General features: G+C 49.8%; 2 protein-coding genes across 10 annotated transcripts; one reads left to right on the forward strand and one right to left on the reverse strand.

Annotated features, from left to right (window-relative positions):
* Window positions 1–18033: 18033 nt before the first annotated feature.
* Window positions 18034–25711, forward strand: LOC129041530 (small integral membrane protein 14-like). The gene is given in 4 exon segments (XM_054497057.1): window positions 18034–18142; window positions 18145–18396; window positions 24931–25041; window positions 25641–25711. Coding segments are annotated over 4 exon segments (543 nt in total).
* Window positions 25712–26135: 424 nt separating this feature from the next.
* Window positions 26136–85285, reverse strand: ADCYAP1R1 (ADCYAP receptor type I). Of its 9 annotated transcripts, none has more exons than XM_054496042.2 (17): window positions 85056–85285; window positions 74443–74564; window positions 72812–72917; window positions 59572–59679; window positions 57038–57058; window positions 55849–55890; window positions 53351–53460; window positions 52767–52864; window positions 52162–52294; window positions 51082–51235; window positions 50616–50676; window positions 49924–49993; window positions 44907–44998; window positions 37317–37397; window positions 34189–34318; window positions 32655–32696; window positions 26136–31072 (listed from the first exon to the last, which is right to left on the reverse strand). In XM_054496042.2, the coding sequence occupies exons 2-17, from the start codon at window positions 74491–74493 to the stop codon at window positions 30884–30886; spliced, it is 1488 nt and encodes a 495-aa protein (XP_054352017.1). In that variant the 5' UTR covers window positions 74494–74564; window positions 85056–85285; the 3' UTR covers window positions 26136–30883. The 9 variants fall into 9 exon arrangements, with proteins under 9 accessions (XP_054352017.1, XP_054352016.1, XP_054352019.1 ...); XM_054496041.2 differs by having other exon boundaries at window positions 37317–37400; XM_054496044.2 differs by lacking the exon at window positions 37317–37397.
* Between the last annotated feature and the right edge of the window lie 57997 nt (window positions 85286–143282).

The following is a 143282-nucleotide window of genomic DNA, read 5'->3' on the forward strand; positions in this document are numbered from 1 at the left end:
ATTCCCTGGGCTTCTGTGTCCTTACATGAAAAAATAAGGATTTAAAAAACAAAAAGATATTTATTACAGAGGACTGTGGCAAGAGGTGAAGCTGTCTGGGCTTTTGGGTTGGGTGGGGACTTGGAAAACTTTTCTGTCTAGCTAAAGGATTGTAAATGCACCAATCAGTGCTCTGCATCTAGCTTAAGGTTTGTAAATGCACCAGTCAGCACTCTATCAAAACGGACCGATCAGCTCCCTGTAAAATGGACCAATCAGCACTCTGTAAAATGGCCCAATCAGCAGGATGTGGGTGGGGCCAAATAAGGGAATAAAAGCAGGCCACCCAAGCTAGCAGCTGCAACCCGCTGGGGTGCTCTTCCACAGCAGAGAAGGTTTGTTTTTTGGTTCTTCGCAATGACTTGCTGCAGCTCGCTTTTTGGATCTGCACGGCTTTTATGAGCTGTAAGGCTCACTGGGAAGGTCTGCAGCTTTACTCCTGAAGGCAGCGAGACCACGAAGAAGAACAAACTCCAGACACATCTAAATATCTGAAGGAACAAAGTCTGGACACACCATTTTTAAGAACTGTAACGCTCAGCGCGAGGGTCTGCAACGTTATTCTTGAAGTCAGCGAGACCGAGAACCCACTGGAAGGAACCGATTCTGGACACATCAGGATGATGAAAAGTAAAAATCTTTTTGAAAAGCATAGAACAGTGCTTTGTCACACAAGTTCAATTACTGTATTTGCTTGTTTATGAAGTAAGTGAATATAACACTTATGGTTTATTTCAGAAGGCTGATAGCATATCAATATTTATTTACAGAGGTCTGGACAAGAAGGCCTGGTTCAAACCCGTGACAGAAATGGAGCCTATTCATTCACATATTTGTGAGGGTCCATAGTTCCTATCAGTGCTTTTCAGTGGCCCTTGGAATAGAGTCTCCAGTGGCTCCAATAGCTCCAGTTACTTCCATTGGCCTGGAGAGAGAGTACAAACTCCCAGGTGCAGCTCTGCACACTGCGGTCCCTAGTCACATCTCCCAACCTTCATTCCCATTCTAAGAAAACTTTCAGTTTCTCAAAAAAGCCAAGTTCTCTCTGCAGCTTTCTCTATTAGAGGATTTCTCAAGCTTAGCACTACTAATATTTGGAAGCTAAATATTTGTTGGGGGACTGCCCTGGGCATCGCCGGATGTTTAGAGCATCCTTGGCCTCTCCCCACTAGATGTCAGGAGCAAACCCCACTCCTTCCCCAGAGCATAACAACCAAAAATATGTATGGATATTGTCAAGTGGCTCCTTCTAGTCACTCCCAGCTGAAATCTGCTCTATCAAGAATGCTGTTACCCCTATTTGCCTGGCTAACTTCAACTCATCCTTAAAGTTTCAGCTTGGAAGTCACTGCTGTATTCCCAGTGTGAATACCAGGGCTTGTGTAATTAAATAGATGATCCAAAAACTGGCGCCATTATTCAGTACAAACGGAGAGGGAGGGGTGGGGGCAGACATGAAGTTAGGGAGCATTATGGTAGCAGATTGGAAAAGGCGCTAGACTTATGTAAGAAAACAGGATGACTTTTAGCTTCCAGAAATGATTGGGTTAAAAGGTGACATGAGGCCTCCCGGTGGCTCACGCCTGTAATCCCATCAATTTGGGAGGCCGAGGTGGGTGGATTGCCTGAGGTCAGAAGTTCGAGACCAGCCTGGCCAACATGATGAAACCCCGTCTCTACTAAAAATACAAAAATTAGCTGGGTGTAGTGGCGGGCCCTGTCCCAGCTACTCGGGAGGCTGAGGCAGGAGAATTGCTTGAACACGGGAGGCGAAGGTTGCAATAAGCCGAGATCGCACCACTGCACTCCAGCCTGGGTGATGGAGAGAGACTTTGTCTCAGAAAACAAACAAACAAACAAAAAATTCACATCAGTGAGGATAGAACTATGAAAAGAAGAATGGATTGGGATGAGAAAGGGTGGAGAGAAGGAAGAGTTCAATTTTTGTGTTTTATTTGATTTTATTTATTATTTATTTTTATTTTTTATTTTATTTGAGACGGAGTCTCACTCTGTCGCCCAGGCTGGAGTGCAGTGGCGCCATCTCGGCTCACTGCAAGCTCCGCCTCCCGGGTTCACGCCGTTCTCCTGCCTCACCCTCCCGAGTGGCTGAGACTACAGGAGCCCGCCACCACGCCCAGGTAATTTTTTGTATTTTTAGTAGAGACGGGGTTTCACCTTATTAGCCAGGATGTTCTCGATCTCCTGACCTCGTGATCCGCCTGCCTCGGCCTCCCAAAGTGCTGTGATTACTGGCGTGATCTACCGCGCCAGGCCTATTTTATTTATGTTTGAAATGGAGTCTCACTCTGCCGCCAAGGCTGGAGTGCAATGGCGCGATCTTGGCACACTGCAACCTCCGCTTCCCAGGTTCAACCGATTCTCCTGCCTCAGCCTCCTGAGTAGCTGGGATTACAGGTGCCTGTTACCACGCCAAGCTAATTTCTTTTGTATTTTTAGTAGAGACGGGGTTTCGCCATGTTGGCCAGGCTGATCTTGATCTCTTGACCTCACGTGATCCACCCGTTTCGGCCTCCCAAAGTGCTGGGTGGCGTGAGCCACCGCGCCCAACCAAGAATTCAGTTTTTGAAGTAACAGTATGAGGGGCCTATCGAACAGCTCAGCGGGGATGCTTAAGAGAGGCCAGTGCTCATGGCGTGAGAGAGGGAAGCAGTCGCTGTGCCTTTCTTGCCCGGAGTTCGATCTATGTCCTTAGCGCCCTTGTGGAACCCACAAACTCCCTTTCTTCCACCGGCACCCCACCATACCAAACACACGGTTTCCCTACCTTCGAAATCACGCAAACACCGCTGCTGGAAGGAATCTAATGTTTAAATGGGATGAGGAAGGGATGAGAAGTGAAGAGCGAAGTGGGAGAGAGGATGACGGTGGCTGAGAGAAGCTAATCTTCAGACCCTGCCTGCCCTCGCGCTGGGCTGGTGGAGCTCAGGAAGGCACTTTAATCCGAACATCTAGTGCCATCTAGTGGCCGATTGTTAGAACTAGAGGAACGGTTTCCTGCCGCCTGGACCAAAGAGGGCAAAAGCCGCCAGGAGGAGAGGAATGAGGGACTCGGGGAAGCAGGAAAGGATACAAGCAGTGATTGGAAAGACAGACATGAGCTCTTCTCTGGGACCCAGGATTCAAACGTCCAGCTTGGGACAGGGCACGTGCACTATACTCAGGCTGTCTGTTGGCGGTCCTCCATCTGCAGCAGCCCCTCTCAGGGAGGCCAGCTGCTCAGAGCCAGATCACTGCCCTGCAATCCTCCCCAGACTCCTAGGCCTCTTTCTTTGCCGGATCATAAGATCCCTCATGCCTGGTTGATGCTGTTCCTTGCTGAGGTTTTTCTCCCAATTATTAGCAGCCTGTATTACCAGTGCTTGTGTATGTTATTTCTTATTTGGAAATCCAACAAGCTTTTAATTAGAGAAGCAACAGGAAGAGATATTAAGCTATATTAATGCATCTGAAAACCCAGCACAGCTAAAAGAAAAGTAATCTCATAGATAACAGCACTGTTGAAAATTACAGGAACAGCTTCCAGTAAATAACTAAATGTAAAGTCCCAGAGAGGGTCAATTGTTGCCAGTTAATATTTGTAGTAAAGTACAGCACTTGATAATGCTGCTGTTTCTTATTCTTACGGGAAGCAAACAACAAGAGTTGGGATTTCCCCTTGAGATCCTAATTCTCAGATCCTGTTACAATGAATTTAATGAAAGTTTATCTTCTGAATACTTCCTTCACCAGTAACTCCTAGAAAGTTCTCTAGGATGCTTTTCTTTCCAAGGAATGTCACAAACATGACCATATCTCAGGTCTGAAGATAAGCACTGAAGTAGATTGTTTGCAAAAATGCCTACAATTATTCCCCTCCTTGTATGCACTCCTTGAATCTGGGCTGCCTTTGACTTATTTTGTCCAATTAAATACCATGGAAGGCACTTGTTAATGCTAAGCCTGGGCTTCAATAAGCTAGCCAAGGCACCAGGACATTTGAGAGAGCTCAGCCAAGATCAACAAAGCCATCTGTAGCCAAGTAGAGGACCCAGAAGGAACCAGAAGAACCCAGCTGTTCCCACCCCAAATGGTCAATCTTCAGAATCATGAACTAAGTAAACGATGGTTTTGTTTTTTGTTTGTTTGGTTTTTTGGTGTTTTTTTTTTTTTTTTTTTTTTTTTTTTTTTTTTTGAGACAGAGCCTTGCTCTGTTGCCCCAGCTGGAGTGCTGTGGCACAATCTCAGCTCACTGCAACCTCCACTCCTGGGTTCAAGTGATTCTCCTGCCTCAGCATCTCTAGTAGCTGGTATTACAGGCACCCACCACCATGCCTGGCTAATTTTTATACTTTTAGTAGAGATGCGGTTTCACCACATTGGCCAAGCTGGTCTCGAACTCCTGACCACAAGTGATCTGCTTGCCTCGGCCCAGGATTACAGGAGTGAGCCACGGAGCCTGGCTGATGGTTGTTTTAAGACCCTAACTTTTGAAGTGGTTTGTGATATAGCAATAACTAATAGATATAAGCATTATGACTAAATTGCATCCTAGAAAGTTTATGTTTCCTGACTGCATGGAAAACCATGATACACATTTTCTTAAAAAGGGCATTTGAGGAACTGGCCAAATAGGATTAAGGAGGTTGGGCCTCCTCATGTTGCTGATCAGGGAAGTCTCTGGATTTCCCTTTGGAGTCATCCAAAGTAACCCTGGCTATAAGAAAATCTATTCAATCATTAGCAGATTCTAGTTAAGCAGATAGATGAAATTTTAATAAGGTATAATTCTGGTTGTTACCATACTTACCTAAATTCCTCATTTATTTCATGCCTAATTTATTGTAACAGCTAATTTCTGTTACCCTAGATTTATTTCTACTTCAATTTAAATTGCTGTCTACAATCAAACCAATTTTTATCCTAATGTCTCTTTGAATATGTTGCTCCTCTGCTCAAAATTCTTCAACATCTCCCTATTTCCTGCCACACAAAAATAATCCCTGCAAACAAAATTAGCAAAATTAATTAATTAAAAGTTAATAAATTAGGCAAAAATTTTAAAAGTCTTTTCTTCTAAAAATACAGTTAAGACAATGAAGACAAGCAACAAACTGGGGGAAGATATTTGTAAATCACATATCTGATGAAGGTCTTGTATAAATAATATGGATTTTAAAAACTCTCACAATTCAATAAGAAACCAAATTAGCCAACTTTTAGAAAAACTGGAAAAAGACATGAACAGATATTTAGCCAAAAAGATATGAGTAGCAAATAAACACATAAAAAGATATTCATCAGCATAATTAGAGAAGTGCAGATCAAAACTATAATTAGTTCTTGCTGCATGCCTATTAGAATAGCTGAATAGCTTTTTTTTTTTTTTTTTTGAGACGGAGTTTCACTCTTGTTGCCCAGACTGTAATGCAATGGTGTGCCCTTGGCTCACTGCAACCTCAGCCTCTGGGGTTCAAGCGATTTTTTTGCCTCTGTAACCTCTGCCTCTGTGGTTCAAGGGATTCTTTTGCCTCAGCCTCCCGAGTAGCTGGGCTTACAGGCGCCTGCCACCACACCCAGCTAATTTTTTGTGTTTTTAGTAGAGATGGGGTTTCACCATGTTGGCTAGGCTGGTCTTGAACCTGCCTTGGCCTCCCAAAGTGCTGGGATTACAGGCATGAGCCACCGTGCCTGGCCAGAATAGCTTTTTAAAAGCTAACAACATAGTGCGCTAGTGAGGATGTAGAGCAGCTGGAACTCTGATATATTTCAGGCGGATACGCAAAATGGTACAACCACTTTGGAAAATGGTTTGACAATTTCTTACAGGGGATAGGGAGAATTATTACATAAACTTTAGCAAATTCACTCCTTGAAATTGTATACAGATTTTTAAAATAGCTAATTACAAAAACTGAATTGAAATATTAGAAAATGCTGAAGACGTTAAATATAAAAAGTGGAGCTTATTCTATTATAGTATTAGTATAAAATACAGTTTACACTGGATAAAGATGAGTAAAACTAAACTTTTAATGTTTAATATTATTATATTAGTTAAATCTGAATTTACAGATCCTCCCAAATATGTCTGACTCATGTGTATTCAAAGGTACTTACAGCAATGTTTCTAAACACTTTTTAACTTTTTAAAAAACAACTTTATTGACATGTAATTCAGATACCAACCAAGTCACCCACTTAAAGTGTACACTTCAATGGTTTCAATATATTCACAGATATTTGCACTTATCACCCCAGTCAATTTAGGAGCATTTTATCAACTCAAAATGCAACCTCACACCCTTTAGCAATCATCCCTGTATCCACCTCCCCGTCCTCCCTCAGCCCTAAGTAATTACTATTCCACCTTCTGTCTCTGTAGACTTCTCTTTTCTGGAATTTCACATGAATGGAATCATATAATGTATATTCTTTTGTGACTGGCATCTTTCACTTAGCATAGCATTTCTAAGATCCATCCATGCTTTTGCAGGTACCAGTACTTCATTCCCTTTTCTGGCCAATTAACAATCTATTGTATCATATAGCACATTTGTTCGTCTGTCAGTTGATGGCATTTGGGTTGTTTCCACTTTGGGCTATTATGAAGAATGCTGCTTGAAACATTTACATACAAGTTTTTTTATTTTTCTTCTTTCTGAATATAGACATTTACAATCATAAATTCTTCTGTAAGTTTTGCTTTAGCTGCATCCTATAAATTTTTGATATATTGATCTTTATTTTCATTTACCACAAAGTAGTTTCTGAATTCTTTTTGTTTGTTTGTTTTTGTTTTTGTTTTTGACAGAATCTTGCCCTGTCACTCAGGCTAGATTACAGTGGTGTGATCTCGGCTCACTGCACCCTCCACCTCCCGGGTTCAAGCAATTCTCCTGTCTCAGCCTCCTGAGTAGCTGGGACTACAGGCACAGGCCACCATGCCCAGCTAATTGTTTTATTTTTACTAGAGTCAGGGTTTCACCATATTGGTCAGGCTGGTCTCGAACTTCTGACCTCAGGTGATCCACCTGCCTCGGCCTCCCAAAGTGCAGGGATTACAGGTGTGAGCCACGGCACCCAGCCACTTTCTGAATACTTTTTTTATTTCCTCCTTGACTCATTTATTATTTAGGAGTATTATATCATATTTGTGAGTTTCCTGATTTTTTCTGCTGTTGATTTCTAATTTTATTCACTGTGACTGAAGAGCACACTTTTTATTATTCTACCTTATTTAATATATTGATGTTTATTTTATGCCCTAGCATATGATCTTTCCTGGACAATGTTTTATGTGCACTTGAGAGGAGTATATATTCTGTTGTTAGGTGACATGTTCTATAGATGTTGTTAGGTCTAGTTGGTTTAGAGTATTATTCAAATCTTCTATTTCCTCAGCAATCTTCTGTCTGGTTGTTCCATCTATTATTGAGAGTGAGGTACTGAAGTATCCAACGATTGTTGAATTATCTTTCTCTCACATTTCTGTCCGTTTCGCTTGGTGTGTTTTGACGTTTCACTATTAGGTGCACATCCATAGACACTTCCACTTTCTTGAGGTTGTTGTTTACCCGCTACGTCTTTTTTTCCATTATTTTACATTCAACCTACTTGTTTCTTAGAATCTAAAGTTGGGTCATGATTTTTAATCCAGCCTGACAATCTCTGCCTTTTGATTGGATTGTTTAACTTTTTACTGGAAAATAAATACATATATACACAGTATGCAAAAATGCATAGCTTGATGAATTATTATAAGCTAAATACCCTTGGAGCCCAGCATGCAAATCAAGAAACAGAACTTTTCCAGGCCACCCACAGTCCAGTCTCTGCTGCCCAAATTAACGATGATTCTGACTTTTACAGTAATCACTTCCTTAATTTCTTTAAAGTGTTATTATGCAGTGTAAATCCCTACACACTATAGCCTCTCCCATTTCTTTATTTTTCTAGTAAGCTTCTTTATGAAAGCAATATGGTTTGGTTCAAGCTGCCCTACTGGAAATGAGAATGGAAATGAGGCTCAGGCTTATTAAGAAGGTCTAGGTATTCAATAATCAGAAAAGTGAACATCTTGCAGAGTTGCAGAATGTCAAATGTCTGCCGTGTGCTAAATGTCTGCCGTGTGCTAAAGCCTATATATGAACAGAGGCAGAAGGTGGCAACATGACAGGAAATAAGATTGGGGCCGGAAAGGAATCGCATAAATGGGCAAAATGAGATCTTCAGTCCCCTGCCACCCTCTGCTGCCTGCCAGAGATAATGTCTCTTGCCATCATGGAGTGCCAGCCCTAGAAATGAGGCCTGGGGGCAAAGAACAGTTGGCTTCTACTGTCTGCTACTATTGTTTAACTTCAGAAGCAGAGGAAAGCCGCCACCTAGCTGAGACCTAGGATATGCTAAGAGATGGGAACTCTAAGGGCAGGATGCCCACTTGAGGGCCACAGTGCAACATGCTTTCTGAAATTAGAGAGTAGAGCAGAGTCCCCAGGAATCAGATTGTTGATCAGCCTTTTAGAAAATCCTCAGAGCTGTTATATGTGGGGGGCAGGGGTTACTTATCCCCAGATCTTGCCTGGCTTTCCGAATGATGCAAACAGGAAGTGAGCTGCTGGTGGAGGAGAATCCTACTGAATCCCGCTCTCAAATGAAGCTGTGGAGAAAAAAGGAGGAGGGAAACCCCTCCAGGGCCAAGCTGGAGGTCAGCCAGGTATGCTGTGTTGGAGAGGGAGGGCCACCAGAATCTGGAAACACCACTCTCCAGAGCAGCCGAGAATACGTGCTGCCTCCAATGTGCTCCTGTTCCGCATGGACAGCTGTTCTCAGCTGAGCCAGCCCAGCCATGCACTGCCATCTCCAGGGAATGCTGTGAAGGTACTGATGGGGTGGCGACCCCAGAGATCATCACAGGAGGTAGGGGAAGGCCTTGTGGATGAGGTCTCACAGCCAAATCAGGGAAACTTAGGGATGCTCTGGAAATATCCATGGCACTTGGAGGTGCTGGCCCAGAGGGCATCTCTGTGTTATCCAGCCCTTGGGGTAGCCACTGTGCTGTCCTCTGTCACAGGCCCCAGTCCCACCATCACAGATAGAATCCTGGGGGCTCAATCCATAGGAATAACCCTTCATCATGTGCTGGCAAGACAAACCCGGCTTAACAGAATCAGCTTTAAAGACTTGGTTCAACAGAGTCGGGAGGCTACCTTCAACCCAACTCAGTGCCGGGTGCTATTATTAGGCATCCAGATGACACATAGGTGGCATCCTTCTTCAAAAAGGCTTCGGTGCTCTTCAAGAAGGGAAAAACCAGCTTCTAAGGGCCACTTTGGCAATACTGGGGGCATTTTTCATCATCATGACAGTTGGAGCTGGGGTGTTACTTGCATTATCTGGCAGGGTCAGGGATAGTGGATGTCCTGCAGTATTCAGGGCAGGTCACACTAGAAAGAGCTGTCCCATATCCTGCACAACTTTCCAATGTCCTAACAGACCTTTACATAGGCAAAAACACATAGTGTTTTACTTAAAACCTAGGCCAAGTGTAGGTTTACATTTAAACCCAGATCAAGAGTACAACTCCTGGGCCAGGCACGGTAGTTCAAGCCTATAATCCCAGCACTATGGGAGGCTGAGGCAGGTGGATCACCTAAGGTCAGGAGTTCAAGACCAGCCTGGTGAAACCCCGTCTCTACTAAAAATACAAAAATTAGCCAGGCATGGTGGCGGGCACCTGTAATCCCAGCTACTCGGGAGGCTGAAGCAGGAGAATCGCTTGAACCCGGGAGGCAGAGGTTGCAGTGAGCTGAGATTGCACCACTGCACTCCAGCCTGGGCAACAGAGCAAGACTCCAGCCAAAAAAAAAAAAAAAAAAAAGTATACAACTCCTGTTTATACTACTTAAACACAAAGTATTTGGGGCATAGTTTCAAATCCACTGCATTTTCCCAGGAATGTAACTGCTTTGCCAATCGAGGGAGGATTAAACTCTCTCTTGTCAAAAACTTTCCTAAGATGTGTTAGTATTTCTGGGTAATCATGTCAGTGACAGCAGTGGTCTTTGAGTCACTGGCACATCGGTAAGAGTCTGCACTTGCAACTGCTGCATTAAGGTGATGAGATATGTAGGTACAAGCATCTACTTCCTTATGTCTCCTAGTGGTGTCTGATAAGAGCATTTACTTATTGGATATAAAGCATTACAATTTAATGCCCCCTCTTTCTCCTTTGTTTGTAGCTAGATCATTATAATCTCTTTAAAAAAATAAGTAATATATGTGCATACTCATACAGACACATACACAGACACATAGATACTATAGATTTCATCTCAGGAGAGTAAACTGGGTGCAGCAGTCATAATGAGCTACATTGTGCTGAAAAGGGTTATTTCTGGCTCAAATTACATGTGCGCATTGTTCTTTGCTCCAGCAGAGGGAACAAGAGCATGCCAAATATATAGGTTTTTAGTGTTTCAACAACAAAGTGGCTCAGCTTCCTGCTGTTCATTGACCACTGTATGCCACATGGTCACACCCAACTTCAGGGACCTCATGCCAAAGTCACCCAACTCTGTTCCCTGAAAGAAAAGGATCAGAATATTTGGAGAAGCCCTAATGACAACCCAAGTGTTAAAAAAAGGAATGTTCAATTTCGTGGAGTTGTTAAGTCTTACATTAGGAAGATCCTGTCCCACACAAATTAGAGAAAAATGACTTTGACTCCAAGGTCAGTCTGCATCAGAGTCATCATAGGAGCCTTTTTGGAGGAGGTGAGATTTGCAAGGTGGGCTGTTAGGTTATGGGAACAGAGGAAGACTTTTCAAAAGTGGACTGGGTGGCCATCAATGATAGACTGGATTAAGAAAATGTGGCCCATATACACCATGGAATACTATGCAGCCATAAAAAAGGATGAGTTCATGTCCTTTGTACGGACACGGGTGAAGCTGGAAACCATCATTCTCAGCAAACTATCGCAAGGACAGAAAACCAAACACCGCATGTTCTCACTCATAGCGGGGAATTGAACATTGAGAACACTTGGACACAGGGTGGGGAACATCACACACCGGGTCCTGTCGTGGGGAGGGGGGGAGGGATAGCATTAGGAGATATACCTAATGTAAATGACGAGTTAATGGGTGCAGCACACCAACATGGCACATGTATACATACGTAACAAACCTGCACATTCTGCACATGTACCCTAGAACTTAAAGTAAAATAAAAAAGTGTACTGGGTGGAAGATGGATATCATTCAGGGTGCTTTAAAGAATACCAGAGAACAGGGGGCTTATAAGCAACAGAATTTCACTTATAGTTCTGGAAACTGAGAAGCCCAAGATCAAGGTGGCTGCAGAGGTCCAAGATCAAGGTGTCTGGTGGGGGCCCACTTCCTGGCTCATCCATGGCCATCTTCTCTCTGTGTCCTCACATGGCAAGAAGGAGGAAGGGAGCTCTGTGGGATCTCTCTTCTAAGGGCACTAATTCTATTCATGAGGGCTCCACCCTGGTGACCTAATTGCCTCCCAAAAGCCCCACCTCCTAATACCATCCAACGGTGGTTAAGTTTCAGCATAGGAATTTGAGTGGGGAGGGGGCCACAAACATTTGGTCTGTTGTAATGTGGGGAGCTAGAGAATGAAGTATCTTGAACACCTACTGTATACTGACAAGAGCTGGACACTGTATGCAAGATTTCTATGGAGAAGCTATTTGCCCTAAGTTACACACTTTGGGGTTCCTTTCTGTTCTACCAGGCAGCCTCTGAGCGGGAGAACAGGCTGAGCCGAGGCACAGTGGCTGGAAAGCTAGAGGCTTGTTGAATAGAGAGACGATTCTTGCCTGGCTATTGGGATCCTAAGAAGGAAAAGGGCAAGTGGGCATTATGGAGGACCCTGAAGTTCGCTTATTTCCACCAACTTCACTGGTTAACTCCTGTGTAATGGGATTTTGCTGTGCCCATGAGGCATAGGAAGATGAATAAAATACATGCCTGCCACCAGGCTTATAGGCCAAAAAAAAAAAAAGGACATTTTCTGTCCTGAGGCTGCAGGCCTTAGGAAGGCTTATGGGATCAAAGGACAGTGTGGCTGCAGGACACTGGCATGGAGAATGGAATCAAGAGAGCAGCTGTACGGGATGCGTCGACCCTGGGCTCTCTCAAAGGCACGGTTCCTTTGTCCCAGGGGCATCTCTTGGGTAGCCACAGGTATTGGCTGCCTTCCTTTAGACCAGAGGACCTGGGCTGTGCAGCAGGAGGGAGTGGCAGATGAGCAAGTATTACCGCCTGAGCTCCGCCTCTTGTCAGATCAGCAGCTGCATTTGATTCTCACAGGAGCTCAAGCCTATTGTAAACTGCGCAGGTGAGGGATCTAGGTGCATTCTCCTCACAAGAATCTAATGCCTGATGATCTGAGGTGGAACAGTTTCATCCCAAAACCATCCTCCTGCCACCCAGTCCGTGGAAAAATTATCTTCCATGAAACCAGTCCCTGATGCCAAAAAGATTGGGAACCGCTGCTTTAGAAGGCTGCCTCTCTGCGGTGAGTCCAGAACCCAAACAAAATGCTTCAATGCTTATAATGTTATATGGAAAGCCCAGAGAATGTTTCAAGATCCCAACTACAGACTTTGGTTTATTTTGGGTTTTGTTTTTTGTTTTGTTTTGCTTTGCTTTGTTTTATTTTGTTTTGTTTTTGAGACAGACTCTTACTCTGTCACTTAGGCTGGAGTGCAGTGGTACGATCTCAGCTCACTGGAGCCTCCGTCTCCCAGGCTCAAGTGATCCTCCCACCTCAGCCTCCCAAGTAGCTGGGACCACAGACATGCACCACCACGCCTGTCTAATTTTTTTTTAATTTTTAGTAAAGACGAAGTCTCACTATGCTGCCCAAGTTGGTCTCAAACTCCTGAGCTCAAGGGCTCCTCCTGCTGGGGCCTCCCAAAGTGCTGAGATTACAGGCGTGAGCCACTGTGCCAGACCCCAAATACAGACTGTAGAATAAGTTTGGTGTCAATGCCATGATTTAAAGTGAGTATCCTCAGCAGGAACTCAATGGAAGTTGACATTGACTGAGCCAGTACCATTGGAGATGAAGAATTATGACAGGAGAAAGGTTCCAATGGTTATAACTAGATAAATGAATCACCTAATTTCTCAAGGGTAAATTTTTGGAGAATTGTAGGAAAATGGATCTGGTGACAGTAGCTGGTTGCCATATTTTATTTTCACTGTTGAACATAAGTTGTCCACGTACGGTGGCCACATCTGTGATCCCAGCACTTTGGTAGGCTGAGGTGGGTGGATCACTTGAGCCCAGGAGTTCAAGACCAGGCTAGGCAATATGGAGAAACTCCATTTCTAAAAAAAAAAAAAAAATTAGCCAGGTGTGGTGGTGCACACCTGTATCCCAGCTACCCAGGAGGCTGTGGGAGGATCAACTGAGCCCAGGAGGTCGAGGCTGCAGTGAGCTGTGATCCAGTCACTGCACTTCAGCCTGCGGGACAGAGTGAGACCCTGTCTCCAAAAAAAAAAAAGAACTTAACTGAATTCATCTTATTCTCCATCATTTGTTTCCTGTTTCTTTCCCTCTCTGCTAGAATTATTGTGCCAGTGATAACAAGATTGTCATATCTGCTGCTATGCCCCAAGGCCTGGAAGAGTGCACAGCTCATTGAAGGCACTCAGTCAGTATGTGTCAGTAGGCTAGATGAACAGTTCTTCCATGCCCAGATCTAACCTGACCTTCAGGGCAAGTTTTCCCTAATCCTGAAACTGGACCTTATCTTTTCTGGGCCTTGTTGATGGTACATGTTTTTGTCTAGATTCTGTAGCAGTGGAGCCTGAAGTAGAGATCCTTGAGCAGGGAACTTACAGAAGGAGTGCATGGGGAGACACTGAAGGGCAGTGAGGAAGTGAGGATGGGTGGAGGAAGGAGCCAGGCCTCAGCAGAATCAGCCTTATGCTGATCCAGCAGGAGCCACTGATGTGAACCACAAAGATTGTCCCACCCAGAGGCAAGGTGGCTGAGCGGTTACCCCTACATCCCTCAGTCACTGGCTACCCGCCACCCTGGATAAGAAAGGTGAAGGGAGTAGTCTTACCCCTCAGAAATCTTCCAGCAATTGTCTGCAGAAGAGGGCAGGGTAAGCTATTAGCAACCCAACCTGCAGCTGCTGGACTGGGGAAGGCGCCTGGTCCTGGCACTAGCAGCTTTGGCGAGGATGCATTTCCCTGTTTGCCTTCTTTTTAGAGTCTTTATTAACTTTCTTAAAAATAATAAAGCTTCTTGAGATCAAGATTCTTATCTCTTTAACTTTCATGTCCTCAAAAGCATCGGATGATGGACTTAGTAAATATGTCAATGAAAATCCAAAGATGGATGGATCAGTTATATTAGTGTTTACAATCTAGTGTGAAAATTCTTAGACACATGTTCACTTTCTAAATGACACCAAAGCCATGCTCCTTATATTTATGTGGTCTCAATAAATAAGTTTTCTGTATGATCAGAAAAAAAAGTAAATGTGTGCTTTATCAAAAAGAAATATAAAGGGTTAAACCACTGCAAAATCCTCTGTAGGACACATTCTTTCTACAGGCAATGTAAGACTAAAGTTTTTCCTCCAAATGTAAATTATAGTAAATATTTTAACTTGTTCTTGCCCTTCATTATCTCACTTATGAGTCATTGTGTGGAAACAAGCCTTGTTGGCAGAAAAATCGGAACTGGGAAGAGCTCCTGCTATTTCCAAAGGGGAGCTCTTGGCTGCTCGTGTTAACAACCGAATGACCAGAAGAGGGCAGTGCACAACCAGACGCTGAATTTTGCCCTAAGAAACCAAGATGAGGAACTTGTTGAGGGGCAGCTTGGCTGGGGGAGGAAGTGGCTCTGAGTTCCAGACGTATTCTATTGTCTGCTGCCTCACCCGCCACTCAGGCTAAGTGGCTGTGGTTGGGTCACGGCCCGCTGTAAGTGTTCCTCTGCTTGGGATCTGCCTTTCTGTGCTTCCAGGTTTGCTACTGTAAACCAAAAGGTGCCTGCAACAGGTCTCAATTTTGAAGTTTATTTTGTCAAGGTTAAGGATTCATGCCCGAGAGACAGGTCTGTGCCTTTCTCCAAAGATGATTTTGAGGACTTCAATACTTAGAGGGGAGAGGGCAGCTAATGGGGAAAGAGGAAGACATTTTTAAAAGGTGTGGGTTCATAAGAGGCAAACAGTCGCATTCTTTTGAGTCTGATCAGCTTTTCTCTACGCGAGAGGTGGTAGAGGAACAGTCACTTATGAATTCATCTAGCTCAGCTCAGTGGATCTGCACTTTTACATAAGATAAAATAAACATAGGGCAGAGGAAGCAATCAGATATGCATTTGTCTCAGGGGAGCCGAGGGACGGCTTTGAGTCCTGTTCTTTGTCCCGTACCTATGAAGAGAAGCTATCAGTGTACTTTGTCGGGGTGAAATTCAACAGAACTGTTTCAGGGTTGAGACACTGGGGCCCAGAAGGAATTTCCCAGTGGGCAAATTGTGAGGGAGGGAGGGAGGATTTTTTTTTTTTTAAATCTTTGTAGCTATCTCATTTAGCAATAAAATGAGAGACAGGTTTGCCCCCAGTTCCCAGCTTCACTTTTCCCTTTGGCCTACTGATTTGGTCCCGAGATTTCTTTTCCTTTCACACTGCCCCATGGGCTGGGCCCAATCTCAGGCCTGGTGTTGCTGAGAAGCTCAATGCAGCCTGCGTCTGCCACAGGCCACAGGGCAGGCAAACCTCTCCTCAGAGCTGAGTGTGTGGTTCCAATCAGGGATGGGGCTCCAGCCAGTCATTGGGGGGGCCAGTCAAAGCTGAAGATGGGGACATTCTGAGGACCAGGGCTGGGTCTGATATTTTGATTGCTTGAGTCGGTGACAGAGAGCAGTGTTTCCTGAAATTTCCCCCAAAGATATAGATCATTCCATTTCGCAACCTAATCCTTTTCTCTGTATCCCTTTCACTCTGGTGGGAGGACTCCTTTCCAGCAAAATTCTTTCTTGGGAGCAAATAAGGACTGAAAACTGCCAGGTCCCTTTCCTAGGGAGGAGCCTTTCCATTGCCACTCCATCATTTCCAGGGCCTGAGTGTGAGGCCTGGAACCTGCCTACTCCTTTCCCAGGAAGTGAGGATGAGGATGAGGATTGGGCTTTCATGGGAGAACTCTCCATGGCTTCTACCAACCCTGGGGCCTGTCCCAGTGGATCCTAGGGGCAACAGAGGACTCCCAACTGAGCCATCCAGCTCCGAGCCAGCTGCCAGCTCTTCCCCACCCAGTCATTTCCACTGCCTGGTTCTCAGCTCTGGAGCCATGGGGCAGGCTGGGATGAGGTCTGGGCTTTGGTGAGAGTGGCCCCCTGGTTCCTGAAGGTGTGGAGCCTGCCCCTAACTGCGAAGATAAATGAGGACTGCAAAAGGACCAACCAGCTCCCCGTCTCACCACTGTCAGAAGACTTCTAGGTCTAGAAGCCCTGGGGAGCCAGAATGAATCCCGGACCCTCCTGGGGAAAACTACTCTGGTTTTTATAACACTGCCCTGTGGGCCAGGCCCAAACTCAGGCCTGGTGTTGCCAAGAGGGTCAGTGCAGTCTGGGTCTCACACAGCTACAGGGCATGCAGACCTCTCCTCCAAGCTGAGTGTCAGGTTCCAAACAGGGATGGGGCTCTAGTCAGTCCTGGGGGTGCCCAGTCAAAGCCAAGGATGGAGACCCTCAAGCCTTCCCCTCTCAAGCCAGTGGCAAGAGATGACCCAGCCACCTTCCTCTCAGCCACCTGCTGGTTTCCATTCCACTCTTCATAGACCATTAGCAGCATCTGATCCAGATGACTGTCCTCTCCTTCTAGAAACCCTTTCTTGGCTTCCCTGTCACTACACTCCCCTGGACTTCCTCCTACATCCATACCCTGGATTTCTGTTGTCAACCGGCATCGTTCAAATATATCCTGGTAAAGAATTTTCCAGAATTAAAGCCTTGAATTAACAGATTGGCAAAAGCAAAACATGTACCAAGCAGGGTAAGAATGAAACTGTACATCAATAATAAAGACCAAGCTTAAAGGCAACCAAAGAAGGAAAAAAAGTGTCAGGCTATTTTTATCTTCGAAAACAATAAATGTCGGTAGCAATCATAGTGTAAAAGTGCTGAAAGAAAATAACTGCCCAACTGAAATACATAGCCACTTTCTGAACGTAATTCTGTAAAGACTGAGTGTTCTCCCCTACACAGAACTACTTTAAAAGATTAACTTCAACAAGAAGGAAAGATTGGAAATCAAATATTTTAAGCAAAGAAGTATATTGATAGAGCTCAATAAGCTCAAACTACAAACAATTGTAGTAACTATATTTAGGATTTTAAATAAGGTATGTCTAAAAGAGTAGACAACGATAATAGATTCTGAGAACGTAAATCTTGGAGAAAGTTACACATGCTTAAGTATGTATCTTGTTTTGGAGAAGGAAAGAAAGATGATCAACTTTAAAGTTTTACGGAAAAACATAAAATTAGGTATTTTGTTAAAATTGTAAAGGTAAACAACACAATTAGAATAGAATGTATATTTGCCGTATCAGTAAAAGAAAGGGAAGGGAAATAAGATAATGCAATGGAAGGCAAAAAAAAAAAAAGAGAAAGCAGGTGAGCAGGTAGGGGGTGAAACAAAGGCATGGCGTAAAGACTGCAAGGTAATGAAATAAGCTCAAAATGTCCTCAGTCACAGTGAGTAACCATAGACTAATTATGCCCATCTAAACAGAGGCTATCAATTTGGATTAAAAGAAATTTTTCAGCAATATGTTACATAGAAATGTCTAAAAAGAGACAGCCCTTTCCACTCTATGAGGACACAGTGAGAAGGCACCATCAATGAACAAGACAGCAAGTACTCTTCAGACACCAGATCTGCCAATTCCCTGAAGTATTTAAACAGTCAAGTAAAAATCAAGCTGGGTAATCATGGCAGAAAGTGGGCTTGATCCCTCTGAATACGTTTGTTCTCATGAATATGCGATGAGAAGGCTGACCAGTCTGTTGTGGCAGCCCCAACTCTGCTGCACAGAGACAGACGCCTGCAAGAATGACAAGGACCCTGTGATGATAATGGCATCAGCGCTCCTATGATCTTGATGGCCTGGCTGGTGACTGCAGTGATCTTGTTCCTACTGAGACCTCCTAATCGAAGAGGATCCGACGTACCTGAAAAGCCAACCAGTCCTCATAATGAACAAGATCCACCTGCTCCTCCTGTGGCTAATTTTGAGATACAGGAAGTGAAGGTGCTTAACACCTTGCAGGACCAAACGAACAACCATGACCAGAGTACTCTTAATTCTATGAGAACTGTTTTTCCTTTTGCACTTGCAATATGGGATGGGATGGTTTCCATGGGCTTCTAGAAATTTCACTCGCAAGCTTATTTTTGCTTCCTGTATTCCTATAATTTCCAGTTACAGTATGTTTGAGTAAATGATTGCATTTTTAAAAGTTACATGGGGTTGGTTGTCCTAAATTTAAATATTCCACTCATTCTGCTTGTATCTGTCATCATAATTTTTGTGATGATTTCTGGCCTGATTGAAAGAAATTTGACCACTCTGCATTTAAATATTTTAGTTTTGATAGCTTTTTAAATTCCTTTTTTATAAAGTATTTATAAAGTTATTTGGGGTTGTCTGGGATTGTATGAAAGAAAATTAGAATCATACTGTATTTATATTTACTTTGGTAGGTTATTTGTGGGTGGCAGTTTTCTCTAGTTCTTGGAACTATGGCAGTTCTTGGAGTATTTTACAAATTGCAGCTGAAACCTGTATCATCCATTACAACTGGCTTATGTGGCTAGAGTAGAAGAAGAGAAGAAGCGAAATGGTTGTTTACTTTTTTCCTACCCCCAATAAAAGTGTCTAATATTAAGAAAACTTTAAATAAACATGATTGATCGGTATGGTAGGTGATTTACAGTCCATTATCTGACTTTGTAACGTAGCCTTACACAGTTCATGAATGGAGGAAAGCATTCATTCTTTCTGTCTTTGCTCAGTATAATCTGTATAGTAGTAATTTAAGCTATGATTTATGTTTAAAATGAGTCCCTCTTGGGAAACTTCTTTTCTGTGCTAATATTTCCCTGTTAATATGAAACTATCTGAAAGCTGTATTAGGGCCTGTTAGGTTACTAACATTTGAATGCTTATTTACTTATTTACTATATAATTTTATTTTAAAAAGTCTTTGAGGCTTTTATTATCCTTATAATGACTTATTAAAATTTTAATGAATTATTAGTTTATTTCAAGGAAAATGAGAGGCAGTCAAGGATCTTCTCCCCTCTTATCTCACTCCCGTTTTATTGGTAATGGGATGAGTTGAAATGAGAAGGAACAGCAATATAATTTTGAAATGTATACAAAAGTAAAAGTTGCATTGTTTTGCTCAGTTTGAAACAAACTGAATACAAATAGCATTTTAAAAGTCTGCATGACCTGTATGGTTGTGGATATTTTTTCTATCAAGTGATTGCAGATGATTTATGGGGACTAGAAGATATTTTGATATCAATGTAAGGAATTTTTTCTCTGGCAGTCTAGCTTTTTACTTTATAAATCTGAGAAATTACTTGTATAAACTGAATAAACTTCTGTATGTCATCGTACAGTTAAAAAACATAAAGAGGCAAAAAATCGCAAGTGAATGGGTAGAAACAGATAACACCATGTGCACATTAACCAGAAAATTGTTGCAACTATATTACTATCAAACAAAATAGAATTTAAGGCAAAAAGATAAGCCTTAATAGAAACACAGTGAGGCATCCCTTAGTAGTAAAAATGAAATGCTATCTGCCTCTCCTTCCTTCTTCTCTGAGAATTGTTGAAAATTTCACACCCTTGGATCCAGCTCTTTCAATTCTAAGTCTAGAGAAACTCCTGCACATGTAAATAACGAGATCTTCATAAGACATTGTTTGGAATAACTTCAAAATGGAAAGTACATACGTTTCCACAGGGAGGACAATGACTATGCCTGGCATGTTTCTAGGATGTAATATTATACAATTAAAAGGGAATCATCTAGATCTAAATGTACAAGTATGAACAAATAAGTAGCACATAGAATTACTTAGAAAACAAAGGCAGAATGATAGATCTAGTGTGATGCCATTGATGGAACTTAAAAGCACACAGTCACACATGCTAAATAATGTTGATGGATATTTAGTATAAGTACAAAAACATAAATGGTATGGATACATACTAAGTTCTCGTTAGTGGCTGCCTCTAGAAGGGGAGAGGGAGGGAAATCAAACTGAGAAATACCACAATGCAGACGAAATTCCATCTGTCATGTGTTCCTTCATAAAAAAATTAAAATATCTGAATCAAGCATCATAGCATATTGTTAGTTCTGGGGTGGACACAGAATTTGTTGTGTTGGTCTCTGTACTTTAGTGCATTTATCTTAAAAATTCATGATAAAAGGATGCCTTTTCTATATCTTGCCCATTCAAATAACCCTCCTACCCATCAGTCCCTACGAAAGTCCATGAGTAGATCAGCCTTCAGGTGAGGCCTGATCAAGTGGTCCTGATGATAATGCCAAGGACTCCATTTCCTTTTGTTATTCCCCTCTGCATCCCCTGTTGTCTGATTCATCTTAAGGATCCCTACCATGTTCTCTGAACAGCTCCAGTTGTTTCCCTCATAATTGCAAATGACTGTGGCACCTGCAAGCCTCACATTCTCATGTCATGCTTTCCAGGGGACAAGCAGGTGTCTCTCCAATAAGCTTCCTCACAAAAAAGAGGAATCCCTCTTTCCCAGAAACCCTAGAAATAGACTCCTCACATGGCCTGTGTGTCTGTCCCTGGGCCAGTCACTATAGCCAGAGGAATGAGTGATAAGGGCCATGTGGCCTGGCTTATCTGGACCCACCCCAGAGGCTAGGAGTGTAGGCACTCAAACCTTGTGTTTGATCATGAGGTGGGCAGTTTCCATAAAACAAAATCAGGGAATTATTGGAGGGAGCTGAGGGCAAAGGAGGCTGAAGCAGCAATTACAAATATTTATTAACCCACAGATCCCTTAATACCTTAATTATACCTTATCACACACCATGCCTGGTTGATTTATTTTAGCCTTCTCCACCTGACTGTGAAGACAAAATGTTTCTGGTTCATTCTTGATGCCAAACTGTGCCCTCTGTGCCTCTACCACATAGTGAGTTTCCAGTAAGAGATTCTTGAATGGAGGGGTAACAGCCATCCATCTAAAGAGTGACCTGAATGCTCCAGAGAGCACATGATATCATTTGAAAACAGGGACCTCAGAAATCTCTGGTTCTCTGCATTACGGGCTTAAGTCTTGTAAAACTGAAAAATATCTTCCTGTGATGACAGATAAATGTGGGTCATATACAGCACTTTCCAAGCCCCTCTCTCTCACTTGGATCTCAGAAGTGTGTTCACAAGATCTTACGTTTTTGGAAAATTTGGAAAAGTAAATTATTTGCCCCAAATTGGATAAGCCTGCAGCATCTCTTCACCTTAACATCTCCTCTACCACACCTTCTTACATGTTGGGTAGCACTCAACTGCCAGGAACACTTTGGGGATCCAACAAAGGGGAGGTTAAGTTAGAGAGACACTCAGTTTGGTTCAGTGGGTTTCACATGAGTGTGTGTCATTGCTTCATTATACAGTGATATTATACTGTCCTTCCAGGAATACTCCTGTTGTTCACTCAGCATTATGTACAAAGGCAGAGAGAGGGCCAGAGATCATATCATATCATCATATTAAAATGTCCTACAGTGCCTGGCAGTGTGCACAGTGCTGCAGAAACAAAGTTGGATGTGTATGGAGCCAGGTGCTAGTCTGTGAAAAAAATCTTCCAGTCATCATATGTGTAACACTGTAATTGGAGGATTCTGTTTTCATTGGTGCTGAGTCCAAATGTTCAATAATAAAACACACATTTTGATCAACTATGTGACTAAATTATATTCAAATTTTATGAATAGAAAATGATATAAATGTTATCAGCTAATAAAGAGATGATCAAAGAGTATGCAACCAAAACAAGTAGGCAAAAAGCATCAGAGAGTAATTAATACAAAGATGATGTTGTTTTTCTGGATTTCATAATGTTTATGATAGTTGTCAACTTTTCTCATTCAAAAAAACCCTTATTTTTATACCTAATTTTAATTAAAAATTTTTCATTTTGTATTAAAGAGGACTCCCTAAATTATATGAGTTTCCAACTTCATAAAACCTAAATCTGTCTTTGTTCATACCAGATAAAAATAGGCCACACAGACTGCCAAGTAGGTACAGTCTTGGAACTGTCTGTGGTGCTGGACCCAAGGTTCACTTGGCTCTCTCCGTGGTACTTACTGCCCAAGCCAAAGCTGCTCCTGGTGGTGAATAGTTGGGTTTATTAATGGAAGTCCGGCTTAATGTCATAGGAATGGATGCTTTTGTCCATGGAAAAAGTGTCTCAATAGGGTTAAGGAGAACAGTAAAGATGATTCTCAAGTATTGGGGACACCCAGAAGATAAGGGCATCAAAAGTATCAGCTCAAGGAGAACTCACCCCAAGCCATGCCTGAGTTTACATCAGGGGCAGAGGGGAGGAGGGACCTGGGGTGAGGGAGAAGAACCTAGAATACAATACACTGCAGGTGGGGGCCTTCTGAAAGGGGAAGAGAGAAAAGGGTGACTGAGAGGGGTGGTCCTGAGAGGGCCCTGAGGGACAGAACAAAGGCCCTGCCCACTGCGTTGGTGGAAGATTTGCTGACTGAAGCTGAGATATCACTGCAAAGTCCCCATTCAGCTGAAAGCCTGTATGAATTGGAATGGATACATATGATGTCTTTGTAAAGGTCTGTCACCTGCTAAGGACTGCCTCTCTGGCCTAGAAAGAGCATATGGAGGAGCTCCTCATGACTGGGTTTCACCCACAGAATTTACAACTTTGCATCCAGGACAGTGGCAGAGGGAATTTCCAAGTTCACACCAGAATAACTACTGCAATGGGCTATCCACAAGGGCACAGTATAACAACATTGGGAGGCTCAGAGCATCTACATGAGTTCATTTGAGGGCAACTGAGAGTCAGAAATTACAAGACCTTCATCCCTCCCAACACCCCCATCACTACTCTGAGGATCCCCCAAATTAAAAAGAGACTACTTAATGTAGAAAGCACCAGGGCACAGAATCCACTCAGGAACTGCATCCGTGAGAGAGAGCCTACCAGAAATGGTGCAGACATGCTCTCACCCCTTGAAACTAGACTAGTTTCAATGTGTGGGAAGACACAGCTCCCCACTTCTGATCAGGGGGCTTTATGGTCCAGGCTGGAGGCTGTATTCCTGAGTTTGTTCCCAATATAGTAAAATAGGACATACAGCCATATGACTCTGGTTTTCCACAGGCGTTGAATGAACCCAACTCACCACTAAGGACTGCCCAAAGACTTTTATGACACAAACTACTTTTTGCCAGTCAATATCCCTTCTTTCCTTCCAATGTTATTAAGGTTGCACTGCATTGCCTGCCTTGCAGTGAGGTGTGGCCATGTGACTACACACAGGATAATGAGATGTAAGCAGACATAGGCCTCTTAAAAGAAGATGACTGAAGAAGGGGAAGAGTTCTTTTGCCTTCTCCTATTTGCTTCTAAGTCCAGTGACATCCAGAGCTCCAGGGGCCCTGGAGCTTAGGGTGCCCTCGAGACTAGAATTCACCTGCTAAAGATAGAGGAGCAAAAAGATAGAAGCTTGAGTCCTCAGAGAGACCACAAAGCCATAACACCTGTTCTGGACTGTCTACCTCTGGACTTCATATGAGAGAAGTAAACTTCTGTCTGCTTTAAGCCACTTTTTATTGGAGTTTCTGCTGTCATATCCCACTGAACTTGATACTAGTCATTTCAGAGACGGTCTAATACTTACGCTGATTGAGACTGAATGGACATCTGCAGGCTGATTTCCTCTTGGAACGTTTTGCTTTCTGTTCTAAGACACTGGCCTGAGAGGAAAAGGAAATTAAAGCTCCTGTTGCGAATGTCTATGCTTGTTCTCTGCCTCCTGGGAAGGTAATCATTGCCCAGGCCCATGGTTCACAAACAGGGACTATGTTGCCCTTCCAGTGTCCTCAGTTAGAACCTGTAGAACAGTGGATCTCAAAGTGCTGTCTCAAGACCAGCAGAACAGCCACAGCTGAGAACCTTTTACAAATGCAAATGGTCCAGCCCTACCTCAGACCTGCTGAATCAGAAATTCTGGGGGTGGGTCCCACAATCTGTGTCTTAACAGCCCCTCAGATGACTCTGATGCAGGATAATGCCTAAGAACCACTGGGTTCCCAAGAGGAATTATACACAGTACCAGTAAAACAGACAGCATCATCAGGAACAGCCAAGATTCAAGGCATTTTTAGAGGGTCTTGGGAGAAATGAGGGCTTAGTCTATCAATGTTGGAAAGTGGACAGAGGAAACAGGATTTAATAAATGCTCACATGGACTCAAGAGTTTGATGATCTTCACTGTTGCCAAGAAATTCAAGCTTAATGTGAAATTCAAGCCTTTCAACTAAATTTTGGCTCTTACCTTTGCTTTTTGGATGTGACCTCTTTCAAAGAATGAAACATATGGAAGCTCAATTCATTATGATCACATCAGTGAAAGTAATATTTTTCTAAACACTAGGGAAGTCTTCCTTAGGATCAGCCAGCAGAGACTGACACACAAGGAGACTAATTTTCAGCCTTGAGCATAGGTTCCATTTTGGAAGCAACTCAAAATATCTGCTAAGTGGGTCATATAACATAGCCTGGTCATCTCCTTTAGGACTAAAAGAAGAGGTGGGTCTGGAGAAAGAGGAGCAGGCACAGCCTCTGAAAGCAGAACTAACCAGTGTCCCAGCTTGGGAACACCCCCCTGAACACCTGGGGGTATCTGGTGAGTGATCCACACAGCCCTAGCTGATTGCAGGGCTCACACCCTGTTAGGCTAAAATCCATCTTTTCATTGACTTGACTTCTTCAGAGTGGCCCACCTGATTGCTGGAGGAAGCTGGCCCTGCATTTGCTGTAGACCTCAGGCCTGTTGTAGCGGCATTTATTATTCCCAGGATTTTATGTTTAGAAAATCTTCAGGCTTGTGACCCTGACCTCAAGGTAGAATCCAGAAAAGTCCAATTTCCAGTCTTCCTTGTAGCAAGGACACAGCCAATCCAATGGTGTTGAAACTTTGATTTGGAAGTGGGCAACTTGAGGAAGAGGGCTGAAGGTGGAATCTCATTTGATGGTGAGAACAGCAGCAAAGCTCTCTGCTTTCAGAGGTGGCAATAATTGCGAAGTCATGTCCCTGGCATGGAAGAGACATCACTGGGGTGGCAGCAGCAACAGTGGCAGCAGTTTCATCATCAGTCATGCAGCATGATATGGCTTCAGATACCTTTTCTAGTTTCTCCAGCCTTACAAGAATTCTATGACCAGCTCAACATCTTTTTCATAAACTCATTTTCTGACCTAGCAAAAACTATCTTCTTTTGCTAGCAATGAACATTATGACCAATATGAAAATGGACACTGGGATTGTGACAATCAACAGAACCTCGAGGAAATGAGGGTTACCTTGAATTGATTATCTGGTCTGTCTGGGACTGATGGTTTGGAATATCCAGAAGTATTAGGGGATGGGATCCTGGAAGCCAAGGATGTACCTGTAGTTACCTGGGATTAAATGCTCTCTGCAGTCAATGTTTTGGGATATCTGGTAGGTACTTCCAAGGTACAACAGGAAGGTCATGATTCCACTCAGTTTCCACGATCCCTGGAGATCCTTTAAGGCCAAGACTTCTAATTTACTTTTTGAGTTCCATCCTAGGCTCACTCAGGTCCACTCTCATATTTCTCCTTTGGAATCTTAAAGGCCACTGGGCCTTGTATACACTGGATTACTCTGGGATGATCAAATTTTGGGAGTAGTCCTCTCCCCTTCCCCCTCCTCTCCTCCCTTCCCTCCACTTATGCCAAGTTACAGCCACCAGGAAAAATGGCAAAACATTTATTGAGTCATCTACAGCAGTCTGACATCCTTAAAATCCTGGACAAGATTGTGAGCACAGCATTAATGGCAGCAGCGGTAGCAGTAAAGTCTGTGGGGCTTATCTTTACTGTGGGAGATGAAACCCAGGCTGGTCCAGCTCCCACGAGTGAGGCAGGAACCATGTCTGAGATGCCAGGGGCTGCACCGCTCCAGCCCTGACAGAGGCAAAGCTACAGAAGACAGACATCAGACAAGACACACATAGCCAAGTGCAGAAACATCCCAAGACTGTGAGTTCAGGAAAAGAAGGAATGGGCACACCAAAATGTCCCAGATCCTTGAAGTTGACTCCCAGGGGACATGGCTGCTATCACCCATATGGAAGTATCCTCACTCTGATCTCAACAGAAAACTGAATCAGCTGATGCAGGTAAAGCTAGAATTCTGTGCCCATTTGAGCCCTCTGGCCTCCCCCTTACTCCTGATGCTGGTGGTTTTACAAATGAGGCAAAGGTTAACTTAGGAGGGCTCAAAGCAGTAGATAAACAGCAAGGAGTCCCTTCCAGCAGTCTTCATCCCAATAACAAGCCCACATCTGTGTAGTTTCCAAAATCTTTTCACACACAAGCCGTCTCATTTCAACCTTATCCTTGGCCTGTGGGACTAACAATGCCAATGAAGTCCTCCCCATTACCCAGATTAGAAGGCCGAGGCCCAAAGAAGGTAAGCCCTGGATCACAGAGTAGGTGGCTAAGCCCAGGTTAAAAAGTAGGTCTCCCCACACCACGCTGACTCCATTGCTTCTCCTGCAATAGAGTCCTGGACAACCTTCGGTCACCAGAGCCCCACTCCTGTGCAAGGTTACGTGCGTAATGCATGGATGCTTTGAGTTTCACATTCTGCTCACGTGCAGGGCTGTGCATAAACTGGTGAGCCATTTACTCATTCAGATTTATAAAACATACTGGATCCCACCATAGTGGCAGGCACCATGCTAGGCCCGCGTATATTTTCTCATCAGCCCAATAGGGAGGTTTGACCTATAGATCTCCAAGTTTCCTCCCAGCTTTAGTATTTTGTGAGCCTCCTCAAAGACATATGGGGAGTGAGTCAAGGTCAAACAAGCCAGGAGCAAAGCTTGGAGAAGCCCAAGTCCTTGCTCCTTGCTCAGGGCTCTTCTAGCTGACTTCCTTGTCCCTGGGTGCAAGGAGGACTTTATGACAAAGTATTAATACTTTATGATAATACTAAATGATAAAGTATTAATACTTGCTGGCTTCACTTTGAAGTGGCCATGTAGAGGGCCATGTAGAGAGAGTCCCTTTGAGCTTTCCCTTCCACGAAGAGTGAGGGTCAGATGAGAGAGGTGAGTGGGCATCCTTGGCGGGGATTATAGATGCAGGTGTCTCTCAAGCCTCGGGCTTGGCTCTAGCTCCCTGTCCTTGTTCCACAAAGAACCCAGCTTGGAGAGGGTGGGGTTAGAGAGGAGTCACTGTAGGCCACTGTATGTGTCAAGCAGGGTGACAGAGCTACACGCTGGGATAGAGAATGTGGCTTGGACTTAAGTGGGGAGTCATGAAGTCTGCAGTGCTAGGGACCACCACAGAGCCACTGAACCACAGAGCCACCTACATCCCGCACTTGGACCCCCCTCCCCCGCCCCGGCTCCCTAACAGCCTCAGCATCCTTGACTTGGAATCCCATTTCCCCCAGGATGAGAGTCCCTCCCTGACACTGCCTTCCTGCTCCCTGGCTGGACAGTCATGACAGGGAAAGAGCAATTTCTTCATCCCAAAGAAAATTCAGCCTCCCATGGGTGAGTTTCGTCCTTTAGGATTGCATAGAACAAGAAACCCCTTCCCAGGAATGATCATCAACAGGGGTGGAGTCTGACAAGCCTGCTCCTCCCCAGCCCCACTTTTCCCAAGCCTCTCAAGCTGTCTTCACATGACAGGATTTCTTATCCTTTCCTGGCCCAGGCAAATACCATAGTCCTGAGGCCCATTCCAAGTAGATGGCTGGTGTTTAGACAGAGTTCCAGAGATGCATTGGGCTATATACAAATCATCTAGTCTTATTGCCCATTTTACAGATTTGAAAACAGAGGGTCAGAGAGGGAAGGGTTTTACACAGACCTTATGCTGTCCCCCTACTGCCTGTGACCCTGAAGGCCAGAACCTCCTGGAACATTGAGAATACATCAGGTACATCTGCTCACAAGACTGGAAAAATTCATTCAGACAGAAAAAACAACCAACTAACCAATAGGAACCCGGCACCTCTATGAGGACGCAGGGCCAGGCTCAGGAAGCAGCACAGTGCATGGGGTTCAGGGTTGATTTTGTTTTTACTGTTTTGTGATGATGTTTCTAAAATGCCAAAGTTTCTTCTTCCACAATGAAACAGAACTGCTGTTGGGAGTGATGATGAATGAATGAGGTCCATCCCCAGGGGGCTGCTCCTTGGATCTGGAGCTGGCCACTGGAGGTGGCACTCCACCCCAGCAAGATATATATGACTGCATCTATACATCATGCCCAAGGCACCTGTTCAAATGTCCATGACCTAATCTTTCTTTCCAGGCCACCAGCTTCCACTGTGGTGTCCAAATGGAAGGGACAGAAGGTCCATTTCCAAGAAAGGGAAAATAAACAGCATCCTGTCCATCCGTCTACACACACACACATATAGTCATCAAAACCTGATATGAGGCACAATGATGCATGCCCTTTTACGTGCCTTGACTTTGAACTGGAAAAATCACTTAAGTGCAGGGTCTAGAGAAGCATTGGAAGTTGCCTCATCTCACAAATGGGAAAACTGGAGCCCAGAACAGGGAGCATTGTGTCCACAGTCACAGCAGTCTGAACCCAACTGGGATAGAGTCTAGTTCCCTGAACCCCAGGCCGTGGCTCCTTCCAAGCAGCCCAGACCCCCTAGCAGTGCCCAAAATGCAAGATGGCCACAGGACCCTTGCTTCAGTAATACACACCAGTGCGCATGGAGGGGATCATGAGGTCAGGTGCAGGGTAAAAGGGCCACTGCACACTTCATGATCAATCTGAGTCACCAAGCATGCCTGGGAAAGGGCAGGTAGCTCCTTTCTTCCTCTGGCTTTGCCAAAGACCCAGGGACTTACTTGACTGGCCAAGGACACAGAGCTTCTCTCTAAATTACAGCAACAAGAGCCTTTTCCAGCCACTCTGAAAGCCTCTCCAGAAACATTTTCCCAAGTTCCCCAGGCCCCCTCCTCTTTATAAAATGAAGTAACATCTTCCTCCACCCAAAGTCCCCAAGCATTCCAGAGCATCATCATGACACAAGTCTGCAAACAGAACTTGGACAGGAGTAACACCAAATGCTGACATGGAATGAGCTAGGCCACACACGGACCACGTACTCTAGCACTTTCCTCTACCTCCCCAGCTGGGCACTGCCCTATTTTACATTCTCAGGCTGAGGGTGTGCAACCTGCAGCTGGGGAGCCAGGGCGGGTGGTAGGGAACAGCTGCCGCATCGGCAGCAGCCTCTGCTAATGGGCATGGTGGGTGTGGCTTCTCCTCCCGACACCCCAGCAGCCCATGGTGAGTCAAGGTCAAGGGCATAAAAGGGACATCTTTGCAGAGGTCTCAGAGAGATTTCAATAGTTGAGTCCAGGCCCGAGGAGCTGGTGTCTGGGGCTCCTGATCATCCATGGGGTGGGGGTCGGGGAGCCCTGGGCCCCAGACTCGGGTGCAGGTGCTTCAGGATTCGCCAACATCAGAGGCAGGTGGCTGGTACATCCTAGTCATGGCTTTGACTTAGGGGAAATGGGGAGGGGAGGGCTTAAGGGCTCTCTGTGGTGTGCATGGTTGGAGACAGCTTCTGGAAGGCATCCATGAGGGTGGAAGAGGTGGAAGGGAGGTGACCAGAAGAACCCTGTCCATCTTGAGCTGGGGGTAAAACAATGGAGGTGGCGAAGGTTTTCTTCCATGGGTCTCCCAAACTCCATCTCTTTCCAAATCACAGCCACATTTCTGGCTCTCAGCTCCTTTCGGATCAAATGAAAAGCACCAGAACCTTCCCTGGCCTGCAGACTCCCCACCCAAACTGAAGTATCTGATGAGAAGAGCCTGGGAGCTGTCCCACTGCCCTGGGACCCAGGAGCTGAGCACCCGGACACCAAGATGCCAGGCGAGTGCCAGGAGGCCTGCACCAAGGGGTGTTCTGGCCACCCAAGCTGGCCCTCTGCTAGGCTTCGGGGACTTGGGCCCAGGACTGAGAAGAGCCCCAGGGTGGCATGCACACTCGAGGGGTCACACCCAAAATCAGATAATGGGGGGCTGTTGGGGCAGGTACCACCCCAGCTCCCACAGGCAAGGTCTCTTCAGCCTTAGCTCACAAGGCCTCACAGCTGGGGTCAGGCCATCACTGAGGCTGACCAAGACACAGTGGGGTGGAGCTGAGACCTGACTGGAAGTGAGCAGGGACACTGGGGCAAAGGGGGAAGGAATGGGACAACTTTTCCAAATTTGAGGAGTATTTACATGTCTGGGGTCAGGGCCCAAGGGACCACAGTGGATGGGACCAGTACCAAAACAAGGAGGGGACAATCCCAGTCTGTGCCCTGCCTCCTTCTTCCCCCTCAGGAGCCAAGCTTCCAGCCCAGGGCCTGCCCAAGGGGAGAGAAGAGGCGCAAACATGCGTGGGCTGGCACCTGCCTGCGGTCCCAGCCTGTGGATGGAGGAGAGGAGGAGGAGGGGAGCATGGCTCAGGTGGCCAGATTGTCAGCAGGGAGACCAGACATGCGGATTTGGGAGCTGCTCTTGCTCAGGATGGAGAGCTGGGTGCCCCCGTTCACCCCACTGCTGGCCAGAGACGGGTGTCGGTGCTTGAAGTCCACAGCGAAGTAACGGTTCACCTTCCAGCTTCGCCATTTTCGTTTGATCTCCGCTTGTACCTGCAGGGAGCAAATTGGGCGGTCACTTCCAGATGGACATCCTCTGCAGCCTCCAGGCCCTGTCCTGGCCTAGGGCCCTTCCCAGGCTGGCACTGCCACCCTCAGCACCCTCCCCACTCCCCAGTTGCAGCCTGCGGCCCTCAAGGTCTCCAGTGGGGGCTTTTAGCAGCTGTAGGCAGGGACGCCTCTGAGGAGCTGACCGGAACAGCCCCTTCCCCTGCCACTTTCTGAGCAAGGCCCTCTAACGGCTCCCTGTTGTTTTCAGGCCAGGCAGAGAATAGTCCATCGGGTCCTTCAGGAAATCTTTAACAAGCAGTCCCACAGGGCAGGTGGATCAGGAAAGGATCCCCACTCTTGGCTGACCAGTAAGAGTGGGCTACACATTAGAATTACCTGGAGGGCTTTAAAAATTCCAGATGCCCAGGCCATACCCCAGAACAATTATATCAAAAGCTCTGCACAAGACCCAGACATCATATTTTTTAAAGCTTCCCAGTCAGGGTTGAGAACCATTAAATAATGCACCCCTCTGGGAAAACACACACCCATGTAGCTCTTAGCATGGTGAGTGGGGGCCATGCTGAGTCTCAGCCTCCATGTGCCTTCTCAGTCAAGCACCTTCGTGCACAGACTGCACAACTGGAAGCAGCGCCTACACCCACCCTCTCCAGTTCCAGCTCCTACTTCCACTGCAAGCTCTGAACAAGCTACATACACGCCCACTTCTAAGCTCTCCTGGCCACTACCTGCAGTGCCCTTTCTGCCTCTCCTTGTCTGTCCTAATCTGATCCTTCTGTAGGTTGTCTGGGCGATCACAGAGCCCAATCTCTTTGTTGCTCAGATGCAAAAGAGGGAGGAGCCTGCCAAGGTGATGCAGCTAAGACCCAAGCACTGGTGCAAAGACTCCCGCCTACTCTCAAATCCACCCTAGCCATTCAGTCCCCACCGCTGCCTCGGCACCTCTGTTTTGGATTGTGCTCAAGAGCTTCACCCCAACAGGGTACAGAGGGAGCCCCCGAACCACAGCTCTGGCAATGGAGTATTACTAGAAGGTTCCAGGTCTCTCCCTGGGGTCTCTTCCAAATTCTCAGTCTCCCTTCTACCAGGGGACAGTTTGGGCCAGGCTGGCTGGTCAGTTAAGGGCAACCCTGAGTGCTAGGCAGCTCCTGGCTCAGCAGCTCTGCCTAGCACAGCCTCATGGCCTGTAGGTCCAATGTCCTGTGCCCCACCCTTCCTTATTGTCAGTTCCTCCTCACCATGGAGTGTCTTATGGAGAGGACCCTCCCGGGGAGATCTGCGGTCAGCAGAGCCGACGCTTTTACCAGGAGCTTTGCTCTTTGGGTGGGGCCTTAGCTGCACAGCTGGCAAAGTGGGACAGATTCCAGCACAGGGTGTGGGTATCAGGAGGTCCTGGCACCACACAATGCCAGGAGCTGTGTGACCAGCCCCTCCTCTCAGTGCTGGGAGCCTGGCAGAGCCCTCTCTGGGGAGTCAGTCCCATGTGGCCAACAGGTGGTTCCCCTGTCTGCTCCCCAGAAAGCCCCACTTCCACTGCCAAGAAGCCAGAGGGCCAAGGTCTTACCTCACCATTCAGAAAACAGTAGAGAACAGCCACCACAAAGCCCTGGGAACAGAGAAAATAAGCCTGAGGATGCTAGCGAAGGACTTTCTGAAATGCTGTGTGGGGCATGGAGGGGGTGACTCTAGGAAGCAGAAATACACCATGACCTGGATGGGGGCACCTGCCCAAGGATCTGGGGTAAGATGGGACAGTTCTACTCTACCAAGATGGGCACACCCATGAGGCCACATGGCTGGTGGTCAAGTCCTGTCCCACAGATACAGTCTAGCTTTGGATCTCACATTCCCTTGGTCAGATCCTTCCCACTCCCAAAGGCCAGCTTTATCCCACTTCCTATAAGAAGCCTTCCCTGAATGCCCTAGAATTTCTCTTAGCTCCTAACCATCCTGCAGGCTTCTGAGGGTAGGACCCCTCCAGGACAGAACAGACCTGTGCCATCCTTGTCCACCATCATCTCCCCAATCTGCCCTCCTTGGGCCAGATACTATCATACACAGCAATGCAGAACACCACGCAGAGCGAGTACTTGGCACAGGATATGCACTTAGCTATTCTCTATATATTCTTTAAATCTACACCAAAAAAGCAGGAGCATTTTCTTGAATGCTGCAAATTAGTTCCTTGCAATCCCTGTGCCCTGTGCTGTCGCTTGAAGGTGTTGGAAGAATGATAGCTCAAGGACCCCAGAACTGGTCAGAGAGCACAGAGACAAAAGCCCTGGGCTCTCACTCCTGGGCTAGGGTTTTGTCTATGAGCCAGTCTCAGGTGAGACCCATGGTCAGTCTCACCAGACTAAGAACCTGGGCCAGGTTAAATGGCCTTGAATTAAAATGGTGGAGGAGGTCAAGTCAGATATGGAGAGTAACTTTCTGACCATCAAGATCAAATCCTAATTCAAACAGCTGGCTTAGGGAGAGGCGCTCTATCCCCAGACACTCCAGGGAGCTGCCCCTGCCTTCATCCACCCACTGCTGCTCCCGCCTGCTCATTTCCTCATGGTGATTCACCTAGCCCCTTACTCATTTCCAATCCATCCAGTCCTTCCTCCAGGCACTAAGGCAGCATTCTGTTCACCCTCTCATCCCCCCACTCACTCATGTCTGTTTGTTCATGCATTTGTGCAGCTCACTGGGCTCTCTGTGGCCAGGCCCTGTGCTGGGGACCTAGATGTAGGTAAGACAGAACTCAAGGGGTACATTGCCTAAAAAGCTGAAGGCAGGATGTGGACACACTGGGCTCTTGACGACACTCCACCCTGCACCCCAGGCTGCTGGGAGATGCCATCTCAGGTCACCCAGGGTGGGGGCCAGGAGTGGGGGCAGCTGGCTCAGGATACCCAGATGCAGTGATGGGCAGACACCAGTGTGTCTTCTTACAGGAGCCCTAAGGGTAGACAGCAGACAGGGCTCCCTCATCACCTCTACTCTAGCACTCACTTCACAGTCTAGATTAAAGAGGCTCCAGCACCACTTGTAGGTGAGCAACCAGGCCCTGGCTCCCAGTGAGTTCTGCCCTCCCCATGTGCCACACCTACCTGGAAGGAGCCTAGCCCCAGCTCAAACACGAGTCTTTCCCTTTTGCTGACGTTCTCTGGCGAGAAAGCAAATACTGTGTAGTGGATTCCGAATAGTGGGATGAGCAGCAGGGTAGACCGGGCCAGCCGCCTGTCGGGAGAAAGCAAAACATCTGCTCTGGGGACTTCCAGGGCTCAGGGCCAGAGCCACGGAGGGCAGAGAACTCAGCCCCAGTCCCTTATTCTCCCTCCGATCTGGGGCCCGTGTCCACAGACCCCTCAGCATTCTCTCCCAGTGCAAATGGCCTGGGCTGCCAGGACTCTCCGGGATATTGTGGGGAGACATCCCCAGTCTACAGTCAATAGCCCGTAGAACCACTAAAAATGTGCACACGATTTACAGGGACCCCTTGGGTGACGTGCAAAACCCTCTGGAAAAGCAAAGTCAGGGCAAAACACAGGGATCGGACTAAGAAGCTTGAGGGAAATGTGGGGTCCTCAGGCAGAGCAGCCGCTCTCCTGTTCTGGAAGAAAGCTCTTTGTGCCTGAAAGAAGCAGCCCTCGATGTGCCACAGAGACAGTTGGCTTTTCAGAGTCTGGGGCTAGCCCGGACACTCACCAAGTGATGGGGAAGTGCTGATGACAGGGAGGGAGGAAAGGCTCAGTGAGTGGACCACAGAGGAAGAAACTCGGGAGGGATTCTAGGAGGAACTTACTGACCCTGGGCATCGGCAATCTCCAACTGGGCAGGAGAAACCTGCTGCCGGGAAACTGAGTCAAAGGTGGAAGAGAATGCTCTGAAGTGGGCCAGGCAGGGGAGGAAGGGCCGGAGGACTGCAGTGCTTCCTGAGGCAGCTCTCCTGGAGTTCCCCTGCCTGCCTCTGGCCTTAGGCTGACAGCAGGGTGAGGCTCTGTTCTGAAGGCGCAGGGTCACAGAAGCCCACAGCTAGGACACCGGGACCATGTGCACTTGTGGGTCCTGCTCTATAGGGGGCACTCACAAGCATTCACCCAGAGTGGGCACAGTGGCTCCCTGTGGGTCTCCCCAGAGAGTCCAGCTCTGCCCTGCAGATGCCGCCTGCCCCCAGGCTGCACCTGGCCTGACTCCTCCAGAGGATCAGCCTCCCCAGCTCCCGGCACAGCTAAGTCCCCCGAGGTGGACAGCAGCCATGAGGCAGTCATTTGATTTGGGGCAGTTACATCACGTGTCCCTCTCTCCCTCATCCAGCCTTTCTGGGAGAGAATGTTCTGTTGAACATGGGAGCTCCAGATCTCTAGAGAAGCCGAACTCTTGGAGTCTGTGTGAGGCCCTTGACGTCCTAGCTTACACTGAGAGAGGAGAAGGAAGGAAGGAGACACAGGGGGAGGAGGAGCAGCCTGAGGAGATCTTCAGGCAGAGGGAGCTCAGCCCGTAAAGGAAGAGGACCCTGAGTGTGGGTGTCCACCCCTTCCCGCCCTGCTCACAGACAAGGGCCAACAGGATCTGAGCAGGTTCCTGCTGAGCCCAGATGCGATCCTGACCAGTCCATCCTTCCAGCCTTCCTCTTATCTGTCTGTCTCTGACTGTGACTCCCTGAAGGTGGGGGTGGTGCCTCACTTATCTGGGGCAGGGAGCTGCCTGTTCCATGAAGAAATCCATGTGGCACACAGGCCTAGCACGAGAGCCTCAGCATCCTCAAAACTGAATTCTCTCTTGGGCTCTCGGGTCTTGTTCATCTCTGGTTATCCATGCCTGGCACCAGAAGGCAACGGGGGGTGCTTGTAGAAGGAATGAAAGTTAGGAATGCAGAGGAAAATGGCCAGAAACACAGGGACATGGATGTCTTGGGGACTCCTCTGTGGCACTACCTATAGGGGCTACTTTTAAAAAGATGTCTATTGGAGGAGCCCAGGAAAGGAAGCTGACCCCAGAACATGCCTGTGGCCCCTGCCTCCCTCCTCCTGGCATCTGTTCCCATAGGTGGGACCATTTCCAAGTACTTGTCCCTGTAGTCTGAAAAGAGCCCTGGAAACCAAGAAGTCAAATCTCTCCAGCTTCCATGGTGGAATTACACAGAATGGATTCAGAGTGTGAGAAACAGTGACCCTTCAGGCCTTTCCCAGCCACAAGGTGGATGCAGTGATGGTAGTGAGGGCATCCCACAGCACAGTCCAAGGGCAACACCTTCCCTCCCCAGCAGCCCCACAGCAGCCCCAGAACAGTCAGTGACTTCTGTTGGGGAGCCAGGGCATCCCAGTGGCCACTTTGGCAAATGGGGCAGTAGGGACAGACAAGGGGTCTCTAGAGCCCAGGGTTCTGGGACTGTGCTTCTAAGCTAACTGAGGTCTTGGAACAGAGACATATGATGTGAGCTACTACCCATAATGACACGGGGCCTAGGCCTCTGTCCTCCTGCCCTGAGGAGCCAGCAATGGGCAGAAGAGTCCTAAAATACCAAGAAGGGCATCAGAGATGCCCAAATTACAGTGGGCTGCCCAGGAAGGCAATGGCACCCTAAGTAAAAGGGATGTCCAAATTGAATAAATCTGATATTCCAGCCAGAGACTCCTTGGGGCAAAGTGCTTAGGATTCTCTGGGTTCAAATCCTCCCTCTGTCAATTAGGGGTCCTTGAGTGAATGACTTCATCTCTCAGCACTTCAGTTTTCTCATCTGTAAAATGGTGATGATACCAGGACCCAGCTCATAGAGTTGTTGTGGGCATTAAGTGAGTTAATGCTGACTCACACACAAAGTGCTACGGACAGTGGAGTGAAGTTCCCTGACCTGTGTCGGGGAAGCTCTGTATGAACTCAGGCTCTAAGACTCTTGGAAATAATTTGGCAGTTGAAAACACCGAAGCTCAGAGAAGTTGGGGACTGAGGAAGGCCACACACCAGGCAGCAGCGGCAGAGAACATGGGGGTGCTGCCTCCTCAGGAAGCACCCACAATGGCCGTAGATCCATCCCCACACCCTGCCCGCCCACCCCATGACCACGAGGCTGCAGAGAACTCACAAGACACACAGACACCAACATGCAACAGCCGGGAATGGGTTGGGGCTGGGAGGCAGAGGCTGGCTCTCCACTCTCCTCCAGCAGCGGCAGTGGCAGCATGCGTCCCCCACCCCTCCAGGATTCCCGGCCACAGCCTCGGCCATGCACACTTACAGAGTAATGGTGGACAGTTCTGACATCTTGCAAGAGTGCTGCTGAGCCCGCTGTGGCTTGCAGTAGCATTTCTGCACGCAGCTGCTGGGTGTGACAAGATTAGCACTTCTGTCAGCTGGGGGGCACCAGGCAGTGAAGAAATTCAGTTTACAGGGAAGGCAGAAAAGAGGAGGGTATGGAGACAGGGCCAGGGCAGTCATGTGGAGGAGAATGAGGGAGCCAAGGGCCAAGACATGGGCAGCTCTGGACAGAGAAACGCACGCCTATACGTGGACATGTGTGTGCATGGCCGCACACGCACACACGCACGAACACTCACACTGGGACCACTGATAGGTGGGTGGGCTTAGAGGGAAGGTGTGTATTCAGAAGGTGGCCGGGGCTAGGTCTCACACAGGGAGCCAGAGGCTGCCTCCAGAGTTGGCTCCAAGCGTAGAGCCCCGCCTCGTCGAGGTCCCACTCAATAAGATGAGAGCTGGAAACTCACACTGCGGATCTTCTGCACTGCCTAGCACAGGGAACCTGAGCCTCAAATCAGGCCAGCTCTGGGCTTGGCTGTGAAGGTCAACTTGGGTGTCCGTCCACTGGTCTTTCGCCTCTACCCTCTCCCTCTCCTCTGGTCCATAGCTTCCTCCCTCTGAGCCCCCCAGCAACTCAGAATCAGCACATACATAGGGGACAGAGGTAAGTCAGATTGAATGAATTGTTAATTCATCCAGACCTAAACTATTCTAATACGATAGCCACTACCCATATGTGGCTATTTGAATTTAAATTAATCAAATTAAAAACCCACATCCTCAGTTGTTCTGGCCACATTTTAAGGGCTCAACAGCCACATGGAGCTAGTGGTTATCATATCGGACAGCACAGACGTAGGACATTCCCATCACTGCAGGGAGTTGTAGGGGACAGTGCTGGGCTGGACTTCTTGATAAAAGTTCAATGGGCAGGGGCTGAAGACTGAGAGGAGCACCTTTGGGCACTGCCCCATGGCTTGCAGAAACAAACCACCTCAAGGAGGGGGGCCCAGGCTGCAGTCTCACTCTACATTCTCCTGGGTGGACCCAGGACTTCTGTCTCCTCAGGGAGGTCTCAGGCTGACTCTCCGTGTCTCCAGCCCACCATGGTCCTGCTTGGACTTGGGCTGACACAAGCCATGAACACTTTCCCTTTCTCTGACAGATGTGTCAGAGATAGATGATGAGCTGTATCATCTTCTCAGATTGCAAGAGTTGCTACTTCACTAACTCTCCTCAGGTACCACATGGCTCTGAGGCTCCCGGTGCTGGTCAACGAATTAATAAATCAGATTGGACCTGATGCAAATGAGGACAGCTACAGAGACCACACTCTTGGCATTCAGGATCTGCCTTGTGTGATTCCAGCTCTTTAAGAGTAAGCCTGAAGGTACCTGACAGGTGGTGACGTGTCATTTCGCTGAGGCCAGAATTTGTGTCACACATTTCCAAGATGGGGCAAGCCCAGGTCCCCCCCGCATCTGTGCATAATGGGTTTGGGGTTCTCATTCAATAAACAGCACCATTCAATTCACACCACACTGTGAGGTGGGCACTACAGATCCCCTTTTCCAGAAGAGGAATGCTGAGGTTTGGTTTGATGCTTTGCTGCTCAGACTGCGGTCCCCAGACCATCAACACCAACACCACCTGAGAGCTTCTTGGAAATGCAGAATCCCAGGTACCACCTCAGACCTGTGGTCAGAATCTGCATTTTAACTAGATCCCTGGGGGATCCACATGCATGCCAAAGCTTGAGAAGCGCTGTTAGGAGGTATTCATCTATCTGAGAAGTTTCTTCATGATTCCTCAATGAATGTCAAAAGTCTGTTTCACAGTCATACAAAGAGACAGACTCAAATAAGCATGTTTTTCTCAATAATTAAAATAGCTTAACTGGGTATACAGAAATGGTACCTATTCTATTCTTCAAATTTATTATGTACCTTTTCCTAGCTGAAAAGTTGGTTAGTCTCAGGCTGGGTGCAGTGGCTCACCCCTGTAATCCCAGCACTTTAGGAGGCCGAGGCGGGTGGATTGGCTGAGTTCAGGAGTTTGAGACCAGCCTGGGCAACATGGTGAGACCCCGTCTCTACTAAAATACAAAAAATTAGCCAGGCGTAGTGGCAGGTGCTTGCAGTCCCAGCTACTTGGGAGGCTAAGGCAGGAGAATCACTTGAACCCAGGAGGCAGAGGTTGCAGTGAGCCAAGATCACGCCACTGCACTTCAGCCTGGGCAACAGAGCAAGACTCTGTCTCAAAAATAATAATAATAATAATAGGTTATTCTCTCCTATGGCCAGTGACCCCTCAACCTTGGCTTGGGTAAACCACAGAAATCAGGGTCCAGGAGACTCCCCCAACTTCAGCTGCTGCCTCCTACATGCCAAGCTTAAACCTTCACCCCAAATTCTGAAGTTCTCCTCTGCAGCCCTGTTTTCTTTAGCTTCAAGATTGTTCCTGTCCCTCTTGGACCCTAGATGTTTCCATGATAAACACAGACTCCTCTGATTTTTTTTAAGGATTTTTTGAAAGTATTCCGAAGACATTTAGTGACAAGTTCACTGGGAAACCCTGCACCTGGTGAAGTTGTGTGGCTCTGATGGGGGTCGGGGAGGGCAGATCAAGGAGCAGCTTGGGGGAGGACTGGCCCTGGAGGGCTCTTGAAGGAGATGGGTCTAAGGAAAAGGCTTTCCCCAAACCTTCAATGGCTCTGCACAAAAGGACTCACGGAAAAGAAAAACAACAAATAGGAATCTATCTCTGCAGGAATGCCAGAGATGGGGTGGGAGAAAGAAAGATGTCAGAATCTCTGAAAAGTCACGACAATTAGGGAAAAGGGAAAATAAATTAAGTCAGGAAGAAGGGATGAACCTAGACTGGCTGATGCGGTAAATTCTGAGTTGGATCCAAAAGAGACTAAAAGCTCAGGAAAGGAGGGTGTTGGGTGGGGCTGTCTGGGGAGCAGAGCAGCCTGACTTAGAAAGTGGGAGACCCTATCACAGGTGCAGGGCCCACCCCCACGTCTGCCATTCAGAGAGCCTTGGCCTCTAGGGCTGGCTCCGCCACAGCTTCATTGTGTGTCCGCAGGAAAGTCACAGCTATTTCCATGTCTTAGCACTCACATCTGTCAGCTGGGGATCCAGCACACAGTTTCTATGAGGGCCAAACTCCAGAAATGCTTCCGCAGCTGTTGTGTGCAGGGCTGGTTGGGCTACAGCCCTGGGAAACACCCAGAGGAACGCTAGACAGAGACACCTGCAGGGAGCCCTTTGCAGGCAGCACCCCTGTCTTCTTCACGTCTGCATTCCTAGGGATCACTGTGGTGCTGGCCACTTGGTGGTCCACAGAATGTGGTGGACTGAGCTGAACACACTTCATAGGGTCTTTCCTGATGCTAAGATGCTGTGCACCCCCAGAGCCCTGCCCAGCCCCCAAAGTACTCCCTACCACACTGGCACCCCAGCTAGCAGCACAGCTCACAGATCCTGGGAACTTCCTGCCCACCACCACCTCCTCCCCAACCACAAGGACGAGCCACTCTTCCACACTGGCACCCCAGCTAGCAGCACAGCTCACAGATCCTGGGAACTTCCTGCCCACCACCACCTCCTCCCCAACCACAAGGACGAGCCACTCTTCCACACTCCCGGCCAGTCTGGAGGGGTCCCAGCTGGGAAGTCTGGGCACCCTAGCTCAGGGTTTTGCTCAGCCACTGACTGCTGGATCATCTTAGGTGGTGCCATTTTCCTTCTCTGGGCCTCAGTCTCTCTGTCTGCAACATGAGGGTAACTATTCCCTGCTGCCAGCCCCTAACATGAACTTTGAGGATCAGGTGGTCCTTGGCAGGGGAGGAGGTGCTGTGGAAGGGGAAGATGGAGGCTGTGTGAGCTGGAAGGCCCTGCTGTGGAAGAGGCCCCTAGACTGAAAGCTGCCTGGCTGTACTTCTGCCTGGCCCCAGCACAGCCATCTCCAGAGATGTGTGCATCCTCCCTAATGGGGCCGAGGAGACCCCATGGGAGTACAAATGGGTTTTCCCTCCTCCACCCAAGCTGCAGCTTCCAATGCTTATCTTCCAGAGCGGAGGCCCCTGGAATGAAGCCGGCTCACTTCAAGGCAGGGGGCTGAGGCTCTCCCCGAACAGTTGATGTCTACCCTGGAAGCCTCACCTCTCCCCTTTCTGAACCAGTTACCTGTTCACAGAGGTCAACTCCAGTTAACCCTGACCTACCCAAGGCTTAATGCCAACCCCAGCTGAGGGCTAAACTCTAACCCACCTCACCCCTGCCCCAGACCAAGTCGACCCTGAGCACATGCTGAGCCCTGACCCAGCCCCTGATGCCCACTGCCCAAGTCCCGTCCCCAGCCACTCATCCTACCAGGAGCATCAGGTCAGAGAGGACGAGTGACTCAGTGCCACCGTCCCCCTGCAGAGGCCCCAGACCCCAACAGGTGCTTCTGAGGCTGGGCCAGGAACACCGTCTTGGTCTATGGAGGACAAACCCTTATCACCTGAGCAGCTGGAACCAACCTACAGGAAAGGGAGTGAATGCTGGTCTGAGGGCACAGGCAGGGGGTCCTCTCGGGCTTTCTTGGGGACTCGCGGGCTTAAATTTGTTCTGGAAATAAGAGGAAAAAACCGGAGAGCTGTTGTGGGCAGATCTGAAGGGGCTTCTCGGCCCCACACGTAACTCTGGTACCCCAGGGGACTCCGGCACAGCCCTGGAATCTCCCTCTCCCCCCATTCCCTGCCCTCTCACCTCCCCCGCGCCTGACATTCTCCCCTCCTCCCAGTGCAGACACCTCCCAGCTCAAAGCCAGCTCTGCCAAGCACTCTGGGCTGAGGGGGCTTTCACACAGGCTGGAACCCACCAGGGGTCTCTTCTTCCAGGAAGCCTAATTTTGTACACTTGTTTAATGCTATCTTTTCATCTGTGCATTCCTTGAGGACAGGGATGATGGTGCTGTCAAGCTTGGGGTGAAAGGCCTGCCCACACCATAGCCATGGCATCCTCCTTCCTCCTGGATTCACATCACTTCACTGATAACTAGTTCCCTCAGCTGTAACATGGTGATTCTATTTGACAGTGGCTTACCTATTCCACCAGATTCGCTGGATGTTTGTGGGTGTTAAATGTGCATGGATGTGGTTGCGAGTATTTCCAAGTGCTCTACAGTTCTTAGCAGCGTGGTCAATTGGATTACTACTCACTTTGGCCAACAGGGTCTCCTTGAGCCTGTCACTCAAACATGCTGCTGGACTGAATGGGATCAAGCTGATCCCCTGTCCTGTGTGGGCACTCCCACTTGGCTCACAGACTTCATCCATCTGAGTTTTTAATCATGGGCACTCAAGACTAGCAGAGGTTTGACTTTCTCTAAAAAAAAAAAAGATTTGCTGAGATTGCAAAGGGATTTTTTTTTTTTTATGCCAGAAGCAAATCAACTAGCTGGATCTTTAAATGTCCCAGATTAATACCGTACTTAAATGTAGAAACCATGTGCTAATTACAGGTAGCTCTTATCTATGCATTAGGAAGACCTAACAAGACTCAAGGCTCCTGTTCTGTGGAGAACCTGAAACCTTGGCTCACACTTCTTTCCCACCAGGCCCTGGGGGTTCTTGCTGCCCAAAGCAGAATATCTGAGCTGGCAAAGTATGTTCAGCGTTCAGTAGGGTATCCTATTTAGTAGGGAAAGCTGAGAGGACCCCCCAGAGACGAGGTTGGGGGGCCCTCAGTAGAAGAACAAATCCTACCTGGAAGGGGAGGAAATCAAGACCACTAGAGCTCAAACGAGAGATGAGGTTGACTTAGCTCCCTGCCAGCTTCAAATATGGGAGACAACTATTAGTGTGTGACCTGATCCATGCCCAAGCAGGAGAAACTGAGGCCAGACACAAGGGCAGTGTCCAACACTAGACAGGAGATGAGGCGAGCAGCGGGGCCCTATTTTGTGAATCCTTGAGATGAAGGCAGGAATGATATCTCTAGGGCAGGTTATGTAGTAGCAAAGGGCTGGCCCCCTACCCCACAGTGCAGGGCCTCTAAGACTTCATGATTTATATTGATGAATAATTTTCTACTATATAATATACACATATAAGCAAGAATTGGTTAAAACTTGCAAAAACATGAAAGAAAAAACAGTAAATGGATAGAAAAAAAAAGCACTTTTTCCAATGTAATGTAATCATTGTATAGGTAGAAAAAACCTGGCTGAACACCCCAGGCCCTGTGCTAGTCCCCCACCCCTGAGGAAGGGTTTCCACATGGGGAGTTCCCCAGGCTGAACAGATTGACAGACCAAGAACAAGCTCCACCTCCCTGAGGAAGCCTCAAGGAGCCTTAGGGAAGGATCTGGGATTTGGTCTCCGAGCAGTTACTGCCTTTCCCCCGAGGAGAATGACTGAGGAAGGGGACCCTGGGGGAACCCTGTACTGGGATCTCTCACTGTCCCACTTGTCATCTACTGGGCAGCCAGTAGATGCTGTGACCCCAGGTTGGGGTCTCTGATGAAGGCAGGACCATGGACCCAATGAGGCACCCAGTGAAGATACCTCAGCTCCTCCTCATCTGCTTTCTTCTGAAGGAGCGGAGGAAGCCACACATAGGGCTTTTGCCTTACCAACAGAAGGACCCCAGGGACTGCCCTCAGAACCAGAGTGTGCCCATCCACCCCACCAGTCAACCACAGGGGACAACCAACCTTCCTCCCCAGCATCAGAAATGTCCTCATACCCCACACACCCAGCTGGTCATGCTCCCATTCACGGCCAGAGATGGGAGGTGGAAGCTGCTCTGTCTGATTTCAGAATGAGACAGGGTGGAGAGAGAAATGGGAAAGGGCAGGCAAAGATAGGCTGTTAGGGACATGACTGCAGAAATACTTCTTGGGAATCAAGTGGCCATGGAAGTGGAGAAAGCCCTACGCTCTATGGTAAGAGGCTGCCCTCTAACCCAATAATCCCCAACCAATTAGATGTTCATCAGAAAGGAAGGAGTTGAAGAAATAGGACCACATGCAGAGGTAGAGCTGCCCTGAGGGCCAGCAGAGGAAAGAAAGTACCCGCCTTCCAACACCCAGACCAGTGAGAATGTGTCCGCCTGACTCGCTAGTGGGAACTGGGCAACTTCCACAGTCTGGGCTGGGGGTCGGAGTATCAGGCAACAGTGTATTCAATGGTATTCGTGAGCTTCCCACAGAACCAGGAACCCCAAAGGAAACTCAACTTCTAACCAACCAAGACCCTACCTCCCTTAGGAAATCTGATGTTTTCCTTCTTGACTTTCCTAGTCAGTCTCTCTGTCAGGCTCTCTCTCTCTCTCTCTCTCTCTCTCTCTCTCTCTTCCTGCCCATCCATATGATGGCCATGCAGCTGAGTAGCTCCTGGGTTTGCTGAATGCTGGAAGGGCAACTATATTAAAGGCTCTTTAATCAGAAGAAGATCTGCAAATACCGAAGCTAGGTCACCCTATCAGCAAAGCCCAGGCCTTCTTCTGCTGTGACCTGAATGCAGGGCCCACTCGGCTGTCAGAAATGGCTGTGGCATCCACACAATGGTACTTACAAGTAGATGCTGGACTCATTGCCTCCCATGTCTGGAGACTGAAGTTTCTGCACAAGGATGACGATAATGCCAATAAAAAGCACAAAGTTAACCTAAGGAGCAAAAAAAAAAAAAAAAAAAAGCTGATGATTCTGGGCAAAGACGCTATTATTTCCCCAGCAGGACCCTCCCCCACCTAGTCAAGATCCCATCTACACTTTTAATCCAAGATGGCGGTGTGATAATTCACATTTATCTCTCCAGCAGTATCATTAAAATGAAGGAAGAGATAGAAGAAAAAGGATTCCATAGAAGTACGGGAAATAGGAAAGGACATCATGAGTAAGTCATTTCTAAAAGAGAAAGAGAAAACAGGATCAGGGTGATGGGAAAACTACAGCCCAAAAGAGATAAAGTAAGGCTATTGCAGAAGTGAGAGTTGTTCTCTAGAGAAATTCCAAGTTCAGAGTCATCAAATATGGGGAACCAGAATGGACAGCCATAAGCATTGCTAATTAAAGGGCTGCCTGGGAGTGGTAATAGTAGCACTGCCTTCAGATAAAGACTAGGGACAAAAGCTTCCTAAACAAAGTAGGAAGCTATGTGAACAGTCACAAAGGAGGAGGAAGGGGAGCAAAGAAATAGAAACAAGGCACTATGACAGGACTACACAGGACTACACATCAATGTCTTTCAGGCATAGCCAAAGCAGCCCTTGGAGAAAAAAATGAAGAGCCAAAAACTAACTGATTAAAAAAACAATAAATACTGAAAAACATTTAAGCATTCAAATCAAGAGCTAGGGAAAGATTACCACAAACATAACTTATATAAGAAAGAAATTAATAATTATAAAAAATTATCAGAAAGAAATAAGAAAAAATAGGAGAACTGATCAATAAAAATAAAGTTTTATTTTTGCTTTTGTTTGTTGGTTTTTACAGATGAATTGAATGACAAAGCCTGTTCCATGAGGGCAGGATTCTGTCAGTCTTGTTCTCTGCTACATACCCAGTTTGATCAGTGTCTGAAGTTTACAAAAATAAGCAACGGGGAAAGGACTCCCTATTCAGTAAATGATGCTGGGATTGCTGGTTCACCATATGCAGAAGAGTGAAACTGGACCCCTTCCTTATACCATATTCAAACTTTAACTAAAGATGAATTAAAGACTTAAAGATAAGACCTCAAACTATAAAAGTCCTAGAAGAAAACCTAGGAACCACCATTCTGGACATAGGCCTTAAGAAAGAATTTATGGCTATGTCCTCAAAAGCAATTGCAACAAAATCAAAAATTGACAAGTGGGACCTAATTAAACTAAAGAACTTCACAGCAAAAGAAACTGTCAACAGAGCAAACAGACAACCTACAGAATGGGAGAATATATTTGCAAACTATGCATCCAACAAAGGTCTAATATCCAGCATCTATAAGGAACTCAATTCAAAAGCAAAAGACAAATAATCTTATTAAAAATTGGGCAAAAGATATAAACGGATACTTCTCAAAAGAAGATGTACAAGCAGCCAGCAAACATGTGAAAAAATGCTCCACAGCACTAATCATCAGAGAAATGAGAATCAAAACCACAATGAGATACCATCTCACACCAGTCAGAATGGCTATTACTAAAAAGTCAAAAGACAACAGATGCTGGGGAGGCAGCAGAGAAAAGGGAACATGGAAACACTGTTGGTGGGAATGTAAATTAATTCAGCCACCATGGAAAGCAGTTTGGAGATTTCTCAAAGAACTTAAAATAGAACCATCATTAGACCCAGCAATCCCATTACTGAGTATATGCCCAAAGGAAAATATATCATCCTACAAAAAAGACACACGCATTGGTATGTTCATCACAGCACTATTCACAGTAGCAAAGGCATGGGACCCACCTAGGGGCCCATCGACAGTGGATTGGATAAAGAAAATGTGGCACGTATACACTATGGACTACTACACAGCCATAAAAAGAACGTAGCCACATCCTTTACGGCAACATGGATGCAGCTGGAGGCCATTATCCTAAGTGAATTAACACAGAAACAGAAAAACCAAATACCACGTGTTCTCACTTAGAAGTGGGAGCTAAACATTGGGTACTCATGGACATAAAAATGGCAACAATGGACACTGGGAACTACTAGACAGGGTGGGAGGATCGGGGGCAAGGGTTGAAAAACTAACTATTGGGTAATATGCTCACTACCTGGGTGACGGGATCAATTGTACCCATAACTTCAGCATCATATGATATACCTATGTAACAAACCTGCACATGTATTCCCTGGATCTAAAATAAAAGTTGAAATTATTTTTTAAAAAAGGAAAAAAATCAATACCTGGTACTTAGTAATACTGCTAACTGTATGTGTTAGTCAATGAAAAAGGAGAAAATATAATTAAACAAATTTAGGAATGAGAAAGATGGCAAGACAATAGACATACACAATATTTTGAATGATGAGAGAAAATTGAACAAAATGGGAAAATAAATATTAACAAAATCAATGTAAGAAGAAACAGAAAATCTAAGTAGAGCAATAACGTCAGAAGACGTTAAAAAGTAGTTAAAGGTGTATGCATTAAAAGGTACCAGGTCCAGATAATTTTATAGACCAGTTCCAGAATAACATTAGGAAAGATGTAATTCACATACTTCTTAATTGTTTCAAGGCAAATTAAAAAAAGAAAACCTTCAGGATTACCTATGAGGCTAACAAAATTTTGCTACAAAAGCAGAACAAGGAGAGAAAACACACAGATACACACACACGTGTACCTAAGACCATAGAATTTTATGAACAATGCCAAAAACTTTAAACAAAATATTAAAAAACAAAATTTAGCAATACAGTAAAAGAATAAACAGATCATGTTAATAAAGGTTTTACCCCAGAAATGCACCCCCAAAAATCTAATATTTGTTACAATAACAGATTAAAACAACAAGCTTCCATTATCCCCCATAAGACCAGCAAGTATAATTCAGCAACAGAAACATCAACAAAGACATGGGAAATGAGCGCTCTTGTACCTTGCTCATTGAGAGCAATCTGATCTGCATGAAAATGTTAAATGTACATACACTTCGTCCCAGAAATTCCACTCTTGAGATTTACTCTAAGGACGTATTCACGTATGCTCAAGATATGCACAAATATATTCATTGTGGCACTGTTCATAATGAAGGAAAACTGGAATACTATAAATATCCATCACTAAATAAATCATTACTTGAATGAATGCCTCCAAAACACATTTGATACAATTCAATACCCATTCCTGATTTAAAAAAAACAACAACAACACTGAAACAAGCCAAGAAGAAAAACTTTCCCAATTCAATGAAGGGTAACTGCCAAAACTAGAGCAAACATCATCCCTACAAAACAAGGGCCAAGAGATGTAAACATTGGAAAGAAAGAGCAAAATTTATTTTCATTTGAAGATTATATAATTTTCCACCTAGAAAATCCATGAGAACCAAGTGAAAAGGGATAAAAACCAATAAGAGAATTCAGAAACATAACTAAGAAAGGACACAATACATAAAAAACAATAGCTTTCCTGTATACCAGCAATAGCCCATTAGAAAATACAATGAAAGAATGATTCCTAGACCCACTTAAAGCCCAAACTGGAAAACACCTTAGAGGTAAACATAACAAGAACAAGGAAGAAAACTAAAAAACTTAAGCAAAATGACTATAAGAAAGACTGAATACATGGAGAATCATGCCACATTCTTGGAGAGGATGACTCAATCTTTTAAGAAAATAAATTCTCCTCCAAATTAGTCTGTAAATGCAATGCAATTCCTACACAAATCTTAACTAGACTTTTTTGGTGCAACTTGACAAGCATATTCAAAAGTACACCAGAAACAGTAAACGTGCAAGGAAAATTTGAAGAAAACAAAAGAATAATGAAGGGAAAATCTGCATACCAGAGCACGCTACAAGGTTACAGTAACCAGCATAATGGTGCATCTGCCATTGGAATGGACAAATACATTAGTAACATAGAATAGAAAGTCTGGAACCAAAGACCAGTACATTGAGTGTTTATAATAAAATGACATTTCAACATAATGGAGAAAGGATTCAATAAAAAGGATTGAGAGGGCAGAATGTCCATCCATTGAAAATTAGATAAAATTGAATATCATTTCAGACCAGACAAAACAATAAAATTTCAGCTGGATTGAAGACGCACATGTAATAGTCCACAAAAAGTGTAGACTTTGTTTTACATCCACAAAAGTATTACAAAACAAGAATAATATTTTTATGTCTTGGGTTGGGAAAGGCCTCCATCAACCAGAAATAAGGCTTGGAATTCACTAAGGGAAATCTTGACCATTTGACTGTATAAATGCTATGCAGAAATGGAAATATACTTACAACATACACAACATAGGAAGTGTTAACTATCCTTTAAACTGTAACTAACAAAATCTGATAGAAAACTGAACAAGAGAAATAAACAGGAATATTCACAATAAAAACAAATTGTCAATTAACGTTTGGAAACAAGTGCTCAGTTACACTAGCGAGATGGAGAAATGTACATTAAAATTATAAGCCAGCATTATCCTCCAGAAGCCTGTGCAAAAAATTAAATTATTGATTAAGTGTAGACAATGAAATGGGGAAATGAGCCACTCTTCCTGAAGAGGATAAATTGTTTAAGGTTTTTGCAAAGCAATTTGGGATCTGAAATTTTAAATGTATACCCCTTTCAACCCAGCAATTCCACTTCTAAGGATTTATTCTGAAGAAATATTTCCACATGCTCAAAATTATGCACATAACTATTTCTATTTTTTGTAATAAGGAAAAAATGGGACAATATAAATCTCCAGTGCTAGGGGAATAGCTAAAGAGTTTGTGCATCCCTTTTACAGATTATAATGCAGCCATGACAGAGGAGGAAGTCAGGTTGCGTGGGAACTCTTTCATTTCTCTTCCTCGCGTGCCTTTCTGCCCAAGACTCTGTCTCTTCCCTTCCTCTTCATCCCAAGGACACTCACCATGATAGAGCCAACCACAGGGCCTTTGATCACCCACCACAGAGCTGTGCTGTCATTCATATCCCAGCAGCTGAAAGATGGACAGAGAGAAGCAAGATCGCATCCGTGAGTTGGCAGCACAGAAGCCTGCAGGACACCGCCCCGCCTAGCTGGGTGCCCGACACTTTCACCACTGCAGCTCTCTGAGGAGGGGCTGGCTGGAACAAGAGCTCTCCAGCGGGCTGCAGACTCCAGCCTGGCCCTGGCTCTGAAAGTCCCCTCCTTCTGAGCCCCTATCTTTCCCTCCGCTCACCTATCAAGGCAGGGCATGAAGCCCAAAAGTCAGGATCACCAGTGAGCTCCTGAGAAAGGACCATTTTTCCCCATAAGACCTACAGCTCTTAGGATGTGACCTCCCCCTCAACATGCTTCATCCCCTCCCTAAAAGGAAAACAGACACTCAGCTGAGTGCAGAAGTAGACAAGGGCTCAGAGACCTAGCACATTCTCTTGCTGGGTTGCTGGCTGAGACGCAGCTGGGTGGGTCACCTGCATGGGGCCAGGGCTCAGGTGGTGCCCAGTGCTGGCCTTAGTCTGGGCCTGGCATTGAATGGTTTGTTGGGGGCAGTTCATGTGAAGTCAGGGCAGCTACTAAGAACCCATCTGTAAGAATCTATTCTGTGCTGTGGCCCTGACTCTCGAGCATGTACTAACCCTGTGTCATCAAAGTAGAGTCTCAGCGTAGCCCACACTGTCACGCACACAGTTGGGGTCCCTGGGAGAACAAGAAAAAGAGGTCCATGAGAACAGGAAAACCAACATGTCCAATGTCCACTGCAGACCTGGGGCTCCGAGAGGCTATAGCTCCCCCATGAGACTTGGAATTCCTGGGAATTCTAACTGTCCTTCACACCCAGGCCTCCTGAGGGTCTATATCTCCCTCAGACCAAGGGCTGTCTTGTCTCTCAGAGGACTCCTGGATATAACTCCTCCCTGAGATAGTGGGCTTTCCACAGGCAAGAAGAGTGAGAAAGAGTCCAAGACAGAGCCTAGGACATTAGACTCGGGCAGGGCAGTGGCCCCTCCTCACCTGACACTTCCCGAAGGCGGAACCAAAGACACACCAGGACACACCTGACCATGAGATCTGAGCCTGTCCAAGCCACAGCCAGGAACCTACCCCAGCCAATAATGGTGTACCAGTAGAAGTATCTCCTTTCAGGGAAGAAGGTCTCCACCAGCAGAGTGAAGAGGTACAGGCCCTCGATGAACAGCCAGAAGTAGTTGGACACAACACAGTAGTGGAAGAAAACCATGACGGCCTTACATTCCACCTGCAGGGAGAAGCGCCAGGGTGAGGGGCGTGAGCCCAACAGGAACAGGAGCAGGGGAGAATCCCAGGGCCCGTTGGCTCTGGCATGCTCAGGCTCAAACATCCCAAGGATCTAAAAGAGTCAATATTCCTGGATCAAAGAGTTGAAAATTGCAGCATCCCATGATTCTGAGTCAAAGCTGCCCATGGAGGCAAAACTGCACACACAGGACAAAGATGGGTGGCAGACACAGAGCCTCCCCACCACCAGCTCATCCTCCTTCACTTTCCTGCTCCTTCCCTATCTCCCACAGAGGAGGGGAGGAGGGAGAGAAGCAGCCAGAGGACCCTGCAGGAGGCTCCTTGGTATAATGAGGATTTGGACACCTTTCAGGTGGGGGGATACATATTCCTGGCTTCCAGAAATCTCTACTCATAAAGGCTCCCCAAGCATGTTCTCCTGATCAAGGCCCTGGACTTTACACTCTTCTTCCTAACCTACCTCCTCAAAGACCAGCTTCTCCACATGCTACCTCCTCCAGAAGTGTGAGACCTGGGGAGGTGTCTGGAAAGACCCCTGGCCAATCAGCACCTGGGCTCCATCCCAGGCTAGTTAAATGACCAGGGGCTGGGTAAGCCCTCTCTCAGCATCAGTTTCCTCTTCAGTCAAGTGGGACTTGGTGTTCCTCTGCCTTGCCAAATGCAACACCCAGGTCAAGCGACAGGAAGCATTTTGGCTGGAAGTGATGTCGTACATTGGCTCATCGGCTACTAGTAACTTAATTCGTGAGTTTTCACATAAACCAGGGGTGGTGGGGCAATGCCTTCACCTGCAGGGACACACTTGACCTGCAGGGTGTCAGGCAGGTAATGTGCGTCCTGGGGAACCAAGGGGATGGTGCGGGGCCTTCCCGGCAGAGCCCTAATGGGCTTGCTCGGCTCACTCACAGTGGAGATGAAGCAGTGGTTGCTGTCCTGCTCTGCATACAGAATCCAGTCTTTGATGAAGACGGAGATCGCCCTCAGCATGAATGACACAAACAAGTTCATGTGGATGAAGTTGCGTGTGCAGTGCAGCTTCCTACATGAGTGGGCCAAGGGAGAAAGAAGCCTTGGACCCCACAGCATTTCACACCCTCCATGTGGGCATCTGTGATGGGCCAACTCTGTGGCTTTATCTCAGCAGGTCTCCCACCCAGGCCACCCTCCTTCCTGCCATCTCTCTAAATCCTCACTGACTTCCAGGCCCCTATAACCTAGCTCCACCACCCCACATGGCCAGACTTCTCCCTCCTGTGGGGCCTCTGTCTATCTAGACCAGGAAGACAAAAGCAAGGAACGCAGATCTCCTGCCCAGGTTCTGCCTGGCTGCATAGCACAAGTCAGTTGCCCTCTCTGGAGTGAAGTTTCCCATCTGTTATCCTTGGGGTGGGGGAAATGCCTTCCAAGGGGTCTTCTAGGGCTGACATCAAGGTGGGAAGGGAGAAATGGACCAAGGCCTCTGAGGCCCTGGCCGGCTCTGGTGCTTGCTTGAATGTTGCTGAGGGTCTCACCGGAAGCGACAAAGGATGACCATGGCAGTGGTGAGGGTGACGAGGGATGTGCTGTAGCCAACCGTGTAGAGGGCCTTCACTGACAGGTAGTAATAATCCTGAAGCAGAGCACAGGACATGCAGGACTTCATGTGAGACCTGCCCACATCCAGGCTGCCTCAGGCCTGCACCCAGTCTCCCAGGCCAGGGCCTGCCCACCTCCAGGCCTAGCTCCTCCTTCCTCTCTTCTGCTGATGTCATCTCCACCACCTCCCACCCCTGGCCAAGGCTCTTACTCCCCTTTGCACAGTGTCAGCATTCTGCAGATGCTCAATATATGCTGTTGAAGGCAAGAGCGCTGTCCAATCAGAACAGACACAGCCTTGGCCTGCACAAAGGTCCAGGAAGCCCCTTGCTGGGCCTGGCATTAACCCAGTGGCATTAATTCCAGTATCCTGGAAGAGTAGCCAGGTGCAGGTGGGGAAGAGTAGGCAGCATCCCAGTTGCTTCTCAGCCCCAGCAGGTGCTCATGAATGCTGCCTACTGACCTAAATTTCCTCAGCCCTACCCTCACCACCTCTGGGGAGCAGGGTGCAGACACTCACCTGGTCCCCAGTCTCAGATTCATATTCATCAAACCCACAGGCATCAAAGTAATGAGGGAAGGGCTCTGACCAGCCATCTTCCGTGCAGTTCCGGCTCACCACTCCCATGTCTGCAGCAAAAAGAAAACTCAGCGAGGCCCAGAAATGATTAAGAGGGCCCTGAAATTCTTATGCAAAAATTACGTGTTCAGTGGGAATTCCTGGAAACCCCTATGACCAACTGGGAAACATGGGGAAAGGTTTCAGAAATCAGTGATTGCTGACCAGAGGGATGGAGAGACAAAGAGCAAGCTCATCTCAACCAAAGATGGGGAGACTGCGCCAGCTGAATCCAGCATCCCTGCATCCCTCCCCTCTCGAACATTTCCAAATGCTCATCAGCGATGGTCCTGAGTCCTCCCCTGGGCCCTGGATCAGCACTTCTCAAACGTCAGTGTGCAGAACCACCTAGGAGACTGATCACAAATGCAGATTCCAGGCCTGCCCTTAGGGATTCTCCATCAGGAGATCTGGGCACTTTCAGGAATCCCCTCTGGAGACTGCAGGGTGTGTGTGGAGTCCTTGGCACACCTTGGGAACACAACTTGATGTGATGCTTTCCCTCGGAGCTCTGAGCCTCACAGCAGCTGCAATATCTCGCATCAAGGGGACACAGGGCTTGCTTCGTTAACAAGGTCCAGATTTCCACTAACATAGGGCCGGATCTTACGAAGATATATATTTGAGTTTCTTTTAAAGTGTTGTCTTTCAGAGTTTGGGAGGGCTATTTCCTGTCACTAATGTACTTTAATTTTCTTTTGGTTGACTTTAAGGCCATTCAGTGGGACACTCGAGGGGGTGGGATCAGTCATGGCCATTAAATGAGTCATTTGCTGGCTGCACAGTAGAGTCCAGGCTGGTTTTTGCCCTGCCCGGGGCCGTGTTAGTCTTTCATGATTGCTTTTTCATTCTCCCTTCACCTGATGCTTTATAACGGTGAGCCACTCATGTCCAGGGCAGGGGGGTGAGCAAGCAGCTCCCTTTTCCTCCAGCCCAGCACCTGAATGTGGCCCCAGCCTGACACTGGGAGTGTACCCGGTCTATCAGGACATGTGTGGTTGGTTCTTCCCTTCACAGCATTCAAAGACCAAGACACTGTATAAAACAAGAGACACCTGCAGAAAAGGGGCTCCAGTACCCACATTGCTGGACAGAAACCTCCCCTCTGCGGCCAAGGCCACCTCCAGGGAGCTCAGGAAAGAGGTAAGGAGGGCAGCAGGTCAGCCTCTGTGGGAGGCAGAGGCCAAGAGAAGAGATCCTTCCACTTTTCCAATCTGTGTCCCTCGCTTCCTGCGTTAAAAGATCTAAGGCCAGTTCTCTTTAGCCAAGAAAGTCAGAAATGAACTTCCTGGGATGGGTAACTCTGCCCGAAAGGAGAGTTCTGCCCACAACAGGGAGACTGGGCTCCAGCCCTTCTCCAGCTCTGAGTTCTATGGCACAAGCTAAGGGGGAAGTTTGGCAAGCCCAGGGAGAGCAAAGGAGCTCACTTCTGTCCCACAGCTGATGCCAAACTGTCCCTTCTTCCAGCAAATCTGTCTCAGGCAACCTCCTTTTAAGTCCCTCTGAACACTTCTTTCAGAAAGTCTGAATGTCCCAGGGAAATCACCACCGTGGCCAAGTTCCTTCCCCTCCCTGGGCCTCATTTCCTCTCTGCTTTGCTCACATCAGGGTGGTGGGAAGAGGAAAGGGAAGCTGCTTTGAAAAACAATTTTTTTGAAAACAGTGTTCTAGAAGGAAAAGCGCTTTCCTTTCTTTTATTTTCCTTCTTTCTTTTTTTCCTTTTTATAACACAGTGTGGGCTCAGAGAAGTATAAACCCTTTTGTTCAGAACTGTTCTGTGAATTTGCCACTGTATTGTTCTGATAGAAATCTCCGGAAGATGGAGTGCTCTTGAGATTGTCAAAACCCCGCAGTGATTGTGCCTACTTCACTAGGCTGATTTGCCCCAGTAACCACACAGGAACATGAAACTTTCGGGCAGTGTTCCCCAAAGGGGTGCCCGTCCCGGATCAGCCCATCAGCATCACCTGGGAGACTGGCGAGACAAGCACATTCTCAGGCCCCACCCCAGGCAGAATAAATTAGAGACTGCCAGGAACCTGCATTTAACAAGCGCACAAGGTAGCTGTGATGCAAGGTTAAAGTTTGAGAGCTACCGTTCTACATGTTGGAGTTCAGAAACAGTCAAGGATCATCCAATCCAGGAGTTCTTTACTTGAAGTCCACAAAGGGACTCTAAGACATCTGTGGCTCCCCTGAAATTCTACACACGATGTTCTGTCTGTGCGCTTTTCCATGAAGATAATCTGTACCTTTATCAGAGAAAAAAAGTCACCTGCCAAAGATCACATAGCCACAGAGGAGCAGAGCCCAGCCTGGGATGGGGTTCTCAAAGCTCACATGTCAGCAGATGCCCTCCCTCCAGCCAGTCCACTGTCAACCCCAGCCTAACCCCTTACCTGAGAGATCTAAGGAGTTACTGTCACCAAAATCAGACTCTCCTGAAAAATACAGACATAGGCATGTATCAAAATGCCTGGCTTACAGTTAGCTACTGTTTACTCTCCACCCTGGAAGGCTCAGGCTACCCCTGGTCTACAGGAAGTAGGGGATGGAGTCCTGGCCAAGAGGCAATATCACACATGGCAGCTGCACACCTTTCTCACACACTACACCATCTAACACCACTCTCACTTGCTTTGCATTTCTGTGGTGTTCGGGATGGTCCAGGACTCAGTTCTCCACCACCACAGGTAATGGAAATGGACACTGCCAGGAGGATGGGAGGGCCTCCAGAATGGAGAGGAATGGGAGAAAATGAAAAGGGATAGTTGGGCCTTTTCAAAAAAAGGGCAAACAACAGCAATGTGGGCCCAGGGCTTGGGGTTTCCTTTTTGGTGCTCAATCCTCCACCTCAGCCTCCAAAACTGCTCTTCATCAAAGGGAATCCAGAAGACTTCATCTTCAGACAATTTTTCTTCTCTCCCTACTCTTTATTCCCATTTCTACCCTTTTCTTATGTCAAACCCCCTGCTAGCAATGAGACCCCATTTCCACCCCATCCCCCCTTCTCAAAACTCCTTTCCCAAGGTCCAGCTGACATGCCACCTCTTCCTGGAAGCCTCCCCTGACTTCTTCACTATTCTGCCTGCATGCTGCATCATTTGCTCTTCTGTTTTCTTGCTCACTGTGCATTCCGGCTTCTTGGCTGTCAGGGATGTCAATATCTGCATGGACTGATGCACATGTTCAGGTCTGTGCATATGCACATACATGCACCTACACTCATGTGTGAGCTTGTTTCTTAGCCCCTCCATTGGTGAGTCCCGTCCTCCCAAACAAGCCTGTGAGGGACCTGAGGTCGTGCTTGTGTTGTGCATCTTCCTGTGCCCCCCGACCTCCAGAATTGTGCATCTTCCTGTGCCCCCCGACCTCCAGAATTGTGCATCTTCCTGTGCCCCCCGACCTCCAGAATGGCCAAGGTCAGGGAGAGGGGAGGAAGGAAGAAGGAAAGAACCTGATACCCAGTGAGCCTCTTACTCCACCCCCACCCCAATCCCAGCAGCCACAGCCTGGAATCTCCTGAGGCTGGGCTCCTGCTGGATGGACAGAAAGACAGCGGTCTGTCCTCACCAAGGTTCCTCTTACCAATGGTTTCGGTCTCCCAGACTGAAACAGAGAGAAAGAGAGAGAGAGAAAAGTCAGAGGTGAGCAGTGGGGTGAGAAAAGTCAGGGGCTGCTCTCCTTGGGTCTTGCTGATCACTTCCTCCTCCTTCCCAACCCCAAACATTAAAGAGGGGCTCTGGGGGACCCAGAAGGCATCAGGACTATAAGCTGGGGACATTGGAGACCTCCAGAACAGAAACAAGCACAGACATTTGAGAGGAGGAGGGAGATCCATGCTCCCACATCTCCAATCCCTCCAATATCCTACACAGCCACAGTCATCACAACAGGCTACCTGGGAACTGAGAAGAAACAGGAATCCCATGCTCTGCCTGCAAAGTATTCAAGGCAAGTCTCACCAATTAAATTGTGTGAACAGAGGTGCTAAAAGGCCCTGCCTTAATGAACCATTAAGAATCAGGTGTAAATAACACCTTCATTGTGCCACTGCCAGAGGAAGGAGGGAGTGTGAAGGAAAGTGTGTCTTAAGAAAATCTTATTTTACCATTGATTCATTTTGCCTTTTGTTGTTGAGAAGACGGAGTCTGGCATGGAATCTGACCCAGAGTAGATGTTCAATGAACAAACTTTAAATAAATGACGGAATGAAAGAAATACATGAACGGAGGAAGTGATTAAGTTGCCTTCTACAGGAATGAATTGGAAATCAGGCTGAATCACTCACTGGCTGCCACCATGCCTGACTGCCCTCCAGTCCCACTGTATCTCTCACTCCAGTGCTTCCGCTGCCTGTATCCTCTTTCAAAATTCACTCTGGCCTGCTCAGGTCATACCCAATCCCCAAGCCCTCAGATGAGAGAGTTCAATGCCACCCTCCTTCTGGGCCGGCCGGTGGTCTGGAGGTGGAGGTGTTGCTGCAGAGTGCAGTGCATCTTAGACAAACCTTGGGGTGGGAGCCAGAGATGGGGGGACCTGGGACCCCCAACACAAGCCACTGTTTTCTCTGCCACCTCCTGCAAGCCCCTCCCCCTCCAGGGCAGAGTCAGTTATTGGAATTCGAGGTTTGACAGCAAATTAGCAAATTTCCCTTTTGCCTCTCAGAGAGGACAGGGGACTGCAGCAGGCAGGACTCAGTGCTGGAGTGGAGCCTGGAAACTTGCCCCTTCTAGGACATCAGGCTAAGCCTTAGGCTGGAAAAGAAGAACGCTAAGGCCAGGTCGCATGGCCACACACAACTCAGACCCCTCTGATACCCCTGGGAGCCCCCGCCCATGGCTTGATGGCCAGGAGGTGGCTCAGTAAGTCACCTGGCTGGAGCCAGCCCCGCCAGCTTTCCCTGCCCAGCCCCAACTTAGTGCCTTCAGCTGGCCACCCTGCCTCCTGTGACACTCACAGGGATGGGGTAGAAGGCCCGTGGAGGAGTTCACAGGTCCCAGCCGAAAGGCAGGAACCGTTCTGGAAGAGCCCAAGGGACCCATATCCAAAGACGCCATCTACAGCTACCCCTTCCCCTCAGACACCCCCTGCAATGGAGGTGGGGCTACCGGGGCTTCTGCCTGTGGTTAGAGCATCACCTTCTCTCCCCTGCCCTCACCCTACATCCCACCTGTGCACAAAGCTCAGCCACTCTGCCCACCTCATGAGCTCCTCTGTCGTTTTGGTGGCCCCTGGATATCTCCATAGCACTTCAGTGGCCCCCAGAGACCTCAGACACACATATGCCCCAAACCCAGGTCTGCAGGACACTGCACCCACCCAGCCTTCCCTCTCAGGGAGGCGCCATCGCACACCCGCGCCTCCAAGCCCACATCCACAAGTCACCGACAGCACTGTGGCACCGCTCCCCGTGTGTGGCATCCTCTCCCCAGGTAGCCCAAGGCCCAGCTCCTCCCAACTTGAGCCCGTGTAACTGCCTGAGGGCAGCTAGGGCCCAGAAAATGCTCTGCTGAGCAAACGTGAGTGTGCGCCAGCCCCATCGGGCCTTGTGCCTGCGTCTAAGTGGCTCTGAATGTGGACGTGGGTGTCTTGTGTCCAGCTGCCTTCCCCACGCGTCTCATTCTGCCTGAGGGGGGTGTCTACATGTGCGTCTCTCTCCATGCCTCCCACTGGGCACTGACGATCTGTGGCTGTGGGAGGATGGTGACAATAATCCCAGCTAACATTTACTACTGCACATTCAAAACGCGCCAAGTCCTGTGCTAAGTGGCGTCCACAGCATCGCTTCACATTATCCTCACAGAAGCACCCTGGGAGGGGGCCACTGGGCCACATACCCAGCTGACAGACAGGGGCCTGGGCTGGAGGGTGAGTGACAGCCGGCATGGATCCCATGCGTGAGGGCACAGCCTTGCTCTCATCCACAACGATGGTTCCCACGTGTACCTGTGTCCCGGTGTGTGCACGTGTCTGTGGTTTCATCCCCCACACCACATGTGAGCTCAGGAGCAGGGACTGTCTGCCCACAGGGTGGCCTCCCTGTCCTTGGTGCTTGCCTGGGGCCGAGATTGGGGAGCAGGCTAGGCCAGCGTGGCCTAAAGAGACTGGGCTAAACCCACCTTGGTCTGGGTTGAAGATTCGGAAGAGCTCAGGGCAGCTGACCAGGACCATCTCACCCACGTGGGCGGGCTTCCAACACGTGATATTGTCCCACATCCCAGGACAGCCTGTGGGTAAGACAGCCATGGTGAGACGGGCCAGCCACACACACCCATACACACACACCAACACACACATCACACACACCAACATACACACCACACACACCACAGACACCACACACAGCAACATACATGCTACACACACAACACACACACACCACACCACAGACACTGCACACATCACATACACACACGACACATACATCACAGATACCACACAGCAACACACATCACACATACACTACACACACCACACACGCCACATACACCACACAATCACACACACATTACACACACATCACACACACCACATACACACACCACACACCACTCACACATGCACCACACACATATCACATACACCACACACATATATCATACTACACACACACCACATTCACACACCACACACATCACACACACATACAACACACACACATCACACATGCACCACACACACATTACACACACCACAGATCACACACACACCACATATACCACATACACTACACACACACATCCTACACACACCACACACATGCACCACACACACCACACACAATCACATATATACGCCACACACATATCACACACACACCACACACATCACATACACACCACACACACCAGACACATACACATCACACACACAGCACTCACATCACACACACCATACACATGTAAGCACATACCACACACACATCACACATGAATGTGCACACATGCACCACACCCACACACACCACACACACATCACACATGTACACACACACACCCACACTTATAGATACACACACTGAGGTGTGCTCCACGGCTTACAAGCCAGGCCCTTGCAGGGGGCCGGGAGTGGTTTAGGAGAGGGAAGGCAAGGCCTACAGTCTGAGGGAGGGCTCAGCCCTGTACCAGTAATATCCCTCAAACAGGAATGGAGACGCAAGGCACTTCAGGAGCTCCTGGGTCAGGAAGGAGGGAGCCCTCACCTGTTTTTACACCGCCCCACACCCCCGAAGACCCACAGACCCACAGCTGCACAACATCACAGGATTGTGGGGAGGGGAGACACAGCAGGCCAGGGCTGGATCCCTAGGAATGAGATGCTGAGATGCAGGGGTCTCTGCAGCAGCCTCTCCCACATGCCCACCCTAGCCCCTCCTCAGCCACCACTGAGGGTCCCACTTCAGATCCACCCCCTCAGCAGGGCCCCCCACCCACCCTAGGGGGAGGGGCAGGAACAGGCTGGTCTAAGGCTGCTGCTCCACTCCCCCTACCTACTCCCAAGGCAGGCCCAGCAGGGGACACAAATTCATCAGCTGGAGAAGAGGGGAAAGCCAGCCAGGCAGAAGCCTGCATGTGCCAAGCAAGAATTGTGAAAGGACCCGGAACCAGAAGAGGTGGAGGCCGGGACTGCTGCAGAGGCCCCCAGAGCATCTCCAGACTGATGGAGAGGAAGGGACAGACGAATTGAGAGGTGTTGAGGAATCCCCAAGATTTGTTGCCTCACTGGACATGAGCTGCAAGGAAGAGGAAACTGTCAAGCTTTATGACCAGATTTTCAGGTCTAGGGGGCCCAGTGGCTCCCCTCTCCCCCGTGCCCGCCTCTCCTTCCAGCCCTGCCAGCCTCTGTAGAGTTCCCCGCACTGCCTGACACCACCTCTTCCTGCTCCATCCCTGTTTCTCTGACTCTGTCCTCCCACAATGCTGAAACACCTCTCACCAAGGTCACCAGCGACCTCTTCACTGCCAAATCCAAGGAACAATTTCAACCCTTACTGGGTCCCGCCCTGCAGTCCTGACTGAATGCAGGTGCTGGTAGCTGTCCTGCCTTTGGCCACCCACCCTGCCCACCTTGAATGAGCTCACCCTGCTCATGGATGTTACAGAATTTCATGTGGACAACACTGTCCTGTCCACTCTGTGAGGGTAGAGCCCACAGCTGGTTGCCTGCTGGACACCCCCACCTTGAAGAACCAAAGATGATTCAAACACAGCAGTCTAAGACTCAGTGCAGCATCTCCTGCCCAAACCTGATTGCCTGTTCCAGCCCCAGCTGGAAACCCAGGAGTCACCCCACTTCAGCTCCTTCCCTTTAGTGCTCCTGATCAAGCCCTTGCTGGTTTTACCTTGAAACCTTGTGAAATCCATGCCCCACTCTCTATCCCTTCACCCTACTCAGTGAAGAGGCTCAGGACCCCTCACTGAGACCACAGGTACACAAACCCCACACAGCTATGACCACAAGCTTTTCAAAATGAATATCTGGCCATGTCACAAGCCCCCCACCAACAATCCCACGCTTTCTGGGCTCTTAGCACCCTCAGTCCTTAACATGGTACTTGCGACCCAACCCACAGCCCTGCCACTCACTTTTCCTTCCAGCCTATGGGTAGTGGTTGAGGCCATGGGATGAGACAGCTCACTTTGAGAAGGGACATAAAATGAGAAGAGCATGGAGGAAGGAACCCTGGAGACCCCATATTTATGGAGTGGGCAGAGGAAGCGCAGGTAGTGATGTCAGCAGGAGAGAGTGGCAGAGGAATGGTGGGGAGGCAGGAGTGTGGAGCGCCAGGCAGCAGAGGAGAGTTCCAGGAAAGAGGCCTGCAGCTCTTAAGGGATCATAAAGGAAGGCTATGGAGAGGGCTTCTGTGCCATGTCAGGGACAGCAGGTGACCGACAGCGCCCGCCTCACAGGGCTGCTGTGAGGATTAATGAGTTCATATGCGCAAAGCTCTCAGAACAGAGCCAGGCTCATTCAATGCCTGTTCACTGCTGACAGAATCATTAATTTCATTATCCCAGTTAGGTGTCCCTGGGAACCATTGCCCCGAGAGGCCTCCATAGGCAGGGAGGTAAAGCAGGGACCTGCAAGGTAAGATGGCCTGGGGCAGGGCTGCTGACAGGTCCAGAGGACCCCTGGGAAGGTGCTGGGAAGAGGAGGGGCCTGGAGCAGGCGCCATGAGCTCACAGTCTCTGTTGGGGTCCGTGACACTTGAGTGCTATTTGGACCAGAAGGTATCCACAGCTTTTAGATGGAGAAAATCCTGTCTCTCAGAATTCACACCCAGCTATTTTGGAGTTCGCACCCAGTCACATTGGCCCATAGCATCCTGCTCATGGAAAGACAGAGTTTGGGAACCAGATGTACCATAGAAAGCTCTGAGAAGAATAACCCAAGAAGGCAAAGACGTTAAAGGCCAGATGAGGGGAGCTGGGTATCAGGTCTCATTGCAATAGGCCAGTCATCAATAATTCCTGTGTAACCATTAGCAGAGGACATCTCTAGCCAGCATGTGCTTGGCTGTGACATCATGTCCTTGAAAGAGACCCAATGGCACATCTTTGGCTACAGCAGCCCATGTTGACCGTGGAACGGCCGTGGAGTGTGGCTGCGTCTGGCCCATGCCCCAGGAGCCCCAGCCAACAGATGTTCCCTTAATGGAGAACATTAGGCTCGGGCACAGCCAGCTGCTGCTGCCAGTTGACACTGCCGAGGTCACAGGGCTACTTCAGAGAGAATGAGCAGGGTCATGAGTGTTGAGGGCAAGGAGGGCTGTAGAGGTCAGGCGGATGGCACGAGGGGAGAAGGGGGCTGTCATGTTGGCAGCAGGACACGGGATGCATTCTCTTAACTACTATTTACTGAGTGCCTACCTTGTGCCAGGGACCATCTATGCACCAGGGCCAGTGGTGGAGAAAAAGACAAAGCTGTGAAATTGATGTTTGAGGGCAGAGTGAGGGGAAACGGCAGGTCTCTACTCAGCATTAGCACCGGAAGCCCTAAAACTTGAGTTCTGATTTCCTTCCGCCACAGGCTCACTTGTGACTCAGGCCAGTCACCGCCCCCTCCACCATGATTCATGTTTCCTATGTGCACAGGGACAACTGAGTGTCTCTGTGAACTCCCAGCTTTGAGTGACCAGAGCTCAAATCTGGAACAGAGATTCACTGAGGACCTACTGGTGCCCAGAGGATGGCTGGGGTAGCTACAGCTGCCTAAAGGGCATCTGCTAAGGTGCCCCACCCCAGGCCGGGGCCTGGGAGCTCTCAGGATGCATTTGCCACAGCTCTCAAAGCCCTCCTGGTACCCCTTATGTCCCCAGCCTGAGCCCCCTCTAGAGTCCTAAAGACAATTCATATAGTACCAGGGCAGGTGGGAAACCTAGAATGAGACCTCAGGACCCCAGGACCCGAAGACAATGTCCCTGACCCTATCGAGAGCTCGAAGGCCTCCATTCAGCCCTCTAGCCTGCATTGCTGGGGTCTCAAGAGACTCACAGCTGCCTCCCTAGGGCTCCCCAGAATGTCCTGGTGCCCATTTCTCTTGCAGTTACCACCTCCCAGCCCAGCACAGATGGGAGGACCCAGCAGGCTCCCACCTCCTCTCCTCTTTTGAATGGAAATTGCTCTGGCCTCAGCGGATTGGAGCTGAATCCTCCCAGGCCCCTTTCCCTGGAGCTTGGGAGGATGGGAGTTGGGCTCCTGAGACAGCCTTGGGTTTTTCTAACTAAAAACAGCAACTGATTTTCCTTCCACTCACACACAGTACGTCCAGCTTCTACAGACCCATATGTTCCACACTCCAGTCTCAACAAAGCTAAATTTTGTTGAGACTGGAAGATTTCAAGATGCCTTTTCTCATTCTTCTCCCCCTCCTTCTTTTATCTTTTTTTCTTCCCACTTTCTTCTCCCTCTCTCTCTTAATTACTTGTTTATTCAAGACATACCGAGTCAGACAATGCAGAGCAATACAAGAGTGAATAGAAAGGGCCCAGTCTCTGCCTTCACAGAGCTCTTAGTCCAGTGGGTTGTGTTAATAACTTTAGATTTTTATGCTCAATGCTTAGAGATGACACTGGATGGTGTACCCATTCCCTACCGCTGCTGTAAGTTTGTAAGCAAACTTACTGTCTTAAAATGGCACAACTTATCATCTTATATTCCTGCAGGTCAGAAGTCTGAAATGGGTCTCACTGGGCTAAAATTAAGTTGTCAGCAGGGTTGCATTTCATCTGGAGGTTCTAGGGGAGAATCCATTTCCTTGCCTTTTCCAGATTTAAGAGGCCACCCACATTCCTGGGCTCATGGCCCCTTCCTCCCTCTTTGAAACCAGCAGCTTTGCATCCTCAAGTCTCTCTTCTCCTCTGATTCGCCTGCTTCCATCTTTCACTTATAAGGACCCATGTGATTATTCTGTGTCCACCCAAATAACCCAGGATAAAATTCTCAGTTCAAGATCCTTAATTCCCTCTGCAAAGTTCTTTTTGTTATGTAAAGTAACATATTCACAGGTTTCAGGGATTAGGATGACGTGGGCCTCTCAGGGCGGGGTGGGGGCATTATTCGACTTACCACAGAGAGGCTTTAAGACAAGGAGTCACACTTGGATTTGGTTGTGTGGGGAAGATCATATAGTCTAGTAGCAGACATGCAGACATGGGGAAGCCTGTTAGGACATGGCTATAGTCTAGGGGTGAGATGAAAGAGCTTGATTTGGAGCGATGGCAGCAGAGTTGGAGAGGAGTCCTGTGTGGGACAGAGTCGGGAGCAGAGCTGACAGGGCTTGGCGACACACTGGCTGGACCTGGCTGGCAAGTCTGCAAAAGACGGTTAGTGCTCACCCACATCACATGACTGAGGGCACGCCAATGGTGAGAGGGTGGAAGTGCAGAATCCGCCTCTAAAATGTCCCTCATAAGCTTCCACAGCCTGCCTCTCTTCCTTCTCTGGACTACCCTTGAAGGCCACATGTTAAGGGTAGCAGTGTTCCAAGATGGAAGAAACCTGGATCCCTGAATGACTGTGTGAAGTCGAGCTCCACCTCCTACCTCTGCTGACCACACTGGCCTATGATACATGCACGCAAGAAATGTTACTGTGCTAAGTCTCTGAGATTTTAAGATTGATTTGTTACTGCTGCAGAGTCGAGGCCAACACAGTGCAGGGGAGAGAGGTACCAAGGATGTCTCCCAGGTTTCTGGCTTCAGTGTCTGGATGAACAAGTAGATTGATGGGTGGGTGGGTGGGTGGATGGATAGATGGATGGGTGGATGGGTGGATGGATGGATGGATGGATGGATGGATGGATGGATGGATGGATGGATGGATGGATCATTTACCACAGTGGAAAGGGCCAGGTGAGAAGCAGATGTTGGGGGAATTAGGCAAGTTGGAAAGCAAGAGCTTAGTCTGGGGTATGTTCAGTTTGAGATGGTGCTAAGAGCCAAGAGGAGACAGCTGTCGAAGTAGACAGCTGGAAAAAAGTCTGGAGTCTAGAGAAGTAGCAACTGGAGAAGAGGGCAGGAAGTAGGCAGCACAGGGATGCTATTTAGTCTACGGACATGGATGGTTTGCCTAGTGAGACAGCAGAGATCAGGGAAGAAAACAGGAGAGAATAGGCCTGGCCCCAACAGAAATGCCAGCATTTAGAAAAGGCCTTGGCAAAGAAGACTGAGGAAGAAAACCAGGACAGGCAAGGGACACAGCAGCCAGGAAAACATGTTTCAGGGAGGAGATGGCCGAGTGCAGCCCAGGCCAAGTTCCCGTCCTCCCCTTCCTCCTCCAGAGGTTGAAAATGAGAACAGATCCTGTTCTCTGTGAGACCTCTCCACTCCTGACAGCACTCCAAGCCTCGTGGCTCCATCTGTGTATAGGCCCCCATTGGGGGACATGGGGAGAGGAATTCAGGCCCGGGGGTGGGTCGGGGAGTGCTGTGTACACTCTCCCTAGCTGCTTCCACCTAAGACATTATAAAGTGCCCAGGAGTGGCAGTGAAGTGTGAGAGCAGGAGGAAAGGGATCCACTCAGGCAGAGCGACTGAAAGAGAATGCACAAGCTATTAGCTTTTGTCTGGAACAAAATAAGGAGCTAATCCTGGGTTGTCATGGTGATGATTTTGTCCAGTTCCACAGTGTTCAAAACTCCACAGAGCAGGGCACCAAAGAGACTCAGACAAAGCCATGGTCCTCCCTTTGAGAAGCCACCTGAGGATGCCCGGGTATTGTTAGAACAAGGTCCCCATTTTAGCATGCAATCTAAGGGTAAAAACAATTCAATTTACCGAAATTTACTTTACGGCCAATGTTTCTGTTCCGTGAAATGAGGATCCCACTGTGAGCTGAGTGCTGGGGGTGGCATAGGACTAAAGATGCCACTCTCCCCTTTGGAAGTCAGTGATTCTCAAGATATGGACCACAGACCGGCAACACCACCTGGGAACTTGCTGGAAATGCAGATGCTCAGGCCTCATCCAGATCTACTGAATCAGAAACTCTGGGGGTGGCCCCAGCAATCTGTGTTTTGACAGAAGATCTGATATTCAAGTTTTAGAATGACCAGACTTCAGGAAGACACAAGTTTGGATAGAAGTGACACCCTGTGTCAGACAGCAAATAAGTTCCTCAGCATGAGGGTCCCTGCAGACACCACCCTTTCCTCAGGCTTGATGCCTTTTGAGTCTCAGAGCAGCTGAGAGGCCCAGACAAGAAGCTCCTCCTGCTCTAAGGATGGGGAAGCCTGGGCCCAGCCCTGATGTGCTTCCCTCCTCTTGTCCTCTCCCCTCTATTGAAGGTAGAGAGGACTGGTTCAAGGCATTTGGTGCCCTGGGCAGGCCTCTGAGACCAGGTCAGAATAGCAATGAGCAGGCCTTTCCCTCCTCCCTCCAAGTCTGCTCTCTGCTGCCCCTGCCATGGCCACCACAGGCCTCCTCTTCCTCCTCCACTAGAGTATGGGGACCCCCATGGAAGACCACACCAACCAACCCTGCTTAGATGCAGGGAAGGTTTCTGGGCTGATGAAAACCTGCAGCCCTGCAAAGAGGAGATGCTGGCTGGTCTCATTCTGGGCAGGCAGACTGCAAAAGGAACAGAGCCTGGGGGCTGTGTGGCCTGGAGATGCCAATTCCCAGGTACAGGCGTCCTTTGTCCCTCCCTTCTGGTCACAAGAGCACTGTGGGAGAAAGGGCACTCCCTGTCTGAGATAACAGACCTGGGTCCCGCCCCAGAGCTGGCTCTGGCCCCCAGTGTGGTTGGCCAATGACCACCACCTCTGGCCTCAGCCTCTGTGGGCATTATATGACAGAGCCAACTTGGTATTGGCTCAAATCCCATTAGCATTTGGGGGTTTGGAACAAGGGACAAAATGACTAACTATGTCTCCAAACCCCCTCCTCTCCTCAATAAACACCTTTAAAACAGGCCAAGGATTTTGCAAACAATGCAAGGCAGGCTGCAAGCTTGCTTTCACTCCCCACGGCCACCTCTCTGGGCTCTATTTTTCACCCCCATTAAGCTGCCTGCTACCATGGGTGCCTCCCCTCAGTGCATCAGTCTCCTGGCTACCACTCTGAAGGCCACTCTGCACAGCACCATCCTAGGTTCTCTTTAGGGTGGAGGTCCCAGGACCAGTGAGGAGCAGGGGCTTGAAGGAAACAAGTACTTTCCTGGATCCCCCCGGAGCCCCCCAGCAACACACACAGTGCCATAGACATAATTCAACTAACAGATCAGGGCTCTTGTTCCAATTGACTCATATTACTAGATTTAAAAGATTATGGGAGACACACAAAATATATAGAAGTATATTAAACCTCTATAAAAGACACTATTGTGAGTTTACACTCACAGGCATTGGAACAAGCTGCCAGGTTTCCTTTTTCAAGTGTGTTTCAAGGACATCAGCTGACCTTTGGCCAGCGTTCTGTGCATGGTGTGTGTGCTTGGGGACCACCCGGGCAGGGAAGGCGCAGGAAACAGATCAGCAGGAGGACAGGCATGGATTAATAACACAACGCACAGATGTCGATTCTTTGGTACGCTCAAATTTGACTCAGCTAGTAGTGAGCTCCCCAGCCTGGTTTATCTGGGCCCTGAGGGGCTGCTCTCTGCCTGATATCACTTGAGTACCCTGGTGGATGCTGTGCTCTGGCCAGTGGTTCTCAGACCTGGATACACTTTAGAATCACCTGGAGGCTTTTAACACAGATCTGCATGGAGCCCGCCGCCCCAAATGCTGAGGACTTTGGTCTGGAGAGGGGCCTGGACATCAGCACCTTTAAATACTCCTGGGGGCTCTACAGTGCTGCAGGTATGATGAGAGGGGTAGAGGCCCATCTTTCACAAGTGTGTTTAATTTGGAGCCAAGAAGCCCAGCTCCAGCCAGGGCGCCCCTAAGAACAGGCCAGAGGTTCTTGAAGGTGCAATGGGGGAAAAGTAAGGCCTCCCCTGGTGAGTGACAGCAAGGTCAATGCTATCCCTGAACTTGAGGCTCCTTGAGGGGAGTCCCCAAACCTCAGCCTGCAGGGCAAGCTCTTCAGACCACAGCCCCAAAGTGAGCGGTATGGACACTGCTTCTCAGGACAGCTTCCCCAGGGGCCTCCCCTCACCCTGGCCTGCCCCTCTCCTTCCCAAGCAAGTCATTACAGGCCGAGACCTCATTCTCTCCTGGGCCTTAGAAACACAAACACCCTTTGGCCTTTTCATAGCTAAGAAAAGGGCGGACCTCGAGCACATTTCAGGGTCCCTGTCTCCCAAGGCCTCTTTCCAGCCTCACTGCAACTGCCTCTGCTGTATGACCTTTCACCCTGGCAAGGGGAAAGGTGAGGGCCAGGGTGTCTCCTCACTCCTCTTCTGAGCAGCAAATGCAGCCCAGGGGTGAAGGCGTGGACTCCAGAACCATCCACATGCACACCTTGGCTCCACCTTCCCGGCTGAGGGGTTTACTAGGTAAGAGACAAGCAACCTAACCTCTCTGTGTCTAAGCAGCCTCATCTGTTAAATGGGGGTAAAACTCTACCCAGCCCATAGATTGGTGAGGGTTAAATGAATTCTTGTGCGCGCGCGTGTGTTTGTGTGTGTGTGTGCGCACATGCGTGCGTGTCTGAGAGAGACAGAGACAGAGAACCCAGTGCCCGCCTTGAAGTGCTGGCTGCTACAGTGCCCACCCACCTTACTCACTGCTCCCTTTCCACCCTTTCCCAGCGGAACGCTTCTCTCCACCTTCCTGTACTCTCCATCTGCCCTCTGAAGCCCAGATCTGCTCCCTAACTTCTCCCCTGCTCTTCCAGAGAGCCTTCCAGGATTGTTCCAAGTGGCACTGACCTGCTTCCTAGAGATGTCTCTCTACTCCCCAGAAGAACTGGGATCTAGCAGAAGGTGGGAGCCCTGGAAACCCCCAACACTCCAAGATGACAGCTCCTAATAACTACAGGGTCTTAGTTAAGTGCTTAGCAAATGCCATACACTGTCCTTAGCACTTCTCACAGGCTTTTATCACTTAATGCAATAATCCTATGTGGTAGGCATCATTTTTCCTCCATTTTTCAGACTGAAAATTAAGGTATTAAGGGCCCTTCAAAGATCCCATGGCTGGTGCTGTGCCCGAGGTGGGGCTGGGACCCAGAGCATGTCACTCTTCAGAGGTGGTGCATCCCAGCAGTTGAGAGTACAGGCTGCCTCTGCCTCTTAATGGACTATGTCCTCAAGTGAAGTACCTCCTTGTGCCTCAGTTCACTTATCTATAAAATAGGGGTCATAATAGACCCACCCCCACCCCCCAGCCGCTGTGGTGGTAGAATGAAGTGCTGGCACAGAGCCTGGCACACAGGAAGTCTGTAGAGGGTCTGGCTATCAACATGATCCACCCCACCCCACTCATTTTAAAAGAGAAGCTCCTGAGGTCCAGAGCAGGAAAGGGCCATGGAGTTGGTGGTCCAACTGGGCCTTTACTCTTTTCCTCTTTCCCAACTAATGGCTGCCCTTGCTTCTGCTTAATTAGCTCAGCTCTGTTTTATAAAGCCCCACCCTATGATTCAAGGGAGGGGACGAGTAGGGATAGATGAGGGACCCTCTCCTTAGGCAGATCGTGAGAAGGTGCAGCCTCCTCTCCCATCTGGACAGGGTTAAAGGAGAGCTATTCACTGACCTCTTGGAGAATCCTTCACACCCTGACCTCCTATGGCCAGCCCTGACTCACAAGGTCCCTGAGAGGGCACAAGTGGAGCCCCTGGGGCAGTTGCAGAGATGCCAGCTCAGTGGGAGCCGGCCACTACTTTCCCCCACCTTCAACTCCAGTGGAGATGACATGAAATACACAATATCTGCTCTCTGGGCCCTCAGCCATGCCCCCTCAATAGCCCAACCCATCTGCTCCAATTCTGAGTTCCAAATACAGGAGGTTACTCACTACTGCCAAAAACACCAGGCTCCTGCCTCTTGTGGATTCCTCAGCCTACAGTGTTCACCCATTTGTCTATCCCTCAATTCTCTACCACCTTCAAATGCCTACTTATCCCTTGGGCCTAGCTCAAGGGTTCTCAACACCAGCTTCTCATTAGAATCGCCTGGGGAGCTTTTAAAAACTATGGTGACTATGACGGACCCAAGCTTCTGATTTAATTGGTTTGGATTGTGGCTGGAGTACATTTTTCTGAAAGTTCCCCAGTGATTCAGATATGCAGCCAGGTTTAAGAAACAAGGATCCAGTTTCAATATATGAATCCTTCCCACAAAGAACTCATCTCTTCCTCTCCTGAGCACACCTGCAGGTGAGACCTCCTCCCCAGCACTGGCCTGGCCCTTCCAGGGATGCTGTATTTCCAGCCTGGCATCCATCTCCCTTGTCTCTGCCATGACATCCCTGTGGACAGGCCTGTCTTGCCCTCTCTGCCCAGAGTTCAACAAGCAGGTGTGCAATTAAACTGCACACAGCTTACACCGAGGTCCCTGTCCCACCCCAGCCCCTGCCTTTATTCTTCCCTCCGGGATGATTTTATTGCTCAACCCCAAATGCATCTGAGACATACAATGCAGGAACAATGGCCCTGGGTTGGGAGCAGGACACCTGGGTTCCAGACCCACCTCAGCCTGATCCTCCATGTGATCCACACCATCCCTGCCCTCAGGGTTCAGCAGTCCCATCCTCCAAACAGAGACTTGGACCAGATATTCTTGTGATATTCTTTGGGTCTCCTCCAACTGTGTGCCCTTCTGGGCCCCCTGCCTTAGTTTCCCTCACTGGTGGGGCCCCAAATCCACATTCAACCTTGGTTAGGGCTGAGCAAGAGCTCAGCGGAGGCAAAGGCCGGCATGGTCCAGAGTAGCTCCCTCACCATTTAATGCTCACTGAGAAGCAACTGGCTGGGGAGCTCCATCCAGTGGGACCATTCCATTTAACTGGGCTGCAGATTAATCAAGTGCTTAAACAGATGGTGCTCAGAGGAGCCAGGAGGATCCAGAAGGAAAAATGAATCCCTCCAGCCTGAGCAGACAGCCCTACCCTTAGGCAGCATGGAGCCAGTCCTTCAACGACTAAGGCAAAAGTGAGGCTGGAGAGACCTCTGTGATGCCCCCTCACCTAAATCCCCAACTTCCCCTGAGGCCAAAAGCTGAGGGCGCCTTTGCTCTGTGAGCCTTAGCTTCCCATCTGCACAATGGAGAGTTAGGAGGAGAGGGGTTCAATGCGGCCACTGGTTCACACCAGGGATTGTGCCACTGCCTTGGGACATTTGAAATCTTGGGAGACATTTTGTGGTTGTCATTGGGATCGAGGACGTTATGGGCATTTAGAGGGAGAGGCTAAGAATGCTCAATGTCCTGCAATGTGTGCTTCCTCCAGCGGAGGGAAGCAGGACCCTCCTCAAATGCAGCCCCAGGAGAAGCGTTGTACCCAAGTCTTCAAGACTGAAGTTCCTGCTGCTGCTTTCTTCTCTGGCTTCTGATGCAATGAGCAGAAGAGGTGGGAAAGGACCCCACATTTCCTGCCCTGGGTTGACCAAGTGCTGTACAGCTCAGCCACAGGCAACAGCTGTGTCCCTGCTGCCACCAGGCCCATGCTGCCTGCTAACAAGCTCTTGACAGCCACTGCCCAGCTCAAGCACCAGTGCTATCCCAGCTCCTGTGGGAGAGAAGGCAGCCATGTCCAGTCACCCAGAACAGCTGTGAGGCATCCAGACCACATCAGCCTTGAGGACAGCAACCCCAGCATCATTGCCCAGAGCAGATCCAGGACATCAGTATTCTGGAGGGCCTTCTGAAGTCCCCAGAAACCCATACCCTTGACCACTCACTTCTCGGTGAGCCTGAGCACAGGAAAACAGTTCTAAAAGCTGGCACTGGGGACGTGGCATGCTCCCTGCTGCCCCACTCACCTGGAGAGGAATCATTGAAGCCCATCAGCTCATTGGCCCTCTGGATCTTCTCCAGGCACATGGCTTGCTCCTTCTTGAAGATGCAGTCAGAATGCATGGCGGGGGCCTGTAGGAGAACACAGGATGGATGGTGGGAGCGGGTAGGAGGCTCATCTGTAAGCTCTCCTACCAAAGCCCCAGGGGCAGTGTTCTGGGGGGAGTGGGGAGCAGAAGCAGAGGAGGGTGACAAGAGATGTCAGGGCCAGCAGGGGCCCTGACATTCACCTTGAGAGATGCCATAAGGGCTCTTCTCAGTCACCAACTCAATGTGTGGCTTTGGACAGGTCCCACTCCCTCCTGGGGTCTCAGTTTCCACATCTTATAATAATATTAGCAAGCGCATATAGCACTTCACTCTGTGCATGCATTATTCTGAGTGTCATATGTGTGCGTGTGTATGGACCTGGAGAGTACTGTGAAGTACTATTTTTGTCATTTTCCATTTTACTGATGTGGAAACTGAAGTACAGAGATGTTAAGTCACTTGCTCAAAGTCATATGGCTCAGTAGACTGAAAGGCCAGGAATCGAACCCAGGAGGTCTGACTCCAGCAGCCATGAGGCTACTACTGCAGTTTAGAGGAGAAAACAAGTGGTAGAGGAGAAGTCAGGCTGAGAAAGCTCATTGTCTCTCTTCTCCAGGGGCTCAGGAAGAAAGTGCCCCCAGCAGCTGCAGGCTAAGGAGCAGTGCTACCATTTAGTGGGGCCTACTCGCCACCCTTATTTACAGAAGGAGAAACTGGGGCTCAGAGAGGTTAAGAAACTCCAGCCCAAAGTTACACCGCTGGTTAATAGCAGATATGGGCTTCAAGTTCAGGACCAAGTAACTTCACAGCCCATGCACTGCTATCATGACAGCTGCTTCCAAATGCTGTCCCTTTAACTCAAAACCCCAGGGCAGGGATGGTTCCCAGGGGGATGTCAGCAAGTGTGGAGGCAGTCACAAGGCATTTGAGTTGCCAGGGGCCATGTTTGGGGACACAGTCCAATCCCTACTATTCACAGATGCGCAGGCAGTTCTCAGGGAAAGGGACAGGCTTGTCTGTGGCCACACAGTGAGTCAGGCCAGAGGCAGGACTGGTACCCAGGGTTCTGAGGACAGCCTCACCCAATGCCACTCTGAACTCTCAGGTAGAGTGGTGGGACCAAAACCTGGGAGTCCTCCTCTGCTCACTCCCCATCCCTACCTTCACTCAGGGAGAGACCTGAGCGGATGGCAGCCTTCTGAGTTCTATCCTGGCAGGGCATTGTGGACTGGTGACGAGAAAATCGAAAGAGGCTTCTGCAGCCCTGACCAGGGCTCCTGCATTCAGTTGAGCACGTTGTGGACTGTGCAACTCTAAAGGTTGCCACACATTACCATCATAAACATTTGTAAATTTTGTAATCATTTCTGGTCAAATCAGTACAAGGTCTTGAGGAATGCATGTCTTTTCTGATTCACACAAAGGCACTGGGTGGCCCAGTGGTGGTGTTGGCAGAAATACCAGCCAGATGAAGAGCTGAGCTGAGGGCACAGAAAAAACATGAGTTCTCTGGAGCGGGAGCTCAGGTGAGCCTGGGGCTCTCAGAGAGATGTTCCTGGGCCCTTACCATAGGCAGCAGGAGGAGAGCAGCCAGGGAAACCTGCACGACACCAGCCATGACACTTCTTGGCCAGCACCACTGGCCTCCCACTGACAGCAGCGGCAGGTCAGCCCCAACGTGTCTCTGGGCTAGAGAGGAAGGAAAGGTGTGAATCCTGTGAGCCCAGTGCAGTGGCAGGGAGAGAGACCACCTCCCTTCCTTATTCCCCCAGCTCCCTGCAGCACGGCTCTCAGCCTCCAAGGATAACCCCACCTCCCTGCCTGCATTCGTCTTGCTCTTTCTTCTTCTGCCCTGCAAACATGTGCTAGGCACTCAGTCTGTGCTAGGTGCTGGGGATACTGTGGGCACACACTGGCTCAGCTCCACCAGTCTCCTGGCATGGTCTGGAATGGCTTTCTCCTTGGCAACAGAGGGATTGCCTCCCCAAACCTTTGCATTTTCCCCCTCCTCCACAGTGACAAAGTTTTAGCTGGCACATGCATGCTCACCTAGAGATGATATTTCCTGGTATCTCTTGCTTGGAGGTGTGGGCACATGATGAAGTTATTAGCACTTATGGAATGTGAGTGGCAGCATGTGGCCGCATCTGCACCCTCTGTGCATGAGGGCATGGCATGATCTCTGCTCTTGCTCTTTAACCCTTCCCAAATAACAAACCCCACTTTGACAGTGTGGACGTGAACCGTATCTCAGTGGGCAGGGAGCAATGCTGCAAGAGGAGGCAGGATCGCCAAGTGACCTCGTGGAGCCCAGCCACTCAGCCTGCCTGGAGGCCCACCTAGCTCCAGACTGTTACACCAGAGGGAAACCACCTTCTAGCTAATTTACCCCCTTAAAGGGCCTCTTTGTTCCAGCTGCCTGGCCTGGTACCCTAACAATTACACCCACTTTTTGCCTTACCTCACTCTACTTCATCTTCGGGATGAAGCCTTAAACCATGACACGGAAAACATAGTGACAGCTGAAGCATGTGCTCAGGCCTCAGAGCTGCCAGAGCTCCAAGGGGGCAGGCCTGCAAGGACTGGGGCCACTGGTGGGGACCAGAGAGACAGGTTACAGGGAGTCAAAAAAGGAGGCTGCAAGACCCCAGCACGCTCCCAGGGGAAGAGTATACTCTGCTTCTAAAATTGATCATTACGACATATACCCTACAACACAGCAATTCTGCTTCTGATAAATATTTGCAGTTGGACAAAAAGAAGCATATGCAAGCACATTCGCCACTGCATCCTTTAAAATAGCGTCAACAATAAAAAATGGGACAGCAAAGCATCCATCAACAGGCACTGCTAAACAGGCTCCATTTCAGCTGTACAATGGTTACGGTTATTTAAAAATTATTATTACTATTAAATTATTATAAAAGAGATTGAGTAGGCCCATATCAGGGCACTGCTAACCCACAGGTGCCTGGCCCGGGAGGCCATGGGGGGCCCAAGCAAATCCTACATATGCATCCCAACCATTAGTCTTTGCACACCCCCCACCAGCAGGCAGAGCTGCTGCACCCCAGGGGCCTTTGTGTCCCTCACTCTCTGCCTAACCACGTCCCCTCCCTCTCTCCTTGCCTCCCACAGGGCCTCTCCAAACTCAAGCTGGAGATAAGCAGGCATCCAAAAAGCAGAAATAAAACCAGCTGCAGGAAGGCTTGAAAAGAGGGAGCTCCCATCTCCCCATATTATGCACTGGGGCTCACTCAGAGATGCGGAGGGAAGCCTCAGATATCCCAAGAGATGCTCCAAGAAGCCTGGGAGCCATAGCCCAGCCTCCTCCTGTGGGTCAGGGAGGACAGGGCAGGCTGGGGAAGCACTGGCCTCAGCACTCCTAGGCACCCTGAGGCACCATCTCTACCAGGCACTCAGGCTTCCGTCTCTGTACCAGCTCCCAGGGCTTGCCACGCCCCTGGTGGCCACAGGCTGCCTCTGGCGTGACCTAGCACCGGTGGCCCCCAAAGGGCTTGGTCACTTCTACCAGCCCTGGGGAACCCAAGGCTCTGCCTGCAAAGAGACAACCCTCCTGACTTGCCTGGCTGCGAGGGAGGAGTGTCTGGCACCAGTGACAGAGGCTGGAGGCCATCTCTCGAGGCCAGCAGAGTGTTGCGGGGAGATCCTACAAGGCAGACAGCCTCCAAGATCAGGGGTCGATTCCCTGCACCTTCCGTGACCTCAGGCCAAAAAGGTGAAAACAGAGCTCCTTACTCCAGCAACACCTTGAGGTGGCAGCAGCACTACCCCGTTAGGACTGGGCTGCCCCCTAGCAGATACTTACTGCTTCCCCAGCAAAGCCCTAACCTCTGACCCCAGTATGAAACCTGGGCTGCCCACTAGAGTCATCTGAGCTTTCCAAAACTACCCCTGCCCAAATGAATCAGAAGCTCTCAGCTGTGCTTCGGGCAGCAGTGTTGTTTAAAGTTCTCCAGGTGATGCTCGTGTATAGCTAGGATTATAAAGCCTCTATTTTAACCTTTATTAGAACCCAGGGAGCTGGCACAGAGGAACTAGGATTTTGAACAGCTCTGGTGGGGTGGAGGAGCGGGTGGCTGCAAGCAGACAGAGAGTGAGTTTGTGTTTTGAGGACTGGTGGATTTCTGATTCTGTTTCTCTCTCTTTCTCTCTCTCACACACACACACAAATACACAGAAACACGTCCACAGAGATGATCATAAAGACCTGTCAACCCTACAGAGACAAAGAGAGACATTTATCCCCAGGGCCACCACTTGAAGGTATCAATACAAACTCCCATGATGGGATACACAAGGTGGAGATTCCTTCAGGGACCGACAGGCAACCACACACACACACACACACACACTCCTTCACAGACACATAGAGGACCACACACAGAACAAAGATATGTGCAGATGCAAGCACACGGCAATTCAGATGTTCAGATATGTCACATATCAGACTGTAGATATACAGAACAATTCACGCTTACACACACTCACTCAGCAAAGGCATTCAGCTATAGAGAGGCAATAAGATATATTTGGATTCAGATATGGGTGCAGGTATAGGCACAACACACACATGCACATGTGTGTACATGCATGCACACATGCAGGGATGCCCAGACTTGCAGGGGCCTCGCCCCTGCTGTGGGAAGGGCAGCTCCTCAGCTGTAGCTGCAGTGGACTGAAGACAAGCTCCAGCAGAGGCCCCAGCCCCGACCCACCCCCAGCCCTCTGCTTCATCGCCAGGCTGCTTACTAGGAGACAGGTGTGTCCCCAGCCCAGTGACCCAGGGTAAGGGAGCTGGGGCACTCTCAATAGGGCGCCTCTTCTGGAACTAGACCCAGGGTTCTTGATTCCCACTGTTACCTTCTCTTGGTCCCCACACCCATTACAGTTCACCCCCTGCCCAACTGGACACAGACGCCCCCGCCAGCAAAGAGGAGGAGAGAGAGAACCTGGGAGCTCCCAGGCCTCGACTCCACTGGGGACCTCAGGGATCACCTTCCACTGCCTCTCCCCTCTCTAGGCGGTAATCCTTTCAGCCCCTCCAGGCACTTCTGCCCCACCGCAACCCTGCACTGCCCCCCACTGGACAATGCTCAGAGCTTACAGACTTAGGCTGCCTGCCCCAAACCAAGTGCTTCTCTGCAGTGTCCCTCTGAGATGCATCCCCTCACTTGTTGGCCACCCCAGCCCTGCCAGTGGCTCCTCCTCCTCCAGACTCTCCCAAGCTGCTAGTGACACCCTCAAGGGACAGACCAGGCCCCGCCACTGCAGCCCAGGGTTGATCTCTCCCCTCCCTGAGGATGGATTTCAGCCCAGCCACAAAAGTGGCTCAGGATGGGAAAATGGGTCACCCCATGTTTCCTGACTCTCTCTCTTGGGTCCAGACTCTGTTGTGGCAGATAGTTTTTGAGGATGATTAAAGTCACCTCCTGGCATTTAGTATGACAGACTTGGGACCATTTTGCCAGAGGTTTTTGCCCTAGGAGCTTGGGAAAACTGCTTAACTTTTCTGTGCCTTCTTTTTATCATCTGAAAAATGGGAATAATATTAATGTCTATCTCATAGATGTTACAGTAAGACATCAGCAAATTTATACAAATAAACTATAGAGTATATACTATAGCCCGGCATTCAGTAAGGGCTATACATGTGTTAACTATTATTATTATCTCACCACTTTGTGTTCAGACTTTTTGCACCCTCCTGCTGTCACCTCCACCCCCACAGCACCGTGTCACATTCAAAATGGGAACAGCAGGCCTCCTGTGCTTTTATTTACTAATGGCTAACACTTATTAAATACTCAGTATGTGCCAGACACTCTTCCAAGCAATAAACATGTGTTAACTCATTTAACCTGCCTGAAATAGTTACTAGCATTAGCTTATTCTATAGCAGAGGTGACCGATGCACAGAGAGGGTAAGCAACTTCCCCAAAATCACACAGCAAGTCCCTGGTAGAGCTGGGAAGTAAACCCAAGCAGTCTGGCTCCAAAGTTGGTGCACTCCATCCCTATGCTTCCACTGCCCTCTCTTACTGGTCAAATGAAGATCAGTTCAGAGTCCACTGGTACCCTAGTAGGGACCCCCACACATACCTCCAGGGGCTGGTCAGGTCCACCACTACACCCATTCACATATCTATATCTAGTTTCCTCCTTAGGAAGAGTTAGTTACAGACACAATATTTCAGACCTGAAATAGACTTTAAAGCCCACCTCCCAAGGTGCAGATGGGGAAACTGAGGCCAGAAAAGGCAACACACTTTCCAAGGTCACACAATATAGAGCCTGGAGGCTTGCCTGGCAGGAATGGGATGTGTGACAGATACCTGGACTGTAAGGGAATTCAGGGGGATCCCAATAGCACACCATTCCCCCTTCCTCCTCAGGTCTCATAAGCCCAGCCACCAAACTTGAAGTGAAGCTGACTATAGCCACGTCCTCCTCTGAGTCGCTGCACCAGGAAGCGGTGGCCCCTGCACACAGAGGATGGCGTCATCAGTCAGCACATGGGAGCGAGCGGTGACTCACTGGGCTCGAAGACTTTCCACATCTCCGTGCAGAGGGGACTCAGAGACCCTCCAGCCATCCGTGTACTGTCCAAAGCCTGGCAGAGCCCTTCTGCTTCCCATGGCTAAAGGCAACTCTGCTCTTGAGATGGACACTTACCCCACTCCAGCGTCTGGCCCAGGCCCACAGTGGGAAGCTCTGATGTCCCTGTGCCCTTCCCAACCAGCCCAGAGCAGCACAGGTTCCTCTGCCTCACATAAGCCCACACAGGGGTGTGTGGACAGCCTACCCTACCTCTTCTTTGGGCCACACAGGCCTGGGACTCTCATCTGCCCATCATGGGGCTGGGGCCATCTGTGCCACCTCCTACTGGAATCTTCTGGCCGCTCAGCATCCCTCCCCATTACAGGGCAGGACAAGCCTGGATACCAGAAAGGAGATGGCCAGGCTAAGTACATCACTTGCCTCCCCTGCTCTCCCATGCTCCCTTTACTCATGACAGGGGAGCTGGACCGCCCCTACTTCCTCCTCTCCCTCCTAGGGCCAGGAACAAGGGAGAGAAGGCTGAAAGATGAAACACTGCCCCCCTCCCACTTACCCCTCAAAGGGAGGGACAGAAGCTGCTGCAGGGAAGGAGGGGAAACCCTCTAGAACCTCTTTCCTCCTCAAGAAGACCAGAGCTGATAAAGGGCACAGACAAACTCCTGGGCCAGGGGCCTCTTGGCAATGGCAGGCGTGACAAGGTGACAGGAGTCAGGCCACCAGATGGACCCCAGTGATGATCCCACTCATGCCCTGCATTTTGCACAAGCTTGGGTGGGGAACCAGGTCCAAGGCAAGGAAGGGCCAGGCTGGGGCACCCGTGCATGTTGGCAGTATCATCCCATCTCACTGGTGAGGCCCTAGGAGACCAGGAAACTTCCCCAAGGTCATGCTGCAGAGTCCTTCCCAGGGTCCTGTGAGGAGTTCTCTTCCATACTGGATAGTGCAGGGACCTCTCCTGACCTGGAGGAGTCAGGAAGTGCATCCCCTGGGCCAGGTAAGAGGAGGGGGAGGAAGAAGGCAAAGATAAATACAGGGAGAAGAGGGGGTAGGAAGGGAAAGGATGGAGGGAATGAGAGGAGGAGGGAGGGGAGGAAGGGGAACAGGAAGCCTGACCAGAGGGAGGCACAAGCTTGTGGAAAATGTTCACTGAGCACCTACCCAGCAGGGGGTATGGTTTGGGGAGGAGTAGCTCTGCACTGAGTGCCTTTCCCTTTGTGCAGACCCTGGTTAAGCTTCAGCCTCTCCTAAGTGAGCATAAGCCCAGCTCTGATGTGCGTGTGCCCACAGCACCTGGCACAGGCAAGACACACGATTGCCCAGAAAACTTGGATGAGTGCCCCCTGGATGGATCTGGGAAGGTGATTCCAGGGTGTCAAGGAGCACAACAAGATATCAGGAGGTGATGAGGTGGATGAGAGGGTGGAGGGCTGGTGCCATTCTGTGGAAGCTGGAGGGTTGTTCCACCAGGACAGGGGTGGGGCAATGAAGAGTTCTAAGCAATGGAGTGGAGTGATCAGCTTCTCATTTAGAAAATATCCCTTCAAAGGCTGGGGAGCAGAGACGAAGGGGGAAAGTGCAGGCAGAAATGTACCCTGAGGCCCTTTTCTGGATCTAGGGTAGACATGATGGGGGACTAAGCTGAGCAGGAAGGCGGTTGGGATAGAAAGTAGGGGACAGAATCCAGAGACCCGGAAAAATGAGAGAGGAGTGTCTCCTTGGACCACCCCCACCACAGGTGGCAGGAAGGAAATTTCAGGAGGAGGCAGTAGAGAAAGGAAGAAACAGAAGGCAGGACCTGGTTCACTACGCAAGCCCACAAGCCTTAGATCAGCAGCTGGGAGGTTCAGAGGTGCCTAGGAAGGATATATATACGTTTGTCTCAGCCAACCCTCTGTAGTGCCCATTGATCAGGAGGGAAAGATGAGGGCAGCTAAGGCAATGCATGGAGTCTGTGGAGAGCTGGGATGAGAGTGTCTGGCTATCCTCCAAGGCCAACTCAAACCCCCCCCACCACCTCCAGGAAGCCCACTCAGGCAGCACCTGCCCTTTATGACCTTGCTCTCCACTGAGAAGCCCCAGCCCTGAGATAAGGATCCCCTCTCCTTTGAGCTGTTTCAGGTCTCGTCATGTTCACTGTGAGTTTCTAGTCTTGTCTAGAAACAAGGGGCATGCCCAGGTTTCTGTGTGGCTTCCCCACCCATGGGGATGGGCACAGACTTGGACACAAAGGGTGAATGGTGAAGGGGGCTCAGGAACTGTTTGGCAAGCTCAAGTGACAGCAGTCAGTTTTTCAGTCCTGAATGTTGTCTCCAGGTGTCTTTAGAGTGGGGGAATCGATCACAGGGACAAAGCAGAGGCCAATCTGGGGGAGGGTGGTGAGGCCAGGCAGGGAGCCTCTCCTGGGCCTGACCCATTAAACAGATGGGCACTCTGAGCTCCACGTAGAATGGAGCGAAGCGTCCGAGGTACCATCAGGCATCTGCAGCTATCAGAGCTAAGCCCCTCCCTTCGTCAACCTCTCTGACCATTTATCTTTCCTAACCTTACATCCCAGGAGCTGGCAACCCCTTCCAGCCAGTCAGATCCAGCCTGTAGCCTATTTTTATACGGCCAGTGAGCCAGGAATGCTTTTTACATTTCTAAATGGTTGGAAAGAATTAAAAGAATCATATTTCACGACACAGGCAAAATGTATGAAATTCAAATTTCAGTGTCCATAAATAAAATGTATCAGAACACAGCCATGCTCACTTGTTTACATATCATCTAAGGCTGCAGTAGGCTACACAGTGGAATTAAGTAGTTGTATATGGACACAAGCGTAAAATAATTGCTATCTGGCACTTTATAGAAAAAGGTTGCCTACCCTTGTTCTAGGCTTATGCAACACACGCATGCACATGCACACACACACACACACACACACACACACACACACACACACTTTCCTCCTTTCAATTCAATATTCAGCTGGACTTTTATTAATGAAGGCCTTTGTGATCTTCTTTGGGCAAATACCTCCGAGTCCCCGGGTGTGCCCAGATCTGTGTGAGAGGGTGTGTCTCAACGTCCATTTGTCCATTTGACAGGTGTTGCCTGTCACTATTGTGCCCCGGCTCTCTGGCAGGTGTCATAGAAAGCCTATATGCCTTCCCAGCTGTGTGTCACTCCCTCTCTGTGTGTCACTGTGGGGGTGGCTGTCACCGTTTGCCTCTGACGGCATCCAGAGCTCGGTACAAACACGTCGCAGCTGAGGAGTTTCCAGTCTCCATCTTGCCAGGCGGCTGGACCACTAAGCCCAACTCATTCAGACCCTGGAATCAGATTCCTCTCCTCAGGGAAGGCTGAGGGTCTCTGAGGCCTCTAGGCCTTCCAGGGTGGAAAGCCACTTGGCAGCTCCTGTCTGGGGCATCAGGCCTCTGCTCACAAACCTGCCCAGGACAGGAAACTCATTGTCACCCCCAGTGTCAGCCCCATGGTGGGTGGGTCTCAGGCAAGCAAGGCCTTCCTGGCACCGAGCTAAGCTCCGGCTCTGCACTTGGCACACCTTGGTTCTGCCCTGTGGCAGACAGCACAAGATGTCCTCCACTTAATTAGTGCCAGCCCCAGGTCAATGAAATGCTTGTCCCTGGGAGGGCGGCAACCTGGGACACTCCAGCTTAAGCCCTGTCCCCAAGAGAAAAGCCACCCTGTGGCCTTAGCTTTCCTAGCCTCTCAGCCACATATACCATAAACTCCCATGTGTGTATTTATTTATTCGACACAAATTGAGGGAGTGTCCCAAAGTTGATGCACAACAGAGAGAGGTGGCCACGTGAAAAGGCATGGGTCCCAAAGTGTTTCTCCAATCAATCCCCTGTCAGCCTGAACCTTATACAAAACAGGACTTAATGCACCCTTTAGCCTAGATCAGTCCCGAGAGTGCAGGAGAGAGATCCTTTCAGAGGCTCCTCACAGACACCTCCCCTCACCACACATGGGGACAAACAGACATTTGGGGGTCTTGTCCCAGACACCCAACCACCCATGAACCACCCATGGCCAAAGAGGAAAAGGATCAGGCCCACCTCCATCGTCACCCCACATACACTTGTTGATGGATTGGTTGGAAGATCTGGCCCAGGGCCTGCTCAGCGTGTTCCATCTCCAATTTGTATGTACAGATTTCGGCTTGTGTCCAAGCTGGTGCCTCTGCCTGCCCTCCCCAAGGTCAGTGAGGAGCAGAACTTAGCTTAGGACTGGGGACTCCACCAGTCCTACTTGTACCCAGCACCAAACTCGTTTAATTGAGGTCTCCTGAGAAAACCTGGGTGCTGCCTGCTGCCCCTGCCCCCAAAGGCTCAAAGATAGTTTTCCATCTTCTTGGGAATCCTACCGCCACTCAAAGCTTCTAGCTTGACCTTCAGGATGCTGTCTGCCTCTGGCCAGCTGCAGTCCCAGGGCAAATTGCCCTCCATATGCTGCGTCCAGCCCCTTCCCATCCCCCAACCCCTCCCCAGGGCCGCTCATGGGAAAAGCCAAATGCTGTGTCTTGGAGAGGGCCGGGGGGGCTTTGCGGGACATTGTAAGGCTGGGGAAGATAAAGGGAGTCTGACGCACCTGCACTCAAAAACATAAAAATGGTCGGAAGAATTAGCAGGTGTCCACCACCCCACCCCCATCTTCCAAAAGGGGGCTGAGCTCCATCCAGGGGTGAGGCTCCGCTCCTCAGCTCCACGTGAAATGCAATCGGCTTCCGGCTGGGTTCCCTCCTGAGGGTCTAGTTGCATCCATTGGCTCCCCTGTCCCTTCTGAGCCCCCTAACCTGCCAAGGTCCCGCCGAGGATGTGGCCTCCGCCCCCCGCAGCTGCCGCAGGAGCTTCTGCCTTTAAAGCGGCCGGCAGGGGTCTCGGCGGGCCCACTTCAGCCTGGGAAGGCCAGTGCGTTTCCCCACAGACCCCGCAGGGCGTTTCTTCTGGGGACCACCGAAGCCCTGGCATCCCCAACCTCAGCCCCTCCGCGCCACGGGAAACGGAGACGACACTCTTTTGAACAATCCCGAATGTGTCACCACAGAAGGGCATTCTACACTGGCCCCTACCCCAACCCCTACCTAGCACATTGCTTGCCCACCCCTCAAACCCGGTGCGGATTGTGGTACCTAGCCCCGGGGGACCCTCCAGCCCTGCCTTCCCGATCCGCCTAGGTGCGTCCGTCCACCTAGGGGTAGGGAGGCATGTCCCTCCGGGTCCCTCCGGCCGCATGGCTTGCCTGCCCCTGGTCTCCCTTCTCCGCATCAGGAGGGGCGCGAGATAGCTGGGCCGACCCCCACCCCGGCAGTCTGCGGCGATCGGCCGCCCCGAGCGCAGCGCCAGACACTTGGGTTGGGGGGTGTCAGCCTGACGCGCAGGAAGGGCGCAGCGGCGGGAGGGGGCTTCATTTCGGATCTGGGAGGCTTGCCTGGCGCCGGCCCTCGCCCGCTCTCCGTCGGTGGAGGTCGCGGCTGGCGGAGACCACCAAGCAGAGGAGGGGATCCAAGGTCCCGGCTGGGCGAAGGTTCTGGAGCCGGGAGAAGACGGCCGAGGCGTGGAGGGGCAGCCGCTGCGGGGCGACCCTTACCTGCTCACTGAGGGGCCTGTCCGTGGGGCCGGGGCAGACTCCGCAAAGGACGCGCAGCCTGCGAGTCCGCGGCCCGCGCGCCGCGGGGATGGGGAGCGTGTGCGCCGAGGAGCGCGCGCCAAGCCGGGTCTCCGCGCTTGTGTGGCCGCGGGCGGCCGGGGTCCGTGTGTCCCTGCGCGGCGGCGTGTGCGTGTGCGCACGCGGGGACCACGCTCGCCCGGAGCCGCCGCCGCCGCCGCCGTCACTCCCCGCCCGGGGCCGAGCGCAGCGCCCCCTTTGCCCGCCCCGCGCGGCGCGGCAGTCCAGCTTGGCTCGGTCCTGCGGGAGAGGCGCCGCCTCCGCCGCGAAGCCAGGCCCGGCGCTGGAGGGAGGCGACCGACCACCGCCTCCCCCAGCTCACTTCGCAGGCTGGGAAGGGGGTGCTGCAGGCCAATGAGCGCCCGGGGGCGGGGTTAGGTCGAGGGCGGTGCGGTGGGGGGCGCGGTGGGGGGCGCGGTGCGGGGCGCCGGGATGCTCAACCCGACCCCACCCGCAGCACAGACTGGAGCAGGAGCTGCGGCGGGAAATCCCAGTGGCGGGGGTCGGGGGCGCTGAGTTGGAGGCCTCCGCCCCCTGTCATCCCCGTCTCCTCTGTCTCTGGGCCTCCTGGGCTCACCACCCTCTTTCCAGTCTCTCCATCATAGCCAGGACTAGAAAGCCTTCTTTCTTCTCCCTAGGTCCTCAAGATTTCCTGTGTATTAGAGCCTGTCTTCCCTCTCCTCCAAGAAGCCTTCCTTACCAGGCAAGTCTCAGACCCTCCTTGGGGTCTTCTTTGCCCCTACCGCCCAGGCCTGGGAGGGTCAACTAGTTTTGGGGAGTCTGTCGGGATGTCCTCAAATGTGACCACCTACCCCCTCCCCACCCGGAGAAAGACCAGAAAGGGGATGGTGGTGCTTACAGGACAGAGGCAATTTAAACTATCAGACTGCCTGGCTCCAGTCCCTGCTGTGCCACAGCTCTGTGAGCTTGGGTAAGTGTCTCAGCCTCTCTGAGCTTCAGCTTCTTCATCTGCACAAGGGAACAGTAGTACTGGCCCCCAGGGCTCTTCACAGCAGCATTAAATAAAAATGGTACACTCGCCCCATAGTAGTTTCTCCCTGGTATCATTGATTCGCCGATGCTGAATAAATTACTATTGCTACTGTTATTACAGTCCTGTCCAACCTCCTCCTAGTACAAATGGCTTAATAAGGAGAACTACACAGGTAAAGGTGGCCTAGCAGGTTGGCAGTGAAGCCCAAACTTAACTGAAAGTAGTTAGTTACCCACTCCCAGGCAAGTTCTCACCCTCTGCCCACCCCACCCCAGCCCCCATCCCACAGCTGCTCCTGCCTGCCTCTGCTCTCAGTTTTTGGTCCCTGCCTCAGGCATCAGTCTCTGAGAGCTCTCAGTTCTGCAGCCAGGCTCTGTCCTTGCCCATTCAAGTAAATTCTTGCTCAGCTTCCCTTTGGGCCCCAGTTCTAGGTATGGCCACCTTGTCCAGGAGGCCTCAAGGAGGGGAAAGGAGGAGGGAGAGCCTTGAGCCTTCCTTTGGGGTCCCCCATCTACCAAAGAGGAAAGGACCTGTGGATGGAGAGGAATCCGTATGGAAACTTGAAAGAAGCAATCTGAGGTCCCAGAAAGACGCGTGGAGGTTCCTAGGTCCATGTTTCTCTTTACTGACCAATGACCGCTGACCCCCATTGACACAACACACTGGTAGTCTGATTGGTTCATGTTCCTTTCAGTCCAGGAAAGCTTCCTGGTGGAGGAGAATATCAGTCTTATCTATATCAAGAAAGAATGAAGAGAATGGAGAGAAGAAATAATGGAGAGAAAAGGGCCAGGTGCTGTGCTAAAATCAGACACAGACAGCACCTCCCTTTAATCCTGGATAACCCCTACTTAGCTTGTTGCCCTAACCCCTGAGAGCTGAGAGCCACTTTCTTCATCTGCCTCCAACTCTGGTGTTGTGAAGATCAAATGAGATGCCGTGTATAAAAACTCTCTATAAACTGTGAAACTAAGTGTGAGGCAAAGGAGGCTGCCAGGAGTCTCAGAGTCAAGAGGGACTCAGAGTGCAGGAGGTAGAGGGCCTGGGACTGAGAGGAAGGGTGAAGATCAAGGTCATCTATGGCAGACCAGCCCATCCTGGGAATGTGGATGGCCAGGCTTCCAGATAGAGGCCCCCCTACTTTGAAGTTCAGCATTCAGTTCCAGATTTATTCCCTTTCCATACTCTTGATTCTCCAGTTTCCACTGTGGGTTCCAGATCCCCTGGAAGGGGCCAGTGGGGCTGGAAATCCAGATCCTGCTCTACCCACTGCCCACCAAATCAGGCATGCCCCCATCTACCCAAAAAGGGCAGTTTTCTCTAGTGGGTTCACCTGGAGGTGGCACCTCTCTAACTCTCTTAAAGATTCTGTGTAGGCTAGCAGCCCTCGTAGACTTCGATTCTAATTCCAGGCCCCCCGAGTAGTATCAGCCTGGGTGAGGCATGGAACACACATTAGAGCTGGGATCCAGGAGGGTTGTCTAGTCTCCTTCTCTATGGGTGGGGTGCCTTAGCCCAGAGGGGCAACAAGACTAGCCCAAGGACACACAGGCAACTTTCTTATCAGAAATCTTATCCTGCTGCCCAACTTAGTGTGGTTCTACCTTGTGAGCTCTTCTCACCCCCTTAATTCTGGAAGCCACTCAGGCTTTCATATCCTGCACTGTTCTCCGCTTGTCTCAGGCATGCCACTGTGGTCTCTCCAAATAATCTTGGAAGAGGAGCTATGCCAATTCTGTTCCCTGAGATTAGGCCTCCCCAGAGACAGGCTCCTCTTCTCTGCCTCCCCACCCATTCACCCAAAAAATCAACTTCACCTCCAGATCTAGCTCTCACCTTGTAAGCCAGCCAGCCTACCGCTCCCACCCTACCCCTACCTGCCTGGCTTTGGGAAGACCTGAGGCCAAGGGACCACCCCTGGGAAGGGTCTTCTCTCAGAGGACCCCTTGGGCAGCCTTCTTTCTCCTAGGGAAGGAGGCTGGGGGCCCCCTCACCAGCTTTTCCCTGCCTTGAGGTGCTCACTGCCTCACTCCCTTCCACAAGCCAGCCAGCCAGGCGGGCAGCAGCTGAAAAATATGGGTTTTAATTCAATTTTCTGAGACGTGGCTGAGGGAGATGGATGCCAGGCCACCCTATCCAGCATTCATCTTTCCTGAGCAGCAGTTTCCTCCCTGACTACAGGGCCCCCACCCTAGCCACCCCACTCTATCCCACCCCATTCCAGCTTTTACACTGCTCAGGCAAGAACAGCACACACAAGGACCCAGGTGCTTTATTGTAGACAGCTGACATCGACCGAATGCTCACCATGTCTTGCACCAATGCTTGTCAACCCTCCGGGTGCTACAGAATCCCCCCGGGGAGCTTTTAAAAAATACCTACACCCAGGCCTCACCACCCAAGATAATTAGACAATTGGTCCATGGTGAGGCCTGGGCAAGAGAATTTTTTACAATTCCCCAGGGGATGCTAATGTGCCCCCACGGTTAGGAACCCCTGTCGTCAGCCCCCTGCTAATACTTTGCGGGCAAGTATCCCAAGATAGCATGCTCGTATGTCCAGAACAGGTTAGAAGTGTGCTGAGTTGCTGGTCCCTCAGCCTCCTGGGCAGCCATAAGCAGCCTTTTCCACTTTCCTCAGGAGACATATAAATGTTTTCATTTTCCACAGGCTCCAGGGTATGGAAAGGCTGGGAAGTAACAGACTTTTGTGCATTGGCCCATTTAATCCCTGTTTGGGGAATGGTGTGAGCCTTGAATGCCAGACTGTGAAATAGCGTTTCTGTCTATGGGAAAGCTTCATTCAGAATGCCCTCTGGTCTGCTACATCTGCACTGGGGTCAGATGGCCAGAGAGACTCTGAGTAGCCCCAGGTGACTCAGGGAGTGCTCCCTGGAAGGCCTGGAAGCATCAGCATCAGAATAGAGCAAGCAACAGAGAGGCCTTGGAAAGCTCAGCCCCCCTAAGCTGGGTAAGCCATGCCCATTGCCCCACTAAGGCCCTTTGTCCCTGAACACACAGGCTCCAGAGACATTCCAGTGGCAGGGCTGAGTTCCCTGGGAGAACATCCACCCCAGAAGCAGGCCCTAGAAGGTCAGGTGCACTCCTTTCCCCTGATGTCTCATAGAGGAGCCAGGAGGTAGCATCCTCATCAGATGAACCAATGCCATCTAGAGCCTTTTCAGTCACCCTATGGACCCTGGTCCCCAGGACTCTTGGAATCCTCTGAGAAACCAAGGGAATGAAGGTTAGGTTGCTTAGATCCATGATTTTCAAACTGTATCCCAAGAGTTCTAGAAATCCTTGAAGCTGCCTCACAAAAAGCCTGGAGTCAAGGAGGAAGGGATACCCATGTTCAGAGATGCCTGGGAACTCCTCACAAATTAGGCCTGAGTCCTCTCTGTCCCCCACCGACCACATGGCATAGCAATGGGTGAGGATTGGGAGTGGGTGCAGGTGGGGCCAGGAATCAAAGGACTTGGACTCTGAATGCTAAGTGCAGACTTGACCATTTATCACCCCCTTTCACAGATGAAGAAAATGAGGCTCAAGAAACAGAAATGATTTGTTCTGTTATGGGGCTAACTAGTGGCAGAGCTGGGTCAACACACCAGGTCTCTGGGCTTTTAGTCCTGTGCTCTATCCCCAGAATCATGACGTTAGAAGGGAAGACGTGCCTCTAGGGAGCTGGAAAGTGTGGGTGTGTTGGGGGTGGAGTGGGTGGAAGAAGTAATTTCTGGAAGCCTGGAGCAATAGCAAGAGACATATGTGAAGAGTCAAATGCCCTTAGTCTCTGTCCTTAGTGTACATAAATATCCAAATGCACCCTTATACCCAGATAAGCATATACTCAAATGTGCATACTTATTGCTGCACCTGAGTACACTGTGCACACATGCACATGTGCATTTCCATTTAATATGTATGCCCAGAGGTGCATTCATATATGGTACAAGTATGTGCATGCACTCAGATGCGCAGGCGTGCCACACACACACACACACACATACACGCCATCCACAGATCTGGAATAGGAAAGCACATCTTCTCCACCAAGATAGAGATGTTCCCTCTCCTGTAGACTCTCAGGCAGGCAGCAGGCCTGTCTGCAGAGGCATAGCTTCATCACTGTCAGGCAATTATTGTCAGAGAGTGAGTGACACTTTCCATTCACCTGCTGTAGTCTCCTCCCAGAGACACAGCTGTTTACTCATGGGAGCTGAGTACCCTCCAGGGCCCCTGGTTGAAGAAGAATGAAATATTTCCATTCTCGCTTCCAAATCTCTATTCACAGGACTTCCTTTTCTTATCTCTACCCGCATCCTCTCCTCCATCTTCTGCACACCCTGGCATTTGTGCATAATATTCGTTGGCTACAGAAGGGACCCTGATTAGTATCCTACAAATAGGCCATATCGTGTGTGTTCAGGAGCCACATTGCACATGCCCTGCCCTCTGCACATTTGCTGTCCTCAGCGGTCTGGGTCTAGCTACTCTTGGGGTGAACACCATACCCCCTCTGCCTGTCCCCCCTTGCAGGTGCTGCAGTCAAAGCTAGGTCCCTCCTGCTGTTCCTATAGCTTCCTGGAGCCTGGCTTGACTGCTTTGAAAATAACAATGTGCTCCAGCCCCACACAAGTCCTGGCTTTAACGCAGGGCCACAGCAAGCATGGAGGTGTGGAAATTACAGATAATTTGTGTGGGAGGAAGCAGCCCGCATGAGGCAGGGATACAGCCTTTCCCAGAAAAGCAGCTCAGGATAATATGGGGCCTGTGACAGCCTGAGCCCTGACTCGGTGTCATGCAAATGATGCCGATAATTATATTAAAAGTAGGGCCAATAGAATAATCTTTGATGACCAACTTTGGGAACAGGTTGGCAGCTGATGAAACAATATTTTGCCATGGGTGATGGGAGGACTGTCTGCGAGAATTTCATTGAGGTACCCAGGGCTCTAGTCCCAAATCAGGGGCTGGAAGGTTATGTGAGTCGGCAGGATGGGGCTGGCCCAAGGCCTTGCATACATTCAACGGCCCTATAACAAGTTACAGCAAACAGTGGCTTAAACAAGCACACATTGTTTATCCCACCATTCCCATGGGTCAGGGTCCCCTGCTCAAAGTCTTATAATGCTACAGTCAAAGTGAGCCAGGCCTGGGGTCTCATCTGAGGATTAGGGTCCCCTCCCAAGGTTGTTAGCAGAATTCTGTTCCTTGTGGTTGTAGGACTCAGGCCCTGAGCTTCTAGAGGTTACCCACCATTTGCTGCCTCGTGGTTTTCTCCACTCATGGCAGTGTGGTTTGTCAAGGCCACCGGAGAGAGACCCCACTGCTTCTCCATCCTGGATTTCTAGGCCCTCTTCTTTTTTTTTTTTTTCTTTTATTATACTTTAAGTTCTAGGGTACATGTGCACAATGTGCAGTTTTGTTACATAGGTATACATGTGCCATGTTGGTTTGCTGCATCCATCAACTCCCTATTTACATTAGGTATTTCTCCTAATGCTATCCCTCCCCCAGCCCCCAACCTCCTGACAGGCCCCGGTGTGTGATGCTTCCCGCCCTGTGTCCATGTGTTCTCATTGTTCAATTCCCACCTATGAGTGAGAACATGTGGTGTTTGGTTTACTGTCCTTGTGATAGTTTGCTTAGAATGATTTCCAGCTTCATCCATGTCCCTGCAAAGGACATGAACTCATCCTTTTGTATGGCTGATAGTATTCCATGGTGTATATGTGCCACATTTTCTTAATCTAGTCTATCACTGATGGACATTTGGGTTGGTTCCAAGTCTTTGCTATTGTGAATAGTGCCACAGTAAACATACGTGTGCGTGTATCTTTATAGTAGCATGATTTATAATCCTTTGGGTATATATCCAGCAATGGGATTGCTGGGTCAAATGGTATTTCTAGTTCTAGATCCTTGAGGAATCGCCACACTGTCTTCCACAATGGTTGAACTAATTTATGCTCCCACCAACAGCGTAAAAGCTTTCTCTAGGCCCTCTTCTAATGGGCTCATGTAGTTAGCTCAAGTCTTCTTAGGATCATCTCTCTGGATAAACTTGAAGACAACTCATTAGAGTTTTTAATAACATCCGCAGAATCCCTTCCCCTCCGCCACATAACTGGCCTGATCAGGAGATCAAAACCCCATCTTATCTATAGGTCCTGCCCACAGTCAAGAGGAAGGACTTGTACGGGCTTGTATTCTAGGGGGCAGGAACCTTGGGGACCTTAGAAGCCAGTCTACTACAGTCCCCCACTTCTAGCCTGGAATGTGACAGCTGGGGGCAACCCATTGACCAAGCTCCCTGAGGAGCTCCCTGGAATGCGAGAGCACATGTCAGTCTTATTCCACCTCCAGGGCTGGGCATAAAGTCAGTGCTCAGGAAATATTTATTGATTGAGTAAGTGAGTAACCAATCCCTACCTCCATAGTACCTTGATGGGGAAACTGAGGCCCAGAGAAGGGAAAGAACTGTTTTAAGTCATTCAAAGCAACAGATGACAAAACAAAACAGTAATAAGCACTACAATTTACTGAGGCTCCATGCTCAGCAATCTTGCTAGCTTGCCTCCCTAGATTGTTGTAAAGCTGTGATTAGGAATTATGATTATCCCAGGTTTACAGATAAAGAAACCAAGTCTTGGAGAGGTGAAACAACTCATCCAAAGATGCTTCTAGCTCTCTCTGTCTCGGCTCCACCCTGATGTCCCAGATGCTCCCTTTTCTATGTGCCATTGTCTGTGTCTGCAAGCAGGACAGACTGAGTGCAGGGTCAGGAGGCCAGGCATGCAGGGAGGGCCAGGGGCGCCTGGATGCATCCTCCCTCCCATGCCTCTGACCAGTCCTGCTTCCTTCCCAGGGGAATTAAGTCCTCACTCTGTTTCACACTGGGACACGGCCACCCACGGGGGGAGAGAGGTGTTTCTAATTACTCATAATTAGCCAGCCTGATTAGTCCTGTCATGAGGGATTATCTCTTCCAGCTCTTTCTTTCGTGTTCTGAGAACACTTCTCTGTTAAGGAGGGGATCCATATGCAGTGGCCAGGGAGGAGAGGACACACAGGAATCTGACTGGAGCCGGCAAAGGGGTCTTTGTATGCCCACAGCAATAAGCATCTCTCTGAGCCTGCCCCTCCCACCAGGTGCCCCTGGAAAACCTTCCTCCAGCCCCCCAGCACAGAGAACACTGGTCCGCCTTATTGGAAGAAGGAACCTGGCTCAATCCCTGAGGGATACGTCTGCCCCACCTCCCTTCCCCAGATATCCATATCCGTCACCCCCTCACCTTCTTTAAGTATCTGTTTGAAGGTCCTTACCCGCCCTATGTAAGCTACACCCTCCATCACTTTCCACCCCTAACCCTGCCCAGTGGTTTCCCATAGGTTTTGGAGCTAGATTTTTGGGTTCAAATCCTGGCTTTGCCATTTGGACAAGTTATTTAACCTACTGTGCTTCAGTTCCTTCATCTATTCAGTGGGATTGAACCATCGCATCTACCTTTTAATGTTAGTGTAAGATTTCAATAAGTGAATGCATGTAAAGCATTTAGAACAGTGCCTAGCATAGAATAAGTACAACATAGTATCAATTATTCATTTTTAGCTCTTTTTCTTCATAGATCTGACATGTAGCATACTGTCTGTCTGTTTGTTTCAGATCTGTCTCCCCTGGGTGAATGCGAGCTGCTTGAGGGCAGGGTCCTTCTTTGCTCCATGCTCTGTCCCCTGTGCTTAGAGTTGCTTAGAGCAGCTAATAGTGTTTGTTGAGTTGGTGAATGAATCCCACCTTCCCTCTCTCCAGATAGCAGGTTCATTCTTCTCTTCACTCTCAGAAACTGCAATTTAAAGAGAATAAAAATGCATCTTCCATGTCCCCATCATCTCTTAACCCCTCTCACCCTGATTCATGACCACAGACTCCGTTTCTGGAATCATAGACTCCCCTGAAATACAATAACTCAATTCTAGAATACAATTAAATGGTCTGAGACCCACGTTGCAAAGTCCTGGAATTCTAGAATTCATGGAGTCCTAGAATGGACTCCAGGACTTGAGAATTCCAGAATGAAACTCTGCAGTCTTCAAATGTAATCTGAGAATTGCTGGTAGTAGGACCTAGGAATCTTGGAAAGGAAGCCCAGAATTTCAGAAGACAGGCTTGGAACCGGATCATTGGGAGAATCTGGTGAAACCAGCTGGCTTCCTTTCATTGGCTTTTTTTGCAGTGATAAAAAGGCAAGTGGTGCTTGTGTGTGCTCAGAGCCGAGGGGCAGGGTGAGGGGCGAGGATGGCGGTGGGAAAAGAGCTCCCCTGTGAGTGTTGCTAGGCACCGGCACCAGGGAAGGAGAGGACAATGGGGCTGGCCTGGCCGGGGAAGGTAGAGTCGAGGGCTGAATCCTGATCAGAATGCTGGGGGAGGAAGGGAGGGAGGGCTTCGGGGCAGCACGCAGGGAGGCAGGCATAGCCAGCCCTAATCCCATTACAGCTGCTCATCCAGCTGCCAGGGCTGGCAGGCATCTGGCCTTGCCTATGCCCTCCCCTCCTCCAATTGTGGGCTCAGGCAGCAGAGGGCTTTGGATTCAAAGGTTTCTCCACCTTGTTCTGAAGTCCCTACCCCAGAGCAGGAGTGTGGCTGTGCCTTGAGCCCAGGCAAACTTAGGGCTAAAAGTAGGGTGGTGACAAGCAGGGGCTGGAGGGTGGAGGAATCCCTCAAGTAAATAGATAAAATGGGCGCATTTTGTAAGAAATTTTGGACATATGACAGAAGTTCAACTAATGACCTTGACACTAGTTCTACCCAAAGAACTAACTCAACCCCAGCCAGAGATTCGGCCCAGGTCAGACACTCAACCCTGACTCCGTCTCAGTTTGGCCTCTAATCCCAGCCTCAGAACAAGTTCCTGCTCTGGCCACAGACTGACCTCTAACCCTAACTCAAAGCGGAGTCCTGATCCCAACTACAGATTCCTCCAAAAATGATGCTTAGATGAGCCCACAGATCGCTGAAAACAGGATTCATCTTAAAAAGTTCAAAAGACTAGTGGACTTCCTTAAAATGGTCAAATGGAGCCCCCTAAACATGCTGGCTTATGGAAACCTACAGCTACAAAAACTTGAGCTGCAGTCCTTGTCAAAGCCCACAGCAAGCTGACTCATCCCCTTCCTGATGGAGGAGAGTCTTCTGCTCCAGGAACAGTTCTGCTCCAAACCCTGAGCTCTTCCCAATATGGGAAAGAGTATCTGGAAGGAGGTTGGTGGACCAGGCAGTTAATTTGACCCAGAGTCAAGACACAGGGGACAGTGTCTTGGGGATGGAATTGGCAAAGTTGGAGGTGATGCTGATTGTGGTGGTGGATGAGTGATCCTGGAGGTGACCCTGGTGGTGTTGGAGGTGGAGATGCAGACTTTGATGATGTTAACAAATGGAGATGGAGCTACAGTTGAATATTCCTAAACCCAGAAGTAGCCACATACCCATGTGGGTCTTTCAACTTTTCTTTCTCTCATCGTTTTTCCTTCATGAGTCTGGAAATTTTTAGGAGGAATTTTGTAACAATCCAAATAACAAATCTGAGTCTGCGTGCGTGTTCCCTATTTCTCCTTTTAGCATCTCCAAGGTGGAGGAAGAGTTACCTTCTTCCCACCAGTATGGCTGCACAGCAGAGCTGGAGGCTTCACCCTTAGACACTTGGTCTGACACACCTGCTCACTCCCAGAAGTTCAAGGGAGTTCTGTCTGGGAAGGAAGGGTGGACTCTCTTAGAGCTCCAATCCTCTGCTCCTTCCTGATGCTTCTGCCACCTGACCCCATGTTCACTTCTCAAGGAGGGCAGCACTGCAGGTGTGTTAATCAGGACACTTCTTTATTGGTAGGCTGCCCTTTGCCACACAAACCATTTAGCATCCTACATGGTTAGCATTCTAGACCTTGGTTCTAAATGCTAATGTCATTGCCTAGTCACTGTGCACACATTCAAAACACCCCCACATATTGCCCACCCATTACCCCTTTGAGAGCTATCTTGAGAGATTGTCCATGAAAGACTTGCAAAGAGAGTGGCCTCAAACCTGTTCAGCCAACATTATCCCACACCCCCACCCCTACATGCAGGTAATAGAAGGTGAGGACTTTAGAAAGTGAAAACCTCTGAGGATACATTTCTTGGGGACATCCAAGCAAAGCAGGTAGGAAGGGAATCTTCCTGTCACCTCAATCAAGTAAAAGGAACTTGAAAGACTCTTTGGAGATCTTGGAAAGTTTCCCTTGAAATTGGGTGACTCAGGGATGGGCAGATGACTGCACAGAGACACATCCCAGAGTGAGGTGTAGGAAGAACAATGGACAGTTTGGGGGATAAGGTGCTAGAAGAAGCACAGTGTGAAAAGCAGTTGGAAGGTGAGCAGGACCAGGTTATGGCTGTGAATGCCAGGCCAAGAGATTGAATTTATTCCTGGAGGATGCAAAGCCAGGGAAGAGCCTAGAGCAAGGAATGTTAAGCAGGATCGCTTGGGCTGCAGGATGGAGGATGTATTGGAGACACGGAGATCAGTTGGGAACCTACTGAAACAGTCCAGAGGACAGATGGTGAAAGGCTGAGCAGTGGCCACAGATAGAAAAGGACAGGGCTGGATCTGAGAAGAAGACAAGATAAATGAATGGGAACCATTTTTGAAAACTCCAAGGGCAGGACCCATAAGAAGAATTTTTGTTATTGTTTTTAATCATTTTTTTAAAAAAGAAGAAAAATAGGGAAAACCTCTGGAGAATAAATACCTTGAGCCATTATTAGTCATTAACATTTTAGCACAAAGTCAATGATTCATCCATACAGCAATTAAAATTTAGCACAGTCAGGGCACTAAAGGATGGACACTAGGTGGGGTGAGGAAAAAGGAAAATGTACCACCAGGAAAATGAAAGATCTAGGTGGGAATAAATCAGGACACCTAGATTTGGAGTTGCTGATACAGACAGAAGCAATAGAAGGCATGTCAGACAGACAGCTCTAGGCTGGAAGTCTAGAGAACTGAATTCACATATATGTCCCTTCCACAACCTACCAGCCAGCCTTAGGATTCTGGTAAGTCACTTAACTTCTCAGAGTCTCCATTTTCTCATTTATAACTCAGGGATGATACTATCTATCTCACAAGGTCAAGTTCTGTAAAGGACCTGTTAAACTGCAAAGCTCTGTGAATTCCACCGGATTGCTGAAAGTCATCCTTGGAAATTTTTCCCCATTACCATTCACTGACTTGCAGCCAGGCCATCAGCTACCTGTCTCCTTAAAATTAGTTTAGTCTCTTCCAAGGAAAGCTTGATTAGTCTTAACGTGTACAAGATGGGAAGGACAAAAGAAAACAAGTGAGAATTCGTGCAGCTAAACGTTACATTTACCAGAAACCCGTTTATGGACCTCAGTTTCCCTATCTGTCCAATGGGAGCAACAATTCATGTCCCCATTATTTACAGAGAATCCAAGGAGATAGCCCCATTCCTCTAAACTTTTTTTGGGGGGGATGGAGTCTTGCTCTGTCACCCAGGCTGGAGTGCAGTGGCGCAATCTTGGCTCACTGCAAGCTCTGCCTCCTGGGTTCATGCCATTCTCCTGCCTCAGCCTTCCAAGTAGCTGGGACTACAGGCACCCGCTACAACACCTGGCTAATTTTTTGTATTTTTAGTAGAGATGGGGTTTCACCATGTTAGCCAGGATGGTCTCGATCTCCTGACCTCGTGATCCACCTGCCTCAGCCTCCCAAAGTGCTGGGACTACAGGCGTGAGCCACCGCGCCTGGCCACCTCTAAACTTTTTTAAGCAAAGGGACTATAGTCTTTCTTTTCATTTCTTGCCATTCACTATCTGTGATCTTGTTTTAAATTTTTTATTGCCTCAGTTTTCCCAGCTGTAAAATGTGAAGAATAATGGCACATAGGGTTGCTGTGAAGATTAAGGGTGTTTAAATATTATAATGCCTAGGATGGTAGTTGGTGTGAGTCTACCTTATAAACAGTAGCTATTACTACTGCCACTACTCTGTCACTACCACAGCCATCATCACCCATCCCACAGGCCTGGTATTCAGTAGACATTCCATGAGTGTTTGCTGAGCTAAACTGCTCATGGATTTGAACTTGTGGTGGGAAGTGTGCATTGTTACACAGGAGGGGGAGCACACATCTAGCCCTCCTGTGCTCACTGTGCTTGCTACTCAGAACCTTGGCTTCCTTGACCATCTGAAGGGCTCAGAACAGGACCTTTCAAGATTAGAATTCAGTAAGGAGAATTAGAGTAGCTCCCAGTTCCCAGATTCCTCCCATCTAATGTTGGACACATGCCAAGACCTTCTGAATGGCTGCCCTCTTAGCAGCCTTGACCCTTGATAACCTGGGTCCAGATCAAGAATCCAATGTCAGTTGGTTGAAATAGAACATCTCCCCAGAGGTCCAGAGCCATGTCCAGCAGCCTATTGACCCCAGTGGCTTCATAGACACGTCCAGCCCGTCTTTGCAACACTGGACACAGGATCTGCACCCGCCATGTTCCACCTCCACAGATGGTACCACATTCATCTCCTGGGTAAACTGGAAACCTGGGAGTCATTCTTCACACTTCTCCAGCCCTCATGATTCACCTGAGCAACAAGCATTTAGCACAGGCTTCCTGTGGGCCAGGCACAGCGCCAACCACTGAGGTCGCAATGGTCCCTGCCCTCCTGAAGCTTATAGTCAGATGCAGTACACAGAATTGAAACAATAATCACACAAATAATGTAAAACAACCTGTAATAGTGAAATAAAGAATAGAATGCCATAAACCTCTGTAACAAGACAGCCTGATCTCACCTAGGGGTCAGGGAGTCTTCCCAAAGAAGTAGTCAGTTTATCTTAGATCTGAAGAACAAGTAAAGGGAGCTGGGAGTCGGGTGGGGACAGAGAGGATGGGGATATTGCAGCAGAGTAAAAAACAAGAGCAAAGCTGTGAGTAGAGAGGGAGGCACCAAGCACTCAACCCACTGGACTCAGACCAGCATGGCTGGAGGACAGACAGCAACAGAGAGAGGTTGGATTTGAGGCCGGAGGGCCAGGTCAGACCCAGGGCCCATAGAGGCCTGGGGCTTTACCTCAGACTAGTGGGAAGCTGCTGAACACATGAAGAAGCCTCATTTGCATTTTAAAAATATCACACAGGATGCAGGGGAAAAATCTGATTGAAGGATGCAGGGAAATCAATAAGGAAGCTTGTTGCAGTAGATGAGGCAAAAGACTGTGGTTTGGACTAATGGAATGGTGAGAGAGGTAGAGAGAGATGGAAGAACTGGAGACCACCTTAGGAGATAAAGCCAGCAGGACTACAGTTCCCAGATTCCCTTGCAGCCAGGTGTGAGTTGTGACTAAATTCAGGGCAGTGGGGTGTGAGCAGGAGTGATAGCAACAACATCCAGTTTGTGCCCCTGAAGGGAGGGGTATGGCCTCCTCTTTCCCTTTTCTCTCCCCACTGGCTGGAATGGCGACACGATGGTGGGAACTAGGGCAACAATCTTGGGCAAAGAGGAGGAAGCTACTTTGTAAGGAGAGCAAAGCCATGTGATTTAGCAGGAGCACCCCCCTCCCCGCCACCCACCCAACCCCACCGCTGCCCAAACCCGTGATTACGGAACTGGCATACCAGCCCTGAATTGCCTACTCACATTTTTATGTGAGGAAGAAAGCAATTTCTATTTTGTTTGGGCACTGCTATTTTGGGGCTCTCTGCTACAGCTGCTGAATCAAATATTCACAGAGTGGTGGATTACACATGAAGATGATGGAAAAGAGAGGGAAGGCCGGCTGGCCCTAAGGTCCCTGTCTTACACCACTGGATGTATGGTGGTCATGTTCATTGACACAGGCAGTCCTGGTCAGAGAAACAGGCTTTGAGATGGAGTGAGACAGTGGTGGTAGAGATTAGGACTTGGGCAAGTAAGTTTGAGGTACCTTGAGGGGAACACAGGGAGAAACATCAAGGGAGCAGGCAGGGCGCTCAGGAGAGAGATGAGAGTTGGAAGAAAGTGCAATCAGAGGGTGAATTAATCTGCGGTTCTCAGCTCTGACTGCACAGGAGAACTTGGTAAATCCTGACACCTGGGTCCCAACCCAGAAATTCTGAGTTTATCAGGTCTGGGAAGGGGGCCTGGCATGGGCATGTTTTTAAAAGCTCCCCAGGTGATTCTAGCATGCAGCCAGGGGTGAGAACCACTGGTATGGATGGTAATTGAAATCATGGGAGTGGATAAGATGGCCCAGGGAGGAAGGATAGAGTGAGAAATGAATCAGTCTTCAGGTCCCGTCAATTGCAGTGCCTCTCACATCTCCTGGGCCCTGCTGGGATGTGAGAAAGAGCGGGTGACCCGTAGCAACTGTCCAGCCATCCCCAGCACAGTCCCCATATGGACTGTGGCAAGGAAAGCCAGATAGGAAGCACAGTAGTCCTCTCAGACAGGGCCTTGGAGTGACAGCACTGGTCTGTCTCCTCCCTCCCTCCCAGGGCTGCCTCCTGGCCACAGGAAGCTGCTCTGGTCTTCACAGCTGACCTGGCCACAGGCTGACAGGGAGTGAGCTCCACTTGCCCTCCTGGGAAGGAGCCCCTGCCCAGGGCAAGACTGCAAATGTCTGTCACTGCAGCTGATGGCCCTGTCTTCAAGTGCCAGGTCAGGCTGCACTGTAAACACACAGATGAGCACTCAGGGACATCTACCACTTACTTATTATATGACCAGCCAGTTTTTTTGTTTGTTTTTCTGGACCTCAACTTGCTCATCTATAAAATGGAATAGCTATGCTCAACACTACCAAGAAGGTAGGTTTTTCGTGAGCATTAAGGTCATTAATGAGACAATAAGAATTTATGAAGTACCTTTCATTGGACCTACCTCTACTGTTCTTTGGATTAGAGTGGACAGAAGAGCAAGAGAGAGAGACAGAGAGATAAAGAGATCTATAAAGTCCCTGCTGCTCTTAGGGAGCTTACAGAAGAATGTGCCAGACACAAGTGAAAGCCCAGAAGGGAAAAAGCCCATAGCATTTAGGTCAGAAGGAGGCCGTGATTCACGGGGCTAGGGCCAGTGGGAAAGGGAGGATGCAGGGAGGCCCACCAGAAGGATTTTCCAAAGGGTCAGCCAGACCCAGTTTTGAATGTCAGCGTTGCCACCCTCTGGTTATGTGCCACTGGGAAAGTTACTAATTGCTTATCCTTTCTGAGCCTGTTTCTTCATCTACAGATTACTCAGCTAATGCCTAGAATATAGTAGTAGTCAATAGTAAATACTAGTTACTTTCGTTGTTAACAGGGTTATACCAAATTCAGAGGGCTGTGAGCAAACTTGCAAAAAATCTGACCTAGATTAGATGTTCACAATATATTTGTTCCTCTTCTTCATTTAAATTTAATCATGTAAACCTTCAGTGTGGCCCGAGTATAGCCCCAGAAGACTGTCAATGCGCTGTAACAGTGAGATGTCCAGCAGCTTTGTGGCTTTTAGGGGAGAGGACTTTGTGAGACAGAGCTGGGTTGACCGTCCACAAGTGTGAGAAGCTGGTTATCCACCTAGGCTGCTAGGATTGGATGTGAAAGGGCAGACACAGGACTAGGAGGACCTGTCTGACACAGGGAAGGTCTAGAGAGAATCATGCCTGCAGTGGGTGGGTGTAGGAGGCACCCACTAGGCAGGAGCACTGTGGGAATGGGGAGGAAAGGAAAGCCTAGAAGAAAACATTTCCTGGATGGGTAGTACTGTGGTCTGAATGTGTCCCCCAGAATTCATTTGTTGAAACTTAATTGCCAATGTGATAGTACTAAGAGGTGGGACCTTTAGGAGGTGATTAAGTCATGAGGGTGGAGCCTTCATGAATGGGATTAGTTACCTTATAAAAGAGGTTGAAGGGGGTGCCCTAGTCCTTTTTGCCCTCTGCCTTCCACCACAGGAGGATGCAGCAGCAAGGCATCATCTTAGAAGCAGAGAGCCAGCCTTCACCAGACCCGGAATCTTCCGGTGCCTTACTCTTGGACTTTCAGCCTCCAGAACTGTGAGGAATAAATTTTCATTATTTGGAAGTGACCCAGACTCAAGTATTTTGTTATAGCAGCACAAATGACTAAGGCAGGTGGGTAGATGTATGGATGAATAGGTGGGCTCCTGGATCCCATGTCCAGGCAGACTTGGATAATTGGCTGCTGAGCCCCTACCCTGATGCCTACTGGTTCTCCAGCCCCTCCATCTTCCCCTGTTGCTGTGCCTCTGGGACCAGGATTGCCTATCCTTCCCTGTAGGAATTGCTCTCCCAATGTCTGGACTGTGGCCACCACCCAGATCCTTGAGTTGGAAGATTCTCCCAGGGCTGGCTGCAACCTCAGCTCCCAGTCCCTCCACTGGGACACCCTGGCAGGTCCTAAGTAACTTGAAGGAGTCTTCCATTTCCCATCTGCCCAGGCTCTGCTCTTTCCTTCTTTGGGGTTGGGGGGAGCGAGGAGCATCTCAATCTGAGGTTGTGTTTCCCTGTGCTCTGCCCACCTCCCTTAAGGGAGTTGCCTGACTTCCTCTCCCAGCACCTGGCCTGCCTTCTTGGTGACCAAGCCTCCACCTCTGTGTTCAGAGCCTGGCCATGGCGTTGAAGTGCCCTTGATGGGGTCTTGGAGTTCTCAGAGAAGATGCCAGCCTGATCTGAGTGTCCCTGAGGCCCCTTTGTGGTTCAAGGGCTTTCAAACATCGAGGCCAATGAGCTTGTTCTCCGGGCTGCAGCCTGAACCTGGCCTCTCCACAGGGGTTGGCCCTGGGAGGTAAGAGAGAGTCAGCTTCTACCTGTTTGATTTGGGGCCCTGGGCACAATTAGTTGAGGCTCCTGAAAGTTCTGGCACATGGATAGAGCTTCATCCATGTTTGCTGAATAAATTATACCTGGAAGGGACCTTAAACACCATCTGATCCAAGCCCCTTTATTTTTTAGACAAGAGAGTGAAAAGTACTAACCTGCTGGGAGTAGAACACATGATAAGTGGTTCCCTCTTCTCCCTGTAGAAGGCTGTTCCCTTAGCACATTCCTCTGAGAACACAAAGCTAGGTTGGACTTGTGTGCCTCTCCTCCAGCAGGACACACTCTTTCTCAGCCAACAACACATCCACTCTAGGTGTTTGCCTCTGACAGTGATCTGAAGGCGCTCTCCCGCCATAGGTACCCTAGTGATGCAGGAGGCAGCCTCCATGCCCCAAAGACATGAACTGTGGATGATGGAATCTCAGACAGAGGCCCTCCTTGTTAACATCACCCCCACTGGCCAGCCCCCATGGGTGTGAGTGACCAGAAGATCCCAGCCACTCAGCAGAAGTAGAAGCAATTGGACTGCAGAAATCCATGAAAGAGAATGGATTTTCTTACTATGTGCAGTCTTTAATTTCCTGTGTTTGCCCCCAGAGGGCTTTTTCATCGACAAAGCACTTGGTTCTGTGGGCAGTGCGGTTGAAGGAAAGCTGCTGATGGGGAGATTAGTGACAGGGAACGCGCAGAGGCTGGTAAGCTGGAATGGCAGATCCAAGGAGGAGGTGGGAGAGACAAAACCAGGCCTGGGCTAGAGGTGAGGGGTGCCCAAGGTAGCCAAGAGTGGGCAGACTGAGGACAAAAGCCAGGTCGAGTGGTGCCAGGATCCAGGTGGCAGTGAGCAGATGCCAGACCAGAAACACGTGCTGCAGAGAACAAATTCCTGGAGACAGAGACCTTGTGAATCAGCTGAGAGACAGCCAGAGTGAGGGATGGGGGCCAACTGGAAGCTTCTAGTGCCAGGGTCATGACACAAAAAGCTCAGATCAGAGTTTCTACCCACCTCTCCCCTCATGTCCTGAACCCCAAACTCTCTCAGAGCCCAGAGCTGAATGTGTGGGGCTTTTACAAGGAGGAGAAACTTCTTTTATGGCCTGAGAAAGACGGCATAGTCTAGGGGAGATAGGGTTGACATGTTTAAGAGAGATCAGAGGAGGGAGTCCCACATCCACCCATTGTGGGCACGATTCTCCCTAGACCTTCCCTGTGTCTTTTATCTTCACCCAAAAGAAGGATATGTAGAAGCTAAGTTTATCTTCAGTACAGAAATCACTTTGAAGCAGGTAGGGTTACCTGCTTCAAATGAGCTACCTGGGCCACCCTGTCCACACCTCAGGGCCTTCCTCTTGCCTCAGCTGGGGCCACTTGACACTCTCCTGTTCCTCCGTGTCTTTTCAGGAACCAGAAATGCCTAGCTGCAGGGGCTCAGCATGAAGCTGGCCAGCCTGCAGGCCTTGGGCCCGGAAATGAGCCCAGCTCCCCAGATGCCCTATCTTGGGTCAATGAGCCCTGCTGCTATCTTGCTCCAACCAGCCAGAGGCTCACAGGCAAAATGTGAGTGAGCCTGGAAACTGACCACACCCTCCCAATTGAGATACTTCTTCTCATGCCTGGTCTTCCTTTTGCCTCACTGGAGTCTCTCTCCCAGCCTCCTGCATTGATCCTTCTCCATGGCTCATCCTCTAACTGCTGGTGTGCTTCAGGCTCTGTCTTAGCAACCTTCTCTCCAACATCTACAATTTCTCTAGGTGATCACATTGCCCCTCATGGCTTTAAATTCTATCAATGTACTAAGGCTGACCCCCAAATGTCTCTCTCCACCCCTGGTGTCTCTCTGCAAATCAAGCTGCTTTCTTATATGTCTATAGTCATCTCAAACTTAGCAGGACCAACACAGAACTCTGGAGCTCTTTTTCCAAGGCTGTACCACCCCCCAGCTTCCCCATCTCAGCAAAAGACATCACCCCCCACCTCGCTGTTCACAGCAAAGCCGTACTGAGTGTTCTTGCTTTCTTCCCTTCCCTTACACATCAACACGCCCACTCCATCTGTGAGTCCTGAGGAGTCCCTGTGGACCCTGAACCATCTCCCCTTTCTCCATGTGTTAGGCTATTTTGTATTGCTATAAAGGAATACCTGAGGCTGGGTAATTTCTAAAGAAAAGAGGTTTATTTGGCTCTCAGTTCTGCAGGCTGTAAAAGAAGCATGGTATCAGCACCTGCTTCTGGTGAGGCCTCAGGAAGCTTCCTGTCATGGCGGAAGGGGAAGGAGGAGCAGGCGTGTCACATGGCGAGGGAGGGAGCAAGCAAGAGACGAGGAAGTGCTAGGTGCCTTGAAACAACCAGCTTCCAAGTGAACTAACAGAGCCAGAACTCACTCATTACCATGGGGAGGCCATGGAGCCATTCATGTGGGATCTGCCCCCATGACCCAAACACCTCCCACCAGGCCCCACCTCTAACACTGAGGATCACATTTCAACATGAGATTTGGAGCGAACAAACATCCAAACTCTATCACTCTGTCGCCACCATTTTCATCATAGCCAAGCCACCATCCTCAGGACATCCAGACCCTGGAACCAACTCTATGCTTACTCCCTATGTGGCCTTGGGCAGGTTACTTAACCTCTCAGGGCCATAGCCCCCTCATATATAAGCCGAAAAATAGTAACAATATCTCCCTTATGAGATTGTTGTGAAAACTAAGTGACGTACATAAAACAGAACAGTGCTGGGACATAGGAACCGGTACAATGAGTATTATCACTAGTCAACTCAATGCTGGGCAACAGAAACATAATTTGCGATCCATAAATGGGAGCTATATATGGAGTTTTAAAAGTTCCAGTAGCCACATTATTAAAAAAAACAAGTGGAATTAATTTTAATGATATATTTTATTTAACCCAATATATACAAAATTTTATCATTTAAAAATGTAATCCATATACAAACACAAGTGAGATATTTTATTCTTTGTATTGTGCTGAGTCTGAAATCTGATATTTTATACTCACAGCACTTCAGTTGGACTAGCCACATTTCAGGTTTTTGTTTTGTTTCGTTTTTTGAGACGAAGTCTTGCTCTGTCACCCAGCCTGGAGTACAGTGGCACCATCACTGCAACCTCCACCTCCCGGGTTCAAGCAATTCTCCTGCCTCAGCCTCCCGAGTAGCTGGGATTACAGGCGCACACTACCATGCCTGGCTAATTTTTATTTTTAGTGGAGATGGGGTTTTGTCATGTTGGTCAGGCTGGTCTCAAACTCCTGACCTCAAATAATCCACCCACCTCGGCCTCCCAAAGTGCTGGGATTACAGACATGAGCCACCACACCCGGCCATTTCAGGTATTCAAAAGCCACATGTGACCAGTGGCTACTGCATTCAGCACAGGTCTAAGTAGTTGCGATGCTTCCCTTCTTCCTGTACAGTAGTTTCTCAACCTCTGCACCGTTGACATTTTGGACAAGCGGTGGAGATAAAATTTGAACCCAGAGTATATATAGAAAGAGCCACAGGCTGGAGTACAGTGACCCTGGGTTATTCTAAAAGAGCAAGGACCCAGGGGACACCAACATCTAGAGCAGAGTTTCTCAACCTCAGTATTACTGACATTTGGGGTCAGATAATTTTTTGTTGGGAGTGGAGAGCTGTCTGCCCTGTGCATCACAGGATGTTTATCAGCATCCCTGGCCTCTACCCACCAGCTGCCAATAGCACTCCTACCCTCACCCTCTGTTGACATTGCTAAAAATCCCTGGGGGTTGTGGGGATAACACCCGATTGAGAATCATTGTTCTAGAGTCTCTTCTGGGTCAGTTCCTCAAATGGCTTCTCATTGCACTGAGGAAAAAGTCCAGACCCCTCACAGTGGGTGACTGAGTCCCAAGATCCAGCCCCTGCCTCCAGAGTACATCCCCTCTTCTCTCCTCTGCACCCCCCAGTCCTATCAGCCTCCTTGTTCAGTTCCCAGACAAGGCCAAGTTCATTCCTTCAGTGCAATCTTCTCCCACCTGGTCCCTTGACTTGTTCCACTCCTCCCCTTGATGCTTACATTGCTGATTCCTTCATATCACTCTGTTCTCAGCTTAAAGCTCAGTGGGTCTTGCCAGATACCTCCACCCCTAAATCTAACATCACCTTTCACCCACCATCCATCCTGTGGTTGAAGTCTTTGCTGTCTGACAATTTTTCTAGGTTACTATTGTCTGACTTTTTCCTCTAAGACACAAGCTCCAAGACCACAGGGACCTTGTCTATCTTGATATCACTCTCTTCCCAGCATCCGAAAGAGTGCCAGGCACTGGATAGGTGTTCTCAATTCATATTTGTTAAAGGAACCCATGCCCTTTCTGTACTGGCCTCTGGGTCTCAGGCTCACGTTCAACAAATCCTCCCCCATGCAACCGTGCCAGGAACCTCCCTTGATTTTCCAGTATTTGGTCAAAGAGTTGCTGCCTCTCCAATTCTGCTTGGCAGACTGCTATATACAGCAATTCAGGTTCTGCTCCATTCAATGGCACCCTAGGGAGGTGTGAGGAACTGAAATCCATGCACTGCATGGCCATGACTGCCAAGAGAGGGCGTCTTTTATTCTAATTCACAAAAGGGGCCCTGAGGGCCGACAGCATCCTTGCCTATCTGGCTGCCTGATGGTGCCAGCTGCCCCCTCCCAAGGGAGCTCCCCACTGTAGCAGTTGTGCCTGCTAGTGCTGAAAGCCTCTTGGTCATTTGTGGGACCTAACCTGGATGGGGGAATGCCTGGGTCTCTGCTCTGGACCTGGGGGTCCACTGCAGGTAGGACAGCACCTCCTTCCCTTATCGTTGGTCTGTGGGTGCTGCCCTCCCTGCCCAGCTACTCACATACAGAAGCAGCAGTCTCCAGGACTCTCTACTCTCTGCACACCCTGCCTTCAACCCCATGTCCCAAGGTCAGCTCCAGCTTCTGCCTCACTTGGGGCAGGGGTGGAATGGTGGCCTCAGTGCAGGAGTGGCTGTGATCTAAAACAGAACTGTCCAGCCTCCAGAGCCTGCAAGTCCTTGGAGCGGCAGAAAAAACTACAAGGGTAAAGCCATCCTGGGAGAAGAGTCTTCACCAGTGGCATGGAGTGAGAAGCAGCAGGTGGTTTGGAGCAAACGGCCCTGGAGACATTAGCTAATATATGCCCTTGAAACATGCACCCTCCAAAGTCCTGCAGTGGCAGCGTGGGCATCTGTCTGAAGGCCCTTACCCGTCAAAGCCTGTCTATTCCTCAGGCCTCTGTCATCCAGGCTGGGTTCTTGTCTTAGGCCATTAGTCTGGAGGGTCAGAGACCCGGCCCCTCCCATATGATAGATGGGGAAACTGAGGTCCACGGCTGAGAAACTCCAAAGTGAGTGTTCTGGGAAGCAGGGGTCACTGAGAGGGCAGTGTTGGGAGGATGAGGTGGGAGGGGGCAGCTGGGGCCTCTGAGCTACTTTCCCAGGCCCCCCTGGCTCCGGTACCCCACCCCTCCCAACTCAGCCTTTGTCTGATTTGCTCCCTGTGACAGCTGGGGAGGCTGGGCCTCACCCTGGCTCCTGCCATCAGCCATCTCTGTGTGGCACTAAAGATCTGTGCAGGAGCCAGGCCCGGCAGCAGGCTTGGCAGGCAGCTCCGCGTTGCCCGGGAGACCACGGAGGAGGAAATCTGCGCCACACGGCTACCGAGGGCCAGATGGCCGGTGGTCCCAGAGGTGCCTCTCCCAGGGGCCACAGCCGCATATACACACTGCTGCAGTCCCATGGATGCTGTAGGGCAGACGAGGAAACAGGTGCAGGGGGTGAAGGGCAGATTCATTGCCACTGAAGGTGTGTGGCCCGGAGCTGAGGACAGAGCCTGGGCCCTGCCTCCCACGCTGAGCGCTGATGGCCTCATGAAGCTGCAGCCAAGAACATGGTCAGAGGGGCTCGTAGGTCTCTGTGGCCAGGTCTCTCAGGCCCCCACCCGGGCCCCTTTGGGAGCTAAATTTCCCTCTGGAAAGACCTCAGACTCTATCAAAGACCTCTATTAACCCTTGTCCTTGGGAGCAGCTGCCTTGTGTAGGCCCAGAGTCTGAGGAAGGCTCCCAGCTCTGGGTACATAGGATGTAAGTGGGCAAGCACTGACAGGCAGAGGCTGGGCTCTGTGTTAGGCCCAGTGGGGAGTCAGAAAAGAAGTGCTGAGATTGGGAGGTGGGACCCATAACCAGAGAACCGAGAGCTGGCTGGGCCTTGGAGATGGGAAGTCCACTGGCTTCATTCCACACAGGAGGAAATCAGTTGTGTGTTGGGTGAGGGCAGAGTGCAAGTCTCTCAGGAAGGCTGTCTCTGGCCTGGTCTTCCCTCCTTGAAGCAGGACTGGGAGAGAAAGAACCAGAAAAGGGCCCACTGCAGCCTGCCTGCAGGTGTCAGGCCTCCTCAGACCTCCAGAGACCCACCCACAGGAGGGGACCTGTGATCCTCAGGTGGGCATGGTTGTTCCACTCAAGGTGATTCTAAGATAGCTGTTCCTCAGCCCTGCTATGTCTGGGATGCAAACCTTCCAGCCCAGTGCCTAGAAATGCTGAGCAGCCCAAGGCCCTGGGGTCCGGCCCTCAGAGCACCTATGACCTGCCTCAGACAGCCCTGAGGCTGGTGGGTGACTCTATCCCTTCTTCCAGAACATGAGTCAGTGAAGAGCCCAGACCTGGGCCTATGCAAGGTTGGGAAGGTGAGGCTGAGACTCTTAGGGCTGGGAGATGGTGGGGTGGGGCCATCAGGAAGGGATGGGGAAGATGTGGAATTCTCCCAGAGAAGGGGAGGGAGAGAGCACAGCCAGCCCTGTCCTCACCTTCTGTGGAACGTCTGGAAATACCCAGCAAAGCTCCAAGCCAGGATCCTGATGGGTCCCTTCTGGTATAGCAGGGGACGGCTTGAAGCTCTTCAGCTCTGGCACTCAAGCATAAATTAAACGGGGAGAGGAGTCGGGCAGCCACTCAAGGTTCACATAACTGAGCTAAATCACTCTACAGCCCGCTCCTCCATGGCGCAAACGGAAATCCCCCCACCTGCTGGAGCTTGTCACGCAGGCAGGGCAGCGTCTGCTCCCCGAGAGCTCGGAGCTGCCTGCAGCCTCCCGCCCCCAGCCCCCGCCTGCTGCCTGAGCTGTCAGCCTGACTCCCAAACAGGCTGATTATCCCCATCTGGGGAAAACAAAACATGTCAGCAGCGGCGCCTGAGAAGAGGGCTGTCTTCTTAGTGAGAAGTAATCTGAGGAAAACTCCCAGCTCTGATCTACAATAGGAAGTGAATGAACGACCTTGCTGTTCTTGACATTGCTTTCTCCTGATACGGACACAGGCAGGCCTCCACCAGCATCACCTCCTCTGAGAAGCCTTCTGGGCCTGGGCTGACCCTGCCCAGGCTCTCTGCAGGGTCCCCTGACCCTCCCAGGGCCCACTGTGAGATTTCAGTCAATGTTCCTCTGTGCAGCCCTAGAGCTTCAGTCTATTTCAGAATGAGACTCTGGGTCACACCGTTTGTTGCTTTGTAGGGATTTTGGAGATGGCTCTAGGCTAGAAGACTTGTGGACTCCTCCAGGAAGAATGTTCCGGTGGAACCGGGAAGCCTGGGCAGGCCGTCAGGATGCAGCGCAGCTACAGATCCAGCTTGTCTCCCTTTGGGGAAAAAAATAATCGTGACTTAGACCTTCACACCCCTCACGATTTCCTGTCTCCGTGCTTCCCCATGGGTTCCCTCCACCTGGGATACCCTTCAAGCTACCTGGCATGCCTACATTTCTTCTATCTTAGTTGCCCCTAAAACCCCAGTTCGAAAACAAAACCCCAACCCTCCCTAGCTGAAGGGGTCCTCCTGCCTCCAGTGAGCCTTTGCACCTCCAGCTGGCATGGTGTTCATTTGAGGAGATGTCAGCCTGGGCTGCTGTGGTCTCACCTGTCAGCCCCTGGATCCAGCCTAGGGCCAGACATGGTCAATATCCTGGAAACATGCTAAGTGAGTGAAAGTGAAAGTTTCCTCTCTCCCAGCCTAGCCTCTCTCCTGGCTTCCACCTCTGTTAGCTGCTGGGGCTGCCACCTCCATCTTCTCCCCAATTTATAAGGAGGATCCTTGTCATGACACTTTATCCAGGGCCCTCCTGCCTGTCCTCTTAGGGAGGGAAACTAACATTCCCTAACTCCAACATGCCTTCATCCTGCCATGTAGAATGATAAGCGTTTTACACATTTATCTAATCTAACACTCATAGCAACAACGCTGTATATTTGCTGTAATGTTACCCACCTTACAGATGCAAAAACTGAGGCTCCAAGAAGATACAGACCTGCCCAAGGTCCTTGGTGGCAGAGTGAGGCTCGGTGTTCCAAGTCTCTTGTTTCTGAGACAGGGCTCTTTCCTCCGCAATAGGCCACCTCATTCAACCTTCAACCAGAGTTCCAGTGACCAAGCTTCAGACAAAGAGGGCTGCTACTGGGAGAGCCCGCACACCACAGCTCCCCCTCCAGGGTGGACACTTATTATTATCAGCTAACTGTTCTGAGTATTTACCATATGCTGGATACAGGGCTAAGTGTTTTACATAAATTGACAAATGATAAATTGCAGATGAGGAAACTGAGACACAGAGAGGTTAGCAAACTTGCTGAAGCTCATAGCTATTACGTGGCAGTCCATCTTCTTAACAGCATTCAGGCTGTGTGACACAGAAAATGTGGGTTATCTGCTTTTACCCTGCAGCTACACAGAATGCCCCCACCCAATTGTGGCAGGGTGCGAGCTCCCCTCTCCACCCTGCCTGCAGCTCCTGAGAGTAGCCCCAGAGTCCACCACCCTCTCTTTCTAAACTCCCATCCTGACCATGAGCTTGTCAAGGGCAGGGGCCAAATTCAGCCTCCTTCATTTCCTCCCACAAGGGAGCAGATACCAGAGTCAAACAAAAAGGGAGCATAATGATTTTATATGTGCATTTATGATGTTTACTCTTCCTGCTTCCAGAGCAAATGTAAGGTGGTTTAGAATATTGAAATGCATAATTAGGACAATAAAATTATTCTTTAAAACAGAGCTGTTGGGATGCAATCAGCAGGCAGGAAGATGGAGTTCTAGCAGGCAGCTGGGAGGAGTCAGGCTGGGATGCAAGAACTTGGGTTTTTGTCCCTGGCTGTGCCACAAACGACCTTGTGTAAGTCACTCCTTCTTTCTTAAGTCTCAGTGTGCCTATCCATAAAACAGGCAGGCCAAATACAGAATGCAGAGGGACTGAAGTCGAGGGACAGTTTTTCAAACTCTGTTACCTGGAGCCCTAGGAGTTCATCAAGGACATTCAGTGGCTGATATGGGTGGGCAGGAAGAACAGGGTCAATAAGTGAGCCCAGGCCTTCCACCCACACTACGATCAGAATGACTACTTTCATCCGTTTTAGTCATTTGAGCTTCTAAGATGCCCAGTCCTTTGAGTGACTAAAAATGTTTGAGAAACCACACTGGACAAGACTTTCTTTAAAGGCCTTTCCATGTTTAAGGCCCTCTGCCTTTCTTCCTGTTGCCAGCTTGCCTACCCCCAGCAAGCCTCAGTTCTGGGCATAGCCTGGCATTCCTGATCTTGGAAGGACGTTTGAGTGCAGGGGTGAGATATGGGCAAACCTTGGGGAGGCGGCTACAGTTCAGGGGTTCACACGTGGTGGAGGTTGCTAAAGTGGAAGCCAGAATCCCTTTCCTCTCCAGGTAGGAGCTCATTCTCTGTCCCCAAGACCCAAGACTTGGGCATTGGTCTAGGGAGCTGATATGGTTTGAATTTGTGTCACTGACCAAATCTCATGTCGAATTGGAGGAGGGGCCTGGTGGGAGGTGATTGGATCATGGGGGTGGATTTCCCCCTTGCTGTTCTCGTGATAGTGAGTGAGTTCTCACGAGATCTGATGGTTTAAAAGTGTGTGGCACTTCCCCCTTTGCTCGCTGTCTCCTACCACTATGTGAAGAAGGTGCTTGCTTCCCCTCTGCCTTTTGCCATGATTGTAAGTTTCCTGAGGCCTCCCAGCCATGCTTCCAGTTAAGCCTGCAGAACTGTGAGTCAACTAAACCTCTTTTCTTCATAAATTACCCAGTCTCAGGTAGTTCTTGTTAGGAAAATATGAAGGAAGAGAGAAAGAAGGCAACTTGATGGCCAAACAGGTTTATTTACAAGAATAAGCCTGTGAGCGGTCCCAGTCAGGAATCTGGCTGAGACCCTGATCACTTACAAACTGAGGTTTTTATAATAAAGTTTCTATAGGGGAGGGTTTGGGGAAGTGCTGGCAGGTTAGAACTGTTGGGGGCTGGAGAAGGATGTGGTAAGGGCCGCCAGGCTCTGTTGTGGTTAGGGTTGTTATGCTCTATTAAAAGTATGGGCAAGGTTGACACCTGCTTTGTTTCTGGGAACACCGTCACCAAGGTAGAAAACACAGTCACCAATGTAGAAAAATGGCATCGCTCTTGTTAGTCCCCACATTTCTTTATAGCATTGTAAGAAGGGACGAATACAGGAGCCATAGATTTCAAGGGTCCTCCCTCACCCCTCCTCAGCCCATGTCTGCAGGGCCTCCGTGCTGCAGGCAAACATAGGCTCCTGAAGGAGATCACATCAGACATAGGCAGACAGGCAGATGGTCCAAATAAGTGCCTGTCCACCAGTGGGGACTGGATGTTCCAGGCCCATGACTGCAAGGATGACTCAGTCACTGCCCAGATCACCGGGTGGCCCCTATATGTGCCTCAAGGAGGCTGTACTATCAGCTTCCCACTACCAGGGGTGTAGACTCCCTCCCTCAACCTTTGCCATAGCTGTGAGCACTGATTTTTGACCACTGCGATGGGGAGGGCAACATAGAGCCATTCATGCTGCTCCTATAGCCAACTTGCTGGTAGACTTTGTCACTTCAAAGTCTGGTCTCAGCCTGAGCCTCCTCTTAAAAGTCTAATCCCCCAAGCCCAGTCATAAGCAATCCATGAAATCAGAGGTCTGAGCTGCAGCATAAAATTCAGGTTCAGTCTGAGTACTCCTGCACTCCTGGAAAGAGAAAGTTCTGAGTCCTGGGAGAGGGCAGGAATGAGGACACACTCAGGCCTGTGGTGGTCTAGTCCTCTGGCCCTGAAAGTGGGAGGAAGAGAGAAAAGTAGGTGGGAGGGCAGCTGGCCAAGACCCAGGGCAAATGCGCTGGGATAGGGTAGAGCTGCTGTGAGTCAGCTTCCCCATCCATAATCACAAGATGGGACTTTGGGGGCCTGGAGTAGTACAGCCCCACATTCTTCCCAGGACAGCTTGGAGACCCCAGCCTACCCAAGGGGTGCTAACAATGCAGGCCTGACTTGGCTTCTGAGACTTGGGCTTTTCCATCAGCTGCCCCCAGGAGGACTCAGAGTCCCCATGACCTCCTGGTCACTGGGCCTGCTAGCCTCATGCCTCACCTTACTCTGTCTGTGTAGCACTGGACACCTATGACCACACCCCTGAGCCTGCTTGATCCCACCCACTGCCACTCCTCCTCTGCCTCCCTGGGTAAGCCTCGCCCCTCCCCTTCAAGGAGGGTGGTCCCCAGGGTGTGGGTCTTGACCTTCTTCTCCTTCTTGCCAGTAACTCTCAGCCAACACTTGAACTAGGACACAGCACAATCTCTGTGGGACGGGGGACTATGTAATTAGAGATGTCTCCCAAGGGGGTCCAGAACTCGGGGGAGGGAGTATAGGGCAAACCACCCTCCAGGATCTGGAAAGACCACTTCATGCCATTGGCCCTTACCTGGCCTGAACAACAGCTTTATGTCTCAGGGGGAAAACTGTGCCCCCGGTGGTTCTGGGAGAGTTTTGTACCATGTCTTATTGGGGGAGGGGTTTAGGAGCCTGCATCTTGCAGGAGAGAAGCCTGGGCCAGGCCTGCTGACTCTGGCATTTTCTTCTCCCCCAGCATCTACCTGGGACTGCTGGCTGCTCTCGGGCCTTGCTGACACTCTTTGATTCAGAAGCTGTTCTCTTCCTCCCTGCTCCATGTGCTGCTCATCACCCGCCTTTCTCCTGAACCGTAAGCTGAAAGCTCCAGGCCATTTTAGTCCAATTTTCTCCTCAAATAGGCAGGTGATTGTAGCATTAAGACCTGGTACATGCTGTTCAGAATCAGCAAGGAGCAATAAGTGGGACAGATAATGAGAGTTGTCGGGCAGGAACTGATCCTGTCCTCTCTCCTCCCCACCATGTCCCCAGCCCGTGACACCCCCCGAGGTTTCTCTCCAGAGATCAAATCGAAAGGAGTCTCCTCAGGCACAGGGAGTCCCAGCCTCCCCAGCTGGTGAGATCCTCCATGTGGCTCTGGGCAAACTACCCGTCTTCTCTCAGGCTTAGTTTCCTCATCTGTACAATGGACGTGAATACCTCCCTCAAAGGGTGAGAAATGTTTTTTAAAGCCAAGGAGGAAGCCAGTCATTGGAAACAGTCACTGTTACAGTCCATCATCAACATGGATTCTCTCGCCATCCATGGCAGGCTGTCTGAGCCAGGCTCATTCTCCTCTTTTCTGTGAATAAGGAGACAGGTGTGCAGGAGTTAAATGTTGCCTGCTGTCTCTGCATCTGTTTGAAGCACCCCAAGCAATAATAGTACATATTTGGCCAGGTGTGCTGGTTCACACTTGTAATCCCAGCAATTTGGGAGGCAGAGACGGGTGGATCACCTGAGGTCAGGAGTTCCAGACACTCTCCCTCTCCTTCTCCCCCTCCCCCTCCCCCTCCCCCTCGCCCTCCCCCTCCCCCTCCCTCTCCGTCTCCCTCTTCTCCCTCTCCCTCTCCCTCTCCCTCTCCCTCTCCCTCTCCCTCTCCCTCTTCTCCCTCTCCGTCTCCCTCTCCCTCTCCCCTTTCTTCGGTCTCCCTCTCCTTTTTTCGGTCTCCCTCTGTTGCCGAAGCTGGACTGTACTGCCATGATCTCGGCTCACTGCAACCTCCCTGCCTCAGGCTCCTGTGACTCTCCTGCCTCGGCCTGCAGAGTGCCTGGGATTGCAGGCACGCGCCGCCACGCCTGAATGGTTTTTGTATTTTTGGTGGAGACGCGGTTTCGCCGTGTTGACGGGCTGGTCTCCAGCTCCTGGCCTCGAGTGATCTGCCTGCCTCGGCCTCCCGAGGTGCTGGGATTGCAGACGGAGTCTCGCTCACTCAATGCTCAATGGTGCTCAGGCTGGAGTGCAGTGGCATGATCTCGGCTCGCTACAACCTCCACCTACCAACCTCCTGCCTTGGCCTCTTAAAGTGCTAAGATTACAGCCTCTGCCCCGCTGCCACCCCGTATAGGAAGTGAGGAGACTCTCTGCCTGGCCGCCCATCGTCTGGGATGTGAGGAGCCCCTCTGCCCGGCCGCGCAGTCTGGGAAGTGAGGAGCGCCTCTGCCCAGTCGCCCAACGTCTGGGAAGTGAGGAGCGCCTCTGCCCGGCCACCACCCCGTCTGGGAGGAAGTGAGGAGCACCTCTGCCCGGCTGCCCCGTCTGGGAGATGAGGAGCACCTCTGCCCGGCTGCCCCATCTGGGAGGTGAGGAGCGCCTCTGCCTGGCCGCCACTCCGTCTGGGAGGAAGTGAGGAGCACCTCCGCCCGGCTGCCCCATCTGGGAAGTGAGGAGCGCCTCTGCCTGGCCACCACCCCGTATGGGAAGTGAGGAGCGCCTCTGCCCGGCCGCCCTGTCTGGGAGGTGAGGAGCGCCTCTGCCTGGCCACCCCGTCTGGGAGGTGAGGAGCGCCTCTGCCTGGCCACCCCGTCTGGGAGGTGAGGAGCGCCTCTGCCCGGCCGCCACCGCGTCTGGGAGGAAGTGAGGAGCACCTCTGCCCGGCCACCCCATCTGGGAGGTGAGGAGTGCCTCTGCCCAGCCGCCCAGTCTGGGAAGTGAGGAGCGCCTCTGCCCGGCCGCCCAGTCTGGGAAGTGAGGAGCACCTCTGCCTGGCCGCCCTGTCTGGGAGGTGACGAGTGCCTCTGCCTGGCCGCCACCCCGTCTGGGAGGAAGTGAGGAGCATCTCTGCCCAGCCGCCCCGTCTGGGAGGTGAGGAGCGCCTCTGCCCGGCCACCCAGTCTGGGAAGTGAGGAGCGCCTCTGCCTGGCCGCCCTGTCTGGGAGGTGACGAGTGCCTCTGCCTGGCCGCCACCCCGTCTGGGAGGAAGTGAGGAGCACCTCTGCCCAGCCGCCCCTTCTGGGAGGTGAGGAGCGCCTCTGCCCGGCTGCCCTGTCTGGGAAGTGAGGAGGGCCTCTGCCCAGCCGCCCTGTCTGGGAGGTGAGGAGTGCCTCTGCCTGGCCGCCACCCCGTCTGGGAGGAAGTGAGGAGCGCCTCTGCCTGACTGCCCCATCTGGGAAGTGAGGAGCGCCTCTGCCCAGCCGCCACCCCATATGGGAAGTGAGGAGCGCCTCTGCCCAGCCGCCACCCCGTCTGGGAAGTGAGGAGCGCCTCTGCCTGGCCACCCCATCTGGGAGGTGAGGAGCGCCTCTGCCCAGCCGCCCAGTCCGGGAAGTGAGGAGCGCCTCTGCCCAGCCGCCCTGTCTGGGAGGTGAGAAGCGCCTCTGCCTGGCTGCCACCCCGTCTGGGAGGAAGTGAGGAGCGTCTCTGCCCGGCCACCCCGTCTGGGAAGTGAGGAGCGCCTCTGCCCGGCCGCCCCGTCTGGGAGGTGAGGAGCGCCTCTGCCTGGCTGCCCCATCTGAGAAGTGAGGAGCGCCTCTGCCTGGCCGCCACCCCGTATGGAAAGTGAGGAGCGCCTCTGCCTGGCCACCCCGTATGGAAAGTGAGGAGCGCCTCTGCCTGGCCACCCCGTCTGGGAGGTGAGGAGCGCCTCTGCCCGGCCGCCACCCCGTCTGGGAGGAAGTGAGGAGCACCTCTGCCCGGCCGCCCCGTCTGGGAAGTGAGGAGCGCCTCTGCCCGGCCACCCCGTCTGGGAAGTGAGGAGTGCCTCTGCCCGGCCGCCACCCCGTCTGGGAGGAAGTGAGGAGCGCCTCTGCCTGGCTGCCCCATCTGGGAAGTGAGGAGCGCCTCTGCCCAGCCGCCACCCCGTCTGGGAAGTGAGGAGCGCCTCTGCCTGGCCACCCCGTCTGGGAGGTGAGGAGCGCCTCTGCCCGGCCGCCCAGTCTGGGAAGTGAGGAGCGCTTCTGCCCGGCCGCCCTGTCTGGGAGGTGAGGAGCGCCTCTGTCTGGCTGCCACCCCGTCTGGGAGGAAGTGAGGAGCGTCTCTGCCTGGCCGCCCCGTCTGGGAAGTGAGGAGCGCCTCTGCCTGGCTGCCACCCCATCTGGGAGGAAGTGAGGAGCGCCTCTGTCCGGCCGCCCCGTCTGGGAGGTGAGGAGCGTCTCTGCCCCACCGCCCCGTCTGGGAAGTGAGGAGCGCCTCTGCCCAGCCGCCCTGTCTGGGAGGTGTACCCAACAGCTCCAAAGAGACAGCGACCTTCTGGAGCGGGCCATGAGGACGATGGCGGTTTTGTTGAAAAGAAGGGGGGGAAGTGTGGGGAAAGGAAGGAGAGATGAGATTGTTGCTGTGTCTGTGTAGAAAGAGGTGGGCATAGGAGACTCCATTTTGTTCTGACTAGGAGAAATTCTTCTGCCTTGGGATGCTGTTGATCTATGGCCTTTCCCCCAGCCCCATGCTCTCTGAACATGTGCTGTGTCAACTCAGGGTTAAACGGATTAAGGGAGGTGCAAGATGTGCTTTGTTAAACAGATGCTTGAAGGCGGCATGCTCTTTAAGAGTCATCACCACTCCCTAATCTCAAGTACCCAGGGGCACAAACACTGCGGAAGGCCGCAGGGACCTCTGCCTAGGAAAACCAGAGACCTTTGTTCATGTGTTTGTCTCCTGACCTTCTCTCCACTATTATCCTATGACCCTCCCATATCCCTCTCTCCGAGAAACACCCAAGAATCATCAATAAATACTTCATTAAAAAAAAAAAAAGAATCTTAAAAGTTATGATGTTTGTAATAAATGATATACTATGTCTCAAAAAAAAAGGAGTTCGAGACCAGCCTGGCCAACATGGCGAAACCCTGTCTCTACAAAGAATACAAAAATTAGCCGGGTGTGGTGGTGCATGTCTGTAATCCAAGCTACTCAGGAGGCTGAGGCAGGAGAATCGCTTGAGCCCAGGAGGCAGAGGTTGCAGTGAGCTGAGACTGTGCCATTGTACTCCAGCCTGGGTGACAGAGTGAGACTCCATCTCAAAATAATAATAATAATAATAATAATAATAATAATAATAATAATAATAATACATATTTATGCAGACCTTATGATGCCCCAGGCTCAGCACTCAGATTATCTCATTCAAACATCACATCACCACCTTGAGATGGTTATTTTATTATCTCCAGCTTATAGATGGACAAGCTGAGGGAGACAGCATTCAAGCTAGTTGCCCCTAGAATCATTTAGTCAGCAGCAGGCAGGTATTTGAGCCCAGACAATCTGATCTCCAATGCACACTAGGCCATGACCCCTCACAAACCACTCAATGCCCCGTGACTCCAAGGACCAGACACCTGGAGAGAGAGGGAATGAACCTGGATGGCTCAGAGTGCACCAGCTCATGGGAACCAGGAGTCGTTCCTGAAGAAGGTACATTTTAGCATTTCCTATAAACAGAGAGATTCTGTTTTGTCTGACCAAAGGTAAGGAATGGGGAGAACAAAACCCTCCCAGGCCCTCCGTTGCTTCTCCCTTCTGCCTCCCTCTTGGCGTCTTTCTTTTCTCCAGGTCTCCACCCCACCCTTCCCCTCCCTCCATCCTGTTCCATCTGGAGCTGCCTCTGGCTCACTCCTCCTGCTCTCTCCGTTTTGTGTTTCCCCAAATCTCCATATGTCTACCTGCCCCTCCCCCACAAAAGTGGCTTCTCCCCTCCCAGACAAAGACAGAGTGTGAGAATGAGGAAGGTGTGTTGCTGCTCACTCTGGCTGCAGAGCTTACAGCACAAAAGCCAACATGGACAGATCTTGGGCTCAAACATCCTGGACCCCCTGCCCCACCTTCTCTGGTCATTTCTGGCCAGAGGGTCCCAGCTGGCCAGAAGTGACACCCACGCCTAGCCTCTCCTCCAGGACACCTGCCCCTTCTCTCTCTCCTCTCTTCTTTCCATCTACCTTCCTCCTGCATTCATTCATTCATTCTGCAAACACCAATCCAATGCCTATTCTGTGCCAGGTACGAGGCCTGGGCCTGGGGGTCAGAGGTGAAAAGGACACAGCCCAGGCCCCGGGTGGCAGAAGAGTGGCAATTCCTCAGTATGCAAAAGGCATATAGAGGCTTCCATAGAGAGGCTCACAGAGCCTGAGGAATGGGCCTGTTCTCTGGTATTTGGAAAGCCTCCTGGTGCACTTCCTGATGACCCTGAGCTGATTCATCTCATTTGAACATGGATGTGTTGATGACCTACCTATCAGGGCATTTATGATATCTGTGCTGAGGCCTGGAGGAGGATCAGGAACTCCTGGGGATGGATCCATCTCCCACCCAATCTCTACCCCACCCGACACTCCTGTCCCCAGCCAGCACGGCTGATGCCCAGGGAGGCCAGGGGTACAAACAAGGAAGGGAAGGCGCTGCTTCCGCAGCTCTCTGACTGAGGTGGAAAGAAAGCACAGAGTTCTCCCCTCCCAGCTGGGAAGCCTCCACCCATTATCCTCTCTTTCATAGCAAATTCTCCTCCACCAAGACTAGCACCAGCTTCCAGTTGGGCCCCTCACCCTGTACCCCTGCACCTCACATCTGGGCACTGACTTTGCCCTCTAGGGTCCTCACTCTGATCCATAACCAGCTTCCTATCAGCATGGCCTTGCCCTGGGTAACAGACTAGGGTCAGGAGATGGGGGACAAGGAGGAGGAGAAAGTCCAGAGCATCACTTGGTGTCAAGTACTTCTGCCTCACATCTTCCCAGGCCCTCCCCACACCCCCCACCGCCCCACCCCTGAATGGTCAGCTGCTCCTCCTGCTGGCATTGGTGGTGCTATGGAGGAAGTGTGGGTGAGGGCGGGGCCTTCTAACCTCCCTCCTGGTTCACGAAGTGGTAGGAAGTGGGAGACCACAGGAGTCAGGAGGGGCCCCTGGCAGATAGCAGGAGCTCTAAAGGTACTGGGAGGTGGTGGGGGGATGAACTCAGGAGTCCCCCAGCAGCTCAGAAGTGGCTTTGGTCTTCTGCTTGAGCCCAGGTGAGAGCCAGGAGAAAAGGCTAGTTCTCTTGCCCCTGCTCCTCGGAGGACCTGACTGCTCCTTGCCACAGGAAGACAACCTTATACAAGGCTCTTTATTTAACAGATGAGGAAACTAAGACCAAGAGAGGCTATGTGAGGCATAGATCAAGTTCCTTGGGCTGCTCCAGATATGTGGGCCCTGTGGCTGTGGTGGGCTGTGGGGTGGGCATTGCTGCCCATGATGAATGCCATCTCCTTCCCCAGGGGGGCAGAATAGAGGTGGCCCCCACTGAGTACTGCAGAAGAGGAGTCGGAGCCACCCACCTGCCAGGCCCATAGAGTGCAAAGCCAGTTCCAGCAAGACTTTGCCTCCCATTACCAGCCCTCTGTCCCACCTCCCTCCTGCCCTACTCACACTCATGAGGGGTCAGAAACTGGCTTATAAACTGGAGGGCGGCTGGAAGAGAGAAGGCCAAGAAGAACAAAGAAACTGGCCATGTCCCCACCCCCTGCCCCTTCCACTGCAGGTTCCAGCCCTGAGTCTGGCATGGGGAAAAGATGTGTCATTAAATCAATTTCAGAATTTTAATGAACATCTTGCCTGTGACATAAGAGTGAGCAGAAAAAACATGGGACCTACCTGAGTTTTCAGCTCATAAAGCAAGCAAAGATTTCTCCCATAATACAGTTTAAAGGGCCTGTGTGGTACAAAAATAAAATATCTTTTCAATAGACCCAAACTCTGCTTGTTCTGGTGCCTGTCCCAATAAATGTGGGCTAAAATTAACATCATTCCCACACCTTTGTGGTCTTGTCTCACCTTGATGGGACACATCGCTTGTCACGTACTCACAGGAGCACATGCATTCTTGGGTCATCCTTCTGTTTATCTGCCCTGGATGCCTCCAGCTGCAGCTTACCACCAACCCATTCAGTGCCTTTGGCTAAAGAAGTGTCTGCCCCACTGGGCCCCAGTTTCCCTATCTGTAGCAGGATGAGACAAATAAGACCATCTCTAAGGGCTTGGTTTATCTTAACTGTTCAAGGTAACAGCAAGGGTTCCCTCATCCATGATCTTGAGAAGGCTTGGGTCTAGGTGGGCAGAGGAAGCTGGAATGAGGACTATAGTAATGAAAAAGGCACACATCAGGAAAGTCTACATAATCTGTATTTCTGGCTTCGTCTGAGCGGTTGGACAATCTGGCAGCATTGACCCAGCATGTGACAGCAGTCAGATGCAGCGTGTAGAACAGTCCGTTCATCCAGAACCAAAGTTCTCCCCTTAACCACACTCCTCACCAATCCCCATTGCTCCCCATCCCTAATGCCAGCTGGCATCTACCACTGGACCTGAGCTGTTGCTTTAGTAGAGAATGATTACTCTATCACTGTGTCACTATCAAAGGTAGAAAATTGAACTGGAGGATGAGAGGACATGTGTGTTTTAGAAAAGATAGCAAAAGGAGACTATTTCCTTGGAAAGTACAACATGTCGACCCACCACTTGCCTCGTCCTGTGCTCTTATTGGACGTCCCAGCCTGAAGCTTCTAGCAGTTGAGTCGGGGTTCTCAAGCCACTCAGAGGACCGCCTGGCCCTGCCCTACTTGCTGCTCCCTGCTGCCCCAACAGGACTGAAGGGTCTGCACAGGTCCCCAGCCTGCTGACATTCTCTGGGGGCCTCCCTCTTCCCCTTTCTTCACCCATGCTAAGACAACCATCTCTAGACCCAGAACCTCCTGTGGCAGCAGGGGAAGCCCATGCCTCCTCCCAAAAGGAAGAATGCTTGCATGGCAGACGCAGGAGCCCTCCTGGAGCCAGGCTGGGCATGTGAGACGTGGGGCACTAAGGGGCCTTCCTGGGTGAGGGTCTTTCCTGGGACCCTCACTCTTTACCCCCGGCAGATTCCCACTTGGAGAACCAGCTGACACTGGAATTAATTCAGCCCCCTCAGGCCCTCTCCCTCCCTCCCTCTGCTGGAGTTCCCATGACAACCAGACTTCACCTTTGATGCCAAAAACACTGCAAAAACAACAAAACTCCACCCTTCACTAGGAGGGAAGGGGGGCAAGGCCCTTCCCCTATATTCCCTCAAAAAAGCACGGTGCTGGGAATTTGGTAATCTGCAAGGAACCAGAGGCAGAGTGGGTGGGACAATTCCAAAGGGACTTTTCCATTTTCCCTCCTGGGCTGCACTCCATTTTCTGCATACTCACTGGTGGCTTACAGCTGACCCAGGGCTTCTCAATAGTGTCTATCTGATCTGGTGCTATTCGGGATGGTCAGCAGAGGACTTCGGGGGAGGGGGCAGTGCAAGGCTCAGAGGAGCAGCTGTAGCCCAGGTATGTAGGTTCAGAAGCTGCCCCACTCTGCCTGACCCAGGCTGTGTGACTTCAGACAAGGCATCTCCCTTTCTGGTTCCCTAAATCCTCCCACTTCACTCCCTAGCCCCCTTCCTTCATTCACACCAAAGTATAAGTGACTGATAAGGCTTCAAGTGGCATGAGGAGTGGGCCTGTGACAGTGGCATTTCAGTCTTGAGGAGCCAGGCTGAACATCAGGGAGCACTTTCTACTTCTCTGAGATCGCACAAGATGAAGAAGGGAGTGAGTCTGACTCTCTGCCCAACCCCAGCCACTGCCCACACCAGTCCCTTCAGGGGACAAACCACCAGCATGGGCCACTGCCTGAATGCTCACCATGTGAGCTAAAGGACAGTCATCACCAGCATCTTGCCCTCCATCCCAATTCCCCTAGGGTGGGGCAGCTTGTGAAAAGCAGTGCTTGGGCAGCAGAAGTGGGGAGGAGTGTTGGGGGAGGAACAGTAGGACTGAGGTGATGGGAAAGGGCAGATAGTGAGCCATAGAGCCCATATTTGGACCTGTGAGCAGAGGGAAGTGGCATCTAGGCCTAGCTCTGCCCTCAGCTCCTTCAGCACAGTGTCTCCTCCCTGGGCCTCAGCCTCCTGAACAAGGAGAGAATTGGATGAACAGTGGCGGAGAGCACGGCATGATGATGTCCCCCCAGATTGCGCCTCCGTGGGACCTCGCCTTCACCTCGGACCCCAGGCTTCCAATTCAGGTTGTGGAATGAAGGAAGGACAGGTGAGGAGGAAGGACAGGTAGTGAGCGTGGAGGTCAGGAGCAGAGGCAGGTGGGGCCTGAGCCCCAGCAGGTGGCCAAGGCCCAGCCAATGGGGGCAGGTCAAGGAGCTGCCTCTACCTGGGGCCTCATGGCCCCTGAGCCTGGGGAGGGAAGCTAAGAGACAGAAGGAAGTTGCTGTGCCCTGTGGGATTTACACTTGCCCCTAACACCCAAGAGGGGCTTTAGATGCTCACTGACAGATAGGGAGACCCCCAGGTAAAAAGGTACGGCTCCATCACTGCATGGGAGATGGAAGGTCTCCTCAGGGAGCTTCAGGCAAGAGTAATGAGGTAGGTGAGTATGATTCAGCTCTCCCTGAATGTGAGCTGTCTGAGTAGAAGAGGCATCCCAGAGAAAGTGACAACAGAACCAAGGCCAGCATGAGGACCTCATGGGGCAAAAAGCAGGGGCAGCAGCTGGCAGGCAGAGAGGACCTAGCGAAGCCTAGAGGATGGGAACAGCCAGGAGCATGGGGGACCCATGGGAAGGGTGTGTGTGCATGTGCATATATATGTACCTTGTGTGTACATATGTGTGTGTGCACATGTGCGCATATACATGCATGTGTGTGTGCACATGTTTGTGTGTGTATGGCTGAGAAAAACAAAGAAGTGGGAAGGGGCCAGAGCATGCAAAGCTCAGGCTCCTGAAAGCCTTGGCAATTGGACAGTGGAGAGGGCAGATTGGGAGGGAGTTAGCAGGACACAAGGGGACCTGCCAGGAAGCTGTGGCTGTCCAGAGCCAAAGGGACAGCCCACCTCCAGCACCCTGACACAATTCCACCCAGCAAATCTTTCCTGAGTGCCCACTTTGTGATAATTGGCAACACTTTTGTAAGGCTCATGTGTGCTGGACACAGTTCTAAGCACTTTGCATGCACTAGCTGTTTTAATCCGTACAACAATCGAATTTGCTAGTGTTATATTCATACATGTTTTATAGGTGAGAACACTGAGGCATGGAGCAGTGATGGGACTCTGGTTTTCAAATCCAGGCAGCTGCTCCAAAGTCTCTGCCCTTGGCCATCCTGTGCTCCTGCCTCCTGCCCACCCAGCACAGGCAATGTGCCAGGTGGGGGCAAATAAAACATAGACCAGACATGCTGGAACCTAATCTATGGCTGGCAGGGGTGGTGGGAATAGTGAGAAGAAGGTGGTTTGGGGAAATACTGGGAGATGATGTTTCATTAAGAGGCTATGGGGGAAGCAGTGACAGCAGTGGCAGTGGCAATGGGGAAAGGGCTGGGGCATTGCCAGGGACTGTTCCCCACTGAGGTGGCTGCACCTCACTAAGCTTCTCACTGAGACCCAGGCGGAGGCGGAGGAGTCGGCACATGCTAGTGACAGTTTCCCCACTCACCCAGCCCTGGAACTGTGCCCAGCCTCTCTGGGGTCCCAATTAGAACTGCAATGGGAAGACTGTGAAAGCAGAGAGGTGCGACAGGAGGGGCACAGCCACCGTCACAGCAAGAGCAGCAGAAGAAATATCCCTGCTTGCTCTGGACACACCTTTCTCCTTGGGGTCCATGGTGACCCAGATCTGGATCCCTCTGAGGCCAAAGCACAGTAATTGGCAGGGACTTCTCACTCATCACAGGCTCCTGAAAACCAAGGCAGTTCTCCCTCCTCAGGTAAAACGCTGCCCCCTGCCCAGACCACAATGGACTTCACCCATCCATAATTTAACAAGTATTTAATTGAACACTAAATACCTTGTAACATTAATTTATAACCTGTATAATTATATATAAAATATATTTATATGACTATATAACATACAATCTATATATAATTATAAATTAACTATAACATTAATTAACAGGCTTAACAACTCCATGCCTACTTTCTGCCGGGCACTAGGCCAGCCTCTGGAGGCAGGGTGGGCAGGTTCACACACCCTGGGCAGGGCAGTCAGGAGCCTGCTTTCACAGAGCTTGCAGCGTGATGGGAAGACAAGACAAGGCCAGGAGAGGATGTTGCAGCATGAAGAAGATGGGCAGAAGGAGCACCCATGCAATTTTAGTGAGGTGGGGAGGGCTGCAGAGTTGTGGAAGACTTCCTGGGGGAGTGACATTTAAGCTGACACCTGATGAAGAAGGGAGGTCGGGCAGAGGAAAAGAGGTGAGGAGAAGGAGAAGACAGAAGAGACAGGGAAGGAAGAGGGAGAAGAGACAGGGACAATTCTGAGGGCTCGAGGTGAGACGTCAAGTATAATGAGCACTATTTGGACTCCAGAGCACTCAGGGTGGGAAGTGGGGATGCAGCAGATGGTCCTGATGACAAGCCTCCTGGGCTGGGACAGTGAGGAACTGCCAGGGAGCTTCCGTGTGTATTTGGGCATGAGCAGCATGATGAGATGGAGAGGTATCTCTCTGAGCCAGACTTGGGAGAATGACACCACTTAAGAGGCAGCTGCAGTCCAGTGGAGAACCGATGCATGGGCCAGACTGGTCAAGGTGGCAGTGAAAGGAGGTGACCAGAGTCAACAGGAAGTGGAATTTGAAGTGCGTGACGGCTGCCTGTCTTGGTGGGATGCATCAGGTGAATGGCAGGGGTATCCCCTATGGCAGGACACAAGAGAAAGAGCAGCTTTGGAGGGAGTGGAGATGAGATCAGCTTCAGGGATGTTGAATGTGAGGGGCCTGTGGTCCACACCACACACCCAGGCCTGAGGAGAGAGCTGGGCTGGTGAGTGGAACCAGGGGTCGTCAGCATGGAGAGGGGCCAGGAGGCTTATGAGGCCCTGTCTAGATGGCCTTCAGGAGACTTCTGGATCTTCCAGTCATTTACGTTCTCTACACAGACCCCTGCAAAGCCCCCACTGACAGGAACAGACAACCAGAGGAGACAATGGGAAGCAACATGTTTGAAAAGGAAAGTGGAGGAAGAGTAAATGCCTTGGCAGAGCTGAGAAGGTGGAAAGCTAAGTGCTTGTTGGGGGATGGATTCCGCCTGGGCACCTGGAAAGGCTCAGGACGTAGAGCTCCCATTTCCTCTGAAAGCAGGAGTGAGGCTGGACACAGAAGGAGTGGTGAACGTCTCCTTAAAAAAAGGACTTAAACAAGGACTTAAACACTTCCCATTGCACTCTTAAATTCCCTTCCCACCTGGCTGAGGTTGGAAAGTTTACTCTCACAAGAAATGCACCCAGAGGTCTCAGGTCTTGGTGACTCTGGGGCTGTGAAGCAGGGTGGAGGATGAGACACCATACTGAAAACAGGGGATTATGCACAGAATTGTGGGACTCCAGCCCCTAGCTGCTACCCCACTTGCAGAACACTAACCATCCCCAGAGAGAAATTAGATAGCTCCTCTCTGGAAAAGCTAGCCAGCCCAAGAGGAAAAAGACCTAGAAGCATTTGGACTTGCCACCTGATCACCTCCAGGAAAGCCCATGCCAGGACAAGCCCTGTCTATGCACACATACTCTCCTGTCAGATTGTTGGTGCCTCTGTCTTAAATATGGACTCCTGCCAAGGGTCCCCAAACATTTTAGAAATGTCTTCTACATGAAAGACATCAGCCAGAGAGGAGGAGCTAGGAAAGGACTAGACAGACGGAGACAGAGACTTCAAGGAAACAGAGACAAATAGGAGAAAAAACTAAAAATATAGCTAATACCCTTAGAAAATTAATAAAATATATTGGATACACAGGGTTGGCGGGCAGAACGGGGAAGAACAGAATACTACTTTTTTTTTTTTTTTGAGGCAGAGTTTCGCTCTTGTCGCCCAGGCTGGAGTGTAGTGGCGTGATCTCAGCTCACTGCCACCACCACCCCCCAGGTTAAAGAGATTCTCCTGCCTCAGTCTCCTGAGTAGTTGGGATTACAGGCGCCTGCCACCATGCCTGGCTAATTTTTTTTATATTTTTAGTAGAGATGGGGTTTCATCATGTTGGCCAAGCTGGTCTCAAACTTCTGACCTCAGGTGATCCACCTACCTCAGCCTACCAAAGTGCAGGGATTACAGGCATGAGCCACTGCACCCAACCTATTTTTATAAGAAACATCCAGAGAATAAGCAAAAGTTTCTAGAAAGTAAAAAGAAAAATATCATAGCTTAAATTAAAAATTCAATTGAGGCGGGGCCCGGTGGCTCACACCTGTTATCCCACCACTTTGGGAGGCTGAGGCAGGTGGATTGCTTGAGGTCAGGAGTTTGAGACCAGGCTGGCCAACATAGTGAAACCCCATCTTTACTAGAAATACAAAAAATTAGCCAGGCGTGGTGGTGCGCGCCTGTAATCCCAGCTACTTGAGAGGCTGAAGCAGGAGAATCACTTGAAACCAGAAGATGGAAGTGGCAGTGAGCCAAGATTGCCCCACTGCACTCTGGCCCGGGTGAAAGATAGAGACTATGTCTCAAAAAAAAAATAAAAATAAAAATAAAAAAGTTCAATTGAAAGGCTGAAAGATTAAGTTGAAAACATCTTTTGGAAAATAGAACAAGATGACAAGTTAGAAAATAAGAGAGATATAAATACCTTTTCTATGAAATGGGAAGTTCAAATCATTAAGCACTAACCCCTTACTAACAGGAGTTCCAGCAAGTGAAAGCAAAAGGAGGAGATTTTTCAAAGAGATGATATAAGATTTTCTAGAACTCAAGGATATGAGTCTCTACTTTGAAAGCACCCATGAATCACAGGACAACTCATAGAGAATCCATACCAAGGCACATGATCATGAAATTCAGAATATCAGGGGCAGAAAAAACTAAAAGCAAGGGGGAGAATCGGTCACATACAAAGGACAAAGGACAAAGACTGAGCATGGCAAGAGACCTTTCAATAGCAAATACTGGAAATGGGAAAACAACTGAGCAATGCCTTCAAACTCTTTGAGAGAAATTTTTTTGCAACCTAGAATATCATACCTAACCAAACTATCCATCTTGTAGGTAAAACAAAGAGTAAATAAAAGTGAAATAAATACACAATCAGACATAAAAGGAGTCACAAAATGTACCTTCTGTATATGCTTTTCACGAAGTTACTGGAGAGTGTGCTACACCCAAACAAGGAAGTTGGCGAAGAAGTTGGAAGCCATTGCCTCCAAGACACAGTGGAGTTGATTAGAAAGAGAGGAGAAGAAAGCCTTCAACAAGATGAGGAAGGACAGTTCTAGAATGATAGCTGGGGAGATCTGGAGAGCCGCCCTTTCGGGCAAGAACGGGAGGCTCTAAGGGGCATGTCTCCAAAAAAAGAATAACAATTTGAACTTATAGATTCCCTGAAGAGGATGGCAGAATTGAAAGCCATTTTAGGTTTTGTTGAAGATTTTGAGGGAGAATTCATGATAGGTATATAGAAAACTAAGTAAACAACAACCAAACAAAAAGAAATCCCTAACTTTAGGAAAAAAATAAGTCCTGTGGAATTTCACTTCTGAAATATCTCCCAGGTGATTCCCACCACTGCTTCTGCATCCCAGAGACCCAGTAGCCGCCACTCAGGTAGGATGTTGATTCTTCTCAAGAAGAAGAATTTTTTTTGTGGCCTGAACAATTTTTTTTTGTGGCCTGAACAAAGCCACAGAAAAAGGTAAGATCTGACATTTGGGCATCCCCTAACAGAAAGGCAGGCTTACCGTGTGAATCTCACCAGTAGCCCCACCCTGTCCAGGCACAGAGGGCTTCAGTCAGCCTCTGAGAGTCTCTCTTAAATATGAACTGTCAGGCAAGGATCACCAGACATGTGAGAAAATCCTCCAGCATTAAAGACCAACATCCAAACAAAGAAACTGAAAAAAATAACCTAGAGAAAATAGAGACGATGCAGGGAACAGAAGAAAACTTCAATAACAATAGAAACTATGATTAATGTTCTTAATGAAATATATATATATAAAAAATAATCCAGACACAAGAAAGCTTTGAAGAAGGAACAGAGAAGAAAAATGAGCTCTTGGAAAATTTTTTTAAAGTATTAATAGATTACCAAATCAATAGAAGAATGAGAGATAAAGTGGAAGAAATTTATTTTAAAAAATTTTAAAAAGTAAAATATGTGGAACACAGGGGGGAAATAGAACAACAAAAATTAGAGCTCCATTGTAGGAAGCCCAACATCTGGCTGAAGAAAATTCCAGAACATAAGGTGAGAGCAAATTAAGAAGAAATTATCAGAGAAATTACACATAAAAGTTTACTGGCCTAGAAGAACAGGGTTTCTGGAATAAAAGGGATACTCAGTGCCCAGCACAATGGATGAAAAAGGATGCACAGACAAGCAGAGGGAGGGCAGTGAAAACATCTGAGAAGCCTCCAAGGTGACCGGTGTGGTTTGGATCTGTGTCCACACCCAAATCTCATATTGAAATGTAATTCCCAATGTTGGAGGAGGAGGCTGGTGGGAGGTGATTGGATCATGGGAACGGAGTTCTCATGAATGGTATAGCACTGTCCCCTTGGTACAGTCTTTTGTGATGGTGAGTGAGTTCTCCTGAGATCTGGTTATTTGAAAGTGTGTAGTACCTCTCCACTCTCTCTCTCTCACTCCTGCTCTTGCCATGTAAAATGTCTGCTCCCCCTTGCCTTCCACAGTGATTGTAAGTCTCCTGAGACCTCCCAGAAGCCAAGCAGATGCCAGCATCATGCTTCCTGCACAGCCTACAGAACCATGAGCCAACTCAGTCTCTTTTCTTTGTAAATGACCCAGTCTCAGGAATTTCTTTATGGCAATGCGAGAATGGCCTAACACAGTGAAAAAGCATGTCACAAAGGACAAAGAATCAAAATGACATTAGGTTGCTTTTTAGCAATCCTGGGAATTAGAAGACAATGGTCAGGACTTTTGAGACTGTGAGGTAAAAGTATTTCCAACTCTATGTCCTGGGAAGCCATCAATCAAATGAGCAGAGAGTAACACATTTTCAGGTGTTTCAGATGTAAAAGCACTGAACATGTTGCTTCCTATGTCCCCTTTCTCAGAACACTACGGGAGGATGTATGCAACCAAAACAGGGAACAAACCAAGGAAGAGAAAGAAAAGAGATTCCAGAAATGAGAAACTTAACGGAGAAGGGCAGGCTGAAGAGAGAGGTCCTAAGAGGACAGTCGAGTAGCAGATCCAGCAAGCAAGGAGTTCAGAGAAGAGCCAGGAAACAGAGGGGAAAACGAAACGGATACATTCGATTGAACGGAGATGATTTCTGATTAGTGAGTGGCAGAGTTGTGGAGCACTTAGAAAAAATTAACAATAGATACTAGACATCAGGCGAGTTAAAAAGGGGGTTATTAACTCCAGAACAAAGGAGGACTGTATAAAAAAGAATGCATAGTCATAATGTGCAATGGCCTCAATAGTGCTTGTCCTCAATGAAAAATTGGAACATAATGATGATGAGAGGATGGGGGGAGAGAAGCAGGAGGGAGATGGGAGCTTTACCTGCTATTTACCGTGGCAAAAGCTAATGCCCAAAATTGATGTATCAAAAAAAAAAAACTGTGTAAGCGTATATTTAAAAATTGAGTTAAATACTAGAGGAAACACCCAGGAGAATTAAGGGTGATTAGAACCTAAGAAGGCACTGGGCTTGGAGAAACAGGGAACAAAGATTGCTGCTTTTCATTCTAAACCTTCTAGTAGAATTTAATTATGTGATGGTATTATCTGAATTCCCCACATACAGCTTTTTAAAAATTCAATCCCTGTATATCCGTAATCTGGCCTGTCATATAGTAGGGTCTAAATGTATGCTACAGAAGGAATGGAGGGAGAGATCCCGGAACAGGAGGCATTGGGAAGGGCTTCCTGGAAGAAAGAAGACATGGGCTGGGCCTAGAAGTCTGTGTAGGATGTGGATGAGCAGAGGGAGGGACCTTAGTTTTCTGGAGTAGGAGACAATAGACCAAAGGGTCTTCAAAGACAGAGCAAGTTAATTTGTCGTATCAGCTAATCATTCTAGGAGTTTCTGAATTCTAAGAGAATTCACAGAGAATGTCCCAAAGGGATGGAGGTGGAAAAGCAGAATGGCAGTCCCCTTGGCTGATGGGACCTCTCTTGTCTGTTTGCATATGACTCTTAAACAGTTGCAGTCCCTTGTGAAGGGACCACATGGCATCTCCCATCCCTTCCCCTCGGCAACCCTCGGTTTTCATTTATTATTTCTTTCAGAGTGGGAATACTCAAACCTCTGATAGCAGAATTATCTGCAGAGCTTTTCCCAAATATTCCCATCTTGATCCCATTCCCAGAGAGGCCAACTCCACTGATCTGGGAGGAGCCCCAGGACTCAGGGCTGGGGTAGGGCGAAATGAGAAAGGCACTTGTTCTCAGGCTCCTGCCGGCACAAGGTCAAATGCTGCCTTTACTTAAGTTTGATGTTTTGTTCATCATGGATTTTTTTAAATTAATTTTGTTTTGTAAATACAGGACATTATTATGTATTTTGATTATGGGGTTTGGGGCACTCCTTAAATTTTGCAGCCCAGGTGAGTAGGCACTCTTTAGCCCCAGCCCTAGTAAACATCAGCAGTTTTGCTTGAAGCCCTGCCAGGGTCTGAACCGTGGGGCGTAGTCATTGCTCTGAAGCCTCCAGGGAGGCAGGGCAGGGATTCCCACAGTCCTGCACAGCCGGAGATGCAGGACAGGCTGCAGTTGGGGCAGCCCTGAGCTTCTGCAGGCCTTCCAAAGTAAAACCAGCAGCAGCCTGGCCTGGGTGGCTCCCTCTGCTTCCAGGGGCAGCGTCTAGATGAGCAGAAGGACTCCGTTGCCCCTGTTCTATGCTGGGAAACTTCTATGGAGGCAAAAAAGACATCTGCGCAACCTTCTTTTTCTGGAAAAGTCACCCAAATAGTTCCCCGACACAGAACCCTTCAATTTTCCAAGGGAGTAAATTAAATGCCTGCTCATTGCTTGAAAAGCTAATGCTCCTCACACTGGTGTGAGGAGAAATTTTCAATCCAATGGAGCTGAATTTTGTGTGATAGCTAATTTTCACTTACCATGTGCGAGATAGTGTGCTGGAGCATTGGGAGGGTTATCTAAGCGGATTCTCGTGTCACCTCACGAGGCAGATACCATTGTCACCCTAATTTTACAGATGAGGAAATGGAAGCCCAGAGAGGTTGAGTAACTTGCTGGAGGTCACACCGCTGGCAGAGGGGAGAGTTGGTTTTGACACTCTGTCATCCTGACCCCCGTCCTTGTGAGTTCTCTATCATTCTCACAACAGGAACAGAAATGTCTAGCGTCTAGACTGGAGCCAGGAAGCCGGGGTCCTAGCATGGAGCCACTGCATGAGCTTGGGTGGCCTTCCCACATGCTGTTCATTTCCTCACCTGAGAACAGGGAAGGGGACAGCTGTGCTGGCCATTCTGGCCCAGACATGCAGGGATCCTGTGACTGGAGCCATCTGGGCATTTTCAGCAGTCACGTGCTCTGCTGTTGTTTGTTCTGAAGATGCAGGAGACATAGAGGAGAATAACTCACAGAGAAGGGCAGTGGGAATATTCCAGGCCAGGTTCTTGGAAACCACCTTAGTCACCTTCTTCAGGATCCCCTGGTCAGAAGATTCAGCAGCTCCCAAGCCGTGAGGGTTCCCTCCTCTTCCCCCAAGGATCTTGGATCAGCAGGTAGAGAAGGGTAGAGAAGAGGGGTTGCAAAAACTAGTATTAGTGGGGGAGAGGAGGAGCTGGTCTTGGAGAGTACAGGCGGCGGAGTCAGAGAGCACAGACCTACCCAGAGGCCCTGGGGTGGTGGGGCCAGGCGGGGATGGAGCCCCGAGAATCCCCCAAGTGCTCAGGAAACAGGCACTCCCATGAAATATCTGTGTCTCCCTCTGAGGCAGGAGGGAAAAGGGAAGGAAAGGCTACCTGAGGTCCCCAGTCTGGGAGGAGGAATGCCCCCACAGCCTGTGACAGGGTGGGGTGGAGAGAAGGGGTCCAAATGCTGAGGTGCAGCAAAACTTCTTACAGGGAAGCAGGAGCAGTCTCAGAAGCTCAGGTCTGCCAATGGACAGGCATAAGGAGCTGGGAGCTCACGGCAGTTGAGCATGCAGTTGAGAGGAAGCTGCAGCCCTCCCTCCAAGAGACGGAGTAGCCTGCCATGTTCTCCAGGGCACCAGGGAGTCCTGGAAGCTGTGAACTCCTGGGAAGCCCCAGCTGGGACTGAGCCACCAGAGAGGCAGTGTCAGGTGACCAGTGGCTCTTCCTAGGATGCTTCCTTCTTCCTTGGTGGCCAAGTGTGAGGCCAGTAACTTTAACTGGAGCCCTGCCCTTTGCTGGGTGAATAAGAGAGGACCCTGAGCCTGCTAATGGCTCCTGGAGCCTCACTTCAATGCCACTGTCCCTCTCCTATGGGAACACACAGTGACCACAGTGTTCCACATGGTTTTCCTTCCTTGGATAGAAATCAAGATGCTTGTCGTCTGTCATCAACTCTTTCAGTGCCTGGCTGGGAAACCATGTGGTCCCCAAACCAGAGGGTTACACTCAATCATCACAAAGGGTCTTGGTGTATCAAATAGCTGTGGTTCTTGGTGACTTGGGGATCCCATGACCTTCACCAAAGATACGTCCGGATGGTGCATCTTAATCTCCCATGGTGGAGGAACACGTGATTCTCCTGCAACATCTCAGGACCCCAGTCACCAGGTAGCATGAGAGATTCAGAAGAAAAACAACTGACCCTGCAGAAATGGACATACTGACCAGATCCCTTTGATCTGTAACCTCCTGACAATAGCAAGGTCCCAGCTCCTCGCCCTGCCTCCCTCTTCTCTCCTTCCTGTCTCCTTCCTCCCAGAGCTTCTTGGTCCCCAATTACTCAGAGCTGCAGGAGGCCTGCCAGGGAAGAAATTAGAGCTACACATCAGCTATTCTATATTTACCACCTGATGGCTGAGGAGGATCTATCTTCTGCACAATTAAATGAAAAGATTTTTAATATCGGCAGGCAAAGGACTCTAGCAACAATGGAGAATTAGGTTAGAGCCAGCAATTGGATTAGCGCCGAGCTGTAAGTGAAATGAGGACTCGGACACGGGAGGGTCATACTTCTCCTGGTGACAGGCCCTTCCTTGGTGTGGCATGAGGAGGGTCTGGGATGGCGAGGCCCAGGCTAGGTTCCTGATCCTGGCCCAACCCCCATCCCTGAGGACTAAAGGCTGGCAGGGGCAACCTTTCCCAGAATCTTCTGCAGAAGAGGAAGCCCTCAGCCAGGTGCAGGGGCTGAGCAAACACAAGGGTCTTCATGGATGCCACCCTAGGGCCCCACAGACAGTCAGGAGCTGCATCCCCAGCTGAGAAGTAGACCTCACCAAGGTCCTTGAACTCCTTCCTAGTTCAGGCCCTCCTCACCTTTCACCAGGGCTGCTGCAGCCATCCTATCACCTCGTCTCTCTCTCACCTTCCAGTCTGACCTGTGAGCATACACAAATCACTCTTCCCTAAGCCAGCCTCTTTCCCTGAAGTGTAGCGGAGGAATTCAGGGGCACACAGGTTCCCATGTGACAGTTATTGAGGGCACAGCAAAGATGCCACAGTTGGAGAGGGTGCAGACAAACAACTGTCCCTTCCCTTTTTCCCTCAATTTTGCACTGAGTTATCTTTTCAAGATTTATTAAATGTGAAATGCATGAATGCACCCTGTCTTTGCTAGGTATGTGTTTGGGGACAAATTCCAGCACTGCCTAGGGAGAGATGGCACATTCATCTCACGTTGTTTCTGGCTGCCATCTACCTTTGCTAGGCCACTGGTGCTGTCCTGACATAGCAAACTCAAATTCTTGGCTAGAAACTAGGGCAAGTCCTTCCCATCAGCTTCCTGGAGGTGGGTGTCATGCTTCCCATTCCAAACAGAGCCCTGGGAGGTATCCAATCTGACCCTGCCTCCTGAAAACATGCAAGCTCCTGTCCTGTTTGTGCGGAGCTCCAGAAGGGAAGACTCCACAGCCAACTGGATCTCTCCTAGTCACATTCCTCTTTCTCACTGACAGTGAGTTCTTCCTTCCTCTGCCCTAAGTCTCTCTGGGAGGGGTCTAAGTGTGCTAGCATTATCTCAAGAAAAGACAGAAGTCAGCTGGTGCTTACGAGACAGCAGCAGTCATCTTCCCCAAGACTCTCAAATCTAACAGCCCTGAGTGTGTACCACAGGTCCTAGATTGTTATCCCCATTGCAGAGGGTAAAACAGAGGCTCAGGAAGTGAAAAGGCCACCAGAGAATTAGGTATGGAGAAAGGCTGTCCTGGGACTCCCTCACCCCAAGATCAATAAGTGAAAAGCACAAGCCTTACTGCCCATCATTCCACTACGTGCCCAGTCCTGTGCTGAATTGGAGTTGGGATGTCAGGAACAGTGCAGTGTCTGAGATTTTTACCCAATTTACAAGCTAACAAGTTAGCCTGCTATTGTTCCATGGATGCCAGCCAAAGATACAAGACTCCTGGGTCAGAGACAAAGGACTTCATCACTCACAGCAAAAGCACTAGCCAGAGCTGCATAGGATTGCTTCGGTTCTCCAACGTCACCCAAGTCCCACAAAGACAATGCAAAGGGCCCGTGATGGTGAGTCACCCAGTGGATTGCGTTACAGGAGAGTAACACTGAGCTTGGAACATTTGCCACTTCTCTAGCAAGTGGAAAGAAACCTGGTCTTTTCCTGGTGGGAGGAGTTACTGCATCTCTCATGGCTGCTCATGGCAAATACAGCCCTGTGAAACAGCCCGGGTAAAGAGTGACTAGAGCCTTGCATTCTCAGCACAGCCAGCAGGAACGTTCAGGGATGGGTCCATGGCAAATTTTCTCATGGACCATGGCAAATTGTCTCTCACAACAGGGGAAACTGTCTCTCTCAACTAGGAGAAGAGAAAGGCCTTGTACCTGCCCTCAGGATGCTCCAGATGACCATACCCGTAAGAGCTGCCTTGTATATGCACAATGGATGCCTCCTTGCAGTTCCATATTTTCACTATAGAAGTAACATCAGGAAGAAGGGCTGGGTTCCTGAATATCACACAGTAAAAGCAAGTATCTAAAAAGAATTGTTGTGGAATGAAGTCTGAGTGAGACCCATATTAAAATACTGGAGAAACGTATCTAAATACATCTAGCCAAGAATAAGCCTATATTCATAGAACTTCATGAGTGTGTCAGTTAGAATAAGAAAGGGTAGGCTGCAGTAACAAATATCCTCGAAATCTCAGTAGTTTAAATCTCACACAGGTTTTTTTTCTTACTCATGCTACATGCCTATCATGGGTTAAATGGGGCTCTGCCTCAGGCCCAAGTGGATGGTTCCCCCAATATATTTGAACCTTTTCCAGTACCTGAGGTTGTAGGTACATGGTGAAGTATGTATTGACTCTTCTGAAAAAAATAGAGACAGGATCTCAGTCTGTCAGCCAGGCTATAGTACAGTAGTGCAATCATAGCTCACTCAAACCTCAGACTCTTGGGCTCCAGCGATCCTCCTACCTTGGCCTCCCAAAGTGTTGAGAATACAGGCCTGAGCCACCATGCCCAGCCAACTCTTTTCTTTTTCTTTTTTTTTTCTTTTTTTTCCTTTTTCTTTTTTTTCCTGAGACAGGGTCTTACTCTGTTGCCCAGGCTGGAGTGCAGTGGCACAATGTCAGCTCACTGCAGCCTCTGCCTCCCAGGTTCAAGCAATTCTCCTACCTCAACCTCCTGAGTAGCTGGGATTACAGGTGCCCGCCACTGCGCCCAGCTACTTTTTGTATTTCTAGTAGAGATGGGGTTTCACCATGTTGGCCAGGCTGGTATCCAACTCCTGACCTCAGATGATTCGCCAGCCTCCACCTCCCAAAGTGCTGGTATTACAGGTGTGAGCCACTGCACCCGGCCTCAGCCAACTCTTAAAGCGTCTGCCCAGAAGTGACACTCATCATTTCTATTACAGTCCACTGATCAAGCTAAGTCATGTGGCCATAACTAACTCCAGATGGGCAGCAAAGGGCCATCCTACACTATGCACAGAAAGAAAGGGAGCTAGGGAATGGGGACTCAGCCCTTATGACACCCAGTGAGGGATTTTATGCTTTCCCTACTCTATAAAGAAACCAGAACAGGAAATCAAAGATGAGACATCATGCATGTGGTTTTTTAAAAACAAAGATATAAAAGAACTCTCATCAGCCAGCAGACTCCAGTTCAAAAAGGAGGCCTTGGCCACACATAAAGAGTGCTTAATGAATATATATGATTTTTAAGTTGTCTCCAAATATTTAAGGTGTTTGTCATTGTTTATGATTGTCCACTTTGACTGACTTTTTTGGTTGTCTCAATAACCACGTCTTGTAGGGCTTATCTTCCTCAGACTAAATTCTCTCTGGACCTCAAAAAGGAGTTTTTATTTTTTACTGAAGTGTTCAAATAAGTGTCCCAAAGTCACTCCAAACTGAGGGGTAAGACTTCAGAAGGCAGCTCACGTGACTGCTCTCCTTCTCCCTAACCTTTCCCCAGAGGTTTCCTCTTCACACGCCTTCTCCAACTGATGTTACTACCCCTCCTCCTTATCAGCGGAGTAACCTTGGTCAAGTCACATCATCTCTTTGTGCCTCAATTTTCCCATTTGTAAAATGAGATGCTGATAGTGCCTGGGGTTTTGTGAGGATTAATTAGGGTGACACATGTGACATGCTTTAAACATGCAGTCTTTTGCCGATGTCTGGAATAGGAAAGAATTAGCTATTTGCACAATTATTCCATGGACAACCAACCCTTCCCCTCAAGGATAAGACGTTTCAGCAGCCCAGTACATCCTGGAGCTTTGTGAACTGCCCTGCCTCAGGCATTTGCTATATGTTTACGAGTCCCTGAATCTGATGGCTCTAGGCAGGAAGAAGACACTTCTATCCCTTCAGAGTCCAAGAGGAAGGCAGTGGCACTTCCACCTCTGGTTGGTCTCTGTACTGGCAATGTTGTACCTGTTTTTTGCCTACGTTCTTGAAAGCAAATACAACTCACCAAGTAGACTGATTTCTGTCAAAGATCACCCTGTCTAGTTCAAATGAAGGTATCAACTTCTCCAGTTGCCCCAGTTTTGACCCTAATCCATGGGAAATCATAAGCCAAGACTGTGAGCCTGAAGGTGTGTATGTCTCTTTCCTGGCAGAGTGCCCAGAGAGTGGGGTGTCCCAGTGAACTGAAAGTACCCATCCCTAAGACAGTGGATGGTGCCCTGTTTGAACAGCGTCACTCTTGTGTGGTCAGCTCGGACTGCCATAACCAATTCCACAGACCGGGATAACCAATTCCACAGACCAGGATAACCAATTCCACAGCCCGAGGGGCTTAAACCACAGAAAGGCACTTCTTTATGTTTCTGGAAACTGGAAGTTCACGATCAAGGTATCTGTGGGGTTGTTTTTTCTGAGGCCTCTCTCTCCTTGGCTCGTAGACAGATGTTTTCTGGCTGTGTCTTCACATGGTCTTCCTCCTTTTTCTGTCTGTGTCTGAATCTCTTCTTCTTATAAAGACACCCGTCATGTTGGATTAGAGCCCACCCCAATGAACTCATTTTAACATGATTAGCTCTTCAAAGGTTCTGTGTCTGAATAATCACACTCTGAAAGACTGGGGGTTAGGACTTCAGCATATAAATCAGGGGGTGGGGGGACAAAATTAAGTCCATAACACCTTCCATCCTCAAGTTTCAACCCCAAGAGCAAGGGTGGGGGGCAAGTTTCGATTCATGTCACTGTCAGTCTGGAGTAGAAGTTGCTCCCCTCTGTTATCCCCCCTCGACCTGGCTCCTCCATTGCCTCCCCCAGTTCAGTTCCTCCCAGCCATGCCCTTGCCCACAGAAAGTCTCCTCCCTGGCCTGCTCTTCCTCCTCTAATCTCACACAGCTCTGGCTTTCTCTCCTGCTACCCCCAGCCTGGAAGGAACCCTGCAGAGGGTGTGGACAGGGTAGGCTTGGCCCACGCTGAGCCAGAGGCAGGACTAGGGAGTCTTGCGGTGAGGCTGGGAAAGCGCCAAGCCGCCCAGGTTCTGCAAGCAATGTTTGGGGTTTGGGAGCAGGAAGAGGCCTGGGGGGGTGTCCCACTGGATCTATTTGTCCTCCCAGTCCCCACCCCCCTGCCCACACTAGCCCTGGCCCAGTCCTCCTCAGTGGGAGAGAATGGCTCACAGATGTTCCAGATGTTCCCAAGGGCTCCTCTGCCTCCAAGTCCTGAAAAGGGTCAAAGGATAGCCTTGTCATTTCCTGGTAGAGAAGGACTGTAGCTAACCTCGGAACCAGTGCTTTGCAAAGTTTCCCTGTGCCTCACCCTATTTCTGTTTTGAACTTCCCTTTTTTTCCCTGTGTATCTATCCATCTCTTAATTGCCTTGACAGTCTGTCCTTCTGGTTATGGGTCTCACAGTTGCAAGAGGGTCTGTAATGGTAGGAGGCATCTAGAAGTCAGGGATTGCTCATGTCTTTTCTTGGTCTGATATTTTTGTTTTCATTACTCTATCCATGATGCCTGGAACAGTACCTGGTACACAGTACATCATAGGTTTAATAAACATTTTTGGGGTTTTTTGTTTCCCCCTTTTTTTTTTTTTTTTGAGACAGAGTCTCACTCTGTCACCCAGACTGGAGTGCAATGGCGTGATCTCAGCTCACTGCAACCTCTGCCTGCCGGGTTCAAGCAATTCTCCTGCCTCAGCCTCCTGAGTAGCTGGGATTACAGGCACATGCCACCACATCTGGCTAATTTTTGTATTTTTAGTAGAGACGGGGTTTCACCATGTTGGTCAGGCTGGTCTCGAACTCCTGAACTCGTGATCTGCCCGCCTCGGCCTCCCAAAGTGCTGGGATTACAGACATGAGCCACCGCACCCGGCCTGTTTCCTTTTGTTCTTTAGAGACAGAGTCTTGCTCTGTCACCCAGACTGGAGTGCAGTGGCAGAATCATGGCTCACTACAGCCTCGAATTCCTATGCTCAAGCGATCCAACCACCTCAGCCTCCAGAGTATCTGGGACTACACATGCATGTCACCACACCTAGATATTTTTGAATAAATGAATGACAAGAATGAGCAAACCTTGTCTTGGGCCCCCGTGTGCTGTGTAGAGCAGAGAAGAGGTGTCAGGAGCCCCCTGTATAAACATGGGTAGAGAGAAGCTCAGGAGGTCCTTAGCAGCACCCTGTGGGAAAGCAGGCAAGGCCACAGGAAAACTGACCCCTAAGACCTGGGTCCAGGGTTCAAGAGAATAGAAATGGAGAGGAACCAAGAGGAAGCACAGACTGGTAGTGGGCACCCTGTCATTGGAGCTATGTGAGGCGATAAGGTTTGGCTGTGTCCCCACCCAAATCTCATCTTGAATTGTAGTTCCCATAATCCCCACTTGTCGTGGGAGGGACCCGATGGGAGGTAATTGAATCATGGGAGCTGTTTCCTCCATGCTATTCCTGTGATACTGAGTCAGTTCTCACAAGATCTGATGGTTTTATAAGGGGCTTTTTCCTTTTTGCTGGGCACTTCTTGCTGCCGCCATGGAAGAAGGATATGTTTGCTTCCCCTTCTGACATGATTGGAAATTTCCTGAGACCTTCCCAGCCCTGCCAAACTTGGTCAATTAAACCTCTTTCCTTTATAAATTACCCAGTCTCAGGTATGTCCTTATAGCAGTGTGAGAATGGACGAATACACAAGGTTACCCAGACGCTAGGAGTCCAGCCCAGAGGAAACACACTAGAGGCCTTAAAAGAGCAGATACCTTCAGGCTCAATGGTGATATGGAACTCTAATTCCAGACCTAGTCCTGCCTTGGGACCCTGGACCTGGGCAGGCCACTTGCCTTCTCTCATCCTGTTTCCTCATCTATATGATGTTAAGAAGAGGTATGACGCTGAATTTTTATGACAGCCCGTCTAGCCCTGAAGATCAGTTTTCTTGAGGCTTGGGAGAATCTGTTGCAAAAGGGCGGGCTGTGGTCCTTCCCAGAGCTGCTCCAGTGAACTGGCCATCCTCAGAGGAGAAAGGGAGGAGCCAGGGCACTGGGGAGCCCTGGCAGAGGCACGCAAAAACCTCAGTGAGAACCAGCTTTGCCCTTACTCCCACGCCTCCAGCCATAACCACAGGCCTGCAGCTCTGAGCTCGATGGCCCCAGGGGTGCTGGAGGAGTGGAGGAAGGCTTAGCAGGGTCAGGGGCCACGGCTTCTTCCGGGGGAACCCTAGACACAGGCTAGAGATGGGCTCCGAAGAGCACATGTCTGGCAGTAGAAGGGCCTCAGGCAAGGAAGCAGGAGGCCTGGCCCCAGCCCCTGCCCAAGCTCTGATTCTCTGTGTGACCATAGACGAGTGACTCTCCCTCACTGAGTCCCAACATCCTGATTTACCAAGGCTGGATCTGGGCTCTGCTGAGAAGGGGGCAAGAAGGAAACAAGAAATGTGGAAGGGTCCCAGCCCTTCAGGAGTTCTTGATGTAACTAAAATTTGAGGAAGGGGGAGAAAGTTACACACAGGAAAAGATATTAATAAATAATAAATTATTTGTTAATATAATAACATATAATTTATAATAAACATGGCAAAATCTGTAAAATGGGCTTACTAATCTCCACCCTGCCTTCCTGCTTCCCTAGTGAGGAGCAAGAAATGAAAGCCAGCATCTGCGTGTCACCTGCAGAGCTCCCTGCAGCTCGTCCTCTCATTTGCCCTCCAAGTCAGCTCACAGGCTCAGCCTTAACGTGAGGAAAGAGCTCCGAGGAGTTAAGAGACCTACACTGACTGTTCTCTCCTTCTGGAGCTTTCTCCCTTCCCATGGGCGCCCACAGCCCCCGGGCTTCCCTATCACAACTCTCGTCATTGCCACTTGCTCCTTGTGGGCCTCCCCCAAGGCTGTGAGCTCCAGAGAGCAGGGTGGTGTCTCTCTTTCTCGAATCTCTATTTACAGCATCCAGCATAGAGCCTGGCCTCAGAAACCCTCCAGGTGCTTGTTTGTAGCAGGCCATGGTGGGGCTATGCCCTGAATCAGAGCTGGAATTCATCCAAAGGAAAACAGAAAGATTTTTTTAGGTGACTTTGGTTTCAAATAATTC

This window comes from Pongo pygmaeus, chromosome 6 (genome assembly GCF_028885625.2).
Source record: "Pongo pygmaeus isolate AG05252 chromosome 6, NHGRI_mPonPyg2-v2.0_pri, whole genome shotgun sequence".
Lineage (NCBI taxonomy): Eukaryota > Metazoa > Chordata > Mammalia > Primates > Hominidae > Pongo > Pongo pygmaeus.

Excerpts from the sequence above, each read along its gene's own strand:
- ADCYAP1R1 (XM_054496038.2), bottom strand. The coding sequence starts at position 59,911 with ATGTGTGATGTGTGTTGCTGTGTGGTATCTGTGATGTATGTGTCGTGT. Across the intron at positions 52,295-52,766 it reads GTCATCCTTTGTCGCTTCCG|GAAGCTGCACTGCACACGCA; the intron begins GTGAGACCCTCA and ends CCACTCATGTAG. Across the intron at positions 34,319-37,316 it reads GAACTGTCCACCATTACTCT|GCGGCTGGCCCGGTCTACCC; the intron begins GTAAGTGTGCAT and ends TTCTCCCGACAG.